Source organism: Triturus cristatus, chromosome 8 (assembly GCF_964204655.1).
Source record: "Triturus cristatus chromosome 8, aTriCri1.1, whole genome shotgun sequence".
Classification (NCBI taxonomy): domain Eukaryota; kingdom Metazoa; phylum Chordata; class Amphibia; order Caudata; family Salamandridae; genus Triturus; species Triturus cristatus.
Genome location: NC_140591.1, coordinates 656,182,631 through 656,326,809, shown reverse-complemented (window position 1 = coordinate 656,326,809; position 144,179 = coordinate 656,182,631).

Sequence of the window (144,179 nt, the reverse complement as noted above, 5' to 3'; positions counted from 1 at the left end):
TGCAATAATACTAGATGTTTTCCTGATCCGATATGTCCGATACGTTCAGATAATAACAGAAAATTCCAAACTCCTATAATAAATATAAGGTCCACCGAACATTCATTCCAAGCCGCTGACAAATTACTCCGAGAACGAAGGGGTTATCATATACTCGATTCTATGGACGAACAAGAATTAGCCAGGTCAGCCGTTCACTGGGTTGATAGTCCTGGAAAATATGGTGATGATACACTAGCACATACGTTTTTGAACCTCGCCCCAGATGAACAGCGTTTAGCTGGTATCTATATGATTCAACAACTCCTTATATTATATAAAAGCCAACACTCCGATCCTGGTCCCTTACCTGATATATTGACTGAATTACTCACGAATAAATGGAGAGGTTCCGGTACTAAGTTAATTAGAGAAATACTAGAATCCAGAAAGCAGTACATCCTTTTTGTCTGTCCTGAACATGTCTCACTACCCATCAAGGAAAGAACGACGTATTACATGGATAGACAGAATCCCTTACGCGAAGTGCACCCGATAAAGGGTGATGACAATGAGTTTAAACGTGTGTTTGTATACACACCCATATCTAAAATCGAATTATTAGAAATGAAGAAAGTGGTACCCAGTCATGATAAAGACCCAGCGGGTTTCCATCGTGAAATTAAAGATATGTTACTCATGGGAGAATATACCTACCCCGACATTATGACAATATTGAAGGTATTAATGCCTGCGGGCATTTACGAAAAACTCAAGGAAAAGGATTGGGAGGTGGGAGACCAGAAGATAGATTGGACAGCATTAGAAAACGAAGAAAAAGCTCGAGGTCCAGGTTCAGGGCTCAGGGACAAGATCAAAGCACTACCAGGTCTACTAGTACAGGTACTGCCACGTTTATTAACTACGAAAAAGGAAGACTGGGGTGCAATCTCAGCCTGTAAACAAAAATCAGATGAAGACACTAGTGATTTCTATTCCCGATTTGAGAAATGTTTTGGTATAAATAGTGGAATAAAAGCAAGTAGCGAGTCGTATCCACATCTGTTTGTGACAAAATTGGTTGAAAATGCCTTGCCCCAAGTTAAGAATAGAGTATTGAAGTTCGAGAGTACCTGGCAAGGTAACACTCCGTCGCAAATGTTACAAATGCTACAGTACCATCACAATAGAATTAGAGAAGAACAAGAACATGAACATAGACGCATGAAAGACACGAAAATGAAAATGCTAGTTTCCCAGACAGTGCCAGTTGACGGTCATAAGAAGGGTATAACACAGTCCAGTGTTTCAACAGGTCCTGTTAAAGGGACGTGCAATTATTGTAAACAGCCAGGTCATTATGTACACGATTGTCCAGTTTTAAAACATAATATTGCCATAGGTAACGCAAAAGAAAGACCACGACCACTTAGACAGGATCAGAATCAACAAGGAACTCCGCAGCATGCACAGTCCATGCCAGCTCCGCAACAGTCTATGCCAGCTCCACCACCGCAACCTATTGCTGCCACACAAACAACGACCCGACAGATGTATCAGACCGCACAGTATGACTATCCTGATTATCAACGATACTCATGAAACAGCCTAGAGAGGGAAGTTGGCTTACCCCTTATTGAGGTTCCTGTAGATCAAGAAGGACCTTATGTACACAGTGAACTGTTAGGTCAAGATAGAAAATTCTTACTCGATACAGGGGCAAGCCGAACAACAATAAAACGTAGTGAAGTTCCAGGGGCACCCCTCTCAGGCTCACAGAATATTTCCCTTGGTTTTTCAGGAAAACCTATCATTAACGAAGTAACACAGCCTCTTCCACTTACGATTGGTCCCTTGACACGAACTACAGATTTATTACTTACTAAATCATGTCCAGAAAACTTGATAGGCATAAAAACTTTGAAAGCTCTAGGAGCTATAATATGTTGTTCTCCAGAAGGAGTAAGATTATTTTTACGTGATTTCAAAGGGCACTACGTGTCCCGAGACATGGATCACCGACTACAGACTTTACCGACACATTTATGGGCACAAGGCCCTACAGATGTTGGTTGCATGAACATTACACCATATCGAGTCACACTAAAGGCAGGAGTGGTACTTCCACGAATGCGACAATACAAGTTACCCCCAGATGCTGTAGTGGCTTTACTACAAATCATTGACGAGCTTATTACCCAGGGAGTGGTTGTGGAAACTGACTCCAATGTATGTAATTCACCGATAATTCCGATTCTTAAACGAACCGATCCAACAGCCCCGCCAGTATATCGATTGGTTATTGATCTGCGCGAATTAAATAAATGCATAGTACCACAATACCCCGTGGTGCCAGACATTTCTTCATTACTGACAGCCATTGATTCCGAAGCAACATTCTTTACTGTAATTGATCTCAAGAATGCCTTCTTCAGCGTCCCAATAGATCCGGAAAGCCAATACTTGTTCGGATTTAGTTTAAATGGACGAAGCTTTAAATTCACACGCGCACCTCAAGGATTTACAGAAAGCCCCAGCATTTATAGCCAAGCACTGAAACGAGAACTCGACAGTATCCACATGCCAGTCAACACTGCCCTGCTTCAATATGTCGATGATCTGCTGATCACCGCTAGGAGCGAACCTGAATGTGAGAAAGCCTCACTGACGGTATTACAATTTTTGGCCGAAAAAGGGCACAAGGTGTCCCCTTCTAAGCTGCAATTCTGTGTCCAGCGAGTTGTTTACCTTGGTCACTCGCTGTCCAAGGAGGGAAGGCAGCTTACACCAGATCGCATCCAGCTAATTGCAAATATGCCGATACCCAAGACACAAAAGGAGGTGCGGGCTTTCATAGGCCTCACTTCATATTGTAGGCAGTGGATCCCTCAGTATGCATTTCTAGCAAAACCCCTCATTCAATTGACAACACAGGAGGCAGCCACATCGACTGTTCTCCCTTGGACTCAGGAACATACACAAGCTTTTGAAAGCCTAAAGAAAGCCTTATGCCAAGCACCTGTTTTAGCAACACCATGTTACAATAAACAGTTTACACTCTTCGTTACAGAACGCGAAGGTACTGCCTTGTCAGTACTCACACAGGAACAAGCAGGATCACACAAACCATGTGCTTATTTTTCTAGTACATTAGATCCCGTAGCTCAGGCTTTGCCTGCGTGCCTGAAATCAGTGGCAGCAACAGCTTTAGCAATCAGACAAAGCGATGCCATAGTATTAGGACATCCATTGACAGTACAAGTACCACATGCAGTAGAGGTTCTCTTGAACCGCACACAAACACAACACTTGACTATAGCACGACTTACTGGTTACGAATTAACATTGTTTCAGCCACATATAGAAATCAGACGTTGTAGTACATTGAATCCTGCCACACTGTTACCTATAAATGGAACAGACCCACTTGCACATGATTGTATTGAAGTTATCACTATCACGACGAAACCCAGACAAGATTTGACAGACGTCCCATTGTCAGACCCAGACCTGACGTTGTATGTAGATGGTTCATGTATGAGGACAGGTACAGGAGAGCTAGTGGCCGCTTATGCAGTCACAACAGACACTGAAATCATTGAAACAAATTGCATAAATACCTTGTCCGCTCAAGCAGCAGAGCTCATCGCTCTGACACAAGCCTGTATTCAAGCCACAAATAAAAAAGTCAACATATACACTGATTCACGTTATGCATTCGGAGTTGTACATGACTTCGGCGTGCTGTGGCGAGAGAGAGGTTATTTAACTTCTCACGGTGCCCACATTCAGCACGGACCCCTTATTCATGCCTTATTAGATGCAATACATCTACCCACTGCAATATCAATTATGAAATGTAAAGCTCATACGAAAGTTACTGATATCATTTCTCAAGGCAATGATCTAGCTGACAGAACAGCTAAACAGACTGCTCAAACTCAAACATCCGACATGACAAAGACAATAGTCCCGACACCAACACATTGCATGATGGTTAAGGATCCCGCTCTTGACGTAATCGACATACAGACACATGCTACACCAGACGAAATAAAGAAATGGACTGAATTAGGAGGGATCCAAACGGATCAAGGATGGATGACGAAGGAAAAATCTGTGTGGTTCCTTCCTGATTCAATGGTCCAAGTCGTTATTAACACTGTACATAGTCCAGCACATCTAGGAGAAAAAGCTATGCTAGACAGCATTCAACACATTTGGTTCAACAAACATTTACGAGCAGCAGCTAAACAAAAAGTTCGTACCTGTATGATCTGTTGTCAGTTTAACCCAGGTAAAAGCATTCCCGTAGAACAGGGTGGATTTCAGCCTCCTGATCACCCTTTTGAAGTCCTCCAGATGGATTATATCCAGATGGAACGATGTCGAGGATTCAAATATGTTCTCGTAGTTGTCTGTGCTCTTTCCCGTTGGACAGAGGCATACCCGGTTTCAGATTACACTGCCCCGACTACTGCCAAACAGTTAGTTCGAGAATTCTTCCCACGGTACGGTTTACCACGTGTTGTCTACTCAGATAACGGCCAGCCGTTCGCATCCGAATTAATGAAACACGTTTCACTTTTGTTAGGCTTTCAGTGGAAATTTCACTGTGTCCGACACCCCGAGGCAGCAGGTCTCGTGGAAAGACATAACCAGACCCTGAAAATTAGATTGTCCAAAATATGCAGAGAGAAAGGTGTCGACTGGGTAGTAGCCTTACCCGTTGCACTTTTTTACATGAGAATGGTAGCACACTCTCGAACAGGGCTATCCCCGTATGAGGTGATCTTCGGTAGACCACCAAATATGTGGGGGACGCCTATACCACGCAAAATAACTGATATTGACTGTAATATGCTGACAGATTACTTGGCTTCCTTGATGTCTGCACTACAATCTTGTCGTTCACAGGTAGCTGCAGCCTTTCCCGACAACACCGAGGTGAAACCCCATGACGTAATTCCAGGGGATTTAGTTCTAGTGAGGAACTTTGATCGGAAGTCTCAGCTGGATCCTAGGTGGAAGTCGCCTCAACTCGTCTTGCTAACGACGAGGACAGCCGTAAAGATCGAAGGACGAAAAGGCTGGATACATTCAAGTCATATCAAGAAATTTCATGGACTACCGTCAGACGTAAACGACACACCTTGCGTGTCTTCCCCGAGAGACTCTAAACTTCCTTTGGTTGAATTGAATAGCCATGAACAATACAAACTAAAACTCAGGTCTAACCAGTCAGGCAATTTGATTGTTTAAGTCCTCTCCAAGGTGAAGCGGTCGAATTTGTCTCTGACATGTACCCCTTAGACCTGTATAGAGAAAGAAACAGAAGGATAAAGTTGAAACGACATGCGTACTGTAAATCACTGCGTAGTCATTGCACAGTGACGTTATTAATTTTGTTTTTCTTAAGTCTTTTAATAATTACTGCAAGTATATTGTTGCACATATATTATCCTATTTTTAGACATGTTTACAATATTACTGCTGAACATTCTTTTAGTGAATTACCTCCGCATGAATTGTCTTATAGATTTGCGCTGCGCAATAACACTTTTATTAGTATGTTACATCATTCCCATCAGGTTAGCAATGCTACAAATTGTTGGATATGTGGCCGACTCCCTCCCTATCAGAACTATAAAGGAATTCTACCTCTCTTTCCATACCCGTTCACACACAACGGCTCCTGTGGAGCATGGTTTAGTTTAATTAATTCCCTAGATTCGAATTCTGCAGTTTACCAGGATAACTGGGTATGGGGAAATCTGAACTTAGTTTTACTCAAAGTCTGCCACCCCAACAAGGAGGGACTTCCCAAAAGAACAGGAACTGATCTAGAAAATGAAGTGTATGGATTAGGTAATTTTACGCTTAATCTCATGATCTTGAATGTCGAATCCGAAGCTACTCCAATTTTGCCCGCCACGTCAGTATTTCCAGTTAAAGGTGAATTATGTGTAAGAAAGAATGGTTCCATACATATGGGCCATAGTAGATGCACCATTGTAATAGAATTTAGTGATCAAGGCAAGTCTACATTTAGAGCTTCCCGCCATTCCTACTTCATATGTGGTCAGACGGCATACATACGTTTGCCACTAGATTGGGATGGTACCTGCTACATCGGATTCCTTTTGCCACCTGTTTTCCTAGCTCCTCCTGATTATCACAGAAATACTCATTTAGTACACAATAGAGAAAGGAGAGATCTCCCAATAGTCGATTACACTGAGACAGCATGGGAAAAATACACAGATTTCAATAAAGGTCTCTTTCCCTATATAGGTACAGTTACCAATAGTAAGCTGATACGTAGATTAACCAGAACCCTTGAAGCAGTAGTGAACGAAACGATTTCCGCCTTAGGCAATTTAACAGAAGAGCAGTCTGCTATGCGGATTGTTGTGCTTCAAAATCGTCTTGTCCTTGACGTCATCCTGGCCGATAGGGGCGGAGCTTGTAGGGTCATCGGATCAAGTTGTTGCATTTTCATACCAGAAAATTCGCCATCTGTATATAAAGCCATAACTCGCCTTCATAAGATTGTAAGCCAGATACACCAGAATCCAGGCACCTGGACTTGGTCCGGTTGGTTTTGGAGTGTATTATCTACCTTTGGATGGAAGGTCCTATCCTTCCTAGGTATTGGCTTCCTCATATTATTCAGTTGCTGTCTATGCCTACAATGTGGACCAGCGATCTGTGGTCTGTGTGCCACATCGTGTATTCCACCACCAAGATTTCATTCATCACGGAAGAAGAAAGAAGAACAAATGATGCTATATGAACAGATCGATGGATTAATGAAGATTGATATCTCTTGACGGGCAAGTAGGGGACAAGGAGGGAATGTGGAAATATGGATTTTTCTGGTCAGTTATGTCCCCTATCTTGGACCCCAACGGTTTCATGTATAAATCACAAGTACATGTATGTTCCCTCCAGTTCCAGTTATGAAGACGCAAACACATGTGCGTCCACCGCCAACATGTCCTCTTTCAGATCCGCCATGAATGGGCTGGATATTCCATTCCTAAGTATGAAAGGCCACCGGCTTTATATGATTCACTTATGCCATTGTACAGTCCAGGCAAGTAGGCCCTGATTCTGCCATCAAGCTTTTCCTGCCTTCTGCCTCTGAAAGCTTCAGTCTGAGCTCGCATCTGTATCCATGAACTTTGTCCTACTCTCTGCGCAGCTAACGGTGCCTGACATCAGCCTGTTGCCTGCCAAAAAACTGTATTTCACCTTCGAAATTATCTGCTCCGCTCCCTACCCAATGCATTCCAGTCTAGTAGTTTAAGTAAACATTCTTCCAGCTACCGAGCAAAAGGCCCGGCTTCTCTGTCTTTATGCAAGTAATTCATAGCCCTGTTACTATGAAAGATTTCTGCCCTCGCATCTAGTGTAGACACTTAGACGCTTGTACACGCATTAACAGTCAGTATAGTCAGTATAGAATAAGATTCTACTCTAAGAGACCTCTCTTTTGGATAACATAGTTCTCTAAACATAGGATGTTAGATATGATTTGGGATTAGGTTGATTTGACCCTCCAGACTTCTGTCGCCACATGTAGAGCTAAATGTCAAGTCCCCTTCACCCCCTAGTTGCACGTCAATCACACGTCATGCTGCTGCGCGCGCATTTCTGCCAAGTATTTCCGCTGACATTGCGAAATTCTTTCATGGAACCACCCTATTATGACATCATACCTGATGACGTTCTTTAGTTACGCCCAGTTACACCCACTTTTGCTACGCATGTATGTTTTATCTTTACTATCAATTGTTACGCCTCCTGCATTTGCTTCACTGTAATGCCTATTGTATAAAAATGATTACTTATCAATAAAGTACGGTCTTCACTTCCTGAACCTTCGTGGTGATGGAATATGGAGCTCATCGATTTAAATTGATTATGGAATAAAGCCCGTTCCGAACCTCTAATACCACGGATTCTGCCTCTTATTTTACTGAGCTATTGTTATAGATTTTCCGCATCAAATTAAGTTCTGGTAATTAAATTATTTACCACAACATGGCCCCCACCCCATGAAAGGCTCCCCCACAGCGATCCAGCTCTGCATCCCACACCAGATTGAAGTCCCCCCCAACTATGAGATCTGTGTCGACTTGCTCTAAATGGTCCTTGATCAACCTGCGTAGGAAAGGATCTTGGCCCTGATTGGGAGCATAAAGGTTACATAGGGTGAGTGTGCGATGACCCCTCTTGACCTCAACCTTTAAAAATCTACCCTCAGTGTCCCGGAGCACCTTAGAACCCCCCGGGTTAATTCCCGCCCTGCAGAGAATGGCCACCCCCGCCGTCTTGGTGGCAGCCGAGGCCCAGAACTGTCGGGGATATCGAGGGTGGGCCATACGGGCCACATCCGCCTTAAGGAGGTGGGTCTCCTGTAGGAAAATTATGTCAGGTTTCTGGAGCAAGAGGTACCGCCACACTTGGCAACGCTTGTTGGGCGAGTTGAGCCCCTTCACATTAAGGGAAAGGACCTTCCAGCACGGTTCAGCAGACATATTCCATATCCCCCAGACCTGCTATGACCCCCCCAAACCCCCACCCGCCCGCACGCCCCCCCGCCAAAAGGTCACCCAGGGTAGGGAAAGATAGGGGGAAGGGAAGAACCCAAAAACACAACACATACTCTGAACCGGCCAACATGGCCAACATGACCTATTCCCGTCTAGGGAGTAGCCAGGCCACGAGGCACAGGCTGTCCCAGAGACGTCACTCTCCCATGGATAGGCGTGGGGGTATGTCATCGCCCGACCATGAGACCACAGCACCAAAAGCCCGCTCCGGGCCACTGCCTCTCCTGCGGAGACGTCGTGTCGATTAGCAGGCCCAGGCGCGCCACCGCGGCAGAGCGCCGACTACAGGAATGACGGAGCCACCAAAGCGGCCGCCGGCCCAGCAAACCAGGAGCACACACAATGTAAGCGCTGACATCCCAGAGAGGTGGCCTCCCCAAGAGGTCTCATTTGTGGGGTGACGCCTGCGAGCCCATCAGCGACGATCCCCCCTCCAGGGATTTGATGTGCTGGATAATGTCCTGCTTATCTCGTGATGATCTGCTGCCCTCCGGGGAAGAAGGGTGTCGGGAACGGCGCACCGTAGACCATTGCGGCTTCTGGGGCGCTCTCCGAGCGGCAGGGCGCCGTACCGGACTACCCGACGAGGAGTCCGGGATCTGGAGCAGCTGGGCCGCCTCACGATAGGAGCGTAGCACTCGGCGCTTCGATTCCCACTGGAAGATGAGGGCGAAAGGATGGCCCCACTGGTAGCGGATATTGAGGTCTCGCAACTTGTCCGTGACGGGCCTGAAGTCCCTACGGCGACAAAGAGTCGTGGAAGCCAAGTCCTGGAACAGCTGAATAGGCGCGCCTTTATAAAGGATTTCAGGTTTGTCTCTGGCTGCTTTAAGTATCGCTTTCTTCTCTACGAAGAAGTGGACCCTCGTCAGGATGTCAGGGATGAGCCCAGGTCTCCCAGGCGGCCCGAGACCCTGTGCTCTCTATCCAGGGTCGGAGGCGAAACATCATCGTCCCCGCGGATCTCCTGGAGCAGGTCCGCCACAAATGTCATGATATCCTCCCCTTCGGCCCCAAGCGGAACACCTCTAATGCGAATGTTGTTCCGGCGCCCTCTATTTTCCAAATCCTCCTGCTTGATCTGGAGCTCGACATGCTGTTCCTCCAGGGTCGCCAGTCGCTGCCATAGGTGTTCCTGATCCTCCGTGCGGGCGTCCAGGGTCTTTTCCATGTCGTCGACGCGGTCCCCCAGGTCACCCACCTCTTTCCGAAGGTCTTTGACGCAAGCCTGGACTTCCGTGCGAAGGGACCCAATCTCCGTCTTGAGCTCCTGCATAAACAGCGCCATGAAGGACTGGGTGACCGGCTCAGCGGAGGCCCCCCCTCCCGATGGGGCAGCGCTCGTCTTTCCCCATAAGTCCACGACAGATGCGTCCTTGGTGGACGCCGGGGGCTCCTTCCCGGCCTTTGTGCGAGTCATGCTGCAAGCCTATCCGCGCTAGACCCCCTCGAAAAGTAAGCCAGGCCCTCCCGGCTGGCAAACGCAGAGTCGCGCAGGGGATCAGGGGCTCCAACCCAGCAGCTGCGCGTCCACCGGGGCTCCTCCGAGGATCCCGCTCCCCGCTCTCTCTTTAGGAGGGCTCCGCAGCGTGTCAGGGCGAATCCGCCTCGAGGCTCCCCAAGTCTGCGCTGGTGCCCCTGCTCCCCGCCAAATGTCCCACAGCGCCTCGTGCCCTCCGGCCCTCACACTCCTGGACCTGCAGTCCCCGTGTGGAGATCCCCAGCTGGGCAGGACAATCAACAGTCGAAGGGCCTGGCGGCGGCCCCCGAATCGACTCACAGCACACGAGCTGGCGTCTTCCTGTGGTTCCGTCGCGAGGCGTCAAGCAGGCAGCAAAGGCAGCAGCCGGTCACCCCCCGGGTCCGCCGAGCCAGCCGGCGAAGGTCCCCAGCCAGCGCACAGAAGGCTCCCGGTGGCCTCAGGGGCAGCCCCGTGCCTCACCGCAGTACACCCAGGCCGGAGCCCCAGGACAGGGCCCTCCACCGGTCCACAGTCCGAGGCAGCAGCTCTGAAGGCCTCCAGGCGCCAGCCGCTCCAGGGGCCCCCACACCACCAGGCTCCAGCCGCTTCTCAAGGCCGAGTCAAAGGGCGGATCGGCTGGCACAGTGCTCTCCCCAGCTCCGGTCCCGGCTCTCCACAGTGTCTCGCCCCGGTGCACCGGCCCCCAGGGACGCCGCAGGCAGGACCTCCGGACAGCCCCCACGGCCCCACAAGTCTCAAGGGGCACCAGCGGACCGCCAGTGGGGTCCCACTCACCGGGGTCTCCTCGAGGGCCGACCACGGCCTCCCCCGCCTCAGGAAATGGCGGCCAGGTCCTCCTCCGCGGCTCTCCTCCGCTCCGGCTAAGCAGCGTCGGCCGGGATGCACAGATCCAAGCGCCTCTCGAGTAGCAGGCCCCGCTCCGGGTCCGCTGTTGCCGGTAACGCTGCAGGCCCGGCCTCCACACCCCTGGCCGTCGGCACCGATGACTAGCGCTGCTAGCTGCCCGCCCGGGAGGAACGTCAGCCCGGGGGCAAGATGGCGACCTCAGCTCCGCCAATGGGGGTCTCGGGGGTCAGCACCCCAGGCGGTCCAGTCTGGCGTCCGCGGCACCTCAGGGCAGCTCCGCGGCATCACAGGGCAGCTCCGATGCAGTCTTCCCCGGCCTCCGGGCCTCCGGTCACTCCCCCGCCGCAACTGCTGGACGCCAGGAGCTCCGGGCGAATGGCGGGCAAGATGGCGGACAGTGCGGCAATCTCTGCGCCCTCGCTCCCTCAGGATCCGGCAGTCTCCGGTCACCCTCAAGCCCCGCTCCGGGTGCCCCCCGCATTCAGCTCCACTCAGGTGATGATCTGGGCCCGGGTCGTGCCGCAAAACCGCTGAAAGATGGCAAATGGTCACAGCGGCGGCCCGGAGCAGAAGAGGCACACGTCTCACTCCATGCCTGGCGAGACCACGCCCCCAACAGCCCCCTTTTATGACCCATCCTCTGCAGCTGCAGAGCTCTCTCCATCAGATAGCCTCTGCTCTCCAAGGCCACTTATCACCTTATCAAAGCAGCTTGGCTAAGCCTGTTAAGGCTGACCAATTAGGAGAGGCCACTATAAGGCTGGGTTTTGGCTTTCAGAAAAGAAAGTTCTTTATCTTTTTTTCTGTAGTAGCTATGGCAGTGGAAAGCTGTTTGATTTTTCATTACCAATTGTTCAAGTCTTTGAATGACATGTTTTGCCCCTTTCTAGCAATAGTTACATTTAAATAACATATTCCAATGTTAACCTATGGAGCTAATAATCTACAATGGGGAAAATTGAATTGGTGTTTCCCTCACCAGAGCTTTAAAAACATATTTTATAATATCCCTGCTTATAGTTACAAGGCATCCCCCCTTCCCCCAGGGCACCTAGGGGAGAACTTATGGGTGACTAATATGTAAAAAGAAGGTAGAGTACCTATTTGGAAGTACTTGTGTTGAATTTGCAAGTCATGTATTTCTAAAGATAGTCTGCAAAGCAAGGCTGCCTTTAAAAAAAACCAGTAGGCACACAGCTGTGCAAACTCCAATGCAGGCAATCTACTGAGCCTCTAAACTCCGCAGCCCTATTATATACATGGGACTTATAGGTAGTTTGAATCCCCATCACCCTATTATATACTAGGGACTTTTAGGGTCTGTCATTACCAATTGTCATTATACCAAATACCCTTTTCATTAGAGCACTGGACCTGGGCCTGTTTAGCAGAGCCCAGGGCACAGTCAGAGATGGTTGCCTCCAGTATCTTTAAAAAAAGGGGGTGAACAGGGCTACAAGGATGACTTTCTCACAAATGTTACATGTATTCTCTATTTCAATTGATTTAATTACATCACATTCAATGTTGGTTTAGAGTTTATTTTATTTAAAATATGTAACACCAATTTAAAGGTTCTTTCAAAAATTATTTTTTCTCTAAAAAGATTACCTTTTCTCTGACTTAATACAATGGACGATTTACGACAAGTGAAATGTTGCTTTATTTGTATACATATAATTCTTGACATTTTTTAATGTTTCTTCAACATTCACAGTGAATTATTCATGTGGGAACAATATTTCAGCTGTTGCTATAGATAGTTGGTTTGTATCCAGATTTATCTAATATTCGTCTGAGTCTATTAATGAGTCCTGTTGGAAACTGTGCTGTTTACTACTTATTTAAATGTGTTGTAGAGAGAAACAGCAAGCTCTGTCAGAGCATCAGGTGTTACCTCTTTTGTTTTGCGTTGCTGTTGCAGACCTTTTGGTCTGCGTAACCTTAACTCAGCATAACTTCTTTAGTTTTTCTTTATTTCTACAGTATGGTTTTAAGAGTGGTATACCTAAATCTGGTCTCAAATTTGCGAGTTAGCTGTCAATTAATGGTCCTCATTGGACAGTAAAAAGGTTTTTGGCCACTCTAATTCCCACCCCTCCTATCGGCGGAGAAAGATTTGTCAGGGGATCATTGCCTTTTAGATAAATGAAGATGCTGCAGATTATCTAATCATAAAGGAGTACGGTTAGAGATGTATGGAGAGTAAGGGTATAATACAATATTACCACGCTTACGCTGCAACACCACTAATGATCTCATTGAGAGAGGAGTACAATCCAGAGGTGATATGGCTAACCTCAGGGATGACTGAGCTCTAGGCTGCACCTGTGGTGACTCAAATAGACTTCTGGAACAGAACATTAGGGGCCCAAGTCACAAAGGTAAACTGAGACGGAAGTCCAACTTTACGACTTTTGGTATTCAACAAGGGCATTTACTACTCGTAAATGTCCTTTGTGAATACCAACAATTTTACTTTATGACTTTCAGTATCCACAAAGGGCATTTACGAGTAGTAAATGCCCTTTGTGAATTCCGAAAGTCGTAAAGTTAGATTTTTGTTTCATTTTACCTTTGTGAATCAGGCCCGAGATATTCTATCCCACATACATTAAATCTGTACCTTATCCTCCGTGCGAATGGCCTCTTGGCAAACAGTATTTGTGACCACATAAGGACCTTGAAGTGGACCTGTGGGACCACTGAAGTCAGAAGGACTGAATCAGCATCCATTCCTTGAGGGGGAACTTGGCTGTGGGTGACAGCAGGCACTGTTGTTTCAAGTTATGTTGTGCCCCTGCCCTTCAAGTAGACACTGCTATTGTGCAAAGGACAGCCTCACATACAGCACCAGAGGTTTATTTCTTTTAAAATGTCTGCCATGGTGAAAGATGATGTCATTTTAAATTCAATTTTGGAGTACATTAGTCTTGATGGTGAAACAGTTTTTAAAAATGTTCTGACACTATTTTGAAAGTAGAATAGAAAACTAGAAATATCAGGTTTCAAGTATGTATTCATAAAAAGCATTCTGATTGAAACTAAGGGTGGGCGACAATTTCCGTTCCGCTCGCGGAACTTGCGAAATTTCGACATTTTCGCGTTCCGCACGGTATGCGAAAATGTCAAAACTTCCGCGATCTGCGGCGGAACGGAAATATGCAGGGCAGGATTCATTCTGGCACGATGCTCCTGTCATTAAACCTCAACAGGAAGCATTTATAGATATAAATAAAGCAGGTGCCCGAGTTGAAGCTCAAATTCAGTAACGCATTAATCAGCACAAAAGATTCGTTAACACGGTGGAGGCTAGGCAGGTGTGCTTTCTCCCCATATCTACCGTCAACAATTTGCTGTAATCCTTGATGGAGGTCTGTGCATCCATGAGTTTCTTGAGCGCAATCCCCGTGTAGTTCCTGACACCAGGAGGTTCTGTCTCCTCATCTGCTGCTCTGGTCGGTCTCTGACCCTTTATAAACAAGAGGCATGTGAACTGCATAGAAGCCCCACCCGTTTGGCCCCTGCCCACACACCAGCGGTGTGCAACGTCTTCCCGCCCTTTCCCCACTATGATGGACAGCTCACTCGAGGGACCCCGGCGCCCATCGGCGCGGTGGCAAAAGTTACAGACACACATGGTCACTGGAGACAACTCTTCTGACCCTTTATGCAGCTGTAGTGTAGGAAAAGCACTATACATTTACCCACCGAGGTAGCACTTACTGATTAGCCAGTAGAAAGTACTCCAGTTGAGTAGAGGTATTGCACAAAACGGTGGCATCTTCTTGGATAAATATGGAGGGCAGGATTCCTACTGGCACGATGCTCCTGTCACAAAAATTAAACCTCAACAGTAAGCACTTACAGATATAAATAAAGCAGGTGCCCGAGTTGAAGGTCAAATTCAGTAACGCATTAATCAGCACAAAAGATTTGTGAGCACGGTGGAGGCTAGGCAGGTGTGCTTTCTCCCCATATCTACCGTCAACAATTTGCTGTAATCCTTGATGGAGCTCTGTGCACCCATGAGTTTCTCGAGCGCAATCCCCGTGTAGTTCCTGACACCAGGAGGTTCTGTCTCCTCATCTGCTGCTCTGATCGGTCTCTTGCCCTTGATAAACAAGAGGCATGTGAACTGCATGGAAGTCCCGCCCGTTTGGCCCCAGCCCACACACAAGCGGTGTGCAATGTCTTCCCGCCCTTTCCCCCACTATGATGGACAGCTCACTCGAGGGACATCGGCGCCTGTCGGCGCGGTGGCAAAGTTACAGACACACATAGTCACGGGAGACAACTCTTCTGGCCCTTTTGGCAGCTGTAGTGTAGGAAAAGCACTATACATTTACCCAACGAGGTAGCACTTACTGATTAGCCAGTAGAAAGTACTCCAGTTCAGTAGAGGTATTGCACAAAACGGTGGCATCCTCTTGGGTAAATATGCAGGGCAGAATTCATTCTGGCATGATGCTCCTGTCACAAAAATTAAGCCTCAACAGGAAGCACTTGCAGATATAAATAAAGCAGGTGCCCAAGTTGAAGGTCAAATTCAGTAACACATTAATCAGCCCAAAATCTCACCAAGATTTTTGCCCGTTTCGCGAAAATTTTCGAAAGGCAATTTCGCAAATTCCGCACATCCCTAGTTGAAACATGTCTACTGAATGTGCATAGTTTGCTCAAACAGAGGCACACACTTTGTATTCATGTGTGTGAAAATTGAGAAAACGTCACTATCCTTAAAGGAGGGCAAAGGTTTCCAAATTTGCCTGGCTTCACATGGACAAAAATCACCTGTGCCCTGAACACTGGACTGGGTTCCCGCTGCACGGCATCCACCCTGTTGCATTCTGAGCTACAGGAAGGGACAGGAATGGTGTCAGTACAAGTGCTGGAGCATCTTATTCAAGCTCTTGAGAAGATGGATAGGGCTCAGATAAAGTGCCTTTGCCATGGAAAAAAGAGGGTAGATAGAGCAGGATTTTTGTGGAGTTTGGGGCTCAGGATCTGATAAAGGATATCCAATTGGAGTTATCTTTTTTAAATAATAAAATATGAAGTTCACACACCCCTAGTTAATATGTCAAGGTTGCTAAATTGCAGAGAATGCACAGCATTATGTGACTTTCCAGGCCACATAATTAAGTTAACCCTGAAGCAGTGCCACAGTTTAAACTCATTTTCTATACTACTCAATAAGAATCATTATTAACATTATTTATGGCTCATTTGCATTTATCCTTATTAAATCAGCTTAAAAGTTAAAAACAAGCCCATGAAAATATTATCGTACGACAACCCTTAGCATAGTTCTCCAGAAAACAGAGAACATATGAAATAGCTAAATGCTGTTCATTGCATAAATTAAAATTTACCTTGGCGCAGCGGATTTGAATGCAAGTAAAAACCATCCCCACTTGAAAAAAAAGTGACGCATCTGCATCTATGTAAATGGAGCAAATGAAGCGCAGCAGTTGCCTCAAGAAAAGTGATTCAATGGTGGTGCAATGGGCTTGTAAATAAGCCCCTAGGTCTGCTAGCACTAGCAGCACATTTTCATAAACATTGCAGGTGCAGCCAATGACTCTGAGACACTTGTTAGAGCAATTGCATATTTACCTAGTCAGAGAGTTCTGATGGGATACCTGCCAATGGAAGTAGTGATCTCATATTACAAACCTTAACACTTACTGCTTACTCACTTGTTTTAAATCGGAAACAAACTTTGTGGGGCATGATGGCGGCATCGGAGACGGCCGAGTGAGCTAGTCATACTCTCTCCTCTTGACGGACTTCTCTCCCTCCTCTGTCTATGTGCAGTATAGCGGATTTCGGAGTAGTATGAAGGGATACGGAAGAGGGAAATAAGTGCTTTGATTTTCTGGGATGATTTGGCACTTAAGACTCTGGTTCTGTGGCTTTCCTCTGCCTGCAAGATTGGCCTGTGCTCAATCTTTACATCCTGTGGCAGTCGAAGCCCAGTTTTCCTGTGTAATCACTGCAATGCCGCCTAAGACATCTGCTAGAGGAGCAAAGACCCGCGGTCTCCCCGCTGGTGCCGGGAATGCAGGGAATTCCGGGAAAGCTGTCCCGGACGACACTGCAATGGATGATACATGCCGCTCGCTCTTGGGCAAGGGCGGGGCTGCAGGAAGGGGTCACTAGACAGTGCATGCATTATTCAAAGTGCTGGCTGTAAGATGCAAGACGCCAGGTGATCGCTTGACAGGCAACAACGTTGATGGCAACATTGTAGCAATGCCGGCTACAGCTGGGAAAGCTGCAGCGATTCCGGAGGGACTCACACAAGGCCTTGCTCGAGGTACCGATCTTTCCTCTCAGGGCAGTGTTAATGGTTTGAGCCTCGAGTTAAAGGGAAATGGAGGGGTTCAAACCAACGAGCCTATCAAACATGGATATAATCATGAAATCACTGAGGGTAATGCTGGATCGCCGGAGATTATACTGGAAAAGTTTATGGAACATCAAGAAAATGGCCTTATGGGAGATAAAGTTCCCCAGGATAATGGTTTAGAAGAAGCCACAGTGCATCAGGCAGGTGGAAGCTATACTGCCGTGAGTGCTGACGGGGGCACAGGAACCTCAAGGTGCTGTGAAAGATGGCGACTCAGGGGAAAAATGTGTTTCACAGTCAGACCAGTCTAATTCCTTGGGGGATGAAAGTCCTGGTAAAGATTGGGCTGGAGAGGAGAGTGATACTAGCAGCTTGTGCTGGGAAGAGGAAGAATTTGTAGATAAATCCTCTCATACTCTGGGAACGGTGCGCAAGCAAAGGGAATATGCTTCAGATAAAAATCTGGGGTCAGCCGGATCTATGGTCTGGGACTACTCATTTTCCCCAAACTTGGAGGGGAGCAAGGATGTGACAGGAGTAACAGAAACACCAAGGCCAAAGTCAGGGACCCCCAAAGAAATCACACTATCTACCATCTATCAGTCAATAATGGCCCATCGTGAGGAGACTTATCTGGAAAATCTGCGCAATCAGGATGCATGCCGAAAACTGTTAAACTCAATACGCAGGGTGGCAAAGACTTGCTCAGAGTTTGCAGCTAGGATCAGTGAAGCAGAGACAAGAATCTCCACATTAGAGGATGAACTGGCTAACCAGAGAACGATCACTGAGTCCCTGAAATCCTTGAAGGAGGATACCCTATGGAAGCTGACAGATCTCGAGAACTGTTCAAGGAGTAATCATCTACGGATTTTGGGGATACCAGAGGGTAAGGAGGGGGGGATATTCGTCAATTTGTGATTGAACTTTTCGAGGAGGCCTTCCCAGAACTACATTGGGACTGGAAAACGGAATTGCAAATAGCTCATCGGTTTCCTTTCCAACAGAAAAAACAGGGCCAAGGCATTGAAAGACCACGGGCCATCCTTATCTGCTTGAATAATTTTTTGGCCCGAGAGGCATTGTACGACTTGGCTAGTCCAGACAGAAAAAGAAGGCGAAGGGGATGTGATTTTTTCGTAAGGTCAGACTTCTGCCCTGCAACAGTTGAGAAAAGATGGCAGCTTTGCCAATTAATCCTATTATTCCAAGCAAAAGGGGCACAGGTTTTTTTGCATAATCCCGCTAAGCTGAAAGTAGTTTTTCAGGGGCATACATAATTTCTTTTATCTGAGGTTCTAGCAAAAGAATATTTACAAACAATTTAAAATGCATAGGGGGATAAAAAGTTCTCAGAAATGTTGTGATGGATAAGAGGATGATTTCCAGCGGATGATGTAAAGCATGATTCAGGATTTCCTCCTATCCCTCCTATTCTACTGTTTCTTTCTTTTATCTTTAGCTCTTTTGGAGGATTCCTCTGATTCCCTGTGCCCTTTTTTTTCTCTTTTTTCTTGGAATTTTTGTTTTTGATGATATCGTAGCGGGGGAGGGTCGGTCTTGAGGAGGGGGGCGATGGCACAGCTTTCCATCACCAGGGATTGTTGGTCCCTAAGCCTCATAAGATAGGCAGCATGGTGAGGGAAGGGGTGGGGGAGACAGGCTGGAGGGGGGAGGGGAGAGGATGGGGGAAGGGGTGGTGGTGGTGGGTTAAGGGTGGTCAGCAGGGCTGTACAGCTAGGGTGTGTCACTTGTAGTCATGGCATCATTTTTTGCCTCAATATGAGAGTACTTTTTGATAGGACTTGTGGAGTCTACTTGCATTGCCTGAACTGTTACTTTAGGCTGAAGGGAGAATCAATTGTCAATAAGAATGATGGATGGAAAGGACATATACGGCTTGAATGACAGAAAGAAAAGAGATGTATTGGCTAAAATCATACAATTTAATGCACATAGATATCTAATGTATACAAGAGACCGACATACTGTGGGGCAAATGGGGATGCTTGAGAGGTTTGGGTCTAGATTTATTGGCTTGTACTCATCAAGGTACTACCACTAGGGGGGTGGCCATCCTAGCTAAGAAAGCTATTGATATGTGTCAAACAATTAAGGAGGATAAATGGGGACGGTGGGTGATTTTGGAGTTTGTATTTAATGAAACCCCTTTGACAATTTGCTCGCTGTATGGATCTAATCTGGATGACCTAGAGATCTTAGACCATCTCAACATTGAACTGGCCCTATGGAAGTATCTGGTAGTTCTCTGTGGAGATTTTAATATCCATTTGGACAGTCATTTTAATTTTCTTGGTAATGCTCCATATCAAGGAAGGGATGTTCGGACGTTCAAAGCTTTGCAGGGAGTAGTGAGGGCACATGGACTAGTCGATCTCTGGGTCAGACACAGACTGGGGGTACCAGACAACACCTTTTACTCAGCCACTTATAACAAATCTGTCCGTCTGGACTATTATTTTATGTCCCATCAGATTGCGGAGAGAGCCAGTAGTGATATTTTCCCTAGGATCATTTTCGACCACAATCCATTGGTCGCTGAGCTGCCACTAAGTGGCATCTTCAGGGTTCAGAGGAAGATGTCTTTTGAAAGGAAGTTGCTCCTTGAGCAGGCATACTGCGAGCACATGTCCAAATGGATAATGGTATTCTTTAGTATTAATAGGAGCACTTCCTCTGAAACTATTGTTTGGGACGCGTTCAACGCAGCTTTGCGCGGGGGGACTCTTACCTTTTCTATATATCGGCAGTAGGCCAAACAGAAAAAGATCAGTGGATGGGTAGATCATCTTAGAAATTGAGCGGATGTATAAAATAGGGGATGGCCAAGACAATGAAGAATGTCTTCAGCGTGTAGCTGTGATAAAATCTAAAATGCTGCAGCACTTTGGGGAAGAAATTGCTATTAAATATACACAGTTCAGGGCGGAAACATACGAGTTTGGGGAAAATACTAGAAGGGTTTTGGCAAAGCACCTGAGAGAGAGGGAAGGGACAGCGGAATATGTAAGATTAAAGATCATTTTGGCCAGATTCAAGATTCTTCAACTAAAATTTTAGAGGTATTCCAGACTTTTTATCAGCAATTATATACTGAAGAGACAGGTGCGGGTAATGCAGCTGGTCCAAAGGCGTTCCTTGAGTTCTTTGAAGATGTTGTAACAAGGAAGGTTACTGTTGAACAAAATAAGATTCGTGCTGCCCCAATCACATGGGAAGAGATAGAAAGTGGCATAGTTTCTCTCTCAGCCGGTAAGGCGGTTGGCCCAGACAGCATCCCTTTAGAATTCTTTAGGACATTTAGATCAGCACTTCATCAAGATATGGTCTTGTTATTCCAGCTGGCTCAAAAGGGGCAAATTCTTGAATCTTGGTGGAAGAACACAATAATAGTCTTCAAGAAGAAAAACAAGCCTGAACTTAGCCCATCATCGTATAGGCCAATTCCTCTTATTAACGCAGATAGTAAGGTCTATTCTAAAATAGTAGCTTCTAGACTAGCTAAAATCATTACCCCTCTGGTTTCCATTCGCCAGTATGGGTTCATCCCCGGGAGGGATACAACTGACCACGTAAGACGCGTGATTGCACTTCTTGACTGGGCTAAGGCTACGAGATCTCCGCAGGGGGTGGGCCTGTTGGACGCAGAGAAAGTGTTCGACAGGGTCTTGTGGCGATTCATGTGGTTTGTATTGCAGTGGAAGGGGTTTTGCCCTGAATTTATCCAAGCAGTGCAGACACTCTATATATAACCTGAAGCAGAGATCCGTATATCAGGGCAGGAATCAAAACCATTTAGAATCAACAGAGGTACAAGGCAGAGGTGCCCTTGCTCCCCCCTGCTGTTTGCACTTTATATTGATCCGTTTCTTAACAAATTAGAGAAAAACATGAACATTAAACAAGTGAAGATCAACGATACGGAGTATAAGGCATTGGCTTACGCAGATGATATCGCGATACTCACTAGCAATATTACAGCCACTTTCCCAGCAGTGAGGGATCAGGCGGAGCAATACGGGGTTTTATTGGGTTATAAATTAAATATCGATAAAACGCAGATTATTCATTCTAATTCTATGCCTCCTCCTGATCTCCCTATCTCGGCTGAAGCAACATATTTGGGGATTAAGATCTTACCGTCGGTTGATCAAATCCTGGATCTAAATATTATTCCTATGATTGATACTGTCAATAGGACATTAGAGTGGCAAGATCACCTGCATCTTTCTATGTATGGAAGAAATAATGTTTTAAAAATGCTGGTCCTCCCAAAATTCTTATACTTGTTTAGGACTATTCCCCTGGAGTTTTCAACGGCATCTTTAGCAAAAATTTAAAGGGGCTGCTCTAGGCTTTTGTGGGGATTTCATAGGGCAAGAAGGGCGGCCAGATGGATGACACTCCCTAGAGAGCGAGTGGGTTGGGGAGTTCCCAATTTTCTTATGTATCATTGGGCATCATTGCTACAACATATGGAGATTCTGGTGACTGGGATTAAAACTGAAATATCCATGGCTGTAAGACCAACTATTTACGAAATCGTACTGGATAATGAAGCTAATCAATGTTTAGTTAAAAATCTAGAACCCAGCTACTACAAAAAAAAAACTAGATTTAAAATCCTCAGGGCAGCTTACAGGCTTTGGAGAAAGGTCCGACGGAGGCTTAAGGTTTCTAATATAAATGTGTATACTCCTTTTTCGGCGTGTGGTGTCTTACCGCCAATTTTTCAAGATCAAATTACTTTCCGATGGGGCAGCGCCGGTATCAGTGTCTTGGGGGATATATATGATGAAGGTCAAAGAGATACATTTATTTCTTTGCAAGAAAAAGTTGGGTTAGACAGAAGAGATTTCTTCAAATACCTGCAGGTTCGGAGCTTTATGGGGACAAATGCACAAGGGACCACAGCAAATCTGGAAAAAATATCTCTGGCGGAAACAATGAGTAGAAGCTCCCGAATCTAGAAAATGTATCAAACATTATTGGAAGCTTTCCCTGACGACCTATGTAGTCAGAATACTAAGTGGGAGGGAAGATTTGGGAAGGAGGGGATAAATATAGAAGATTCAATTGTTTTAGCAAGTGAGACTTTAACAACAGGAAGCCTTAGAACCCAACATTATATGTCTATTTTTGATCTTTACTATACTCCTCGGAAGGATGCGAAATGGGGAGGGACACAGGGTACACGGGGAGGCAAGTGTAGCAGATGCGGACTAGCGGCTGAGGATACTATACATATGTTTTATTCATGCCCTAACTTAGCCCAATTTTTTCAGGATATCGAATCTTTCTTTAATACAGTTTTGGGGATCCCGCTTGCAATAACACTAGAATTGGTGATCCTGGGCACTGAGTGCAATTGGGGAGGAAATACAAGAGCAAGACCTGAGATTAGACTTGTATTTATTTCCATGGCCATTATACGATTATGTATTACTTCCAGGTGGATTAGCTCTGACTCTCCCACATTTATAATTTGGAGATCAAGGATTTTAGCTATCTATAATATGGAGTCCTCTGTAAATAGATTGAAAGGATGTAAAAGACGGGAACTTGGGCAAAAACCTTGGGCTCCTATTTCCGAGTGGATTGACTAAGTTATGTTGTTTGTCTTTTTATGTCAATTTATTATGTTTTTTTTCTTTTTTCGACAATTAATTTGCCATGACTTGTAACTGCAATATGGAGATTTAAAATATTAATTTAAAAAAAAGGAAATAAACTTTGCTTACACTGTGAAGATATCATCTATTGTAAACTTCATTATAAAGTTTCTCCTATCACACATTTTGCTTCAGGTAACTTTAAAGTGTCTCACTTATATGTGTGAATCTACATTTTTAAAATAGGTTCTAAGGAAGTTTCATATTTTTAACATCAGTTATAAAGAATATATCACATATACCGTGACTATAAATGGCCCAAATTTTAAAATGCTCTTGGGCACATCTCTGTTTGAACATGAGTTAGACCTAAGAGTGGTTGGAGTTCTTATGAAAGGTAGAAAAGGTAGTTACCCCTAGTTCCTAAAGCTTGAGTTTTACATAACTACTGACAGTAACTAGGGCGATGTAGGCCGGTCACAACCCTTTAGCACGGGGACAAAGATTATAACATTATAATATGTATCCTGGCATGGAACACCATCCCTCAGAAAATCTCATGAATCATGTTACACTCTCCCCCCCCCACAAAAAACACTGCACTCAACATATTTTGCATCTTCTAAAGTGTAATGCCCACTTACCTGTTTCCTCCAACCTTCATCTATACTCCACTCCTGCAGCAACCTCTTGAATCCGTGATTGGTACAGGGATCCCATAAACTATTTTTCCCACAGCTTCAAGTACGCGTGATGCAGAACACCCTCCTGTGGCAAGTGAATATTTGTGGTGATTTCAATTAATTTCAAAAGCCCTGCACTCAAGATAACGGAAACTTTTCCTGACATCTTCTATGTCCCTGGTGTAAATGACACAGCATTCACCTTCAAAGTAAATTGCTCCCACAGTCTGGTAAGAGTTTTAGGAGATGGTTTCATCATTATATGACAAAATGAAATGTTCATGATATTTTACAACCTGCTGTGCTGCAATCACGCATTCTGGGTCAGTAACTTTATATATTACTTTTCTACTTAATGCAGTAAAACTGCGTGGGAGAACACAGCAGGGTAGGTAATTGTTGTTTGCGGACGATAACATGAGTATTGTGAGGCCAACTGCTGATGTGGCGTAAGAGACCGATGAGGCAATATAGCATTGAGTTGTGTTTGTTTTTCTCAAGAAAATGCTGGATCCGGCATCATGCGCTTGTGTATTAAATAGCAGATGTGCAAATTACAGCATGTGAGAAATACTACATGCTTTAAATATAACATGCCATTTTTAATGCGTGCAATATTTACCGTATTTAATATTTATTGAACATCAGCAAATAACGTTTTTGTGGGATGCGCAAAAATCACGACTGGTGAAATTCACCTGCCAGAATTGTAATTTACTGATGTGAAGGATGGTGTGAAAATGTTGCAAAATTGTTGTGTATTAATACTGATCTAAATGCACTGATGTGATGCAGACAAAAGAGAAGGTACTAGCTATGCCCCCTGACTGGTTCTAAAAAGATAGCTGATTAGATTAGGGTTGCAAAATCAAATGCTGCATTTGACCCTTCTTTTTCGTGCCCACTACAAACAATGTGAGAATAATGGTATTATTCTTATGGCTCAATACTGGTGTTGGCATCACGGTCACTGAGTAACGTCTCCTGCTCACCACAACATCCTTGATGGAATGCTTTATGGCTTGTTCAGGACGCTGAGGTTTGGTTATAATCTATAATGAAATTCAAATTCGATTACAGTAGTAGTGTTCAATTATTTTTTATTTGCTTTCCTCCCTTATCTTTCAAGACTTAGCAGAATATCAGAGCCTCAGAAGCAGTCTGGTCTATGCTTCTTCTGCTTCTAAAAACACTGAAATGGCTCCAACATGCAGATGGAGTGGCTCAATAAATGTATACATACATGGAGCCTCATTTACAAGATTTTAACGCAGGGAACACAGTAAGTCACTTTGCTGCGCTGCTCTGCATCACAGTTAAAGAGCAGGAATGCACTGTATCCATGAGATATGGTGCATTCCTGTGCTCTTTCACTGGACTCTTCCCAGGGGGAGCAGGGTCAAGACTGATTTGCATATGGCTGAATCCAAACTGGAATGGTGTGGCGAGCAAAACAACATTGGATTTGACCCAGACCTGTGACTGTGGGTGAACGTTTGATTTGTTCACCATTCCCATCCATCAGCGCTTCTTTTTGTATTTTTTGCACTAAGTATGCTGGTTATGCCCAGATGTGGGTCCTGTGCTCACTACCACATTCAAGCTAACCTGGCTGATGAGGGGTGATACCCTGAAACCGGTCCCAGGATGCTTGTTTCTCGTCCAGGGGGGACCTTGCCTGGCAGTTCAGACTAGACTGTTCTCATGGGAAGCAGGATCAAGACTGACTTGTATATGGCTGAGTCAAAACTGGAATGGATTGGTGAGCAAACAAACAACGGGTTTAACCCTCCCAGAACTGTGACAGGAGTGAATATTTGATTTGTTCAGCATTCTGCCCTTAATCTGTTTTTTTTCTATTTAATAGTGATGCCGCAGAGAACTTAGGCCAGCCAACTATTGTTTTGCAACTCAATGACGTGCATGCCTGAGGCTTTTTTAAGGCTAAGATCGTTTGTATGTCAAAAATAGTGTTATAGTTGATTGTAGGTAAACCGTATTAGTCTGTCCTTGTGGTCCTAATTGTGTCTTTAGATAGTAGATATGCGTGCTTATTTAATAGCTAAGTGACCTTCACAATTGTTTTGAAAGAGTGTTCAATATCTTTCATCAGTACTGGTAAACATGCTGTATCCTCCAATTTAAGTGTTGAGTGCAATACTCAGCGGATCAGTCGGGAGGTATGTGCTTAACGGTGTTGTTTAATACAAACTATTTTCTTTTGGAAGTAGTTAAGAACTTAAAAATAGCATAACAAATAGCCAAAAATATTATTTGGTCTTTCCAAGTTATTTTATGTGGCTTATTTGTGTCGCCTACCCATTACGCACCATTAGAAACTGTTTCCAATCTGTCCATGACATTCAAATAGGAGGAATGAGCTAAGCTAAAACACACACAGGCATGCCACATTGCAATAGATCTTTTTCGATTGAATAGCTCAGGTGAAAAGATTCTCTGTAAGACAGGTGGCTGAAAACAAACCAATGATCTTAGATTAGGCTAGTACTCATAAAATAATATATGAATTAGGTCAACCAGGAGATAAGAAGAAAAACTTCTCTATCGTGGAAAAAGATCGGGCGGCTGGGTTTAGTCGTGCAAAAAGACTCCACTATATAACTGAATTATACTACACTGATGTGACACAGAATTTCACATAAATAATCAAAGTAGCTCAACAAAAGGAGGGCTACATTCAGTAAGACTTACACATCTCTGCTCACCATAGTGCAGTGTGAAAATCAACACTGCTGCATTGCTTGAGGTGAGAACAACACTGCAGCATCAAATTTGCAATGCATATCACTTGTGCAGATCGTAAAAAAGGAATTGCAGTGCTGTCTTTGTGTTGAACACATAAAAATAGCAAGGAATAATGCTGCGAAGCACCGTAATAGAATAAAAAGTTATGTTAAGGTGCAGGAGAGCTAGTAATGTTTGTCAAAGCCAATAGAACTATCTGAATCTGACACACAGGAACTGAAGGAGATTTGAGAGAGCAAGGGGAAACCCCAAATCACAAACAGGAGAAAGCAAATTCATATAGGATGAGCTATAGATCTTAATAACATGGATCACCATAAATCAGGGAACAGTTGTTTGGGCCCTCCAAGCTTTCCAACAAGCTTTCCCCTGCAACACATTTGGCAATGTGAAACATTATATTGGCCAAATTAAATGTGGTGACTCCCTCTTATTTGACAGTGGAGAAGCTGGAGACGCGGCATGAAGGAGTGTGTTAGACCTATCATCTTTAAAGTGGTCTTCTCCAAATCTTTGCCTGCTTACCACGTCTTCTTGCTGCATCTTTTTGTTGGCCTTACGACCCTAGGCACTTTAAAACAGCTGACAAGTGATAAAGTGCATGTACCTCTCCCCTAATCATGGTGACATTGGTGTATACATGATTGGCATATCTAGTTTACTTATAAGTCTTTGCAATGTGGCATACCATATATCCTGGGCCTGTCACCCAATTGCTACTAGTGGGTCTGCAGCATGGGTTGTGCCAACCACACAAGTAGCCTTTCAAACCTGCCTCAGGTCTGCCATTCCAAGGCCTGTGTGTGCAGTTTCCTGACACTTCGACTTGACATTTAAAACAACTTGTCAAGTTACACATAGGCCAACCCATATGGTAGGCCATAGGTTGCCCTAAGGGCAAGGTACAGTGTAACTAAAAGGTAGAACATGTTTTTTTTGTAAGTTTTACAGGTCATGGTAGTAACAAACAGCTAAATTGTTTTTTCTCAATATTATGAGGCCAACTCCTCTTATCGGCTAGCATTGGGAATTCCTTAAAACACTTTAAAGCTGTAATTCCTGATTAGAAAGGAGTACCAACATAATTGTTCATATCTTTGTAATGGAAATGATAAATCCTAATTACTGCCAAAGCTGGATTTAACATTACTGTTTTAGAAATGCCACTTTTAGTAAGTGGACATTTCTCGGCTCTTAATGCTCTGTGTGCCTTGCATCCTGTCTCCAATACACACCTGGGATGGGTGATAACTATACTTTATGCATCCCCTCTAGACAGCCACAACCATAACATGGGTGGGGGTGGCAGATGACTCATCTGCATTCCTCTGCATTCTGATAGCTCTTCCTGGTCAGAAAGAGGGAGGGGGAGCTGTCACTTGCACCTGAATAGGCAGTGTCCTGTTTCCCACACAAAGGGCTGATTACCCCCACAGATATCCTGGCTGACAGGGCTGGGATGAAAGGGGACCTATGCACTGCAAGGGCCTGTTAGAAGTCACCCACACTTCAAAGGCGTATTTTGGTATAAGTACTGGGGCTCTGACCCTACCAAGACAGTACAACACTGGAGCTGTGAAGGACTCTACCAGCAACAATAACTGCTGTGTCACAAGCATTGCCACTTTGCCTGTCTGCTGCTCTGAAGGAACTGCTTTCTGCTTTGTGTAGCAGCCCTGGTGCCTGCTGGTCTCTGCCCTGCTGAGGATAAAGGCTGGGCCCATCTCACTTGTCCCGGAGTGGCTCCAAGGGCTTGCCTCCTTTACTGAAGTCTCAGGGCCATGTAAGACTTTCTTCAATTCTGCAACAGCACCTGGAATCTGTTATCTGTGAGTCCTGCCCTGACAAGCGGTGCCACTCCAGTCCTAGGTCCTTGAAAGGTGATTTCTGCTGAAAAATGCACATAGTGACGACTTTGTGCTGATCAGAACCAACTCATTGCCCTTTGATACTAACGAATAGCGCGGCTCGACAAAAACACTGCACCTTCATCGTAAAGGGGTTTGATGCTGAAGCCTTCATCAACTGCGTGGATTGGCACAGATGCTTTGTTTCTATTCACTGGACCATTCGCATCGAGTCTTCGGCGTCAATGCTTGCTCCATCCAAGGTACTTTGTCACCGGGACCTGCCTGGGTCCGGTAGCCAGCCTGCCCTCCATCGCGGTCGGCCTGAACTTTGAATTTACCCCGGTCTAGTGTGACCTAAAGTAACCTCTTAGTGCTGTTGATTTCTAATGCCTATTTTTGGTTTTTCAATATAAATTCATAACTTTTGTGCAATTACCATATAGCAACTCATTTTTTCACTCAAACTCTATACTAAGACCAACGTGAGCCTTTTTCAGTTCTATCTAATTGTTTTTTTGATTTTTCTGCCAAACCATGTCTTGCTGTGAAGAAGCAGTATTTGCACCTGCTATAATTTATTTTCAGCTGGCCAGGTCAGGATCTGGCACTGTGCTCCAGCTGTAGGATTTCTGTGAGGACTTTCAAGTGTCTACAAGGGGTTTTACCAAGAAGGTGGAGCTACAGAAGGCTTTGAGAGCCTGGTTGGGGACCCAAGAAGCAGTGGATGGCCATCCAGGGGAGGAGGAGCAAAATGTTCCTGAGGAGGAGGATGACCTGATCCTGGATTCCAATGTGGATTTGGGTCTGCTTGTGGCGGGGGCCAAAAACTAGCTTAGTGCAATAGGTTTTCCCAGGTAAGGGAACAGCGTCTCCTCCAGGAATTTGTCCCCAAAGGAACTGGCAGACAGAAGGAAGGAAAGAAAATGAAAGCTAGAGTTTGCCAAGATGGAGAAGGGTCATGAAGAAAGAAGGCTGGCCATGAGCTCAACCTAAAGAGCTGGATATTAGAGCCCCACAAGTGGGGTCCAGCAGCGGATCTGGTGGCAGCATACCTGCAGTGTCCACTGGTGAGTCCAGATTCAGGATCATAAAGGACTTGGTAGTTGGTAGTTGGACTTGGGGTGGTAGTTTATGGAGGTATATGCCCACAGTGGAGAGGGACCCAGTACTTACACAAGAGGTAGAGGGCCAGACATGCTACACTGCTAGGAAGGCCATCCTAGTCGGTAAGGTTGCACTGACCCCTGAGAGGTATATGCTCAGTATCAGGGGCAGCCACAGGATCAGAACACAAACATGGGGATTTCCTGGACTATGCTAGCAAGGCACTGAAGGGCTGGGTGAGGAGCAGCAAAGTTAATGATTATTCAGGGCTGAACAACTTAATATTAAAGCAGCACGTGCTAGATATTTGTTTTCCAGAGCTGTGACATCACCTAGTTGATAGCAAGTTAACTGATCCCAGGAACGTTGCTGTAGAGGTGGATATCTGGGTCAGCACCAGAGTGTCCAAGAAAACACCTGTGGGGAGTTCCCAAAAGGGTGGTCAGGGTTCCCACCAAAAGAAGGAGGAGAGATAAAAAGGTTAAGTTCTCTAAAGGACCCAAAACACCTCACAGGGGATAGGGGCTGGTTCTCATTCCCAATCTGCCCACCAGAAGGAAAACTCCCATGACAAGAGTCAGCAGCCCAAACCCATCACGTCCTATGGGTGGCACGAGTATGGGCACTACAAGGGAGATCCAAAGTGTACAATAAGAGTACCACCTTCCATTAGAGGAAAGTATCCAGGGGTAGTTAGTGTATTGCAGGGGGCAGAATTTGTTCCAGTTAATGGAGGGGAAGTTAGTGGAGTTATCATAGTGACCCTGGGTGACCGTGAGGTGGTTCCTAAGATCCATGTGCCCTCAAATACTACTAATTATAGGAAATGGGTCAGCATCAATGGCCAAGGTGTTGAGGCTCTGAGGGATACAGATGCTAGCATGCCGATGGTAACGAGTCAGCTTGTGTCCCCAGAGCAAGTGATTCCCGATGCATTCCACCAAGTTGTGGTGGCTGACAACAGAGAGTGTCACTATCCAGTGCCCCTTGTTCAATTTGAGCGGGGGGGGGTCTTTTGAAGGTTGCTGTGAGCCCTGTCATGCCTGTGGACTGTTTCTTGGAAGAAAGTGGAGCTCAAGACTCATGTGGAAATATTGGGGATACCTGATTGAATCTGTGCAACGACAAGGCCCATGGCTGACCAGGATGGCAGTTAAAAAGGACTGGGGCCTAGAACAATGACCCAACCAGCTGATAAAAGGGGAAAAGCAGGGGCAATGGAAAACAAGCCCCTGAGTTTCTTCCCAGTGAGGTGGTGGTGTCTGCAGTAGCCGCCCTGGAGCCCTCTTAGGAGGGTACTACTTGCCTTGTTGACCTGCCTGCACTTGCTGTATGGCATGTAGAAGGAGGGCCTAACAAGGCGAAGTTCTGCAGGGCACAGAGGGAGTGTCAAACCCTTGAGGATTTGATGAAACAGTCTTGTTTGATTTGATGAAACTTGTAGTGCAAGCAGCTGGTGATGCCTCTGGGAGTTATCACATTTACTGTGAGGACAACCTCCTTTACAGTGATCCTAAGGCTCCTGTGGATGGGACCGAAAGGGCCCTGGTGATCCCCCACTGTCACAGGGCCTTCCTACTGGAGCTGGCTCATGAGATTCCCCTGGCAGAACACCTGAGCCAAGGCTATTCCTCAGATGCATTCTGCAAGACTTGTGTAATCTGCCAGGCAAGTGGGACGACAGGGCTGAGGCTAAAAGCCCCCTTAATTCCTCGTCTGTCTTTGGCATGCCCTTTGAACAAGTGGGCATTGACATTTTGGGGCCTATGGATTTCCAGACTGCATCAGACAACAGGTTTATCCAGGTTCCAGTGGATCATGCCACTAGGTACCTAGTGGCCATCCCTTTGAGGACCATGACTGCAAATGCAGTAGCAAAGATCCTGATGAGGATTTTTAACTGATTTGGTTTCCCCACGGAAGTTGTGTTTGACAGGTGTACAAACTTCATGACTGCATACATGCAGTCAATGTGAAAGGAATGCGGGGTTGCCTACAAGTTATCCACTCTTTACCATCCCAAAACAAATGGAATTTTTGAGAGATTCAACTAGACCTTGAAGAATATAATTAGAGGGAACCTGAAGCTCTGAGGAATCAGTGGGAAATGCTCTTTTCATGCATGTTATTTGCCTACCACAGAAGGGAGTAGGCTTCAGCTCCTTTGAGCATCTGTTCGGGCACCCTGTTAGAGGACCTATGAGTTTAGTGGAGGGGTGGAAGCAAGATCCCAGGAAGAGACGCCAGGATGTAGTGAGCTACATACTGGGCTTCAGAAGCCAAATAGCTAAGTTGTGGAAGCAAGCTTCTGACAACTTAGAAGCCAGTCGGGATTTAATGAAAGAGTAAAAGGGTCAAAATTCTATCACTGTGGCGTTGCAACCTGGGCATGAAATGTGGGTTATGGAATCTGTGGAACCCAGGTCACTCTAGGACTGTTTGACTGAGCCCTATGAGGGGATTGAGGAGAAGGGGACATGATGGATCTTAAGAATCCCAGGCAACCCCACAGGGTGCTTTCTATCAATCACCTCAAACCCCACTTTCAGAGGTCTGTGATTACCATGTTGTTGGTGACAGATGGAGAAGAGGAGGAGGAGAGAGAACTTCTCCCTGACCTCTTTCACTCCAAGGAGAAAGATGGGTCTGTGGAAGGAGTAATCCTTTCCCCCAGCCTAACTCCAGAATAGCAGAGAGTCTTCCACCAAGTATTAGCATAGTACACCTCTCTTTTCTCCCTTATTCCTGGGACTATCCACCTGTTTACCCATGATGTGGACACAGGGGACAACCTCCCTGTTAAGAATAAATCTTATAGGTTGTCAGATAAGGTGAGGGCCAGCATTAGGAGTATCTAAAATGCTGGTGTTGGGGGTTGTGGACCACTCTAGTAGCCCCTGGTCCAGTCTTGTGGTTCTGGAACCAAAAGCTGCCCCACCGGGTACCACATCTGAACTGAGGTTCTGTGTGGACTATAGAGGGGTAAACACAGTGACAAAGACAGATGCTCAGCCCATCCCCCAGTCTGATGAGCTCGGTGACAGGTTAGGGGCTGTCCAGTACATAAGTACCTTTGATTATAAATCAGGGTACTGGCAAATTGTTCTAACAGAAAGTGCCAAGGAGAGGTCAGCCTTTTCCACTTCAGAGGACCACTATCAATTTGTGGTGATGCCCATTGGACTCAAATAGGCCCCTGCCACTTTCCAAAAGTTTGGTGAACCAGGTCCGCGCTGGTATGGAGGCCTTCTCAGCTGCCTATCCAGATGATATAGCTGTCTGCAGTAGCAGTTGAAAGGGCCACCTTTTTCACCTCCAGGAAGTGCTTCAGGCTCGGCAACAGGTACGACTGACTATCAAGGCTAATGAGTGCAAGATAGGGCAGGAGACTATAGTGTACTTGGGACACCTGGTGGGCAGGGGTAAGGTGCAGCCTCTCCAGGCCAAGATAGAGACTATTATGGCCTGGGAGCACCCCTTCCTTTTCCTGTAACTTATTGGTTATATACAATTGATGCTTAACTTCAGTCGGCCTTAAGTAAGGGGGACTCTTGTTGAGCAAGCGTACCTTAGATACTAGCTTGCATTAGGAGTAAAGTTGGCAGTGAAGAGGGTCACCATGAATAAAGGACAAAAGTATTTAAAAGCTTATCAATCAAGGATGTCCTCTATTTCTTTGTTTCTACCTTGTTTCTCAGATGTATTTTTCCTCTCACCGGGTTTATCAAACCACGAGGCATAAGTTGCAAAGACTTCCATCAGGAAAATCCTGACAGATTTATTATTATTTATTTATTATATATTTCGTTCGATTCACGTTACTTATTAAAGAGATTGAACCCAGGACAACACCAGGGTGTGGTGAAGTAGCCCATCCTAACATACCTAAACCAAGTAATCCTACTTATAGCTACCTTGTTCTTTTTGCCTTTTGAGCCTCCGGGTGGTACCCTCCAAGGAGATGAAGACCTATAAGGAGAAGAACAGAAAGGAGAATATCAAAAGGGACTCTTTGCTTTAACCTGATATCAATGTTATCTCCAATTAACTATCCTGAAATAAACTAACACCAACATTAAAAGATACATTCAGCTTCCTCGCTTCATTTTCCACACAGCCCTCGCACAATGCTGCTCCCAGGCGTCTGAGCGTATGTGAAGATCACAGCAGCTCTAAATTTCCGTGCCACTGGATCCTTTCAGATGTTGACATTGTTGGCATTTCATAGGCAAGCAAGTCCCAATGCTTGCATCAGGTTCCGAGATGCATAAATAGGAGAGTGCATCTTTATAAAGCCCTGCCTCATAAACTAGCAGGAAGGCAAAGATTTGCTGGGGATTTTTTTTGTGTTGTAATTCTTTATTAGCAATTTTAAAAGATAACATCGTAGGAACATCAGCATCGGCCATACAGGTACAATGGCTACATTAGATATTACAGCAAAAAAATGTGTGGTGCGAGTCTCTTGAAGACTGAATAAAGTATTCAAAAAGAAGGCAATAAAATAGGGCTGGAGATTTTTATCTCATTTCCCACTTCCCATGTGTGCTAGGTGCAATTGAGTGCAGTCATCTGGCACTTAAGTCACCTCACCAAACTGCACACATCTTCTGCAACGTACACCATTGTCACTCCATCATTGTGCAGGCTGTGTTATGCCAGTGGCTTCTTCACTGATGTGTTTGCTGTGTTTCTGACAGTACTAATGACAGATTCAAATTCTGAAGCTCACCTATTGTACGTTGCTTGTTAGTAGGAGAATGTTGCAATATGTGGCTACTTGGTAAGTACTTACTCACCAAGCATATTCAATATGCATAAAAGTTGGGTACATATTCACAACCCTGCCAAATGACCAATACTCAAACCCCATACTTGACCCTACCTGACAAAGGATGTAGCTGGCCATACATAATGTACTATACAGGCAAGAGAAGGCCATTTACTTTGTTTCATTATATTGCCTTTTAGGTGATGCAGCGTATGCACTCTTTCCTCATCACATCACACCATGCAAATATGCAACCACTGTAGATCAGCAGAAATACAATAGGCCACACATTCGTACACGAGCCATAATAGAGCACACTTTTGGTCTCCTAAAGTTGTGATTCATATATTTTGAACATGCAAGGGAGTGCTACTGTACTCCTCAAAAGTTGTGTGCAAGATAATAGTGACCGGTTGTGTCTTGCACAACATTGGAGTATCTCAATGCTTACACATACCCCTGAACCCTCACCAAAAGTCAACATTTAGGCAGCTGGGGTGTTGTCTCAAACAGAGGGCAGGGTATGCAGGTACATGACCAGCTCGTTGACACTTTTTTCTCTTGAGATACCAGTTGTGTCACAGCCTTTATGTGGTCTCACAATCTACTGTCACTGGTGATTGGTAGACATTTAACACTCTGTCCATAAGTTTCACCCTGAGACTACTCTGTAAGCCTTTCATAATGTATGTAATGAAAAGCTCCAATGACTCCATTGCTCTTATGGAGGAAAGGTTTTTCCAGTTTTGAGATATTCCCCAGCCAAGAGGACATCTCTAGTATTCTCTGCAACAGCTGTCACAAATGTTCATGTCTCTGCATTGGGCAAGTGAGGCATGGCTTTGTGAACAAGATGGAGACTTACAGATTTGCAATAAATTGTTTATTTGGTCAATTTTATTAAGAAGTTTGATTTTGGAGTTATAGAGTAAGAAAAACAATAATCATGCATCCCCAGTGGGTTTCATGGGTTTCATGTGCCATGTTGTGCACTTCATTTTTTCACTATCCTTGGCCTGTAGAAACAGATGTTACAAGGGGGTGACAAATAGTGAAAACTTTGCATTGGTCCACTCACTTTACATTGTAGATCCAACAAAGACCAAAACTCACATAGGACTTACTGGTATAATCCATTGGTTTTTAATTTCAGAGGCTGAGACTGAATAGTCTCTGCCACTGACCTAGTAAGGCTATGGTTGAGTAAACATGAGGGTGCACGAGCCTCTGATTTTTTGGACTGGGTAGTATTATGGGAAGTATGCTGCAGTTGTACAAACTACCTTCTCTTTCAAACTCTAAGGGGCATATGTAACATACCCTGGCTGAACTGAAAGCAGCAAGCTAACTTGCTCTGCTGAGATGTGTGAAAGGAATCGAACCAAAAAAACATATGTGTACGGGATAGCTAACATATTTGCTGTTTCGCTGTGCTGCTGCTCTTGTGGCAATGTAGCAACAATGCTGCCACCCATGCACCATGGAGCAAGTGTTCCTGTGCCAGGTCCAGGATTGTGTCTAAGCATGAAGGGACTCCTTCCTGCACCCAACAAAAAATTATAAGCATGGCACTGGTGGCTGCTTTGGAACTGAGGTGGTGGGGCGGGGGGAATTGGATTAAAAAAAACTTTAACTTAGCTTCTTCGCAACTGCGTCCTCACTGTGCTGCACCAGAAGCACCCGGGCTCCCAGCCAATCACGACGCTGCCTGAGCAGTATCATGATTGATCTGAGCTGCCTGTTTGGCACTCAGACAGTACCTGGGAGCCTTGGCATGTTCTCCACAGGGCTGTGCAACACAGCCTCGTGGAGAACATGCTAAGTGTGCATGATTCTTTGGCCAGCCCAAGAGGGCCGGCCAAACAACCATTCACACTTTGCCGGTGCAAAAACCACTCCTCACTGTGCTCAGCCCTGATCCAACCTGAGTCCGATCCCTCTCAGAAGAATAAAATGATAATAATGGCTTGTTATTACCATTTTATTTATCTTTGTTGCACTGCTCAAATAGCAGTGGGGCGACGCTCCTCTGCCTTAGTGGCGGAGCTGTCACTGAAGGATGGTAGTAATTGCGTGTTTCATACAGAATTCATCACACATATAAATGATAAATAATGTGTATACAATATTTGTCACTTCCTCCTGCCTAGTGAGGGATGATTAACAATTTTGTAATAAGCCAAATAGACATATATCTTATTTGGGAGATTGGCCAAATCCATGGGTGGATGCATGGTTACAACTCTGGTACACCCATGGAAGGTGTGGCTGATATAAGGCAAGATGAGGCAGTGTTATATGCTGTCTTTTCAAATGTTGTTTTGCCACATTGACATCCCAGGCGATGCAAATTGGCCCCTGTTTGGCATTGGAACTAGCATTTCGGCTTTGTGTTACTTTGAATCGCCATCACGAGAACAACACTTATAACTTAGAAATGTGGATATGAATTGGTTTCCAGAACAATTTCTATTCTCACGACACATGGGGTTTGATTCACAAAGATAAGCTAACGTGTTTATGTATGTTGGCTCAATTTTTGTATTCACAAAACTGCAATATACTCCTAAATTTCCCAGAGTGGATACTCTGCAGTTGGGGTGGAGAACTTGACACATAAAATGGAAAACTTGTGCTATCTATTTATGTGTGGAGTTTTAGATCCCAACTGCAGAGTCTCGGCAGTGGGAAACGTCCAAGTAACTTGTAGCTTTGTGAATATGGATAAAAAGTTCCCAACACAAATGTGTAATTTTGCCTTTGTGAATCATGCTTAAAGTGCCTGATATTGATAGGTCGGTAAATGTAAGTAGATTTGTCTATGGACAACGTTTGTCTTCCACATGCGGAGCTCAATGTCCTGCAGGTTTAGACAGGAGCCGCATTGCTCAACTTGGATGTGTAGCTCCCATATTGCTTATGGTACATTGCAAACAACCCACTTATTGATCATGCTAAATTCACTCTTGGTGAAGGGGGGTGCCTTCTCATTTAGACCCTAAGTCATGGTGAGGGCAAGATAGATGCACAGAGCAGCTGAATGGCAGAAGACACTATTCTGTGAAGAAGATATCGTAGAATGAGCTAAAACATTTTCAGGTTCGTCTTCTCACATTCTTCAAAACACGAGTCTGCCTGTCAAGCATCTGAGGGAGTCCTTGCAGTGAGCCTGAAATATCAGACAGAGTAGCCTCTTTTGAACAAATATCCTGCAGCACATTGGACTGCTGCTGAAAAGAGTCTTCCTCCTACCGGTCAACATGGGCATCTGCTATTCTCCTCCACATGAGATACTCACTGTTATAACACTCAGGTCAACAACCATGGAGACGGCTGACCAGTGGGCAGTTGTGGGGATGAGGTTCAATAAAAGAGGATACTTATTCCTCACCAGATGTGTTCTCTCCTTCAGATCTTTGAGAATAGGTCTGAGTTGCATCTTCTTCAGTGGAGTGTGTGGGAGAATCTACACATTGATCTAGGATGTGAGGGCTGTTAGGTGGTGATGGTTGTGTTGGAGTCGGTAGGCTCTGTGGCTGTTTGTCTGACAGCTGGGGACTGGCAATCTTCAGAAGGGAAGTAGGAGGTACAATGCTAGCCAGATATGAAGTGGTCTTCCATCTTTTAGCCATTGGGCCAACAATGCTCTCCTCTGCATCCATGCCCTCCTCCTCGACCAGCTCCTGCTCGTTTTCTTCATCCTCATCCTTTTCTTGTTGAGCAGTGCTGGCCGCAGACATTGTTGCTTGAGATAGGATAAGATTCTCTTCTTGGATTGACCATCTCCCTCCGCTAGTAGATGGTTTAGCATCATCGAGCCTCTTATTGTCCCCAGTACCTGAAAGAAGATTTCAACAGATAAAGTATGTTGCATACTAGTTTAAGGGCTACAACAGATTAATTAAATACATCTTCTGGTCTGCTTTCAGTCATACATGATAGGTGATTTGTGAATACCAACATATGATTGCTCACAGATTAGCAATCATGTGATGAACAGACATAAAAATGCACACTCAAACTCACATACTCCATCCACAGATCTGTATGGATTAGTCATCCCCCTTGAGGTAAGCTGCTGAACCTGGCTCTTTGAATCTTGGATTGAGGATGTATTCCTCGATCTACCAGCTTCGCTTTCAGTAATTTTCAGCATTTGTAATAAGTAAGCATAAACACCAAAGCATGAACCATCCTGAAAAATGGCTGGAAATTACAAACCCCCTTACGAATTGAAAAATGTGCTTCATCTCTCAAGCTCATTTCTACCAGAGTTAGTGATGATAAAATGTATGCAAGTTACTACATCCCATGAAAATCGGGCACACTCGCATGATGGGCGGTTAGTAAATTGGTCTAATTGTTGCTGGAAGTATGTCTCCAAATCCCTGAGATGTAGTTAGGTTAATTGAGTGCTGTTGATGACTGACGTGGTCCTGACAGTGGTTGTAATACCGACAACACATACATACATTGCAGAGGCGCAACTTGAGTGAAATTTGGGGGGGGGTAATTCTTCCAGCAATCGGCAGAGTGAAGATGCAGGGACTTTAGGTGGTGAAAGAACAACGAAGCCGCTTCACAAGTAAATGGTCTTTAAAAGACCTGTGAAGTACTCAGGTGTGGCTGTGTGTGTGCCCGGAAGCTGTCTCAGCCTGGGCTGACACACACAACGGGGGGGCTGAAGCCCTTTGAGCCCAATGGGCATTGTGTGCCTGATACATTGAGGAAATACACTTAAGTGTATGTATTATTCAAATACACTTTCTAAACTGTTAAAGCTACGCTACTTTTGAAGAGACAATATGACTTATTTTGGGAATACATTTTCTAATAGAAATGTTGGATCATGCACTCACACATAACATGTTATGAAGGCTGCTAATCTTGTAAACCAAATTTATGCATGTATTAAGCTGGGTGAGAACAGGGATGTTTGACAAATGACATACTGCTAAAAAGTCATATATCGAAACAGAGCATTGGTATTGTGTCAGGTTATATACCAGTGTCAACCATCTGCCCATGGTGTGGTGCTGGACCAGTTGTGAAATCAGTACGAGGAGCAGAATTCACTCTTACCTGAGATGGGGGCTGGGTCAATGTCACAGAGCATTTAAGAATATGAGTGCATTTCTAATAATATGCAATATTTAAAATGTCAAACAAACATACACTAGTTAAGTTTACTGTGGAAAACCAATTAATAAACTTTACAAAACATACCTCATGATTTAAAAAAATGTCAGACTGACATGTAACAGACTTCTTGTTGGCTAATTTACTTACCAGTTCTTGCAGGCAGTTGTGGTTGACATGGCCATTGACGTCGACCTCTTGCCGGTACATGGACTTCTGCCACAGTGGAAGGATTTACTCTGGCTCTGTGTTGAAATGAAATATAGCAGCAATTGATACTTATTTAAATTTGTGCACATACCCGCATAGTAGAATATACAATGTAGGTATGATAGAAACACAAACAAGGTGACTTTCATGAGCCAGTAATACATCATATATCAAGTAACAGGTAGAGGATTGACAATTTATACTGAAGATGATAATGGAACTTTCGTTTTGCTTTACATAATATTCTGGGATTTGTAATGTAATTGAGAAAATAAAACACATATGAGTACAAATCACTATAAGTTAGAATGCAAACATGGAGTGCCTTCCTTATCTACAACTGCTTATGAGAAAATACGTATTTACATATGGAATGTCTCTTTGTGCTTAAAGTATTACCTGCCACCACATTATGGTCATTTATTTCAGGCAGCAGGTGGGGATGCATGGTGGAGAAGAAGTCCTTCTCAAGCAGGGTGAGACAGAGACAGGTTCCAGTTTGTCTACCAGGTACACCTCTAGCTGTCTCTATCCTAGTGAACTTCTCTTTCACCCACTCCTCTCATCCTGCCACTTTTTTAATGTACATATGGTCCAGACGTACTCGGCCTATGCAGTGTTTCCATCTGCCAACTGCTGCCACAATTCTGCCTTCTGTGTCGCACGTGTTACATGTAGGTACAGGCCTAGTAATTTTTTGTAGTGTTGAACTGCAAAGTGCACAATATTTTCTTTCTCCACCTCCATGAACTTGTGCTTCCTCCTCAGGACAGGAAGGATCTTGGGTACATATCTTGAAGGCAGCAGACAGGTAGCACAAGCAGTTGCCGGACCACATAGGGAGCAGTCAAGTAGTTGTACAGTGTTTGATGAAAAAGAGTCTTGGATGTGGGCTTCCTTTATGTGGTTTGAAAGTAATGAGTTTCAGCTGAAAGTAATTGATTTCAGGTGTATATACTTACTAGTTCATGTCATGTGTAGTTCTCACCTTCTCCGTCTCAAGAGCGGAGGCTTGAGCCTGAGTGTGAGCCTGTGCCCGAGTTCAAAACCTCCACCTTGGGTGTGGTGACTCTGCCCCAAGTGGGAGACTCCGCAGTCATAAAGATATTACTCGTAGGAGCCTTCATAAATACCGAAAAGTAGTAAACTTAGACTAACATCTAACCTTACCTTTGTGAATGGTGCCCTGAGTCTTTGAATTTTATGTTGGAGTTCTGCTTCTTTCAAAGTGTCTACTCCTTTGTTCTCTTGAAAGAAGTCTGTCACAGCAGGAGCAACTCCAAAGCTGGGAGCCCCACAACACAGGCCATAAGAGTGACTAGAGTTCAGACCTGGTTGTCAGCCACAGTGTGTATCTAAAGCGGGGGAAAGCATAAGCTGCATAATTTAGTGTAGCATAATCACATGAAATTGCCTAAAAGTTCCACAAGATTACACATAATTATGCGAGAAGAGTAATTCTGCATTTTGCTCTATTGCTTAACACAAAAATGCCCCCTCACATCTAAAAATGGTGAGAGTATGCATTTTGCAGTAAGAGGTATTGCTAAATGCAAAAGAATATTAATTGTAAGCGTGAACAGCCACTCGTGCTCACTAAATGTGCTTTTGGGGTAGGATGTATCACTCAACTTACCTCTGTCATGCAGCGAAATTTTCGTATAGCAAAATGCCTCCCTCACTTCCAAAATAGGTGTGAGAAGACATTTTGTGCTATGAAATAGAGCTAAATGTGATGTTGAGGCAGAATTTTCCCCGCAACCTATTCCCGACATCTAGCACCACTTACTTACCTCAAATTTGCTGTCAAAATAGACACAGGGAAAGCATTTTGCTTTAACCCCTTCAGCGCGGCGGGAATTCCCCCGCGGTGCTGAAGGGTTCGAGCGCGGGCGGGGCCATGACGGAACGGTTCCGTCATGAGCACAGCGCAACCGATGCTCATGACGGAACCGTTCCGTCATGGGCATGGAAGAGGTTAAGAAACAATGCTAAATGCAGCAGAACACAAATAGCGAGCATGAGAGGATGCTCACTTTAGCTAAATATGCTCTTGCAGTCGAATTGTTTTACCTCAGTTTATTCTTAATTGCGTGAGCAGGCATGATCTTGTTATTATCTATAATTCCACGTCAAAGAGTAACACAGAATTACCAAAATTACTACAATTACACCTGCTTAAATAAACTAACGCAGAGGCCTAATCAAAATCCCAGCCCTACTTTTTCTAAGTATCAGCCTCATCTCCTTCCTGAAATGTGCCCAGGTCCCTTCCTCGCGACCTCTCACTTAATAAAAGAGCACAGTTTGAAGTGTACAGGAGAAGCCTGTCTCATCCCCTCTTTAGTGCATGTCCCACCCAACTTACAGGAATGCAGCAATACATACATTTGTCTGGGGGATTCCTCTATATCCTCTCCTTACGTTTCACAATGCCAGTCTGGATATCCCAAAATGAAACCCAGGGTCCCCAATGCATTCTATCATTTTCAGATACAGAACCACCCAGTGCATGTATACATGCCCCCAGCCCACACATTCAACATGCATACACTGCAAAGTACTGCATTGTCCTTGTATTTTCGCCTTCCTATGCACACACACACACCCAACGCAGATACACCACCCATGTGCTGTGCAGCACCACACACAAAAGGGAAGTAGTCCAAGGTGTGAGTTAAGCACAGCAACTGAACTTTAAAATGAGTGAGCCTGTGGGCCTCACTCCAGTGGCACAGGTTAAAAAGGACCTGCTCACTTCTACTGATGACTAAATTGTCTGCGTCCACCATTGCGCTTGTGCTGCTTAACACATGGTGAAGGCAGTAGTTTTCCACCACTATGAGGGTAGCGCTTTGGGCAACTCTCTTGGTCCAACAAGACTGCATCCATGAGGTAGGCTATGTCATGGTGAACATGCATGATCCGCCTTTGCCTATGACAACAAAAATCTGCATTAGTGATCCAGATTGGAACTCAGGGCCAGGGTGCACGTCCATTACCTTGCCGAGGATTTTTCGGTCCCAAACCCCTTCAAAGGAAAATGGACTCGAATATGTCCCTTTGTAATTAAAATAGATTTATTTAAGCATTTCATCTCTTTTTTTTTTTCTTCGTCGCAATAGGTGGAGGCACCTCCAACAAAGGGACGCTGATGCCGATATAAACACACTTTTGCCAAATGACTGAATCCTAATGCTCCTGCCGAAGAATGTGCCACAGTAAACTGAAGACAGCATGGCTGGTGTGTCAGTGTCAATGGGCATGACTACTCCTTCAACATCAAACCCAAACACCCAGTATTGTGAAGTCTGCGATTGCATAGATGTCTACCTTGATGTCTTGCTGAATAAATCCTGGTTTAGGGAATCTTAGGTGCTGGGTTGTGATGGATAGGATAGCCTCCATCACATGCACCAATACTGCAGACACACACAAGTCTTTCTACACATGCCCTATAAAGAGCTTGGTGCCACCAGATGAGGCACTGCCTACAATTTGGTGTGGTACAAAAGGGGGTGGTGATGGACGTAGCATCAGAACCAATCAAACACTCACACCCAGTCAACAGATCTGGGTTTGATCCATCACCGTTCTTTAGCCCACTCTGCCACCCCAGTTCAGACATGGCCATATGCAAATCAGTCTGACCCTGTGCCTCATGGGAACAGTCCAGCCCGAACCGCCAAGCCATGCCTTCCCTTGACCGGAAACAAGCTTCCTAGGACCGGTTTCTGGAATTTCAGCCGTTTTCAGCCAGGCTTGCTTGAATCCAGTGGCAAAGTGAGCAAGGGACTCACGTCTGAGCATACCCTGCCAATTTATGGCGAACAAAGCGGTACAAAAGGGGGTGGTGATGGACGGAGCATCAGAACCAATCAAATACTCACACCCAGTCAACAGATCTGGGTTTGATCCATCACCGTTCTTTAGCCCACTCTGCCACCCCAGTTCAGACATGGCCATATGCAAATCAGTCTGACCCTGTGCCTCATGGGAACAGTCCAGCCCGAACTGCCAAGCCATGCCTTCCCTGGACCGGAAACAAGCTTCCTAGGACCGGTTTCTGGCATTTTAGCCGTCTTCAGCCAGGCTTGCTTGAATCCAGTGGCAAAGTGAGTAAGGGACTCACGTCTGAGCATACCCTGCCAACTTATGGCGGTGGTGATGGACGGAGCATCGGAACCAATCAAAAACTCACACCCAGTCAACAGATCTGGGTTTGATCCATCACCGTTCTTTAGCCCACTCTGCCACCCCAGTTCAGACATGGCCATATGCAAATCAGTCTGACCCTGTGCCTCATGGGAACAGTCCAGCCCGAACTGCCAAGCCATGCCTTCCCTGGACCGGAAACAAGCTTCCTAGGACCGGTTTCTGGCATTTCAGCCGTCTTCAGCCAGGCTTGCTTGAATCCAGTGGGAAAGTGAGCAAGGGAGGCAGTTCTGAGCATACCCTGCCAACTTATGGCGAACAAAGCGTTACAAAAGGGGGTGGTGATGGACGGAGCATCAGAACCAATCAAACACTCACACCCAGTCAACAGATCTGGGTTTGATCCATCACCGTTCTTTAGCCCACTCTGCCACCCCAGTTCAGACATGGCCATATGCAAATCAGTCTGACCCTGTGCCTCATGGGAACAGTCCAGCCCGAACTGCCAAGCCATGCCTTCCCTGGACCGGAAACAAGCTTCCCAGGACCGGTTTCTGGCCATGTCTGAACTGGTATCTGGTGGGGGAGGCTCTGCAGCTGTAGAGAGCAGGTCAGATCGGGGGCTGGGTAAATCAAACTGGGCTTCAAAGAGAGCAGAACAGTAAGGAATACCAGCTAATCCTACCCCCTCTTCTTCTAACCCAAGCCAGATGACAGGCCCAGGAATGGAATTTGAGAAGGGGAAGGGGGAGTGTTAAGTGAAATGAGCTACAACAGTGGGTTGGGTTAATCAGCTTTTACTCTAAATGAGAGAAAATCTCCATCTTGCATTTTAAAGTGCAGTGCTTTGTGGGGCAAGGAAATGCCACACTTTGGAGGAAGCTGTCATGCTTTTGGGTGGCACCTTGCACCTCATTGGACAGGGATGCCTCCTGATTGTCATCCCAGATCATTTAATAAATATGTGAGAGCTGCATAGCAACTAATTTTTTCTGCCTGGAACAACAAGAAGAAGGACTGCCCTCCTGATGGATGCCTAGTCTGCCCCAGACAGGATTGCTCCCTGAAGAATTGCCCCTGTTGCACACTTGTTACTACCGCCCAGAGGAGTTTGCCTCACTTCATAAAGGATTAAGAAATGGACTCTCTGAAAGCAACAGGTTAACAGAGCTTCCCTGCACAATCTCCCCCAGCCTACAGTGCGTCCAGTGGACTTTTAAGGATGTGGCCAGATGCATTGTGCGTATTGTAGTCCCAGCCTTCCAATGACCATCTCAGAACTTCTAGACCCTTGGATTTGCATTTTCGATAATTTGAACCCTCGAGCGGACCTTCAGGAACAGGTACCAGAGGTTTGGAAACATTTGGAGCAACTTTAGAAAAAGCTCCAGCAGTGGACCGACCCGGCAAGGAGAGTCAGGCTGACTACCTTCAACCACGACCGAGCATGGATTTCAGGTTGGTCCCGCTGGAAGCTCTGGAGCTCCAGAATTCCAGGATATGACCGATGCTTCGTGGTGAAGCAATCAGATGGCATTACATTGAAATCAACCTGCTGGAAGGTACCGCACGACGTCAAGAGAAAATCCTTCAGAAAAGTTTCTACACTTCGACCGGGGCTTCCCACTTATGGTTTCCGACGAGGGCTCCATCGTGGTCAGTCTGAAACATTGACTATATCCCTGTTAAGTGTGACCAGTTGCACCAAGTTGGCACTGTATGTTTTTAAGCACTATATAGTTATTAAGCTTTGAAAATTTGTATTTCGGGTTCCCTATATTGGATTTCTTTTAATTTTGGTGTCATTTTAAAGATAACAATATTTCCTATTTTTATTAATTGGTGTGGGATTTTGTTTATGTGTTGTGTCTTACTTAGTTAAAGTATTGGTGTTTTAAATGCTTTACACACCTGTCTCCAAAGTTAAGCCCGCCTGCTCAGTGCCAACTACCAGGCGGTGGGGAAGGGAATAATTAATTGGTACCTTGTCTGGGCCCTATATATTTTTTTCAGGTTTTAGTTTTATATAGCGCAAACTAGACCCAAGACATCGGGTATCACAGCGCTTTACATGAGCACCAGTTTGGTTACTGATGGACACATTGTTTTTTGTTAGACACGGGGACATTAAGTGATTTGCCCATAATCACAGGATGTTGAGCGTCATTGCCGAGACTTGAATCCAGCTTCGAGGTCGACCGCTCGAGCCGTAAGGCTACATTTTCTCCCCAATATTTCATTGGTGGCTCTGATTGCTAGTTGTGCATACTTACCCCTACCAATAATCTACCTTCCAACACTCTAACAGTAATATGTCAACATCGTCAACACCAGTGGAAAAATGTAACTTTAAAAGCTGCTGAACCTATTGATAAAACATAGGAAGGAAGGAGCTCGCTGTGAGCTATGCAAAATCTAAGCCACAGTACAGCACTTGGTGATATGTGAATATAGGTGGATTTGCAAGTGAAAAAAAGATGGCCTTGTCCTCAGTGTAAAAGAATCAGAAAAATAAAAATAGAAGACTATGCCACTGACATATTCTTGAGTGATATGTACAAATATGGGGATGTTGATGTCTTTGAGACTCAGGCAACTGAAAAAATTGAGAAGAAAGAAGTGAGCTACTTGTGGGCCTGGCCAATAATGCCTAGTAACTCTAGAGAGGAACAGAGGGGGATCAACAGTGTTGGAGGCTAGGGATAAGTCCACAATTATGATGACAGAAGAAAGTTGAATCAGGAAGACAATTGTGATACTTAGGAAGTCGCTTATCTGTGGATTGTAGCATACATGAGCAGAGTTTGAAAGTTATTAGAGGAAAGCCATAGTGAGAGGCATTGGACTACCAGTTTTTTCAATATCTTAAAATGAAACTGAGCGAACTAACTATTGCATATATTACCCATCAAGCTGGTAAGTGCTGAAAGTTCCCTGGCCACCTTACCCAACAGCTGAGCTGTTTTCAGCAACTAGGTAAGTTCATGCTTCACCCTTCATCACCATTTTCCAGAAATGGCATCCTGACCAAATTTACATTCTCCTCCCCACATGTTTGGAATTGCAAAAGAGTCCATGGTTTGTACTTTGTCCCGGCATAGCCTTGAAAATAAGTTGAAATGAGGAATAATATTGTTGTTCACATTTTTTTTAAAATCGTGTCAACAAACGTTAGAGGTTCTAGAATGTACCTGGAAACAGATTCTGAAACAGGCATGGAGGACAATATTTATTTTTTCACCTCTACGTTTGCAATATTTGAAGACATGGGCAATATTATCTATTTTTGCACTTTCAACCTACTTACAGCTTATGTGAGCAATAGGTGTTCAACCTATAGGAAAACTACTCATTTTTTTATTTTACCATTGTGTTATTGCTTTAGCTTGTGTGTAGCTTTCAAAAGAAATTAACCATTGAAAGAGGTAAGAAATTATTATAAATAGGAAGAATATGAAATTGGTCACAAGGTTTATGTTAGAAATCAGGTTGTTGGCAGAGGGGGGTGAGTCATTCTCAAACAGCAGCTGCAATCACTATCAGTGTGAACCACGTAGATGTCACCAAATTAACCTTTGATTAACCCTCTGGTAGCTTGGCACAAAAGCAGTCAGGCCTGACTTAGAAGCAATGTGTAAAGTATGTATGCAGTACCAAAACCATAACAACGTGAAAAGTCTCTCAACAGTTTAGAAATATAGAGAACATTCTAATAGATTATTTGACACCAAGATGACAAAAATCAATTCAGTAGAAGTGGAGTTATGAATTACACAAACTTAAAGTGAAAATTGGCAGGTAGAAGATCAAAGCACCAGCAGCAGACATCTAGTCACGCAAGACCCGGCAAAAATTGAAAATTGTGGCCAACTGCAATGAAGCGCGGTTCGGATATACAAAGTGGATTGGAAGCAGTCTATGCTTAACTTCGGACTTATCAGAAATTTTGAAGAAAAGTGTCTGAGAAGATGAAGTTCAATGAGGCAAAGCAGCCAGTGGTCGATGAGGAGGAAGCATCCGGTAGCAACTGGGCAAAGTATTTTGTGAGGGGACATAAATACTTCACATTTAGTGTGGCATGATCATGGGGTCATATCTCAATATAAAACAATTTCAGATATGTCTTCTTTAGTTTGTATTAGTATTTATATCTAGACAGAACATTAAGATACATACATAAGAAGACTTGAACTATAGCAGTACCACATAAACATGTTTATCAAGTTATCATACTGGAAAGTAGTGAATCCTACAGCAGCTTGCCCCCAAAAGGGGCTGTTTAGACTATTCATTGAGATATGTCTATGATATATTTGGAGGGAAATCAACCATCGTTGCCTGAGATGTCTCTTCCTCCTATGCAAGTTACGATTCCGTTAAAATCTAACTCACTTTGTGGGCTGGTCCATATAATATGCAGGACATATTGTCCCCATGCAATAGTTATGTTGCTATTGTATGTGCTTTTATCTGTGATTTAAAAGTTGAAAAAAAGCCTATCTACTTGGGCGAAAGAATCGATTTTCTGTGCACAGTGCATTTGGCCGATATTCACATTGGTAACTTTGGTATGGTGGCCATCATATTCTGTCAAACACGTTTCTTCGGTATGCAGCGTATTTTTTACAGAGAGGTTACAAATGGGCACGGTCTTGTGTACGATACAGGGACTTGCAGTTGGAATGCTAGGTAAAGCATATTCAGGATCCCCCATGTTAACCCATACTAAAACAGTAACATAAAGTGTTTGGTTGCCCTTTTCTGCACAAAAACAATCCTGCCTGCAAAAGAGGCACCCTTGCATTGTGGTGCAAGGGTGCCTACCTTGACCCTAGGCTGCCAAAACGGCACCAGAGCAGGCAGAAAGGACAGGAATGCACCATGTTGCTTAAAGATGTTGCATTCCTGCCCTTTCACTTTGGCATAGTGCTGCAAAAAAGGGTACCTTGCCACGCTATCCTACACCAAAATGCCATAAATGAGGCCTCTAGTATCTAGTGGTGCATTTCTGCATGTGGAACACCATATGGTGGCAATGTCTGAACAGAAGTCCATTTGGCAGCCTCCCCTTTTCAGTGGTAACTCTCCCATACTGACCCTGACTTAGCTGTTCCACCGATCTCTAATATATCAAGGCTTCATCAGATTTATACTAGTGTGCAACACCTGTCGGGAAAACAGAAAGCAATTCTACTCCCCCCAGCATCAGAACATAATGGAGTAGGACCTTTGTGCACAAAATAATTTTTGTGCTACAGAATGTGAGGATGTGGCTCCTATGTCCATTCCAATTTTAATGTGAAAATGTGTAGGCCGCACCCTCTGCAATGAATCAGTTAATAATTAAAAAAACATTAGATTCACCTAGGCAATTACAAACATCAATTCTTCAGGTATATCTTTGACCTGAAAATCAGTTGTGAAAGAGAAATGCAATGTGCATTGGAACTTAACCTTATTAGTGGGTATCAGTGTCAAAATACATCCTCTAAATGTAAATTATGCCATCTTCGTCATTGTGAGAAAGTGCCCTCTTTTTGCATGATTGCCCCCACTTTTTATCAAACTGTTGATATACTTTGACTGAGTGTGCCCTGGGTTCCTGCCAACCAGGTACCTAAGGCCTATGTTCTTTCCCTAAACTGCATTGATTCGAAACCAAATTGGCACTCTTTGACCACATGTAAGTCCCTTGTAACTGGTACCATTGGTACCAAGGGCACTGCGGCCAGGGAAGGCCCCTAAGGGCTTGAGTACTTATTGTGCCACCATTTGGGGTCCTGTACCTTTACACCCAACACAGCCATTGCAGGTGAATGGTGGACATGGCACACATCCCTCTGTGCCATGCCTACAACCCACTGCCCTCTAGGAGGGTGCACTATACCAGAAGTGAGGGTAAAGGGGTATGAGCCCTGCAACCCTACAGTGTCTAAACCAATTCTTAGACATTGTAACTGCAGTAATGCCATTAAGAGTGTATGGTGTTGGGAGTTTGTCATTATGAACTCCAGAGCACCATAATGGCTTTACTGAAAACTGGGAAGTTTGGTATCAAACTTCTCAGCACATTAAACACACACTGATGCCAATTAGGGATTTAGAAAAATGCACTCAGAGAGCATCTTAGAGATGCCCCCTGAAAAACGACCTAGCTCTAGTGTCCTGACTGAGTGGCTGCTGGTCAGCTGTCACCACCAGACATGTTTCTGGACCCCTGAGTTGAGAGCCTGCTGCTCTCGGGGGTCTGAAACAATGCACACCCTGAGACGAGGTGCCAAGCCTCCTCCCCCAGGATGGGCAGGGTCCAAAGAGTAAGCTTCAAAGGTTTGCTGCCTTTGTGAGCTACCTCAGCCATTTGCTGCTTCCAGCAAATGGCCCCTACCGGTTCTGACCGCCACTTTGGGAGGGAGAATCGGTGGGAAAACCAAGTGAGGAAGGGAGGTGTTTATACCTTTGCCAACCCCACTGCTCAGGCAGGGGAGGTGAGGTGAAGCACAACTCTCAGTCCCCGCCATCTTGCAGATGGGGGACTCAGCCAACCAGAGAGAGGCATATGCCCCCTCCCAATGGAGGGTGGCATAATAGGAGTTGTGCCCATCCCAAGGAATGGACCCATTGGTCCCGACCTGTACCTACCTGTAACACCCCTAACTTTAGTATTTAGGGGCAACCCTGAACCTTGCCTCCTCAGAGAAGAACCAACCAGAAGAGAGGGACCGAAGAAGCCATGCTGAACTAAGAAGAGGCGGACGCCCACTGACTTGGCCCCAGCCCTACTGACCTATTCCCACCTCGAACCTTCTCCAGCAAAATACCGGTGAGTGGTAAAGCCAGCAACCCCCAAGATCCTGGAGGACCTGCCCTGCCTTCCCAAATCAACACTTTGTCTCCCGTGAGCACTGGATTTGCTCACCCACAGACTGTCAAAATCTGAACCACTCTGCACCTGACAACCCCGGCCCGAGTTTGAGTGGTCCAAAGCCATGAAGAGGTCTCCCCGGTAATCCTGACCCAAGATCTGGTGATCTCTGACCTGCCTTGAATCTGCAACCAACGCCTGCAGCCCCATTCTGGAGGATGATTGCGACCAGAGCTGGTGAGGAAACTCGATGCCAAAAGACAACCCTGCACCCGACGTCCAGCGTAATTGGGTGGGCCAACTGATGGTTTCCCAGCATCCCCAGGCATTCTACCTTACCTCGTGGCTGTCCAGTCAATTGAATTCTGTGAAAAAGTGGCTCCTATATTTCGATATGAAGCTGTCCATTCTACCTGAGTCCAGAGACATAATCTTGAAACTATGCCATTCTTCTTCTCTGTCGTGTAAGGGGGACAAGGGAAACCCTACTCACACGGAACCAGGGTAAGTATTATATTAATAGAAACAATGGTTACTGTGGATAATGTGATTAATAATAAATGAAGGTGAGCACAATGGCAGTGAAACAACGAGTTAGATGGATGTCCCAAGGAGAATGAAACCATATACCACTCAAAGTTTGGTAATTGCAACAGTTATTTATATATATGACCTTCAAATGTAAATACAAAAAAGCAGTTCAAAAGTGTCCCCAGTGAACATGGAACCTATTAAAATAGTGACAATGTACAATGAACACAGCTTCCTTATTTAATCATAGGGGCTGGTGTTTCGACCCTCTTTATAGTAAGAGGTTTCTTTAGGACTTAATAATATAGGGACATCTAGAGAAACAATAGAAAAAATAATGGCGTCAGTGTAGAGGCCAAAACAACTACAAGGCTATGTGGACGGGTCTGGGAAAATGGCTGTACCTGTGAAAAAGCAACCTCTGTCAGAGTGACATCTGTGCACCACAAGGAGGTGAAAGTGTAAGAAAGGTACTCACAGGGAACCCAGCCGGGCACTGCACACAATGGCAGGCAAGGGGGGAGAAAAAGTAAATGGAAACTTAGGTATTGACTAATATAGTGATATAATAGGAAAATTAACATGGTGGATAAGACAACCTCTCCCCTGCGAGGGGAACTGACAGCAGTAGTAATTTTAATTAATAGCCAGGCCGACCGTGAAAGAATGTCAGAAAACCTGAGTGAGGGGCGACACGTCAATCGGTGTAGGTTACGAGGGTCTCTAAAAGGGGGAAAGGATTATTAATAAGGTCATCTCTGTGATAGTTAGAAGGGGTGGAAAAACAATTGACAATATTCAGGACCCTTACGGAGGTAGCTGTAATTAGTATCAAGTGTGTTGATACTCCCACTCCGACCAGCGAGGGTAAACATAACATCCAAATGTGCTCTAGATCCGCACCAACATGTCTGTCCGTGTATCTTAAAATATTGGGGAATTAATGAGGGAAAAACAGTCAAAACAGGATGTAGGCAGAAGTGTCACAAATATTAGTAGAGCTGTACTCTTACCGTCTTGAGAATTAGACAATCTGGATATAAAGACCTAAAAACGTGTGCAGCCGCTGTGCATTAGGAAGGAGAATTTGCCCGAGTCCGTCTCCCCTTGTTGAATGACAAGGGGCGGCACTCACGGCAGGATTTTTATAGATGCTGCGGTATTACCCACCAAAACCAGACGTCAAGGCATCACTAGCGAGTTTTTCCAGATGATGCTATCCGGTTATCTGTAATCTATCAGTAGGGCTGAAACCAACAGGGATATGACATGTTGCAGTCAACATAGAAGAAACACCTTATCTAATGCGAAAGGTTTGTGCAGTAAGCATTGGGTCGAATTGTGTTCACTGTCACCACCTAATATAACAAGAGAATACAGAGAAGGAAAAGTAAGCGTCTACCATCATGGTGGTAGGGCGGAAGAATGTAAATCCTAGCATGTAAATAAGTGAGTTAAAGAGGGCTTGGGTGCGATTGTTAGCTAATTCAAGGCAAATAAGATGTCTGAAATGCCCAGGGTGCTTGAAATAGAGACAAAGATTACAGAAGGATAGTTGGAATATCAAAATGCCATTGCATGCAATTTTCTATCAGACAGGGAAGCGTTATCTACACAGATGTACAAGCGGTAGTGATGTGAGGTAATTAGGCCTGGGCGGCAAATTCCGTTCCGTTCGCGGAATTTGCGGAATTTGGGTAATTTCGCGTTCCGCGGAGAATGCGAAATTGTCCAAAAATCTGCGTTCCGCGATTTCGCGAAATTTTTTGCTTGTTCGCGTTCTCAATATGCGTGTTCTCGAGATATTTCACCCCGAGCACGCAAACAGTGATCGCGAACAGGAAAAAAGTATCGCGAACAAGCAATTCCGCGTGTTCGCGGAATTTCTGCGTGTTCGCGGAGATTTTTTACCATTTCGCGGAGATTTGCGTAACGCGATTACCAAATTCCGCCCACCCATAGAGGTAATATATATATATGGAATTCAAGTTAATGCAGATGTGTGATACATCTGCGGGGCTTAACTTAGAACCTGAATTTAACAATGTATAAGTGGAATACATAAAGTATAACGGGTAGTGGTAAAAAAATAAGCCTCGATTTCCAGAGAATCGAACATGTGACAACAAAGGTAATAGTCTTTCAGTTCAGTATTGTAGGCACAAAACCACACCATTCATCAGCCGAGTTTAAACCTTGGGTAATGGAATTAGTTCTTTCAATCCAATGACATTCCAGTCTTTGCATGATGTGCGTCAGGTCTGCTCTGTTGCCTTATCAATGACCTGCCATTTTATGTCATCTGCTGTGTGATTCTTTTCCACAAAATGGGTCACCAATGGAGCATTTAGTACGGAGCATCTGATCCGACTGCAATGTTGTCCTATTCGTATTTTAATAGGTTGTGTTGTCTGACCAATGCATGGTAAGTTACAGGGACAACATAAACAATAGACCACATTGTGAGTATTACATTTTGAGAAAAAGTTCAGTACTTGTCTGACATTAGCATGCTCAAATGTATTGGTATCAAATGTAAAGGCACAAGAACACAATTGCTGCATTTAAAGTGTCCTTTGATATCTGGAAGGCCCCAAGCCGATTCCAGAGTTCTTGTTTTGCACGTAGTCGTGCCCTCTGTGGAGGAATGTATTAACTGATCTTTCACATTTTCTCCCCGTTTGAAGGCAAACATGGGGGATTCTATTCGTAGAATCATTATTTTTTATTAAATCCCAATTTCACAACATGTCACTTTTTTAATAGGTTCCATGTTGACTGGGGACACTTTTGCATTGCTTTTTTGTATTTACATTTGAAGGTCATATATGTAAAAAACTGTTGTAATTACCAAACGTAGGGGCATATAAACAAGGGCTTTATCTCTGCTTTTTTGGCTTTAAAAGCCAAAAAAGGAGAGATAAAACCAGCGCCCTATCAACAACAGGGTACTAACATGCAAATTTGCATGTTAGCACCCTTTTACTCTACGCTTCCCCTTGCATCTCTAATGAGATGCAAAGGGGGCGTTCCAGAGTAAAATAATAGGAGAAATGTCGCTAACCCTGTTAGAGACAAAAAAAGCAGCGCTAACCGCGGTTAACGCTGCTTTTTTACGTCTGGTATTTTTCTGACTTAGCCATGATATCCTATGGAAGGAGGATATCATGGCTAAGTTTGCCTGTCCCTATCAACAAGGTAACGTGAGATTATCGCTGGCTTTCCAGCGATAATCTCACGTTAGCCTGTTAGCGTGAGGATTTTTATCGCTAATGAGATAAGCGTTGCTAATAGCACGCTATCTCAGCGATAAAAATTCACGCTAGCCGGCGATAATTATCCTAGCGCTAAATGCGCTTAGAGATAATTATCGCCGGTTGTTGTTGATATGCCCCTTTGAGTGGTATATGGTTTCATTCACCTTGGGACATCCATCTAACCCATTCTTCTTCTCTGGCTGGACATCCTGGAATAGCAACAACCCGAGTTATGCCTTCAATGGTTTTGGTGGGAGACACTAGGATAAGTGCAGGTCTTTGAGAACTCTTGTAAGATTTGTGCTACCAATAAAGCCACATAGGCACCAACTGCAGATCTTCTGCAACTACTCGTGGTTCTCGCCTACCCGTGGCACACCATCAGCATGGATTTAGTTACGGATCTCCCAAAAGACCTAGGTCAGACCACCATTCTTGTAAAGGTAGACTTTTTCTCCAAAATAGCTCACTTTGCCTCTCTTACCAAAACTTCCCACAACATTTATTCAACACATTATAAGACCTCATGGAATACCTTCATCAATAGTCTCTGATTCGGAACCACAATTTGTGCTGAAGGCTTGGCGGGAAGTATGCTCAACTCTATAAATGGACTTCCAGTTGTCATCAGTATATGATCCACAATTGGATGGGCAAACAGAATGTACCAATCAGTCTATGGAACAGTACCTACATTGTTTATTATCCATTTTTACCAGCAGTTGGGTTACAGCATTACTTGTAGCCAACTTTGCCTATAACAACAGCCATCATTCTTTGCTGGGCATATCTACATATACCTACACAGCCTACATACAAGGTACTAGCAGTTCACTCACTTTTTGTACCACACTAATAGACATATGGAAACTGTTCAAACACACCTACAGGCTACTAGAGAGACCATGAAGAGACAGGCAGATAGGCATAAATGGCTAGCTCCTTCATATGTCCCAAGTGACTTTGTTTGGTTAGCTTCCAAGAATTTGCATTTGTAGGGTTCCATAAAACTCTAGCTGCTGTATGTTGAACACTTTAAGATCTTAGAAATCATAAATCCAGTTGCCATGAAGCTAGAATTACCTGCTAAGTATCAGCTACATCCTGTGTTTTATACCTCCTTACTCAAGCACCTTACTCCCACTACACACCCCACTCTACCTCCACCCCTGCTTGTGGTTGAGGAACTCGAGGAATATGAGGTTAACCATATCCTTGAGGGGGTACTGTCATGACCCGCACTAGTTACTCAGTCTATGCCTCTCTTGTGCCGGGTTTTTAATTGGTGCTTATGGTGATCATACATTGTTTCATGGTGGTGATAGACAGGGTGTTTGGGGGGCTCCTCTGGTGTTTTGGGAGTTTCACCCTCACCTTTTTAGTATGGCCTCCTTTCATTCCATAAAAATTGCCACTGTAACTTGAGAACTCGCGAGGTCTCAGATTATGGTATGTGCGGCAGTCATGTGATCATTATTAGAGCGACCATCAAGTGATCCGAACCATGGTCTATTTAAATTGCATCCTGCGTATCCTTGATGCTTGGCTTCATTTACCCCAATGAGAGAGAAGGATCTTCCAATGCTGTCTCTGAAATCGAAACATTAGTATAGAGTCTACCCTGTAAGCCCAGTACGCAGCTCCTTTCCTTGTTTACTCAGCCTATTCATTGAGGCTACAAGACTGTCTTCTATTAATTTATGTAGTTTTTGTAGACCATGAAGGGACAGGTAGATAGGCATATATTCTAAATCCAACACCTAGTGCGCCCCTACAACAAGTCGTTGAAATAACTTGCGATGTAATGGTTCGCATTGTAATAACGCGGTCGTTGGAATAACCCCGTTGCAAAGGCATGCGCGGTAAGGAATGCGTTGTTATGGCGGTTTCCTGTCAAAATCAGACAAAGTTATGTTACCGATGGAGGTAATGTGGTAGAAATGTAGGTCACTGTAGTGCAGAGCCCATGGGATTGATGTGATGGTACATAATGACAGGGTAATGTATTGTATTGTATTGTAATTGCATTTATATAGCGCTTACTACCCCTGATAAGGTGTCTAAGTGCTTTTTCGGTAAGAGGCACACTACTCCGGAATCCATAAAGGATTACTGGTGAATTAGTATAGTGAAATATGAAAGTAATTTGAGTGGTGGATATGTTAGTCAGTTATTTGGATTAAGATGGAAGAAAAAAGAGTCTATACTTTTTTTTTGGGGGGGGGAGTTTCTAGGAGGGGTTTTGGGTGAGTAAAAATTACTACATTCTAGGGCCAAACCTAAATTGCTTGCAGCTGAACATACCTGGATGAAAATATTTGGACATCTGGTAAACCATTCTCACGAACCCAGCGCTGCACTGGTCGGAAACAATCATTTACACATATAGTTGTAGGATGATATTCTCATCCATTGTTTTAAATACAATCAGGACTCTCCTTCAGTAATACCTTGTAGAAACTGCAATTTCATTATAAGACAGTAAGTTCTGTTCTGTAAAAACAAAGCTTCCTCGCAACTACCACTGCAACTTGCTCAATGGGTTTACAATAAACAAGTTCAAGTGTAGAAACCATTGACCAATTTGCTGACTTAAGAATATATAATGATGTAATAATGTAATGGAGAAGAAGGCAGGACATTGGAAGTAATGATGTTTGAAGTATTGATATCCATCACTCTGTTATTTTAGGATTCTAATGGGGTGTGTAGAAGTGAGGTCAGCCTATCTGTAGAAAGGAGAGTCAACAATATCATCGAAAGACTTGCCTCACTTTTGAATGAGGTTAGCATATTCTGCATGACATAGACGCTCGGCCATTGTAGCTACTAAGGCCCCCTAACAACATTAACATTGTTCATTTTGTTTTCCCTGCACAGACCCCAGTTTCTCCATATTTGCATCTTGATTTTTGTTTTCTTCTAATGAATCATAACCTTGAGGCAACTTTGCATATAATTATATTTTTAAATTATTGAAAAAAGAGCTTGCCTTGAGGGCAGTATGGAAATCTTGTCTTAAATCACTAACCTGCTTCAGAAGCTGGTACAGCGTTTTTGCGGGGTTTGAAATTCGCTCTTTGCTGGTCTTTCGCAAAGAGATGTTTTCATTCAGGATCACATGCCTTGAGGTGGAACACTCCTCTAACAGTGCAATGATGGGAAGGGCAGCAGTCAGTTCAACACAGATCCAGGTAGGTCACTCTGTCCCCGAAGTCTCGCAGCGCACCGTAGGTGTTACTAAGTCCTTCATGTACAGGTTCTTCTCTTCTTCAGGCAGCTAATCTATGGATCACTTTTCTAGGTAGATCCTTTCAGCAGGGATACTGCTTATACCACTCTCTTCTCAGTGACAGTCCCATTGCTCAAACCTCTTCCCAATATCATCCTGGAGGATTGTTGTGGGACTTTCAGGTCTCTTCGGTGCATGAGATGAAGGCTCGCAGCCAAAGACAGCAGGCCTGGAACTCACAAAACCTCTTTAGTCCACTGATATGGATTGTCTGACAATGGTTGATTAGACACCCCTGGAATGGCTTGGTTTTTTTTCCTTCAACATTTTAATTTACCATTCTAATATTGCCTTCTGCCATGTTAGAATGGTAGGATGAATCATTTGCTACCATGTGCCATGATGGAGGCACTCACATTTGTGGTCAAAGCACAGCACATGCATACTTTCTAATGTGTGAATGCAAAGGTATTATGGTGCAAGGTCACCAACTTGGAATCAGTTTCCATTGATAGGAATCACATTCCAAGATTGCTGGTCATGCATATGCATGCTACATAATGCATGCATTTGCATGCAATCGAGGGGATTTAAACTCTGTCATACTGATCTCTGTTGTCTCTTCTCCACCTCTAATTTATTCCTCGGCTGGATCATTAACTCAGTTATATTTATTTGCTAACTTGGTCCTCCAATGGAGCTTCTTGTGACGCACTAAGGGGAAAAAGAGTTAACTTAACTTGTTTCGATCAATACATTTACAGTGCAACTAATTGCCCACAAATGAGGACCAGGAATCTGTAGGCAATTTTAAGAGGTTTATTACAAGTTAGAGATTAGATTAAAATAGCTCACTGCAGTATCAAACTGTATAGATGCTGTTTTGCTATAGGGAGGTCTAGCCTCCTAAAAAAATTTAAGTGAACAAGAATCAAACAAACAAGCAGCTCTGTAGCCGGTATAGAAAACAACAACATTAATATCTGATGTTATGAATACAATCTAGCTTGGTCTTTCTTAGGTATTAGCCATTCACTTCTCTCAGAGACATTCTAAGGCACATAGCACTTTACAGCACAAACTTACAAAAGACAATAGGGATTAGGCAAAAGAGTCCAAGAAGTAGTAGTGGTAACATTGCGGTAGATCCCTTCAGGTGTCTTCAGTGTATCCAGAAAATGTTGGTCTTAACCACGCAAAAGGAATAACTTAATGTGGCATGGGAAGTGTCTATAAAAGTCCATTCAAATGGGACTAGGGATCTGGGGCTTTGGGAAAGGTTAGGGAAATTGGTTCAGGTTGGTGTCCATGAAAGTTCTTCAGCAAAGTAAGCTCAGCATATGATCTGTAAGAAAGTCCGAAATCATCTGCCCATCATCTCTCATCTGTGATCAATCGCAACTTCTTTCCTCTGTCCAGGGCAGCTGATAAATATAATTCACAAGGTACATTGTTAACTCACATTTTGGTACATCATCAATAGTAGTTCATTGCATTTGTTTAAACAATCCTTATAGTTTCCATATAGTATGTTCTGCAACAGTGGGAAAAGGTCCCACTATAGACATGGCAACTGCATCTCGGTCCCACACTCATGGGTAAAGAAAACAGTCCACTGTTATTTCACAGAGTTCTGATGTCATCATCGTTAAAATCCATTCCCAAGCATGTATTTAATACTTGTTACAAGAAATGTATCAATTCATCTAACAGTGGGTGAGAACTCCTGCAAAATAACCAAGCCAGCAACATGCAAGAATAAATGGATTCTCATGAGAGCAGACTTTAGGCATTTAATATAAAACAGTTAACTTTAAGCATTAAATCAATAGTGCACCTTTGTATATAAGAGTGCACATTTAAAACCGCTATGCAAACATTAAATTGCTTGTTAATACTATAATCTAATAATTCACGTAATGAGCAATTAAACTGCATAACAGTGAGTATGCGGTAGAAGTACATTCATAAATATTTAAGTGTAACATAAATACATATATTCATAAACTTTTATCGTTCAACATAATTTTACATAAGGCACATACAAGGATAATTTATAACTAAGACCAACATTTCTAGCAGTTACACAGACAGAACTGCACCTGTTTATACATCAGGTGTAAAGCTTCAGAAATAAAACACATTGACCCCTGTTAAGGAATCACAACTTTATCAAATGATTCTCCTTAGAGTCTTAGTATACATTCTAAGTGAGTAATTAAAACATTCTAAAATGAAGACCCTCCTCATCAGCAGTATCAGGTGTAACGTGTAAGACTCATAAAGACATGTAATTTTCATATGCAAAGCGCATGTTCATTCGGTGTGTCATGAATCAGTGACATTTGGATATTTGTGACCTGTAAAGAATGGGCAACTTTACGCTGCACCACATGCAAACAGAAGCAATAGCTTGGCCATTTAAAGCCAAGGCCTATTGCTTTGCCAATGATTGTTAACAGTAGGAACCAACAGGCAACTCTCCCCATGTAGAAACCATAAAAAGGCCTGGTTTGAAATCTATTGTCTATCATGGCTACCACGGCCAGTGTTTCTCAATCTGGGAAGAGGACATTAGCCATTCTCAACAATAGGGTAGACACTTACTGCACTAATATAGACCACAGAGGCCCCCTTTGCGTCTGGTGTCACTCTAACCCAAACGCCTTCATTGTACATGAAACTTCGTCATGGGTGGAGGGGGGAAATCAAAAACATACAGACACTTGCAAGGGGAAATTAGGGTTATGATGCAGGCTCCACTGAGCCACGCAGGGGGTGTTCCCATCCCAACTTGGACCCATCGAGAAACACCCATAAAGGTGCTTCTAGATACAGATTTTACCATAGTTGTGTAAGTTTCATTGAACCCAATTCAATTTGCGAGAATAGAATTCCTCTGAATGACGACTGGGAATTTTCCCTTTTCACTGATTTTTTTGTACACCTAAGGCACCAGCATATCCTACAAATGATTTTAGCAATGGTGCACTGGAGTTTGGTATTTATGACAGGGCTTTATCGATCACCCCTCCCTTGGTTTATGCTAGGTGGATTTTCCATGACACTATAGCGCATAGACCTGAAGACGCCTACAGTGCTTTGATCATAAGATAATGAAGTGTGCATGCAAATGCAGTGTAAAGTATCCCCAGGCAAAGTACAGAAAAGCTGCATGCAGCTCTGGCATTTTCTGTGTATGCATGAAGTAAAACAATTTCTTAAGCAATTGCCATATTCAGAGTATTGAAATTTCATGAGAATGAAAATTTGTAAAGAATGTCAATGTAATTTGTAATGTACTAAATCAGCAAAGCAAGAGGGCTTCCTAATGATCTTAAAGTGTCACGTTGAGGTTATAGACTGACCACAGTGGCCATGAGGAAACAGAAGTCCGGATATTACTGGTTTACAAAATGAAAACCACATCATACAGTTTAGGAGCCATATGCTGAGGGCCTACAGCGGTCATCATTTACTAAGAGAAAACACATGTTTATAAGTGAAAAAGAATGGGTTTCTCAGCACAAGACACTTTAAATCAAGCAGTTAATGAAACTAGGATTTTCTTGAGATTTGAAAAGAAGGTACATGAGAATGAGTAACTATTAGACACAAAGGGTATGGATCCGCGAGTTAACATTTGAGTAATTTTGTAATTTTTTTCTTAGGAAAATTACTCATCTCATAAATTACCATCATGCTTAACAGAATACAGATTCCTGCGTAAAAAAAGTTCTCTTGCATCAGAAGTTTAGAATCATGTGTGTATTTGTGTGTTTGTCTGTGTCTATGTAACGTATACAAATGTGTTGTACTATAATATCCATTCTCCTTTAATAGTCATTTGCTTGCAATTCCCTGCTTGTATTCCACATTGTGACATGGGATTGTCAATTAACAAAGACTTAAATGCTTGTTTAATTTCTTTGACTGTTGATAACTTCACTAAACATTCCCTGCATTCTAAATACACATTCTAGCTTTGTGTTTCATAGAGGATGCTCCATTAGCTGTATATACTTTTTCTTTTTATACACAATAAAAAAGAAATGGAGACCTCTGGGTAGTTCCTATATTTTTCAAGTGGAGAGCAGCTCATTTATGTGAAACAATCTAACGCACTACTGACACTATGCAAATGCTAACCACAAATATCTGTTTTTCTAGCAGAGTTTTTAAGCATAGGATTAGCACAGTGTCATCCACGCCCATCTGGAACAGTGACAAAGTTCTTTGCCATTTTTGCAGTAAAGTCTTTAAGCACAGGATTAGCTAGTGCTATCTATTCTGAACTGAAAGATATGCAGCAAGTGTATATTTCTAACTTTTTAGTGAGAATAGTAGGGTCAAGGAAGTAAATTTGTATCTCAATATTAATTAAGTCAAATAATCTACATGATTTGGTGACAAATCATATTAGTACCCCTTCTCAAAAGGAGCCTATTGCCTCTATCACCCCTGATGAAATTACAACACCTCACAAGGCGAGGAAAGCAACTAAAGGACTTGTTGGATGCTCAAGTATTAAATGCTGCAAAAATTTCCTGCAGCTGATTGGGCAATAAGGGTCATTCAGCACCTGTCGGTTGTGACATGGTCCACAACATAAAAGGAGCGATTATGGGTAATTTAGAAAACAATAAAACACACATCTTCTTTGCAGCCAACAAGTATGCTGAGCAACTCAGTTCATCTTCAATTGCTCCAGAATAAACTGTTCTCAGAGATGTCCCGGTTTTGTAGACATCTCAAAGGAAAGATTTGTTTTAGCTAAAACAAAAAGTTGCTTACTGGATGAAGAAACACTCTCGGTGTACACAAGATCATTTTGAGGAAGTTATTGTAGTCTGGAGGGTATCATTGGTGGGTACTTGTCATGAATACTTCCCAGGAGAATTGTATGGTAATCAACTTTAAAAACCCATCCTTTACAGGGAGTTTGTTATGCAGACTGAAATACTTGGAGAAGGCAGATAGTAGAATTAAGGCCCTCTGTTGGGGTTCTTTTCATAGAGCGGCAGATTGTCAGCATCAAGAGCTTATAATACTGAACAATCCCCCTAATAACGACCAACAGAGACATTACATTGTCATTGTTAGTAATGCTTTTGAAAAGCTTGGTTTCCTTGATGAAAATTATTTACTTCTGCTCTCTGGCATATCAGCCAAAAATAATATAAGTAATTATGGCAGTGCACAGGATAAAGTGGCTGACAAAATAGTCTCTAACAGTGATACTGATAACATTCTAGCTCTGTCCAGCAACTTTAAAGGACTATCTGTTAAGGTAGTATCATTGAACGTTACAGGGATGCAAAATAAGCGGACAAACCCTGATTGGCTGATATTTATACACCAGTTCGATATAGTACGGGACACCTGGTGAAGAAAGGAAATGATATGCCCTAGGTGGGGAAACGCCCAATGCTGATGCTGCTATATGAGAATGAAGCAAAAACCAAAGGAAATGATGGACGGAGTGTTGAACATTGCAAGCACTCACCCCCAGTCAACTGATCTGGGTTTAATCCATCACCGTTCTTTAGCCCACTCTGCCACCCCAGTTCAGACATGGCCATATGCAAATCAGTCTGACCCTGTGCCTCATGGGAACAGTCCAGCCCGAACTGCCAAGCCATGTCTTCCCTGGACCGGAAACAAGCTTCCTAGGACCGGTTTCTGGCATTTCAGCCGTCTTCAGCCAGGCTTGCTTGAATCCAGTGGCAAAGTGAGCAAGGGACTCACGTCTGAGCATACCCTGCCAACTTATGGCGAACAAAGCAAAAACCAAAGGAAATGATGGACGGAGTGTTGAACATTGCAAGCACTCACCCCCAGTCAACTGATCTGGGTTTAATCCATCACCGTTCTTTAGCCCACTCTGCCACCCCAGTTCAGACATGGCCATATGCAAATCAGTCTGACCCTGTGCCTCATGGGAACAGTCCAGCACGAACTGCCAAGCCATGTCTTCCCTGGACCGGAAACAAGCTTCCTAGGACCGGTTTCTGGCATTTCAGCCGTCTTCAGCCAGGCTTGCTTGAATCCAGTGGCAAAGTGAGCAAGGGACTCACGTCTGAGCATACCCTGCCAACTTATGGCGAACAAAGCAAAAACCAAAGGAAATGATGGACGGAGTGTTGAACATTGCAAGCACTCACCCCCAGTCAACTGATCTGGGTTTAATCCATCACCGTTCTTTAGCCCACTCTGCCACCCCAGTTCAGACATGGCCATATGCAAATCAGTCTGACCCTGTGCCTCATGGGAACAGTCCAGAACTGGGGTGGCAGAGTGGGCTAAAGAACGGTGATGGATCAAACCCAGATCTTTTGACTGGGTGTGAGTGTTTGATTGGTTCTGATGCTCCGTCCATCACCACCCCCTTTTGTACTGCTTTGTTCGCCATAAGTTGGCAGGGAATGCTCAGACGTGAGTCCCTTGCTCACTTTGCCACTGGATTCAAGCAAGCCTGGCTGAAGACGGCTGAAATGCCAGAAACCGGTCCTAGGAAGCTTGTTTCCGGTCCAGGGAAGGCATGGTTTGGCAGTTCGGGCTGGACTGTTCCCATGAGGCACAGGGTCAGACTGATTTGCATATGACCATGTCTGAACTGGGGTGGCAGAGTGGGCTAAAGAACGGTGATGGATCAAACCCAGATCTGTTGACTGGGTGTGAGTGTTTGATTGGTTCTGATGCTCCGTCCATCACCACCCCCTTTTGTACTGCTTTGTTCGCCATAAGTTGGCAGGGAATGCTCAGACGTGAGTCCCTTGCTCACTTTGCCACTGGATTCAAGCAAGCCTGGCTGAAGACGGCTGAAATGCCAGAAACCGGTCCTAGGAAGCTTGTTTCCGGTCCAGGGAAGGCATGGTTTGGCAGTTCGGGCTGGACTGTTCCCATGAGGCACAGGGTCAGACTGATTTGCATATGACCATGTCTGAACTGGGGTGGCAGAGTGGGCTAAAGAACGGTGATGGATCAAACCCAGATCTGTTGACTGGGTGTGAGTGTTTGATTGGTTCTGATGCTCCGTCCATCACCACCCCCTTTTGTACTGCTTTGTTCGCCATAAGTTGGCAGGGAATGCTCAGACGTGAGTCCCTTGCTCACTTTGCCACTGGATTCAAGCAAGCCTGGCTGAAGACGGCTGAAATGCCAGAAACCGGTCCTAGGAAGCTTGTTTCCGGTCCAGGGAAGGCATGGTTTGGCAGTTCGGGCTGGACTGTTCCCATGAGGCACAGGGTCAGACTGATTTGCATATGACCATGTCTGAACTGGGGTGGCAGAGTGGGCTAAAGAACGGTGATGGATCAAACCCAGATCTGTTGACTGGGTGTGAGTGTTTGATTGGTTCTGATGCTCCGTCCATCACCACCCCCTTTTGTACTGCTTTGTTCGCCATAAGTTGGCAGGGAATGCTCAGACGTGAGTCCCTTGCTCACTTTGCCACTGGATTCAAGCAAGCCTGGCTGAAGACGGCTGAAATGCCAGAAACTGGTCCTAGGAAGCTTGTTTCCGGTCCAGGGAAGGCATGGTTTGGCAGTTCGGGCTGGACTGTTCCCATGAGGCACAGGGTCAGACTGATTTGCATATGACCATGTCTGAACTGGGGTGGCAGAGTGGGCTAAAGAACGGTGATGGATCAAACCCAGATCTGTTGACTGGGTGTGAGTGTTTGATTGGTTCTGATGCTCCGTCCATCACCACCCCCTTTTGTACTGCTTTGTTCGCCATAAGTTGGCAGGGAATGCTCAGACGTGAGTCCCTTGCTCACTTTGCCACTGGATTCAAGCAAGCCTGGCTGAAGACGGCTGAAATGCCAGAAACCGGTCCTAGGAAGCTTGTTTCCGGTCCAGGGAAGGCATGGTTTGGCAGTTCGGGCTGGACTGTTCCCATGAGGCACAGGGTCAGACTGATTTGCATATGACCATGTCTGAACTGGGGTGGCAGAGTGGGCTAAAGAACGGTGATGGATCAAACCCAGATCTGTTGACTGGGTGTGAGTGTTTGATTGGTTCTGATGCTCCGTCCATCACCACCCCCTTTTGTACTGCTTTGTTCGCCATAAGTTGGCAGGGAATGCTCAGACGTGAGTCCCTTGCTCACTTTGCCACTGGATTCAAGCAAGCCTGGCTGAAGACGGCTGAAATGCCAGAAACCGGTCCTAGGAAGCTTGTTTCCGGTCCAGGGAAGGCATGGTTTGGCAGTTCGGGCTGGACTGTTCCCATGAGGCACAGGGTCAGACTGATTTGCATATGACCATGTCTGAACTGGGGTGGCAGAGTGGGCTAAAGAACGGTGATGGATCAAACCCAGATCTGTTGACTGGGTGTGAGTGTTTGATTGGTTCTGATGCTCCGTCCATCACCACCCCCTTTTGTACTGCTTTGTTCGCCATAAGTTGGCAGGGAATGCTCAGACGTGAGTCCCTTGCTCACTTTGCCACTGGATTCAAGCAAGCCTGGCTGAAGACGGCTGAAATGCCAGAAACCGGTCCTAGGAAGCTTGTTTCCGGTCCAGGGAAGGCATGGTTTGGCAGTTCGGGCTGGACTGTTCCCATGAGGCACAGGGTCAGACTGATTTGCATATGACCATGTCTGAACTGGGGTGGCAGAGTGGGCTAAAGAACGGTGATGGATCAAACCCAGATCTGTTGACTGGGTGTGAGTGTTTGATTGGTTCTGATGCTCCGTCCATCACCACCCCCTTTTGTACTGCTTTGTTCGCCATAAGTTGGCAGGGAATGCTCAGACGTGAGTCCCTTGCTCACTTTGCCACTGGATTCAAGCAAGCCTGGCTGAAGACGGCTGAAATGCCAGAAACCGGTCCTAGGAAGCTTGTTTCCGGTCCAGGGAAGGCATGGTTTGGCAGTTCGGGCTGGACTGTTCCCATGAGGCACAGGGTCAGACTGATTTGCATATGACCATGTCTGAACTGGGGTGGCAGAGTGGGCTAAAGAACGGTGATGGATCAAACCCAGATCTGTTGACTGGGTGTGAGTGTTTGATTGGTTCTGATGCTCCGTCCATCACCACCCCCTTTTGTACTGCTATATGAGAATGATGCAGTCCTGTTATCCAGGGGTCACCTGTTTCATGAAGGACTCGGATCTAAACACAAACTTTACTAAGTCTTACACAATAATATGTGGACTTAAGAATATAAAAAAGTGCCCACATTTCATTGGTGAAAGAATTGTTTATAGACTAAAGTCTTCTACCTACCTAGGGGGTTCCATTTGACTCATTACTAAGATGGGTTTATGTTTATAATGTATGAAAGCAGCCGTTACGAAGATCTTTTGAGGCTGCTTCAGATGCACAGCTAAATTGGGCCTCAAATCAATAAACAAAATCCTAACAATTTATAAAAGTAAATGCATAGCCGTGTGTATGTTGCTTGACATTGGGACCAACACAGATTCTGGCTCATTGCAAGATTCAGAGAACTATTTTCTGTGCAGACTTCCACACCTCGCAAAATTATGCGCCCTGATTTAGATCTTAGTGGATGGGTTACTCCTTTACAACAGTGACGGATATCCTGTCCGCTGAAATATAAATTCCGTTATATCCTATGGGATTTATATTTTAGTGGATGGGATATTCCTCTCCGTTGTGATGGAGTAACCCGTCCGCCAAGATCTAAATCAACCCTATGTTTGTCAAATAGAGTTGGTCCTTCATTATCTGAAGGATTTAATTATAAAATGTGTCCACTTCCATTGCGAATTTCGATATGGGAGAAGCCTGAGACAAGCTGCTTGAGGATAGTAATAATGGATTGCATGTCCCTGGACAAAATGTCATCTATACCTTGGCTGTTATACATAAAATATGCATTTATAATTTTGGGTGTTCCTGAATATATCATTAACCCAGACTGTTTGATCGCCTCAACAAAAGAAAGGTTTGTTTTTCAATTACATTGAGAAAGTTAGAGCCCTGAAATAGGCAGTTAAATCCTCGGTGATAACCCATGTTTTGTATTGCTGACAATCCCTGGAGATGAGCCCTTATTTCATTTTTATTTATTTAACAGTGTTTTATATAGCCAAACGTGACCCGAATCGGGTATCAGAGCGCTTTACATACCACCAGTTGCGTTATATAAGGACACATTCATTTTTTGTTAGGCACGGGGAGATTAAGTGATTTGCCCAGAATCACAGGATGTTCAGCGTTGTTGCTGAGACTCAAACCTGGTTCCTCTGGTTCAAGGAGCCTTACATTAGGACACATTCATTTTTTGTTAGGCACGGGGAGATTAAGTGATTTGCCCAGAATCACAGGATGTTCAGCGTTGTTGCTGAGACTCAAACCTGGTTCCCCAGGTTCAAGGACGACCACACTAGCCGTTAGGCCAACTCTTCTCCCCTCTCCCCTATTTGAAGTTTGGTTTGGTGAAGAATTCACTGTATATATTCTATTTGACCTGCTTGAGACTAAATATTCTGTATTTTCTTGTCTTATTTCGTAAATGCAGGACTTGGTCCAAAGACCTTTCAAAATGTGCCTGCTTGGCTAATCAGTTCAATGCACTTTCCACTTTATGTTGTTTTGTAAACTTTACTCTGCTCCCAGGAATTAGTTTTAATTTCCATTTCTTCGAATATTAGCTGTCCTTCAATGCAAGCCTGCTCTGATTGTTTTGCGGCAGCTAGCTACTGAATCTCTTTGTCTAGTTGTAATAAAATGTATCCGCATTGCCCTGATAATCCGAAAATTGTTCTGTTCAGATTATTGGTGTTAAAAATGGACGGGCAAATTAAGTTGACATTTTACTACATATTGGAATTTTATGTATATTTTTTAAAACGCATTTTAAGAGTTTTGACTTTGTATCTCTTGTTAGTTGTGTACTTTGATCACTATTCCTTAGTCAAATAAATATTATTTTGATTGATGGATCTCGAAGCTTGGATGCATTAGTGTATTTTGATCATCAAAAGCCATTTTGAATTTTCTTTTTTAATCTGAGGTCCACACGTTTTAATGAGCTCTTCGTAACACAGTTACCTGATAGTTTCCCAATCTTAATTTTTATGCATAATTGATACTCTTTACGAGTGTAAGACTGAAAAACACATAATTCTAAATTACGACACAAAGTCATTGATGCAGAATGTTAGTTTTTAAGTGTTCATTTTGTACAAAAAGAGATTCAATTTCTGCTGTGTATGCCAAAAATGTAACTGTTGTACAAATATAACAGAAAAAAAGGTCAACTTCAGCTTCAAATATCACATTGATTGAGTTGCTTTGATACAAAAAGCTGATATTTGTTTGGTCAGGCAAACCTTGCACACTATGTCAATGCTGCACAAAAATGGTCTAATATTCATTTTCTACTTTGCACAAACATTTGTCTGAGCATGTAATCCAGGTCCTTGTTTCTGTGAGGCACAGTATGCAACAAGTTTTTATAAATGACAGGGGGTCTTATTTATGAAGGCCTGTGTCACATCTAGCCATATGTGTCACTTGGTAATCCCCTGTGCTTCATTATACTTGCGTCATGTATAATGAATGCAGGGTGGGCGTTCCACCGCAGGAAAGGGTTGTAGGAGTGGTGCAGTGAAATCTACACGATTTCACTGCGCCACTTCTAGGACGCCATTGCGTCAAAACCTTACTCCTGCCTCATGGCAGGCGTAAAGGTGACACAGGCTCTTTCACATGGGGCTTGCCCCATATGAAACGAACATTGCTGGGGGTGCGTCACACTTCCAACACAACTCCAGTGATGCGCCACTTTTGCGCCACCAGATACGTCAGTAATACTGACGTATCTATTATTCCTTGCAACATGATAATTACATGAAGTAAATATGACGCATCCATTATGTCGCAAGGAGGACGCACTGAGTGTTGAATCGCAGCTTCACACAGCGATGCGACACTTCTCATAAATGAGGCCCAGGGTTTTGGGAATGTTGGCTTTAATTGAACATAGATTGGCACTATTTGTATTGGGGCCGAGGCATTTTATACCTCATTATGGTGGAGACACACAAATGGTTTCTGAAATGTATTTAAGTTATAGAAATTACAAAAATAAAATGTATTTAATTGCTGACAAGCGTTTCTTCTCAAACAATTGAAAAATGCTGCATACGACGCCAGCATTTTCTTTTTATGGAGCAAGAAGATAAGATCTTTTAATTTAACAATATATCACAAATTCAGACTCTCGCTATCAGATCAGAACAACAATTTGAAAGGAAGGAAAACGCATGGTCTCGAAAATAACTCAGTAAAGCAATAGACCTTGAGGAGGCGGGATGAATGGTCTTGAAATATAGCAGCCTGTAGGTGATTGACTGACCAGTTAGCAGGAGGAAACAGAGACCATGGCATGCATTATCGATTCTCAAAGGAAAGCCCACTTCAAACAGTTCAGCGGTGAATCGTCGTTTGCAATTCTATAGCGGTCGCTGTTGAGTGAAAAACATATGTTTTTCTAATTATCTAACCATGCATTTTACATTTTAACGCACTTTATACCAATTGCCCGGAAATGTCGCACTGTCACCACTGACTAAGCACCGCCATCAAGTTTTCAAAGGATTCAAGCACGCAGCAAGGTACAACGTGCATTTATTAGACAAAAGAAATGTTCACCCCATTGAAGCATTTGAACAATTCTACTTGCTTCTTAGGAAAACCTCCTCAACGTAATTTCTTTTCATGTTTAACCGAACTTGCTTTCTTGCTGATAAAAACTTAAATGTATGGTATAAATTCAGAATAAATACATTTCTCCGTGTTTATTGTTGCACTCAAACAAAATCCGCCCGCCCCTAAGAAACGTCCACTTACTTTCAATTCCCAGCTTGCTTTGTGTATTGTTACAAGGAATCCTTATTCAACCACGACGTCTTTGTTTTGATTTATTCAGCTGTCGGTTGCTTCACTAAACATTCACTACAATCCCAAGCAAACTTTCTTCTTTTATGTTTCAATGAAAATTCCTTTTTGAGCACCCCATTCACCAGCAATGGGTATGTTATTCCCGTTCACATCCTAAACATAATATAGGTCTTCCACTCCCTAAACTGTTCCCAATCTTTTTATATACTCTTTTCATTGGCACCTGTTACTTTTTAAAACAAACAATAAAACCTCTTTTAATATTCTAAAAAATTCAAAAACCTACAGGTTAAGAATGTTTTGTTGAACTTATTCTCACTTGCTTTCAGAGATATTGCGTCCGAGGGTGTGGCCGGGAGTCTCACGCAGATGTATATCCTGTCAAACTGTTCCATGCCGCCCATGCCGCAGTCTTTACATCTGACAGGCGGTTGCGGTCCGTGCAGGTAACAGTTGTGGGGACAGGTAAGGGGGGATTTCGAGCAGGGCCGGACTGGCTACCGGGCGTTTTGGTGTACTGCCAAGCTGGGGGCTGATTTCACTGCGTTGGAGGCTGATTACGTTGATGGGGACCTGCGTGTGCTTCTAAATAAACAAAGCAAAACAAATGGTTTTAAGCACATGCAGGTATCCATCAACGAAATCAGCCCCCAGCTTGGCAGTACACCAAAACGCCCGGTAGCCAGTCTGGCCCTGATTTCGAGGTACGATGCAGAATGAAAATTGAATAAATAATTAATTTTCCCTCGGCATCGTCCCTGGAAATCCCCCCTTACACGGCCCCACCACCAGTGGTCGAAGTCGGGGGGAACGGCAGGGTACGGCGTGCCCCTACTTCTTCAATTCCAGCGATTCCGTTCCCCTACTTTTTTATTTTGAAAATGCATCCCAGGACGCAAGAAATCACCATCGCCTATAAAGCTCGGCGTTCCTGGCTTCGAGGGCGGGCGGCAGAGAAGTAACAGGACTCTGTCTTTTCCTTCTTTCCCAGAGAAGAAAAATACAGTGTCCACTTCTGCTCTGTAGCTTCAGCTGCCTTCCCCCTCCCCCAACTCTTTCCCTCTTCCCTCTCTTTCTGTCCAGCAGTTCGTCTCTTACAGGAAACCGAGATTTCATGACGGGGTTTTTACACTCTTTCCTCTCCTTTCTTTTATTTCCTCCCCTGTGAAATGGATCCAAAAAAGAAAATATTTTTTGCTGGAAGTGTCGTATTTTAATTCCAAAGTACAGCATCTGGAATAAAAGGTTAAAATAGGAAAAATAACTAAGTAAAGTAAGACAGACTGGTAGCCAGAGGCGCTACTAGAGCCAAATTTCGGGGGGGGGGGGGGGGCAATTTTGTTTTCGGGGGGGGGGCTTAATCTTTAAGCAATAGGCAGAGTGGAGCTGCAGGGGCTCTTCGGAGGGGTGAAACAACAGCAAGGCCTTATTAACATGTAAATGGTCTTTAAAAGACCTGTGAAGTGCTCGGGTGCGGCTGTGTGTGTGCCCCGGAAGCTGTCTCAAGCCCTTTGAGTCCAATGGGTGTTGCGCGCCTGCTGGTAGCAAACTGACCAGATTGATTTTATTCACACCCAAACACATTAGCGCCACTTTTACAGATTTTGCCAGTGAAGCGCTATTTTTGTTTTCTTGTCTTTGTTTTCCCTGGGCTTGCAACTAGTGCACCAATCCTGGAGGTACTGCAAAGTGTGGATTGGAAAACAAAATGTGTACTGCGGCTCTGCGTACAGGGATGTGGTCTTTTTACCATACTGCTTCCGTTTTGTAAGGATATAAGTAATGGGCATTGAAATGGGTCCATTCAGGGCCCTGTAGTCATGTCCTTAACTTTTCAGGCAAGAGCACTCACTGATTTCTGAATAGTGAGTGTAAACGCATTAAGGTAACCATGTTGTTCCTGCTTACAATTCACATGGATTGCTAAATTTTGCATTCCCTATGAGTGTTTGCTTTTTCCACGATGTTGTCACTTTTTTTTTGTAGGCTGCATATTGCTCTGCGTCATTTAAATTGAGCCGCATCCAGGCATTTATAGCCGGCAGAAATTGGGTTGTAGTTGAAGGCAGTGTGAGTTTTTCTCAGTGGAACAGTATGGTGTTCAGTGGGGGAGAGGATGTGGCACTATGGCCAGAGCTACTGAATTTGTAACTGGGGAACCAGGTTCAGCCTTAATAACCAGTCCACTAGACCACTCTCCTGAGAGATCACAATCCCATGCTAGACCTTAGAAGGCTGCGCAAGACCTTAGAAGCCCTGGTGTCTTAGCACCAGCAGGTGGACCCTAGCAGTGGCAACTGTGGGTTAACCTTCAAGGTTTGTCCACCACAATCCATATTGAAGTTCACCTCCAGTCTTGCAGGCAGGCCTATGAAGCAGCCCACCCTAGAGCGACAGTGACTCTGTCACTGAGGTCACAGGACACTTGAGAAGGGCCAGCTCTAGGGCAGTGCAACCGGTGTGACCGCACCGGGTGCTGACTTTGGGTGGAGACATTATGTTTGCAAGTATATTAAGGTTTTAAAAGTGCTTGCTGCCTCCTTCCTGGCCTCCATCAATTTTCGGCAACAATAAAAATGTCATGATGACTCTGGTGTTTAATGTTCTTCCTAGAGAGAGAACATTTTGTCTAGTGGAAGTTCTGATTCATGGAAAGGTAGCTCAGAGGGTTAATGTGCCTGCTGCAAAGAACATGTACCATACAGATTGTGAGAAGTTGGACTGGTATATGCTGTCCACTAGTTATAGTGGGCACCTTGTACCAGTCCAAACAACCCTTATTGATGATAGGTTTAAAGACAACCTTTATTGAAAGCTATCCTAGTGGTAGCTATGGAGAGCAGCCTTCAGGCTAAGTCTTGAAGGAGTGTAAAGCAGCTTGGTTTACCAGATTATAAACTCTTGAATTACTAAATGAAAGGAGATCCACACAACGTATATATAAAATATATGTATTTATTTCTAAACACTCACTACTAATCTCTTTATGAGATTAGAGTCCAAGATACACAATAATACAGTTCTAAAACGACAGTAAATAGCATAATATACAATTAAGGGTGGGCGTAGTGGGGCTACGTGAAGCAGCGCTTAGTGTGCCCAAATCTACGCACAATCGCGCGCTACGCGTAGCCCCACTACGCGCCACCCACTTCCCGCCCGCCCTCTTTTTAAATCAAACCCGCATGTAAAATAAATAAGAAGTAAAGAAACTTACCTGAAGCGCGGCGTCTCCGGGGCTCCCTCTTCCATTTCCAACTTCTTCTGACAAATGCGCATGCGCAGACGCCCGCGCATGCGCATTTCTCGCAAGAAATGCGCATGCGCAGGCGTCCGTGCATGCGCATTTGTCAGAAGAAGTTGGAAATGAGGAAGAGGGAGCCCCAGAGACGCCGCGCTTCAGGTAAGTTTCTTTACTTTTTATTTATTTTACATGCGGGGTTTAATTTGAAAGGAGGGCGGGCGGGAGGCGGGTGGCGGCGGCAGACAGCTATGCTTCGCCCTAGGTGTGCGTAGCGCTAGCCTGCTTAGCCTACTTCAAAAACTGCGAAGCAGGCAGCGCAACGTACACTACGTGGGCGAAGCGTAGTGTCACGCCCAGGGTTATATACAAAGGGCCCTAGGGGCGGACCAAACCATATATTAAGAAAGTGGTATAAGAACCATGACTTGACTAGACACAGTGCCTAAAGCATGTAGAATCGCTGGGACCCCAAGGAACCACCCAAGGTAGTGACACAGGAGACCCACAGGGGACGCGTGCAGTGTGAGAACACAAGCGCGAGCCCCGTACTATTTTATGGGAAAGTCACGGTTGGAATTTTAGAAGTTAGGGACACTTAGGAGAGGACTTTGAGAAAACCCCTTTAGACTTAGGGGGTTCTAGGGCCAGCACCCACGGGAGCACCGGAGTACTTGAGTTACCACACCCAGGGAAGCCGGTGCATAGGTGTCAAATGGTGTTGGGGATCGTCGTTGATTTCAATGGCGATCTACTGCAAAGTGCTGCTGCCGAGAAGGAGAAAAGTGTCCGGTGTGATCGAAGCCTGGATCGAAGATCAGAAGAACCTGAAAGCAGAGGGTACAGAGTCTGGGTCACTTGCCAGTGACCAGGGGCACGGTAGACGAAAGCTCAACGATGTTGGGTGATTCAAGTGCGAAGAGGCGAAGCTTGCCTCTGCAGCCACGAGGACCAGGAGGCGTCGACGACAATCAGAAGCTGGATTTGAGCTGTCCCACAAAGGATGTCGAGTGCTGGGGTGTCGGTCCTCGTATTGAACACAACAAGCCTTGGCAACAGCAACCCACGCAGGAACAGAAAACATGCTTTGGTGCCGACCAACAAGGTCCTGGGGACTCTCCAAGCAATGGAGAGTCAGGACACATCTGGAGCAATCAGGTAAGCCTAATTAGAGGTAAAGTTGCCTTCACAGGGACCCACCAGTCGACGGACTAGGGATCGCAAAGAGACCTCGAGAGAAAACACAAAGGGCCAGCTCACGGAACACTCGTGGAGTGTAGGCGGGCAATCTTCAGTGCAAATGCTGCTCGGGGTCAGGGCTATAAGTAATCCAAAGCTTAGCTGCAGGAGTTGTTGGAAAGCTGATGCTTCTGCAAAGTGATGTGGTGTCCAGGGGTTCGGTTTGCACGGTCGCCACAAGGGATACGGGCCTCAGACTTGCTGTGGGCACTGTTCGACCTCTAAGACCACGGAAACCCACCTCCTGTGTTGCAAAATTCTTCGGAGTCTGGCGGGAGCTTCGGAGCTGCAAACCGGTCAGATCTGTCTTTGGTGCCTGCCTTGCAGGGGAGTAACTCCTTTACTCCAAGGGAGATTCTTTACTTATCTAGTTCAATGTAGATCATCGAAGTTCCAGGATTCAGTGTCAGAGTTTCGTCCAGGTGTAATCAAAGTCCTGTAGCCAGGGGTTCCTTTCTTATACCCAAGGAAGGGGTGGGACAAACTCTAGGGACCCACCTATGGGAGGGTCAGGAAAGAGGGGTGGCTACACCCATTTGCTTTGTCCAGTTTCGTGCCACAGCAGGGGCTGGTAGCCCCTGCAACAGGTTTGAGCTGGACTATGCACAGGGACACCAAATGTGCCCCCAGTGCTGAACTTCAAAGCACTCTTGGAGTGCACACACCCAGCCCCAATACACTAAAGCCTTACAGGGAGGTGGTGACACCTCCCTGTGACAGGAAACCTATTGTCCAGGCCTCCTCTGCCGGAGTTTCGTCCAGCAACAGGAGGGCAGACTCGTGTCTGTGGCTGGCAGCATCCATTTTGTGATGCCAGGGCTCTGTTAGCTGGTACCGGGTATACCGGTGCTGTCATGTCTCTCCCTCTAGAAGGGTGGGATCATACTCCCACACCAGTTACTGGTATGATTCCAAAGTGTTTGAAAACAGATACAACATGTTTCCGTGCAGCCATTCCAAAGTTGGCATTTACCGTTTGGTTATTATGCACTTAAGAGTGTATGGTTTGGCAGCATCACAAACAACCCCAGAATAAAGGTTCTGAAGGCTGCTGAGGGGCTTTGCTCATGCATGGGCACCCTCTCACATAAAACCCAGCACCCTGCCTTCAGGATTGGTAAGGCCTGCCATAGGGGTAACTGATAGGTTTATATGTGCAGTGATGTGGAAAGATATAGTGAACCTATATCTCAGTAAGGGGTGCATGCACCACCTTACCCAAGCTGCAGTAGCAGACCTGTGGTGTCATTTTGGAAGGCTTCCCAGGGGTGACACAATGCATGCTGCAGCTCCTGGTAGGCCTCTGGGGTACCTATGCCCTTGGTACATAGTATACCATATACTAGGGACTTATAAGGGTACCCCAGAATCCAATCTAGAGTGTATCTATAGTACTTGTAATCAATTTAAGGGAGAAAGCAGATAGGCTGGGGTCCTGAATAGCAGGATCCCAGCCAGACTAAGTCGAAAACCAGCAAAACACCAGGAAAAAAGTGGGGGCAACCATGTAGTCAGATCCCACCTTCCTACACAGATCACAAAGTGCACATAATGTAAATAGGTCAGTGGGCTACTGCTTTTGTCAGAGAGATCCTTTTGTTACTTGCAGTTAATAAGTTAAAATCCTAACATAGAACAGTGAGCTATTAACTTTCATCTAAGAGCTGCATACAACCTGCAAGGTATAAATTAGAGCGTTATGTTTCCCCCCCCAGTCTTTGATTATCCTAATGTTGCAAAAAGTGTTCTTTTGGACAGAAATCAATTCTGATTATTAAAGAGCACCCCCAACCATGGTATTACGTTTTAAAATTCTGAGTTTGTTTCTCCAGACCAAACACTATTAAACTATACCGCCTAGTAGTATGGTTGTCATGTGACTCCTACACCTTGTAGTCCTTAGTCTTATGTAACATTTTCAATACAGCGATTTACACACATATTGATTGTCTCTGAGTAATGTGTGTGATGTAAAGTGCCCCTGACACCCTACACTGGCATGAGTGGCGCTGTAAATCAAATTAATTGCATCTGAGAGAGAGTGTGGTTATGGAGACTTGAGGGGCACTGTTAAAGGGTGGTAGTGAGGGAATCCATGATAGAGGTGGCCATTAGAGGGTAATAACAAACATTAATGCACAGGGCACCACCAGTGCTAAGACCGGCCCTGCCCTTGAGGCCAGTCTGCCTCACCCATAGTTAGCTCCATTGGCCTTGTTTCAGAAGTAGTAGCTGCCACTCACCAGGGATTGGCAATGCAGAATTTGGCACGCACACCAAAGTAAGTTCGCAAACTTCACAGTCTCTCTGCTTCATTCACAAGCACTTTTAACATGTGCTGCTTGCTGTGGGGTCACTGGAATTAAATATGCAGCAAAGGAGGACAAAATTATGCCACAGTGTTGACTAAATTATGCATTTAAATTTTAAAAAGGCTGCAGCGTAATGCAGTATATTTTCTGATATTTTATTATTTTGACGTGTACACATGCTAACTGTCTTTGGAAAGATTCTGCCTTATTAGCACCACTGTAACATACAAATGCAACAGTGAGAAAGATGATCAGTCAACCTTTGCAATAAGCCATCCACTCCGCAGCAAAACAAGTCACATTTTTTGTTAACTTTTGATACATTTGACCTATAAACAATTTATTAGTTTAATTGGTCAGATCATGCAGCAGATCTTGCATTAGGAGGCAAATATGGCAGAGCCAGAGTTATATAGAAAACATTTGCAAACTAGGATATTTTGCCATTCATGTTTGAACTGCTGTTGTGGAAAAAGGGAGAAGTGCTGATGACAAACTCCATGGTTCGGAGACAAATGGCTTGTGCTTCCATATTTTATCGTATTTGGGACATTCTGTGATTAGAAGCATATCCCACTTTGTGAATGTGTTTTAATGTCAATAACTCATTATAACCTTATATAATCATGTGTATCCATTGGTTGATTAAACTGGGCAGTGAAATGCCAAACATATACTAAAAATTGGGATATTTGCGCATTCTGGCCACACCCCTGGCTCCGCCCACTGAGCCAATCCTTGGTTTATTCCCGCCCTCTGATTCTCCGCCCACAGTTCCCCTACTTTTTTTCCCCCACTTCGACCACTGCCCACCCCTGATACCTGCACAGGCCACGGCTGCTAACAGGTTGTACGGCATGGGGTGCAGCATGTGCTTTTGTACTCCAGTGAACACCCCCGATCTTTACCACCTTCTAAAACAGGCAAGTGTCTTGAGGTTTCCAGAGGAATTTTCAATAAATACGTTATAAAAGACCCAGGCTATTGAGTTCTCCAATGGACTGCGCAAAGAGACGTATTTTGAAAGTCAGACCAATTGTGTGCAACATAAGAGTTTACATCATTATAGAGAACGGTGATCATTCTTTTGGTCTAATTCAAGATGAGAGGATGAGTAGCTAAACACCCTTATTTAGAGATTGGCAGATGGGATACTCTGTTTAATGTGGGTGATATCTCATCCACCTCATTAGGAATGCCATAGGCCAGTGGTTCTTAATCTTTTGACATCTGTCAAAACAAAATGCAAGTGTAATATTTGCAATACCTGTCGACGGCCATCTCATGGGTCGTTTAAACCATGAGATGGGCGTCGACATGTATTGCAAATGTACTCTGGCATTTTGTTGTTTAAATCAATGCACATTTCTGAATGCTAATTCCAATTTCATTTCATCTTAATGTACATGTACCTTTCTTCTAGTTTCTGTAAACAAAGAAAAAGCTGATGGTCCATACTTAGAGTTTAAGAGATTGGACACTCAATCACAAATGTGGTGGATATCCCATCCACCGTAATTCCTGTGTATTATAGGTTACAGCAGTGGTTCTTTAAATGTGGTTTTTGTTTCATTCTTAGTCTGCAACACCTACTCAGGGGGTCCTTGACTGTTTAGAAAATTAAATTGTATTAATATATAAATAATAATAACAAAGAACTGATACCTACACTTCTGGGAGTGCGGCGTATTCTCCTTGTTGCTCCATAAGTTTGGGGGTGCATGGTCATACCCCTCAATGCCGAACCAGCAGTTGTGCGCGCCACCAAGCGATCACATTTGTTTAGAACATTAATTGCAAATCTGGCAGCGCTTGGTGGTTTACAACACTTATTGAGCAGGCGGGGAGATACCAATCTCCTGCGGGACTCATTCAGCGTTTGAAGACAAGGAAACCAGACGGATTCAACTTCAAATCCCGCCATGCGTGACTCTAAGTGAAGGACTGCCTCATCTGATGTCGGATGGTGAGGAAAGTGTCCTTAGAAGTAAACAAAACTGATGCGGCCCGTGTTAGAAGTGAAGGAAGTGCGCAGAAGTGTTCAGAATAAAAGCTGAGTTTATGAAAATGCAACATGCGGAATTACAAGCACTCAGCTAGAATTAATGTTGTACTAAAAACAAACTTCCACATGTTTCAAGACTGGGACTACATTTCCCAACATGCCTAGCACTAGTCTTAAGGCACGGGAAAACCTAAGCAAGGGATGAATCATTGCCACCTGATGAAGACGGAAGTTGAAACGCGTAGTGGCATTTCAAGATTGATAGCGTGCTGTAATGCAAACAACAAAGAACTGATACCTACACTTCTGGGAGTGCGGCGTATTCTCCTTGTTGATCCATAAGTTTGGGGGTGCGTGGTCATTCCCCTCAACGCCGAACCAGCAGATGTGCGCGCCACCAAGCGATCACATTTGTTTAGAACATTAATCGCAAATCTGGCAGCGCCCGGTGGTTTACAACACTCATTGAGCAGGCGGGGAGATACCAATCTCCTGCGGGACGCACTCAGCGTTTGAAGACAAGGAAACCAGACGGATTCAACTTCAAATCCTGCCATGCGTGATTCTAAGTGAAGGACTGCCTCATCTGATGTCGGAAGGTGCAACTGCCGAACCAGCAGTTGTGCGCGCCACCAAGCGATCACATTTGTTTAGAATATATATATATATATATATATATATATATATATATATATATATATATATATTATCTACTGGCGGTCGCCAGTAGATAGTTATAGTTAGGACCGTGTTTCCATAGGAAATCCGCAACATTCTATTTGGAATAACTTTGGCGCCAGTTGACGAATCCTCGCGAAATTTTCAAAATAGGTGGGGCGCTTTGCTCCGCTCCTACCCTGAAAGTCTCGGGGGGATTCGACAAGTGGAGGCTGAGATAAAAGGGGGGTCCCAAAAGGCGTTTTCCCCATGCAATTTTCCATAGGGACCTTTAGTCCAAGGTACAACCCGAACGGCTGAACAGAATTACTTGAAATTTGGCAGAGAGGTAGTCCTCAGGTCAGGGAAGTGCCTTTTGCAGTTCTGGTGTCAATCTGTTCAGTAGTTCCTGAGAAAATCAAACGTAAAATCATATACATATGTGGGCGGAGCCTAACCACACATCTCATCCTGAGATCTGATTGGCTGTCAGCACTTCATCCAAGAAGTGTTGGCAGCCATCTGGGGACCAATATACATGATAGCAACTCTTTAAAAAGCATTGCAGTTAATAGAAGGTTTTAAGACTTTAGTTACATTATAAATCATTTGTTGATGGTACCATACTCATTTTAGGAATTGTGGTATGTTCTAAGGTGATTTCACCATGTGAAAAAGCCTTCTGCTGGGATATCATGATTGAGGGAGAAATATTTTCTCATGCTTTTCCCACAGAGGTTTGGAAGGTGATCTATAAGCTAAACTGAGAGCTTATGTTCTGTAAATTCACATTATCTTTCTCAGTCATGTGAGAATGAAGTCTGACATTCTCAGTAAAACATGTACATCCAACAAGGGCAGAGACTGTCAGTTGATTCCTTTGTGTTCTACTGCAGCTTCCCAGAGTGTTCCAAAGAACAACTAGAGCGCTAACAGTCCTACTTATGATAAACGTATGGCACACCTAAAGCCATCTTGCTTGGATTAAAGTGGTAACTCTTAAAACATTTAATTTAAAAAGGAACAAAATGAGGGGGTTCATTTTTCCATAAAAAGTATGATTAGTGCTGCAAAAAAAAAAATTAGGGCACATTTTGAGTGACTTCTCAAATCCTCTTCTATTTCATTAAAAAATTCTGACATGCAGACTGAAACATGCACTTTCAATACCAGCAGCAGTTTTCCCTGGTGAGCAGTAGCTTTACTACAGTGATCTAATGAGCAAAAAGAGTGCTAACATTCTGAATTTATAGCAAATGTGTGACACATCTGAATGCCTTCTTGATGGAATCAAAGTAAAAAACTGAAAGTATTTCCTACTGAGGAGACTGCAGTAAATGAAGACATTAGGAAACTTCATAACAAATAAGTCTCCCAAGATGGCCACCAGAGACAAAAGAGCCCAAATGTAGCCCAAATATCACCCAGATGTAGCCCAAGTATAGCCCAATGACAGAATGTCCCAGAGTGTTCTTAAAAACATCTAGAGCGCTTACTGTCTTCATTATGACAAAAGTATGGCACACCTGAAGCCATCTTGATTGGAATAAACTGGTAACACTTAAAGGAACACAATGAGGGGGTTCATTTTGCCATAGAAATTATGATTAATGCTGAAGAAAGAAAATGAGGGCACATTTTGAGTGACTTCTCAAATCCTCTTCTATTTCATTAAAAAATTCTGACATGCAGACTGAAACATGCACTTTTAATACCAGGAGCAGACTTCCATGGTGAACAGTAGTTTTACTACAGTGATCTAATGAGTAACTAGAGTGCTAACATTCAGAATTTATGGCAAATGTGTGACATATCTGAATACCTTCATGATGGAATCAAAGTAAAAAACTGAAAGCATTTCCTACCGAGGAGACTGCAGTACATGAGGAAATTAGGAAACTTCATAACAAATAAATCTCCCAAGATGGCCACCGGAGACAAAAGAGCCCAAATGTAGCCCAAAATCACCCAGATGTAGCCCAAATATAGCCCAATGACAGAAGTGTGCAAAACACTTAGGGGCAGATTTATGAGCCCCTTGCGCCACTTTTGCGTCACTTTTCCCATGTTAAAAGTGACGCAAAAGTGGCGCAAGGGACTCATAAATCTGCCCCTTATTATTTTGTGTTTTTGCAGTGTTATATAGTGCAGACTTGTCACGTATTGGAGTGCTTTACATGAGCATTGGTTACATCACACAAGAACAAATTCATTTTGGTTGTAGACATGGGGAGACTAAGTGATTTGACCAGAATCACAGAATGTCGAGCTGAAGCAGAAACTCCAACCTGGTTCCCCAGTTGCAAAGTCTGCAGTTCTGGAAGTAACACCACATCCTCTCCCCTAAGTGCAACATTTAATCAAGTGGTCAACTGGATAAAAAAACATAAAGATAACAAATAATTTAAAAGTGATTTGTCGCTATTTGAAAACTCAGAAAATATGTCCTTATTTTAGTCTTTTAGAGCACTAACCATAATTTTGATGCCAATAAGACCCTCTCATATATGTAATTTCTAAAGGAAATGCTCTAGGTATTACAGTTTTGATTACATCAAGATGACATCAGGCGTTCAACACATTTGTAATAAATATAGAATGTTAGCAATCTAGTTGTTCATTAGGATACTGTTGAGAGGCAGAGGCCAGGGGCACGGACTCTGAAAATTGAAGGCAGGTAGGAGGGTGCAAAGGCAACAATTTAACCACACTGAGCAGGCAGGAAGGGCCGTGGCAGCACAAGAGACTATGGAGGGCAGTGGAAAGGGGGGCAGGGGCAACAAACCAACAATACAGGACTTGCAAGAGAGGCTGTGGCAATGTAATAGACCATTGTGGGCAGAAGGAAGAGGCAATGGTAGTACAACCATACATGCCAACAGACCCGATTCAGCCAGGAAACGTCCAATGTTTTTAAGCTCAAATGGGCTTTATTTGATCTGTCTCCTGTCTACAATCTCCTCTTTTTCAATGTAACTCAAAGGGGAAAATCAATACCCCAGTTTTTTTTCAAAATCTCCCTCTTACCAAGTTCAAAATGTTCGCAAGTATGGTACATTGGATCATGGAAGGAAATGGGGTAGGGACATGGACTTGGATAACAGAGGACAGGAGGGACATGGAGAGGTGTACCAAACTGACCCTGCAGGGCAGGCATCAGGGTTTGCAGCAGCACAATACACCACACAGGGCATGCGGGATGGGAGTGCAGCACAACAATCCATAGAAAGCAAGAGGGAGGGGACAGGACCATGCACATGGACAACAGAGAACAGAGGGGCAAGAGGCAATGGTAGCTATCTGACCATAATGGACAGACAGGAGAGAAAGCTGCAGCATAACAGACCAGAAAGGGCAGGAGGGACGGATCAGGGGCATTACAATGGAACAGACAAGCCAGGAGGGAGGGAGTAGGGGTCTGCACATGTAAACAGAGGGCTGGGGGCAAGGGGGCAGGGCAGGAGCAGCAAGATAGCCATGGAGGTCAGGCAGGATGGGCACTAGAAGCAAGACACACCATGAAGAGCAACAGTGAGACTGTGATGGCATACACACAGACCATGGAGGGAAGGTGGGAGGGGGTCAGGGGCAGCTAACTGACCACACAGGGAAGGTGGGAGGGGCCATGGCAGCACAGAAGACCATGCATGGCAAGTGGGAGGGTTAGTGGCAGCACAATGGCTATGATGGGCAAGAAGGAGGGTGCAGGGGCATGCACAAAGGATGATGGAGGATAGAAGGGAGGGTCAGGACCTGTGCACAGACAAGAAAGTTCAGGGGAAGGGGCCTCACAACAGACCGCACGGGGCAGGCAGGAGGAGCAGTTGCAGCACAACAGACCAGGGGGGGCAGAAGGGTGTGGCAGTACAATGGACCATGTAGGACAGGAGGAAGAGGATAGGGGCATGGCATGTGGACAGGCAGGGTGGAGGTGGCAGGGATAGGTTACAGTCATCTGACAATGCTAGGCAGGTGGGAGGGGAGTGGCAGCTCAACAGAACACTCAGAGTAGATAGGAGTGGCAGGTCCATGGAACATGGTGGGCAAAAAGGATGGAGCAGGGGCATGCACAAAGACATCGGAGGGCAGGGGAAGGAGAATAGGGGCAGCAAGCTAAGCACAGAGTTTAAGCAGGAGGTCAATGATGGGGCATAGAATTGGGCAATGGAGGGCAGGAGGAGTGGACTGGTACATCATACTAAATTGAGGGCAGTGGCAGCACATCAGACCATGCATGGCAGGAGGGAGGAGGCTAGTCCATGGATTCACACAACAGAGGATAGGTACGTACGGTTTGTCCAGCATGTCCTAGGTGTGTCTATAAATATATATAGTTTTTTAAAAAAAATAAAAAACAGTGGCCGGCCCTGGGGATTGGGGTCAAAAAAATATAATTAGGAGACAGGCCCTGGGGGATGGGGTCATCAGGGCCAATAAATTAGAATAAGAAGGGGAACCACACAGCCCCCTTCTTAAAAAATTAAAATAAATAAAAGACTGGCATCGTGCCGGAGGCCATGCCCCCTCCTTGCAGCACTCTGCAAACGCGCCCCCTGGCGAGTTGTAAGTTGGGGAATTAATTCCTCTTAAATACTGAGGGTCCCTGAGGGCCAACTAGCCCAACAGGCATCTCCAGTATGCGCCAGGGAGCTGCGCTGCAGACAGGTGTTCTGAGGCCAAGCCCATTTTTACACCTCTCTGCAATGCAGCTCTGTGGCGCTTACTGGAGGTACCTAGTGGTCTAGTTTAACCCTAGCAACCCTTAGGATTCAAGGGGACTTAATCTCTCAACTTAGAACAGCCACAGGGCGCGTTTACACAGTGGTGAAGGGAGGGGACGGGGCCTGAGGTGACGTGTGCAAACACGCACTATGGCACGTTTTAAATTGGGGATATAATTTCCCTTCAATACTGAGGGCCCCTGGTGGCTAACTAGCCCACCAAGTGCTTCCAGTAAGCGCCACTGAGCTGCATTGCAGAGCGGTGGACCAGGCCGTGCCTCTTTTTACACATCTCTGCAACGCAGCTCTGTGGCACTTACTGGAGGTACCTAGTGGGCTAGTTGGACCCTAGGGACCCTCAGGATTCAAATGAACTTAATCTCCCAACTAAAAATGGACACAGGGCATGTATACACAGTGGTGAAGGGAGGGGACGGGGCCTGAGTTAACGTGTGCAAACACGCACTATGGCACGTTTTAAATTGGGGATATAATTTCCCTTCAATACTGAGGGCCCCTGGTGGCTAACTAGCCCACCAAGTGCTTCCAGTAAGCGCCACTGAGCTGCATTGCAGAGCGGTGGACCAGGCCGTGCCTCTTTTTACACATCTCTGCAACGCAGCTCTGTGGCACTTACTGGAGGTACCTAGTGGGCTAGTTGGACCCTAGGGACCCTCAGGATTCAAATGAACTTAATCTCCCAACTAAAAATGGACACAGGGCATGTATACACAGTGGTGAAGGGAGGGGACGGGGCCTGAGTTAACGTGTGCAAAAACGCCCTGTGGCCTGTTTTAAGAGGTAGTTTTAATCCCCCTACCCTAATATATACTAGGGGATTACAGAGGAGGTCATGCTAATCACAGGGGGACCCCAACGCATAATGTTGTATGTAGGTGTTTTCACTGTATTCTAAGTGTCTTTTAACATAGCACTGGCTCTAGGACTGGTTAGTCAGACTCAGTTACCACCAGTATCCGTCTGAAAAAGTTGAGGGTACAGGATGATTTTGCAACAAGGCTTCTTTCTGCTCTTCTTTTTGTTCGTTATGCACGCTATCCTTCTTCCTGCACTTTTCTTCGTCTTTGAGGACTTCTGTTGCTTCTTTCTGCACTTCTTTTTTTTCTTTCTGTGCATTTTTTCTTCTTTCTTCACATGTCCTATCTCTGTAGGCATAGTTAGAAATTAGCATTTAAAAAACCTTTGAAATTCACAGAAAAAAACTATGATGCACTTAATCAGTCAGTTACACAATCAATTTTTCAAAAACAAATCATCCATTTAGACACTTATATACCCATTTATTCTTCCATCGACCTTGAGATATACATATATAAAACATATTTAATTTTCAGAAAAACAGACATTCACTGGATGATGTCATCAGTGATGTCATCAGTGATGTCATTTGAGATGTCATCAGTGATGTCATGAGTGATGTCACTGACCATGTCATGAGTGATGTAATATGTGACGTCATCAGCAGTGCATTGTGGGCGCGCGAGTTATAGTTAGCTGAACTAACTATAACGGGGGAATTTCAATGGTTTTGTACAAGTGAAAAGTCCAGCTAACTATAACACCCCTGAAACCTATGGTTTTTTCAGTGAATTTCTGAGGTTTTTTAAATGCTAATTCCTAACTATAACGTGCCTGAACCTACGGTTTTTTCTGTGAATATATATATATATATAGAGTCCAAACGCTGTCTCCCACTTCCTGGCGGCGAGGAAGAAAGCACACGGACACCAGCTCATGCTTCATAGGATTTTAATAGATGTCAGCACCCACACAGCACGCCATTACGCGTTTCGGCCACAAGATGGCCTTGATCACACAAAGTAACTGCCGTTTCTATTGTCCTTATATACTGAGCACTCTATGATCTTGTGATGCTAGTGATACTAAACATAGAAGAAATAAATACATGGTAAGTAGAGTATACAAATACATTTGCAATCATTGTATCCTGGGTTTATAAAAACAAAGATCCACTGTGTTGTCTTTAACTTTTGTCTAGTTTATGCCATTGTGAATCTTGGAGCATGTTTAAGACATACACAATGAACACTGAAGAGAACTGGTTCTAAAGTGCAGTTGTTGGTTGTGCAAATACGCAGGTTTTCTAGTGCAATTTATAGCATTTAAAGTGCAGAATATACATTCATAGTGCAGAAAATGCAATTGTGCATATTACGCAATAATGGTGTAAAATACAAGCAAATGCATGATATGTGCACATGGCAACTACGTAGTGAACCTGATACACAAAGTTCATCAGTACATAAACCAAAAAAATATATAACTCTCCAATATATGGCAGGGAAACCGAAAAGAAAAAATGATCGGAAAACCCAGGATACTATTAAAATCATTTACCAATGTATACATCTTAAAAAACCTTGTCAAAGGTGAGAAGAGTGCAAATAATAATGGGGTAGGAAAAAGAGAAAGGAGAAAAAAGGGGGAGATGAAAACATTTGTTTTTATATTAAAGTACAGAATAAACCAGTACATATGTACATAATTTAGATTTTAAATTCAACAGTCCACCTGACCATTCATGTGACGAGGCAAAAAATTGGGCAGATCCGGTTGGGATGATCTCACATAGAGAATGGTTGGCAAAGATAATGAAAGCCTAACTGAGTAGGTCATCAACTTTAGGAACCGGAAACCGCCAACATCAGAGAAAGGAGTTTATTTCCTTTATGTAAAAAGATAAAAGAGAAGAAAAAAGCGGATTACTACAGACAGCAAGCCCAGAATTCTCTTGTCAAATACTAATAGAAAAAACCTGTACCGAAACCATTAAAAGTAATGAGGATAAGGATTAAGAAAATGAACAGAGCAATAAAAAGTACCCCAGACAAAAGGCAATGAACAGAATATCATAACATGAATTAACAATAAATGATCACCGGTTTTCTGTTGGGGTTTAAGGGAGTGTTGTATGATGCAGACTGCGAGAACTTAAATGAAGTTGTGCAAGTCCTCAGTGTTGTTTAGCCCTGTGGGTGCTTTGCTATCAAACTCGAGTATGTATTTGGTTTCGAGCTGTCTGAGTAACTTTTCTCTGTTGCCCCCTCTCCGTTGTATGGGAATACGGTCGATAACAAAGTATTTGAGGCAACTGAGATCATTATTGTGTTGTTTTTTGAAATGTCGCGCTAGAGGGTAGCTGGGATCATTGTTCACAATTGCCCTCAAATGTTGTAGGATTCTGACATGGGCTTGCAGTTTGGTACTCCCTATGTAATTCAACCCAACGTATACCACAAAATCAGATCTGCAGGTAAAATGGCCCTTGATTTGTCTGGTGTTGGGACTGAAAGGAACTGAGTATTGAGTGGTATTTTGGCCGAATTTACAAGCCCTGCAACTAGTGCATTTAAAAAATCCACTTTTAGGTTTGAGCCATGAACTACTAACAGGGCTTTGAGTACTAGACCTCATAAGTTCCTCTTTCATGGTTTTGGCCCTTCTAAACGTAAGTACTGGTTTGGAAGGTAGTGTTGGGGCCAGGACACCATCAGTAAGCAAAATCGGCCAATTTTTATTAACAATGGCCCTGATTTTATGATGTTGCTTGCTAAAAGTTGTAATAAAGCGTGGTGCATCTGTGATTGCATTGTCTGGTCCATTGACTGGATTGTTGGCACTCATGTTGACAGATTTGTCCTTTAACAATGTGTCTCTGGGAATAGATTCGACTTTTTTGAAGGCTTCCCTGAGAGTCTTCTCAGTGTAACCTCTTTGCATCATCCTGCTCATTGCCTCTTCTAAGCATTTGGCCCTCTCCTCAGACGTGCTACAAATGCTTTTAATGCGGAGGAGTTCCCCGTAGGGGATACATTTTATGAGGTGTAATGGATGAGCGCTGCTGGCGTGTAAAATTGAGTTACCAGCAGTGGGTTTTCTATGCAGGGACGTCTCAATCTGGTTATCGACAATCATGATCTTGGTGTCTAAAAACTCGACAGAGGTTTTATCAATGTTGGAAGTAAACTTGAGATTAAAAGCGTTGTTGTTTAAAATCTCAATAAAATTCGACACACTAGTAAAATCACCTTTCCAAACCATAACCAAACCAAACCATCGATGTATCTGAGCCACTCAACAATGTTAAAATTGAATACATCAGCATTGGTCCCCATGAGAACCTGCTCCTCCCACCAGCCAACATGCAAGCAAGCGTAGCTGGGGGAGAAGCAAGCTCCCATGGCGACTCCGCTCTTTTGTGAATAAATGTCATTTTCAAACATAAAATGGTTGTTGTTTAATGCCCACTTGATGAGTTCTAAAAGCATGACATTATGGCTGTGAAATTTGATGGGTCTGCGGTCCAAATAATGTTTGGTGGCGGCAATTCCAGTACCATGTTCTATACTATTGTACAGAGACTCTATGTCTAAGGTCACCAACAGGAAATCCTCATGCCATTGAATGTTAGTTAGTTTCCTGATAAAGTCGCCAGTGTCTTTTATGTAAGTAGGTAAGTCTTGGACTAACGGTTGTAAGAAATAATCCACATACCTACTCGTGTTCTCGCTGATGCTTCCAATAGATGAGATGATTGGTCTGCCCGGTACCGGCTTCACTCCTTTGTGGATCTTTGCTATGAGGCGAAGCGTAGGGATGATTGGAAACTCATTAAAAAGAAAATTAAATTCATGATTCGAAATAGTCCCTGCCTTTTGTAGGAATGCAACATTTTCTTCAGGGATTCCTTAGAGGTGTTGTGGATTTTCATGCTGATTTTTTCGTAGCAGTCTATATCCGAGAGTTGCCCTTTTGCTTCAGTCCTATATTCTTCCTTAGGCCATACGACCACGTTGCCCCCTTTATCAGCCATACAGATCAAGAGGCCAGGATTGTTATTCAATTTGCGAATAAGGTTTTTATATTGTAAATCCTGTTGGTTTATCTTCCCATTTTTGGAGCTTGTGGCCCGGTAAAGATTTTTTAGATCATTGGTAACCATCTCCTGGTAAATATCGATGGCGTCCTTGGGCATCATGGGAATAAAACTTGATTTTCCTCTGAATGGACTGAGGCCAGCACATGGCTCTGTGCTGATAATTGATGCAAGCCTGTCCTGTGTAGATCGTGTGTCATCTGACTGACCCGGAGAATCAGAATCCGTGTTGTTTAGTTCAGCCAGGGTGAGGAGCAAATGTGCATCTGCTGCTGCCAGATTATATTCGCTGGTGGTCGTCATGTTATCGGAAGGAGCGGCATTTGGTTTGTTGCCAGCTTTGATAGTAAAAAATGTTTTTAGTTTTAATTTTCTTGTGAAGCCGAACATGTCCGCTCTGGTCTTGCAATAACTAAAGTTGTTGCCAGCACAATATGAGAGACCCAAGGATAGAATGTTTACCTCTGCGGCAGTGAGAGCAAGTTTGGAAAGGTTGACTATGGTGTTGTTATTTTTCCCACCGTTTAGCGTCGTCGCCATTGTGTTTTTCTATATATATCACCTACTGTCGGTCACCAGTAGGTAGTTATAGTTAGGACCTAGTTACCATAGTAAAATGGCAACATTCTATTCACAATAACTTTGGCGCCGATTGACGAATCTTTGCGCAATTTTCAAAACCAATTCTTTGTTGAGATCAGCTTCTATGTTGAAAGTTTGGGGGTGATTCGTCAAGGGGGGCCGAGAAAAAAGGGGGGTCCCAAAAAATGTTTTCTCCATGTTAATTTCCTTAGGAAACTTTAGACAAGGCTACAGGTCGAACGGGTGAACGGAATTACCCCAAATTTGGCAGGGAGAATGGTCTTGGTCTAGAAAGCATGCCTTTGTTTATTTGGTGTAAATTTACAGATATTGATATTTGGGAATTCTGCCATCTGATTGGCTGAGGGGTTACGAGCACAAGCTTGTTGCTGATTGGCTGCGAGCGGTGGGAGCGGTTGCAACTAGAAAGTGTTGGCTGCCATTTTGTGATTCCGTTGAAGCGAGTAAGATGAAAAAGGGGGGGAAAAGTGGGAAATAGGAGAGTAGGAGCACTGCAACGTCTGTTGGGTGTTTAGGGTGTGCTATAGAGGGGGTGCGAAGCGAAGTATTTACCCCTACCGGTGTGTAAGTGGTCGGAAATTAAGTGAGGTATTGGGTAGAGTCTGATGCAGGTAAAGTGTGCTGGTGCGGGACTCGGGGATTAAAGCGTGAGTATAAATTGTGTGTCTTATGCTGTGAAGTCATGTGCCGTGGCCGCTGCACTACAGTTGTGGAAGTAGTGTCCGGATGTGTTTATAACTACTAGGACGAACTACTGACCCGTACTGGTATGAAAGTCCTAGGGTACGGAATATATGTGAGGTATTGTCTAGAGTCACATGTTGCTAAGCTGAGCTCCTGCCGGAGTCAGGGATTAAAGCGTGAGCCCCAACTGTGTGTAATATGCTGTGAAGTCATGTGCTCTGGCCGCGGTACCACATCTGTGCAAGTAGTGTCAGCATGTAGTTATAGGTACTTGGATGAACTTTTGTTTAGAACATTGTAGCTTGTGTATGGTGCTTAGCTGGTGTTGTATATGGAGTGCGAAGGTAAATCAGTATGGTTTTTGTAGAGCGCAAACTACTCACCCCTATGGGTGAGTAGAGCTGGGGATCAAAGCAAGAGGTCTGTGCTGCAAAGTGAGATGGTCTGGCCGCTGCACCACAGCTGTGTGGAGAATACACTTTGGCGAGGGTGCGGGAGTTGGCGTTATATGGCCCTAAAATAGGGGGCCTAAGTTGTAAGTTATAGAGTGGCTCTAAAAAGAGCCCTTGTCTTGATTAGTGATAGCTACATATAAGTGCGGATGCACAGTTTCAAGTTATTCAGGAAAACTCAATTTCCCTGATCTGTGAAGTGTACTCCATCACTTCTGTATATATCCGCCACATCAAAACGTATGTTGTTGATGTATATGGACCCCATTTTGTGGTCTCTGAGGTATGCAGAGACAGCTTTGTTGACTTTTTTCAGAGATTTTTCAATCTGAGGACAAAATTGTTTGGGCCATTTCCACTTCTGTCTTTGGCATATATTGGAATATACAAAGACAGTTTGAGGCAAAAGTAACATCAGTTGTCCAAAGGTGTCCTTCATAAGCATTTCCAAATCTACCCCAGTCAATGTGCCTAGGTCGTTTCCACCACAGTGCACAATCATGAGGTCAGGGTGTTGGAGATGCACACAGGTTTTAACCAAAGGCAACAATTTGTGCCACTTCAATCCTCTCCGTCCAAACCATTTAATGTCCACATTTTGTAAACCTAGGTCTAAGTCAATACGTCTCTGTTCTGCATACCTCTTGCACCAGAAAACATAACTATGTCCTGCGATCCACACTAGCATTTTGAAGGTATGGCTGGAAGGTATGGAAAGATGTCTGTAGCTCATGCAGTTCCTTTGTAGAATAAGAGAAATGTTTAAAGATGAGGAACTAGTTTCTTTTCGCATACAAAACGGTACCTGATTGGGAGATGAAAAGCATTGTTTTTTTAAAAATAGGGTGCACATTCGTTTTGTGGAAAAGTATGTTTGTGATTGGTTAAGAAAAAGCAGTTTGCACATACATATTATAGTACATATTTTAGGATACAATTTGCTCAACTCAACCACACCTGCTACTTGCATTTGGAAGGCACTGTTCGAACTTAAAACAATTGTGAACTTTTAACCTGCACGTGCCGTAAAATGTTCGAGAAAATGTTGTGAAAAAATAGCAGTAGGTTTAAAAAAAATTGATGAACTTTTAACCTCCACGTGTTGTAGAATGTTCTAGAAAGTGTGTTGATAGAATACGTTGCATTTCTGACTTTGATGTGTACTTGAATATTAAAAAAAATATTTATATGGAAAAGTAGAAAGACAGTAATAGAGAGAATTTTTGAAAGCTAAAAGAATCATGGAGCTATTGTAATTTGTTCTTGATTACCTACTGGCGGTCGCCAGTAGGTGGTTATCACTGTTAACGGTCTGAAAGTGCGGTGTTACTCAGAGTGGCATGGTGGTGATATGATATGGTGCTACACTCTGGTATGAAACCGAGAGTCTAAACCGTGAGGTCACTACTGTGAAGTGATGTGGTCTGGTGTTTGTGGCATATGTATGCAAGTAGTGTAAGTAGGCATTTATACCATACAGGGAGTGGGAAGTGAACTACTGACCGCTACTGTGTGTTGATAGAATTACGGAAGTGAAGTAGTTACGCCTACCGGTGTGAAGACTTGGGGATGAAACCAAGCTGATTGCTGTAAAGTGATGGGCTCTGGGCGGTGTAGGATACTAGCCGCTGCAGTATAAGTGTGTAAGTAGTGTTAGTATGCGTTTATAGTGTATAGGGAGTGGGAAGCGAACTACTCATCCCTACTGGTGTGAAGACTCGGGTATTAAACCGCGAGCCTAAATTGTGAGCTCATTGCTGTAAAGTGATGTGCTCTGGGCGCTGTAGCATACTTGTGGAAGAAGTGTTAGTTTACGTTTATACAATATAGGGAGTGGGAAATGAATGTCTTACCCCTACCGGTGTCAAGACTCGTGGATGAAACTATGAGCACATTGCTGTAAAGTCATGTGCTCTTTGTAGTATTCCATTGTAAGTCATAGTAGAATGTTAGTATGTAATTCTACTAGAATCTAAGGGGCATATTATCAAGGAACGGTGTTAAAATTATCGCCGCTTTAGCGGCAGGAAACTGCCTCTAAAATGGAGATAATGGGCTTGATAATATGCCGTAGAGAATTCCAATAGAAGCTCATGTTAACACGGGAACATGGGCTTCTATTGGAATTCTATACGGCATATTATCAAGCCCATTAATGCCATTTTAGCGGCAGTTTCCTGCCGCTAATGCGGCGATAATTTTAACGCCGATCCTTGATAATATGGCCCTCAGTATGTAATGTTAGAATGTAGGGCTGTCATGAGGGGAACCTTGCGGAGTTAGTACACGGTGCTGGATTAGACGGTTGCTTTGCTGTCTGCTCCTGTTGGTGGTTGTTTCAGGTGTCTTGTTTTCTTGTAATAAATCTACTTATAGGATTCACTGCTGTCTGCCTCTTCACTACATAAATTTGGCGACGAGTGGGAGAAGGCAAAAAGAAGACACCACTCAGCAATATTTAAAAATTGCTTGCGTTGTGCTGAAGACCCGTTTTGCTTGTGTAGCTGTTTCTACTCATGCCAGGGTCGTCGGCTCATTGAGCTATGTCATCCGACTTCTGGTAGGATTTATATTTTTAGATTTTGCGCTTCCTCCGCTTCTTCACTACATGCTGTACTACACATGTGTAAGTAGTGTTAGTATGCGTTTATACTAACAAATGCATCATGGTAGTAGGGAAGACGACCTTTCAGGCTCAGCTCATACAATGTCCCGGGGTGTGCATTCGCTGGACATTTGTGTTTGCTATTAGAGGGTGGTGCATGGCTTCCACCCTGTGATAGCAAATACTTGCTCGACTAATTTAAGCGAGAGGAGGAAAACCTTGTATTGCTGTAATAGAGGGGGTGCGGACGGTAAACATGGAGAGAAAAGAATAAAACAAAAAAGCAGGGTCTCACCCGTTCTTTTAAATGATGCCCCTGGTGGGTGGGTAATGTTCCGTGGCCAATCCAATTATTATATTGCGGGGTCTCTGTAGGACTGGGGATCTTAATGTCACATGTAAATTAGGCGCGGAAGGGCACAGAGACGTTTTGCAGCCCAGGTGAGCTCCACCTTCCCGGGTATTGTTTACTAATTGTTCGGGGGGTTCAAGGCCAACTGAAGTCCAGGGATCGCCACACTCTGGGTCTTTATTTAAATATGCAGGGTGGGCCTCGACAGTCCCTGAAGCCTCGGTGGTCCTAGGCAGTGCCTTATTTGTTCTGTAATCACACGGGCAGTACTTATCGTGTTATAAAGTGATACACTCATCGAACTCTTGCAGTTGTACAATTACCCAGGCTTCATTTGTCTAATAGTCGGTTAGATCATGTTTGGTAGGTGCACTGTAATATTAAATAATGTTGTCCTTAAAATCTCCTATAAACAGATGATTTTCACAATAAACAATGGACATGTGTCGTCAGAAAAAGAAGACCTACACACTCAGTTATTTATTTGAAAAAATAAGTAACCTTTATTAAAACAGAAATAAATAGAAATGTAACTTTAATAGAACAGTATAATAAAAAAAACGTGGGTTGGACTCCAGTGGAAGCAGCGTAGGAAACCTGCAAGACAAAAATGAAACATAAGTATGTGTGCTATGTGGAAGAGGTAAAGAAAGGTAGTCCGAATGAAAGGACCATAGTGAGAATGGAAGGGAGGAGGAGTGGGTGGAAGGGAGAAGGGGAGGGCGAGTCAAAAGAAGAGAGGAAGGAGGAGACAGAGCGTCGGCCTATTGCACCCAGCCCTTAGTGTTTACCCTCCGTCACCCGTTTGTCTAGGATGCTGGGGTCTGCGAGAAAGAGTGAGGTTCAGCAAGTCCTTAAAATTAAATACATGAGGCCAGAGATTATGGGCCATATTATGAAGGAAGGGCGATAACATTATCGCCATTTTAGCGGCAGGAAACTGCCGCTAAAGCGGCGATAAGGGGATGATAATATGCCCTTGTGAATTCCCTTAGAAGCCCAGGTTCTGGTGTGAACCTGGGCTTCTATGGGAATTTACAAGGGCATATTATCAACCCCTTATCGTCGCTTTAGCGGCAGTTTCCTGTCGCTAAAGTGCTGATAATGTCATCGCCATTGTTTGATAATATAGTCCTAAAATGATTAACTACAGGAAAATCGCTTGCATGCACCTGTGCACCCAGGGTGCTGCACCCCAACCCCTTCCCCGCACTGTGCTCAATTGTAGGGCTTGCACACCGAGGCTTCACTGCTCACCTGCCACCACTGGTGTGTCCCATGACGTGTTGGTGCAAGCTCCTAGTCCGGGTTATGTTTGTCCGATAGACCAGGTCTCCGGTCAGGGACAGTGTCTTGATACCACGATGGAAGGTGTCAGAATACCAGGGCATCATTACGGGGTCAGCTCCCGCTCTACCCTTCTTGTGGAAATCAATGGAATGTCTGAAAAGGGAGAAATAATTTAATGGTGGAAATGTCTGGAGGTAAATTAAGGTTTATTTCAAGCTTGATAGAAAATAGGAGTTGAGTGCATCCTTCGTTTTTGTAGTACGATCTACCAACTGTTAGTGGTAATCGTGGGTTAAAGAGGAGTTGGAGTGCACGAGAATACACAAGGTTAAATAATAATATGTTATGCCTACGTTCACATACAAAGGAACAGAGCGCATGCTAGAAGCATAATGTGCGCGTGTAATGCAGTGGCTGGAGCCTGTGTGCATGTACACTTAGTAAGGAGATCACTACAGTGTCCTAAAAGCCAACGCCAGGTGTCTGTAGGGCAGCGCTGCCCGCTGGCTCAGGCCTACAGTCCAGTCCAGCAGGTCCTTAAAATTAGACCGATGTGACTGAATGAGGTCAGAGATCACATCAATACGCACGGCAAAATCGCTTTTTCGCACGTGCGCACTCAGGGTGACGCACCCCACCTCTCCCGCAGAACCGCCCTCAACAGGTGTCTGTATGGAAGCGGTGCCCGTAGGTTCAGGCCTACCTTATGGTATAGCAGGTCTTTAAAATGAGACAGAGATGTGACTGAATGAGGTCAAAGATCACATCATAACACATGGCAATATCGCTTATTCGCATGTGCGCAGTCTGGCTGATGCATCCCATCCCTCCCACAGCACTGCGCTTAAGAGGTGTCTGTAGGGCAGCGCTGCCCGCTGGCTAAGGCCTACAGTACAGTCCAGCAGGTCTTTAATGAGACGGAGATGTGACTGAATAAGGTCAAAGATCACATCATAACACATGGCAATATCGTTTGTTCGGACCTGCGAAGCTAGCCTGATGCACCCCACCCCTCTCGCCACAGCGCGCTCAATTGGAGGTCCTGTGCACACAGGCCGCTCTGCTTACCTGCTGTCATTGTTGTGTGAGCAAACACTACGGACAGCAGTGCTCACAATTCAGATGGAGTGTCGATTGCAGGAGAGTGTACACCTCATGGATCCCTTCCGTAGACGACGAGCAGTAGGGTTCACAATTTAGAGCCTGTGTTTAGAGCCTGTGTTGATTGCCAGGATGGAGTACACCTCATGCATCCATTTCTTTTTTTTATTGCACATTGTGATATGCAAGGTGGATGCGGCAAATCATTTGAGGTAGTGTGGAAGAAGAGGGATGGGTGGCGTCCTGGTTATCCTATTTATACGTACACAAAGTGGGCTGGGCTGGGCTTGCGTACGCCAGGCTAGCGTAGGGGTGTGAATAAATATTACGGGGACTTGTGCATTGTTCAGTTCCTGCCTGGCCAGGAAGTGAACTTATGTGTGTTACTTTTGTAGTTTTGACCTCGCAGAGTGTGCAATTTAGATTAGTGCAGAATGTGTTGGGAGGGCGGAAACTATCGTTAATGAGATGGCATGTGATCTAGGATGTGCAGTCTGCCCGTGTCTGATGATGCTCCTTAGAGCCAGCAATACCCAGGCTGAAAGGCAGCCCAATAATGTGCAAACACACACACCAGGGGTATCGTGTAACACGTATTTGTTTTTTGATGGAACGTTTGGGATGCATGGCAATCAAACGTGGAAGGCTAATGTACAGAGCTTGAATATTGATCAAGATGATCGTTGCTTGTTGTGTGTAGTATATGTTATGTGTATACAGGAAACACTTTTCAAAAAAGCTTTTTAAGCAGAAGAGGTGTCTCTCATCAAACGCTGTAGAGAGAATGAGTAACATGGGTACAACTGTTACAATGGAAAATGTTATGAATCAATCAAATGCTTTTTTTTAATTTTTACATTTAGATTCATTTTGCTTTATTAATAATAGGAAACAGTTAGTCCCCATGTACTGACTGCAGGTCATAGTAATCCAGGCAGAACTTTGTGCCAGCCACGAGAGATCCAGCGAGCTTGAGAGTGGAGACCCAAGTGGGCTCAATTAAATAGTTCTTTGAGGAGGTCAACCACTTATCTTCATTTTTCCGGCAGCCTCCTCTCAGTCTGGTTAATGCTGAGGCAAATGCTTTTTTTTTAGGTCACATGGCAATCGCGCACCGAGCGCGCAAGGAGGCCGCACCCAACGCGATTTTGACAAAATATATTTATCATAATATAACTTTATTACAGTTAGAAATATATAAATGTTTAAAATAATTTAGATTTTTGCGTGCTCTTATATACTGTTTAAAGTTATTTAGATATACTTTTGAGAAAAAAAGGGAATGGCGTACCCGGCGCGATACTATACGTCTGTGACATAACACAGGGCCTGGCAGCATGTACTCGTCGAATACACAACGCGCAGCAGGCACGACCCCATACGTACATGACGAAACGCGTGGCTTGGTACTGTCGGATACCAAAGTAGTACCTGGGGTGACTTCATGCGTATATGATGTCACGCGGGACGCGGTGCCACAAACTCATCGGATACGAAATGCGCATCCTTTACGAGTTTAGCAATATGGCAGATAGGATTCATGTGGTGATGGAGCTTGGTACGCTACCGGTATGGGAGTGCAGTTTTCTCCCCCCCAAAAAAATATATACATATTTTTGGGGGAATACATAAAACATTACATGATTTTTAAAGTAAAAACAAGAAGTATAATAGAGTTCCAATTTTTTTTTAAATATAATAGAAAAAATATAGATTTTATAAACATTAAAATATGAAATTAACATTTAAAAAACCTTTGAAATTCAATGAAACAACCATAGGCTTTACAGATGTTATAGTTAGGAATTAGCATTTAAAAAACCTTTGAAATACACTAAAAAAAACATAGGTTTCAGGGACGTTATACTTAGTTGGACATTTGACTCTAATAAAACCAGAGAAAGTCGCCTGTTATAGTTAGTTGAGCTAACTATAAATTGCGCGCCCGCAATGCACTGCTGATGAGGTCACATATTACATCACTCATGACATGGTCAATGACATCACTGATGACATCACTGATGACATCTCAAATGACGTCACTGATGACATCACTCATGACATCATCCATGTGACAATCTGATGCACATGCTGATGCTCTATTATAAACTTTGATACACCCATTATAAAATGCTGACTACTATTTTTGAAACCATACACAGAAGAAAGCCATATACTACATAGCACCCACTATTTCCTAGGTCTACACACACATCCAGTCACTTATACATGTAGTTACTCATCAATAGAGGACTATAATATGCACTCATACATCTATACATGCAGTCACACGCTGCCACTCATCCATAGAGTTACTCACACGCCTAGTCAGTAAAGCAAAGAATGAATTACATACCCATTTAATCATGTATATAGTTACACACACCAATTTCATTATTTTTAGACATATCACATCACTTATTTATACAGATACTAACACATATTTACTGTCTTATACAATAACTATTAGAAGCAGACACTTATTTATACACCCACTCTTGAAATAACTTAGTCTCACGTATACTCATTTATATGCTCCAACACTCACATATAGTGGCTTAAAACCTATGTAGTTAGCCACAGATATACCACTGAGACATTTATTCACTCACCAACACACCCATAGACACACTAACTCACCCATACAGCCCTTTCCAGATGCACTGTTTAATCCATACAACCACTGAATCACCCACTCAGACATCTATGTACAGACTAATATAACCACCCACCCACACAGACACTCAGGGACCCATACAGTTACTCAGACAACAAATCAATAACCCATATAGAGACTCAGATAGGTATTCAGCAACCCATGCAGTTGCTTACACACCACAGTGTAGTCACTAACCCATGCATTCAGTAAGACACGTTCAATCACTCACTTATACAGTCAGTCACACACATACAAAATAATTCCTTTAGGCACTTGTAAATGCATTCATTCTTCAATACACCTTGGCATATATATATAAAACATATTTACATTTTATAGAAACACACATTCACTGGAGGATGTCATGAGTGATGTCATGAGTGATGTCATTTGAGATGTCATCAGTGATGTAATCAGTGATGTCACTGACCATGTTATGAGTGATGTAATATGTGACATCATCAACACTGCATTGCGGGTGCGCGAGTTATATATGAGTCAAATGTCCAACTAACTATAACGTCCATGAAACCTATGTTTTTTTAGTGAATATATATATATTCACTGAAAAAAACATAGGTTTCATGGATGTTATAGTTAGTTGGACAATTCACTCGTACAAAACCATAGAAATTATAACTTGCACCCCCGCAATGCACTGCTGATGACGTCACATATTACATCACTCATGATATGGTCAGTGACATCACTGATGACATCACTATTGACATCTCAAAGGACTGTATGGTTGGGTGAGTGTGTGTATGGGTGTGTTAGTGAGTGAATGTATATCTCAGTGGTACATGTGTGAGTAATTGCATATGTGAAAGGCAGTATATATGTGTGTTGGAGTATATAAATGGCTATAAGAGAGAGTGTGTGATTCTGAGAGTGGATGTATGGATCACTGTGCTTGTATCAGTGATTGTATAAGAGCGTAAGAATGTACTAGTATTTGTATCAGTTATTGAGCTGGTGTGTGTATAACTGTATAGGTGAGTAAATGGCAGTGTGAATAATTACTTGCATGACTGACTAGGTGTGTGAGTACCTCTATGGATGAGTGGTGGTGTGTGAGTGTTTATATAGGTGTATGAGTGCATAAGATAGTACTGTACTGAGTGACCATAAGTATGAGTGACTGTACGGGTGAGTGTGTGGATGTGTGTGTAAATGTAAGAATCAGTGAATGTGTATGTAATTATTGCTGTTGGAGTGTCTATAGTTTTGAGAATGGTAGTCTGTAATTTAGAGTGGGTATATCAAAGGTTATATTAGGGTGTTAGAAGATGCATCAATTTACCACATGGATGATGTCATCAGTGATGTCATCAGTGATGTCAATGACCATGTCATGAGTGATGTAATATGTGACGTCATCAGCAGTGCTTTACGGGGGCGCGAGTTATAGTTAGCAGAACTAACTATAATGGAGTAATTTCTATGGTTTTGTACGAGTGAAATGTCCAACTAACTATAACACCCATGAAACCTATGGTTTTTTCAGTGAATTTCTAAGGTTTTTTAAATGCTAATTTCTAACTATAACGTGCCTGAAACCTATGGTTTTTTCAGTGAATTTCAAAGGTTTTTTAAATGCTAATTTCTAACTATAACATGCCTGAAACCTATGTTTTTTTCAGTGAATTTCAAAGGTTTTTGAAAACGCTAGTTTCTAACTATGCCTACAGAGGTAGGACATGTGAAGAAAAAAGAAAAAACGCACAGAAAGAAGCAAAAGAAATGCAGAAAGAAGCAACAGAAGTCCAGAAAGACGAAGAAAAGTGCAGGAAGAAGCAAGACATGTGCAGAAAGAACCAACAGAGGAGCATAAAGAGGCCTTGTTCCAAAATGATCCTGTGCCCACAACTTTTTCAGACGGGTACTGGTGGTAGCTGACTGACTAACCAGGCCTAGAGCCAGTGCTATGCTAAAACACACTTAGAATACAGTAAAACACCTACATACACTAGGGAACACTATGCGTTGGGGTACCCCTGTGATTAGCATGACCTCCTCTGTAAGGCCCTAGTACATAATAGGGCAGAGGGGTTAAAATTACCTCTTAAAACGCGCTGCGGGGCGCGTTTGCACAGTGGTGAAGGGATGGGGGAGCCTTCGGTGACATGTGTGCAGACACGCCCTGTGGCCATTTTAAGTTGGGAGATTAAGTCCCCTTGAATTCTGATGGTCCCTGGGGTCCAACTAGCCAACCAGGTACCGCCAATAAGCACCACAGAGCTGCATTGCAGAGAGGTGTAAAAAGGGGCGTGGCCTGGCCCACCTCTCTGAAACGCAGCTCTGTTGCACTTACTGGAGGCACCTGGTGGGGTTGTTGGCCCCCAGGAACCCTCAGAATTGAATAGGAATTAATTCCCCAACTTAAAACGCACCACAGGGTGTGTTTGCACACATGTCACCTAAGGCCCTGCCCCCTCCCTTCACCACTGTGCAAACACACCTCGTGGTGCGTTTTAAGTTGGGTGATTAAGTCCCCTTGAATCCTGAGGGTCACTGGGGTCCAACTAGGCCACCAGGTACCACCAGTAAGCACCACAATGCTGCGTTGCAGAGAGGTTTAAAAAGGGGCATGGCCCGGAGCACCTCTCTGCAACGGTATTAAACCGCGAGCCTAAATTGTGAGCTCATTGCTGTAAAGTGATGTGCTCTGGGCGCTGTAGCATACTTGTGGAAGAAGTGTTAGTTTACGTTTATACAATATAGGGAGTGGGAAATGAATGTCTTACCCCTACCGGTGTCAAGACTCGTGGATGAAACTATGAGCACATTGCTGTAAAGTCATGTGCTCTTTGTAGTATTCCATTGTAAGTCATAGTAGAATGTTAGTATGTAATTCTACTAGAATCTAAGGGGCATATTATCAAGGAACGGTGTTAAAATTATCGCCGCTTTAGCGGCAGGAAACTGCCTCTAAAATGGAGATAATGGGCTTGATAATATGCCGTAGAGAATTCCAATAGAAGCTCATGTTAACACGGGAACATGGGCTTCTATTGGAATTCTATACGGCATATTATCAAGCCCATTAATGCCATTTTAGCGGCAGTTTCCTGCCGCTAATGCGGCGATAATTTTAACGCCGATCCTTGATAATATGGCCCTCAGTATGTAATGTTAGAATGTAGGGCTGTCATGAGGGGAACCTTGCGGAGTTAGTACACGGTGCTGGATTAGACGGTTGCTTTGCTGTCTGCTCCTGTTGGTGGTTGTTTCAGGTGTCTTGTTTTCTTGTAATAAATCTACTTATAGGATTCACTGCTGTCTGCCTCTTCACTACATAAATTTGGCGACGAGTGGGAGAAGGCAAAAAGAAGACACCACTCAGCAATATTTAAAAATTGCTTGCGTTGTGCTGAAGACCCGTTTTGCTTGTGTAGCTGTTTCTACTCATGCCAGGGTCGTCGGCTCATTGAGCTATGTCATCCGACTTCTGGTAGGATTTATATTTTTAGATTTTGCGCTTCCTCCGCTTCTTCACTACATGCTGTACTACACATGTGTAAGTAGTGTTAGTATGCGTTTATACTAACAAATGCATCATGGTAGTAGGGAAGACGACCTTTCAGGCTCAGCTCATACAATGTCCCGGGGTGTGCATTCGCTGGACATTTGTGTTTGCTATTAGAGGGTGGTGCATGGCTTCCACCCTGTGATAGCAAATACTTGCTCGACTAATTTAAGCGAGAGGAGGAAAACCTTGTATTGCTGTAATAGAGGGGGTGCGGACGGTAAACATGGAGAGAAAAGAATAAAACAAAAAAGCAGGGTCTCACCCGTTCTTTTAAATGATGCCCCTGGTGGGTGGGTAATGTTCCGTGGCTAATCCAATTATTATATTGCGGGGTCTCTGTAGGACTGGGGATCTTAATGTCACATGTAAATTAGGCGCGGAAGGGCACAGAGACGTTTTGCAGCCCAGGTGAGCTCCACCTTCCCGGGTATTGTTTACTAATTGTTCGGGGGGTTCAAGGCCAACTGAAGTCCAGGGATCGCCACACTCTGGGTCTTTATTTAAATATGCAGGGTGGGCCTCGACAGTCCCTGCAGCCTCGGTGGTCCTAGGCAGTGCCTTATTTGTTCTGTAATCACACGGGCAGTACTTATCGTGTTATAAAGTGATACACTCATCGAACTCTTGCAGTTGTACAATTACCCAGGCTTCATTTGTCTAATAGTCGGTTAGATCATGTTTGGTAGGTGCACTGTAATATTAAATAATGTTGTCCTTAAAATCTCCTATAAACAGATGATTTTCACAATAAACAATGGACATGTGTCGTCAGAAAAAGAAGACCTACACACTCAGTTATTTATTTGAAAAAATAAGTAACCTTTATTAAAACAGAAATAAATAGAAATGTAACTTTAATAGAACAGTATAATAAAAAAAACGTGGGTTGGACTCCAGTGGAAGCAGCGTAGGAAACCTGCAAGACAAAAATGAAACATAAGTATGTGTGCTATGTGGAAGAGGTAAAGAAAGGTAGTCCGAATGAAAGGACCATAGTGAGAATGGAAGGGAGGAGGAGTGGGTGGAAGGGAGAAGGGGAGGGCGAGTCAAAAGAAGAGAGGAAGGAGGAGACAGAGCGTCGGCCTATTGCACCCAGCCCTTAGTGTTTACCCTCCGTCACCCGTTTGTCTAGGATGCTGGGGTCTGCGAGAAAGAGTGAGGTTCAGCAAGTCCTTAAAATTAAATACATGAGGCCAGAGATTATGGGCCATATTATGAAGGAAGGGCGATAACATTATCGCCATTTTAGCGGCAGGAAACTGCCGCTAAAGCGGCGATAAGGGGATGATAATATGCCCTTGTGAATTCCCTTAGAAGCCCAGGTTCTGGTGTGAACCTGGGCTTCTATGGGAATTTACAAGGGCATATTATCAACCCCTTATCGTCGCTTTAGCGGCAGTTTCCTGTCGCTAAAGTGCTGATAATGTCATCGCCATTGTTTGATAATATAGTCCTAAAATGATTAACTACAGGAAAATCGCTTGCATGCACCTGTGCACCCAGGGTGCTGCACCCCAACCCCTTCCCCGCACTGTGCTCAATTGTAGGGCTTGCACACCGAGGCTTCACTGCTCACCTGCCACCACTGGTGTGTCCCATGACGTGTTGGTGCAAGCTCCTAGTCCGGGTTATGTTTGTCCGATAGACCAGGTCTCCGGTCAGGGACAGTGTCTTGATACCACGATGGAAGGTGTCAGAATACCAGGGCATCATTACGGGGTCAGCTCCCGCTCTACCCTTCTTGTGGAAATCAATGGAATGTCTGAAAAGGGAGAAATAATTTAATGGTGGAAATGTCTGGAGGTAAATTAAGGTTTATTTCAAGCTTGATAGAAAATAGGAGTTGAGTGCATCCTTCGTTTTTGTAGTACGATCTACCAACTGTTAGTGGTAATCGTGGGTTAAAGAGGAGTTGGAGTGCACGAGAATACACAAGGTTAAATATTAATATGTTATGCCTACGTTCACATACAAAGGAACAGAGCGCATGCTAGAAGCATAATGTGCGCGTGTAATGCAGTGGCTGGAGCCTGTGTGCATGTACACTTAGTAAGGAGATCACTACAGTGTCCTAAAAGCCAACGCCAGGTGTCTGTAGGGCAGCGCTGCCCGCTGGCTCAGGCCTACAGTCCAGTCCAGCAGGTCCTTAAAATTAGACCGATGTGACTGAATGAGGTCAGAGATCACATCAATACGCACGGCAAAATCGCTTTTTCGCACGTGCGCACTCAGGGTGACGCACCCCACCTCTCCCGCAGAACCGCCCTCAACAGGTGTCTGTATGGAAGCGGTGCCCGTAGGTTCAGGCCTACCTTATGGTATAGCAGGTCTTTAAAATGAGACAGAGATGTGACTGAATGAGGTCAAAGATCACATCATAACACATGGCAATATCGCTTATTCGCATGTGCGCAGTCTGGCTGATGCATCCCATCCCTCCCACAGCACTGCGCTTAAGAGGTGTCTGTAGGGCAGCGCTGCCCGCTGGCTAAGGCCTACAGTACAGTCCAGCAGGTCTTTAATGAGACGGAGATGTGACTGAATAAGGTCAAAGATCACATCATAACACATGGCAATATCGTTTGTTCGGACCTGCGAAGCTAGGCTGATGCACCCCACCCCTCTCGCCACAGCGCGCTCAATTGGAGGTCCTGTGCACACAGGCCGCTCTGCTTACCTGCTGTCATTGTTGTGTGAGCAAACACTACGGACAGCAGTGCTCACAATTCAGATGGAGTGTCGATTGCAGGAGAGTGTACACCTCATGGATCCCTTTCGTAGACGACGAGCAGTAGGGTTCACAATTTAGAGCCTGTGTTTAGAGCCTGTGTTGATTGCCAGGATGGAGTACACCTCATGCATCCATTTCTTTTTTTTATTGCACATTGTGATATGCAAGGTGGATGCGGCAAATCATTTGAGGTAGTGTGGAAGAAGAGGGATGGGTGGCGTCCTGGTTATCCTATTTATACGTACACAAAGTGGGCTGGGCTTGCGTACGCCAGGCCAGCGTAGGGGTGTGAATAAATATTACGGGGACTTGTGCATTGTTCAGTTCCTGCCTGGCCAGGAAGTGAACTTATGTGTGTTACTTTTGTAGTTTTGACCTCGCAGAGTGTGCAATTTAGATTAGTGCAGAATGTGTTGGGAGGGCGGAAACTATCGTTAATGAGATGGCATGTGATCTAGGATGTGCAGTCTGCCCGTGTCTGATGATGCTCCTTAGAGCCAGCAATACCCAGGCTGAAAGGCAGCCCAATAATGTGCAAACACACACACCAGGGGTATCGTGTAACACGTATTTGTTTTTTGATGGAACGTTTGAGATGCATGGCAATCAAACGTGGAAGGCTAATGTACAGAGCTTGAATATTGATCAAGATGATCGTTGCTTGTTGTGTGTAGTATATGTTATGTGTATACAGGAAACACTTTTCAAAAAAGCTTTTTAAGCAGAAGAGGTGTCTCTCATCAAACGCTGTAGAGAGAATGAGTAACATGGGTGGGGTCGTACAACTGTTACAATGGGAAATGTTATGAATCAATCAAATGCTTTTTTTTAATTTTTACATTTAGATTCATTTTGCTTTATTAATAATAGGAAACAGTTAGTCCCCATGTACTGACTGCAGGTCATAGTAATCCAGGCAGAACTTTGTGCCAGCCACCAGAGATCCAGCGAGCTTGAGAGTGGAGACCCAAGTGGGCTCAATTAAATAGTTCTTTGAGGAGGTCAACCACTTATCTTCATTTTTCCGGCAGCCTCCTCTCAGTCTGGTTAATGCTGAGGCAAATGCTTTTTTTTTAGGTCACATGGCAATCGCGCACCGAGCGCGCAAGGAGGCTGCACCCAAAGCGATTTTGACAAAATATATTTATCATAATATAACTTTATTACAGTTAGAAATATATAAATGTTTAAAATAATTTAGATTTTTGCGTGCTCTTATATACTGTTTAAAGTTATTTAGATATACTTTTGAGAAAAAAAGGGAATGGCGTACCCGGCGCGATACTATACGTCTGTGACATAACACAGGGCCTGGCAGCATGTACTCGTCGAATACACAACGCGCAGCAGGCACGACCCCATACGTACATGACGAAACGCGTGGCTTGGTACTGTCGGATACCAAAGTAGTACCTGGGGTGACTTCATGCGTATATGATGTCACGCGGGACGCGGTGCCACAAACTCATCGGATACGAAATGCGCATCCTTTACGAGTTTAGCAATATGGCAGATAGGATTCATGTGGTGATGGAGCTTGGTACGCTACCGGTATGGGAGTGCAGTTTTCTCCCCCCCAAAAAAATATATACATATTTTTGGGGGAATACATAAAACATTACATGATTTTTAAAGTAAAAACAAGAAGTATAATGGAGTTCCAATTTTTTTTTAAATATAATAGAAAAAATATAGATTTTATAAACATTAAAATATGAAATTAACATTTAAAAAACCTTTGAAATTCAATGAAAAAACCATAGGCTTTACAGATGTTATAGTTAGGAATTAGCATTTAAAAAACCTTTGAAATACACTAAAAAAACCATAGGTTTCAGGGACGTTATACTTAGTTGGACATTTGACTCTAATAAAACCAGAGAAAGTCGCCTGTTATAGTTAGTTGAGCTAACTATAAATTGCGCGCCCGCAATGCACTGCTGATGAGGTCACATATTACATCACTCATGACATGGTCAATGACATCACTGATGACATCACTGATGACATCTCAAATGACGTCACTGATGACATCACTCATGACATCATCCATGTGACAATCTGATGCACATGCTGATGCTCTATTATAAACTTTGATACACCCATTATAAAATGCTGACTACTATTTTTGAAACCATACACAGAAGAAAGCCATATACTACATAGCACCCACTATTTCCTAGGTCTACACACACATCCAGTCACTTATACATGTAGTTACTCATCAATAGAGGACTATAATATGCACTCATACATCTATACATGCAGTCACACGCTGCCACTCATCCATAGAGTTACTCACACGCCTAGTCAGTAAAGCAAAGAATGAATTACATACCCATTTAATCATGTATATAGTTACACACACCAATTTCATTATTTTTAGACATATCACATCACTTATTTATACAGATACTAACACATATTTACTGTCTTATACAATAACTATTAGAAGCAGACACTTATTTATACACCCACTCTTGAAATAACTTAGTCTCACGTATACTCATTTATATGCTCCAACACTCACATATAGTGGCTTAAAACCTATGTAGTTAGCCACAGATATACCACTGAGACATTTATTCACTCACCAACACACCCATAGACACACTAACTCACCCATACAGCCCTTTCCAGATGCACTGTTTAATCCATACAACCACTGAATCATCCACTCAGACATCTATGTACAGACTAATATAACCACCCACCCACACAGACACTCAGGGACCCATACAGTTACTCAGACAACAAATCAATAACCCATATAGAGACTCAGATAGGTATTCAGCAACCCATGCAGTTGCTTACACACCACAGTGTAGTCACTAACCCATGCATTCAGTAAGACACGTTCAATCACTCACTTATACAGTCAGTCACACACATACAAAATAATTCCTTTAGGCACTTGTAAATGCATTCATTCTTCAATACACCTTGGCATATATATATAAAACATATTTACATTTTATAGAAACACACATTCACTGGAGGATGTCATGAGTGATGTCATGAGTGATGTCATTTGAGATGTCATCAGTGATGTAATCAGTGATGTCACTGACCATGTTATGAGTGATGTAATATGTGACATCATCAACACTGCATTGCGGGTGCGCGAGTTATATATGAGTCAAATGTCCAACTAACTATAACGTCCATGAAACCTATGTTTTTTTAGTGAATATATATATATTCACTGAAAAAAACATAGGTTTCATGGATGTTATAGTTAGTTGGACAATTCACTCGTACAAAACCATAGAAATTATAACTTGCACCCCCGCAATGCACTGCTGATGACGTCACATATTACATCACTCATGATATGGTCAGTGACATCACTGATGACATCACTATTGACATCTCAAAGGACTGTATGGTTGGGTGAGTGTGTGTATGGGTGTGTTAGTGAGTGAATGTATATCTCAGTGGTACATGTGTGAGTAATTGCATATGTGAAAGGCAGTATATATGTGTGTTGGAGTATATAAATGGCTATAAGAGAGAGTGTGTGATTCTGAGAGTGGATGTATGGATGACTGTGCTTGTATCAGTGATTGTATAAGAGCGTAAGAATGTACTAGTATTTGTATCAGTTATTGAGCTGGTGTGTGTATAACTGTATAGGTGAGTAAATGGCAGTGTGAATAATTACTTGCATGACTGACTAGGTGTGTGAGTACCTCTATGGATGAGTGGTGGTGTGTGAGTGTTTATATAGGTGTATGAGTGCATAAGATAGTACTGTACTGAGTGACCATAAGTATGAGTGACTGTACGGGTGAGTGTGTGGATGTGTGTGTAAATGTAAGAATCAGTGAGTGTGTATGTAATTATTGCTGTTGGAGTGTCTATAGTTTTGAGAATGGTAGTCTGTAATTTAGAGTGGGTATATCAAAGGTTATATTAGGGTGTTAGAAGATGCATCAATTTACCACATGGATGATGTCATCAGTGATGTCATCAGTGATGTCAATGACCATGTCATGAGTGATGTAATATGTGACGTCATCAGCAGTGCTTTACGGGGGCGCGAGTTATAGTTAGCATAACTAACTATAATGGAGTAATTTCTATGGTTTTGTACGAGTGAAATGTCCAACTAACTATAACACCCATGAAACCTATGGTTTTTTCAGTGAATTTCTAAGGTTTTTTAAATGCTAATTTCTAACTATAACGTGCCTGAAACCTATGGTTTTTTCAGTGAATTTCAAAGGTTTTTTAAATGCTAATTTCTAACTATAACATGCCTGAAACCTATGTTTTTTTCAGTGAATTTCAAAGGTTTTTGAAAACGCTAGTTTCTAACTATGCCTACAGAGGTAGGACATGTGAAGAAAAAAGAAAAAACGCACAGAAAGAAGCAAAAGAAATGCAGAAAGAAGCAACAGAAGTCCAGAAAGACGAAGAAAAGTGCAGGAAGAAGCAAGACATGTGCAGAAAGAACCAACAGAGGAGCATAAAGAGGCCTTGTTCCAAAATGATCCTGTGCCCACAACTTTTTCAGACGGGTACTGGTGGTAGCTGACTGACTAACCAGGCCTAGAGCCAGTGCTATGCTAAAACACACTTAGAATACAGTAAAACACCTACATACACTAGGGAACACTATGCGTTGGGGTACCCCTGTGATTAGCATGACCTCCTCTGTAAGGCCCTAGTACATAATAGGGCAGAGGGGTTAAAATTACCTCTTAAAACGCGCTGCGGGGCGCGTTTGCACAGTGGTGAAGGGATGGGGGAGCCTTCGGTGACATGTGTGCAGACACGCCCTGTGGCCATTTTAAGTTGGGAGATTAAGTCCCCTTGAATTCTGATGGTCCCTGGGGTCCAACTAGCCAACCAGGTACCGCCAATAAGCACCACAGAGCTGCATTGCAGAGAGGTGTAAAAAGGGGCGTGGCCTGGCCCACCTCTCTGAAACGCAGCTCTGTTGCACTTACTGGAGGCACCTGGTGGGGTTGTTGGCCCCCAGGAACCCTCAGAATTGAATAGGAATTAATTCCCCAACTTAAAACGCACCACAGGGCGTGTTTGCACACATGTCACCTAAGGCCCTGCCCCCTCCCTTCACCACTGTGCAAACACACCTCGTGGTGCGTTTTAAGTTGGGTGATTAAGTCCCCTTGAATCCTGAGGGTCCCTGGGGTCCAACTAGGCCACCAGGTACCACCAGTAAGCACCACAATGCTGCGTTGCAGAGAGGTTTAAAAAGGGGCATGGCCCGGAGCACCTCTCTGCAACGGTATTAAACCGCGAGCCTAAATTGTGAGCTCATTGCTGTAAAGTGATGTGCTCTGGGCGCTGTAGCATACTTGTGGAAGAAGTGTTAGTTTACGTTTATACAATATAGGGAGTGGGAAATGAATGTCTTACCCCTACCGGTGTCAAGACTCGTGGATGAAACTATGAGCACATTGCTGTAAAGTCATGTGCTCTTTGTAGTATTCCATTGTAAGTCATAGTAGAATGTTAGTATGTAATTCTACTAGAATCTAAGGGGCATATTATCAAGGAACGGTGTTAAAATTATCGCCGCTTTAGCGGCAGGAAACTGCCTCTAAAATGGAGATAATGGGCTTGATAATATGCCGTAGAGAATTCCAATAGAAGCTCATGTTAACACGGGAACATGGGCTTCAATTGAAATTCTATACGGCATATTATCAAGCCCATTAATGCCATTTTAGCGGCAGTTTCCTGCCGCTAATGCGGCGATAATTTTAACGCCGATCCTTGATAATATGGCCCTCAGTATGTAATGTTAGAATGTAGGGCTGTCATGAGGGGAACCTTGCGGAGTTAGTACACGGTGCTGGATTAGACGGTTGCTTTGCTGTCTGCTCCTGTTGGGGGTTGTTTCAGGTGTCTTGTTTTCTTGTAATAAATCTACTTATAGGATTCACTGCTGTCTGCCTCTTCACTACATAAATTTGGCGACGAGTGGGAGAAGGCAAAAAGAAGACACCACTCAGCAATATTTAAAAATTGCTTGCGTTGTGCTGAAGACCCGTTTTGTTTGTGTAGCTGTTTCTACTCATGCCAGGGTCGTCGGCTCATTGAACTATGTCATCCGACTTCTGGTAGGATTTATATTTTTAGATTTTGCGCTTCCTCTGCTTCTTCACTACATGCTGTACTGCACATGTGTAAGTAGTGTTAGTATGCGTTTATACTAACAAATGCATCATGGTAGTAGGGAAGGCGACCTTTCAGGCTCAGCTCATACAATGTCCCGGGGTGTGCATTCGCTGGACATTTGTGTTTGCTATTAGAGGGTGGTGCATGGCTTCCACCCTGTGATAGCAAATACTTGCTTGACTAATTTAAGCGAGAGGAGGAAAACCTTGTATTGCTGTAATAGAAGGGGTGCGGATGGTAAAAATGGAGAGAAAAAAATAAAACAAAAAAGCAGGGTCTCACCCGTTCTTTTAAATGATGCCCCTGGTGGGTGGGTAATGTTCCGTGGCCAATCCAATTATTATATTGCCGGGTCTCTGTAGGACTGGGGATCTTAATGTCACATGTAAATTAGGCGCGGAAGGGCACAGAGACGTTTTGCAGCCCAGGTGAGCGCCACCTTCCCGGGTATTGTTTACTAATTGTTCGGGGGGTTCAAGGCCAACTGAAGTCCGGGGATCGCCACACTCTGGGTCTTTATTTAAATATGCAGGGTGGGCCTCGACAGTCCCTGAAGCCTCGGTGGTACTAGGCAGTGCCTTATTTGTTCTGTAATCACACGGGCAGTACTTATCGTGTTATAAAGTGATACACTCATCGAACTCTTGCAGTTGTACAATTACCCAGGCTTCATTTGTCTAATAGTCGGTTAGATTATGTTTGGTAGGTGCACTGTAATATTAAATAATGTTGTCCTTAAAATCTCCTATAAACAGATGATTTTCACAATAAACAATGGACATGTGTCGTCAGAAAAAGAAGACCTACACACTCAGTTATTTATTTGAAAAAATAAGTAACCTTTATTAAAACAGAAATAAATAGAAATGTAACTTTAATAGAACAGTATAATAAAAAAAACGTGGGTTGGACTCCAGTGGAAGCAGCGTAGGAAACCTGCAAGACAAAAATGAAACATAAGTATGTGTGCTATGTGGAAGAGGTGAAGAAAGGTAGTCCGAATGAAAGGACCATAGTGAGAATGGAAGGGAGGAGAAGTGGGTGGAAGGGAGAAGGGGAGGGCGAGTCAAAAGAAGAGAGGAAGGAGGAGACAGAGCATCGGCCTATTGCACCCAGCCCTTAGTGTTTACCCTCCGTCACCCGTTTGTCTAGGATGCTGGGGTCTGCGAGAAAAAGTGAGGTTCAGCAAGTCCTTAAAATTAAATACATGAGGCCAGAGATTATGGGCCATATTATGAAGGAAGGGCGATAACATTATCGCCATTTTAGCGGCAGAAAACTGCCGCTAAAGCGGCGATAAGGGGTTGATAATATGCCCTTGTGAATTCCCTTAGAAGCCCAGGTTCTGGTGTGAACCTGGGCTTCTATGGGAATTTACAAGGGCATATTATCAACCCCTTATCGTCGCTTTAGCGGCAGTTTCCTGTCGCTAAAGTGCTGATAATGTCATCGCCATTGTTTGATAATATAGTCCTAAAATGATTAGCTACAGGAAAATCGCTTGCATGCACCTGTGCACCCAGGGTGCTGCACCCCAACCCCTTCCCCGCACTGTGCTCAATTGTAGGGCTTGCACACCGAGGCTTCACTGCTCACCAACCACCACTGGTGTGTCCCATGATGTGTTGGTGCAAGCTCCTAGTCCGGGTTATGTTTGTCCGATAGACCAGGTCTCCGGTCAGGGACAGTGTCTTGATACCACGATGGAAGGTGTCAGAATACCAGGGCATCATTACGGGGTCAGCTCCCGCTCTACCCTTCTTGTGGCAATCAATGGAATGTCTGAAAGGGGAGAAATAATTTAATGGTGGAAATGTCTGGAGGTAAATTAAGGTTTATTTCAAGCTTGATAGAAAATAGGAGTTGAGTGCATCCTTCGTTTTTGTAGTACGATCTACCAACTGTTAGTGGTAATCGTGGGTTAAAGAGGAGTTGGAGTGCACGAGAATACACAAGGTTAAATAATAATATGTTATGCCTACGTTCACATACAAAGGAACAGAGCGCATGCTAGAAGCATAATGTGCGCGTGTAATGCAGTGGCTGGAGCCTGTGTGCATGTACACTTAGTAAGGAGATCACTACAGTGTCCTAAAAGCCAACGCCAGGTGTCTGTAGGGCAGCGCTGCCCGCTGGCTCAGGCCTACAGTCCAGTCCAGCAGGTCCTTAAAATTAGACCGATGTGACTGAATGAGGTCAGAGATCACATCAATACGCACGGCAAAATCGCTTTTTCGCACGTGCGCACTCAGGGTGACGCACCCCACCTCTCCCGCAGAACCGCCCTCAACAGGTGTCTGTATGGAAGCGCTGCCGTAGGTTCAGGCCTACCTTATGGTATAGCAGGTCTTTAAAATGAGACAGAGATGTGACTGAATGAGGTCAAAGATCACATCATAACACATGGCAATATCGCTTATTCGCATGTGCGCAGTCTGGCTGATGCATCCCATCCCTCCCACAGCACTGCGCTTAAGAGGTGTCTGTAGGGCAGCGCTGCCCGCTGGCTAAGGCCTACAGTACAGTCCAGCAGGTCTTTAATGAGACGGAGATGTGACTGAATAAGGTCAAAGATCACATCATAACACATGGCAATATCGTTTGTTCGGACCTGCGAAGCTAGGCTGATGCACCCCACCCCTCTCGCCACAGCGCGCTCAATTGGAGGTCCTGTGCACACAGGCCGCTCTGCTTACCTGCTGTCATTGTTGTGTGAGCAAACACTACGGACAGCAGTGCTCACAATTCAGATGGAGTGTCGATTGCAGGAGAGTGTACACCTCATGGATCCCTTTCGTAGACGACGAGCAGTAGGGCTCACAATTTAGAGCCTGTGTTTAGAGCCTGTGTTGATTGCCAGGATGGAGTACACCTCATGCATCCATTTCTTTTTTTTATTGCACATTGTGATATGCAAGGTGGATGCGGCAAATCATTTGAGGTAGTGTGGAAGAAGAGGGATGGGTGGCGTCCTGGTTATCCTATTTATTCGTACACAAAGTGGGCTGGGCTGGGCTTGCGTACGCCAGGCCAGCGTAGGGGTGTGAATAATTATTACGGGGACTTGTGCATTGTTCAGTTCCTGCCTGGCCAGGAAGTGAACTTATGTGTGTTACTTTTGTAGTTTTGACCTCGCAGAGTGTGCAATTTAGATTAGTGCAGAATGTGTTGGGAGGGCGGAAACTATTGTTAATGAGATGGCATGTGATCTAGGATGTGCAGTCTGCCTGTGTCTGATGATGCTCCTTAGAGCCAGCAATACCCAGGCTGAAAGGCAGCCCAATAATGTGCAAACACACACACCAGGGGCATCGTGTAACACATATTTGTTTTTTGATGGAACGTTTGAGATGCATGGCAATCACACGTGGAAGGCTAATGTACAGAGCATGAATATTGATCAAGATGATCGTTGCTTGTTGTGTGTAGTATATGTTATGTGTATATAGGAAACACTTTTCAAAAAAGCTTTTTAAGCAGAAGAGGTGTCTCTCATCAAACGCTGTAGAGAGAATGAGTAACATGGGTGGGGTCGTACAACTGTTACAATGGGAAATGTTATGAATCAATCAAATGCTTTTTTTTTATTTTTACATTTATATTCATTTTGCTTTATTAATAATAGGAAACAGTTAGTCCCCATGTACTGACTGCAGGTCACAGTAATCCAGGCAGAACTTTGTGCCAGCCACCAGAGATCCAGCGAGCTTGAGAGTGGAGACCCAAGAGGGCACAATTAAATAGTTCTTTGAGGAGGTCAACCACTTATCTTCATTTTTCCGGCAGCCTCCTCTCAGTCTGGTTAATGCTGAGGCAAATGCTTTTTTTAGGTCACATGGCAATCGCGCACCGAGCGCGCAAGGAGGCCGCACCCGACGCGATTTTGACAAAATATATTTATCATAATATAACTTTATTACAGTTAGAAATATATAAATGTTTAAAGTAATTTAGATTTTTGCGTGCTCTCATATACTGTTTAAAGTTATTTAGATATACTTTTGAGAAAAAAAGGGAATGGCGTACCCGGCGCGATACTATACGTCTGTGACATAACACAGGGCCTGGCAGCATGTACTCGTCGAATACACAACGCGCAGCAGGCACGACCCCATACGTACATGACGTAACGCGTGGCTTGGTACTGTCGGATACCAAAGTAGTACCTGGGGTGACTTCATGCGTATATGATGTCACGCGGGACGCGGTGCCACAAACTCATCGGATACGAAATGCGCATCCTTTACGAGTTTAGCAATATGGCAGATAGGATTCATGTGGTGATGGAGCTTGGTACGCTACCGGTATGGGAGTGCAGTTTTCTCCACCCCAAAAAAAATATATACATATTTTTGGGGGAATACATAAAACATTACATGATTTTTAAAGTAAAAACAAGAAGTATAATAGAGTTCCAATTTTTTTTTAAATATAATAGAAAAAATATAGATTTTATAAACATTAAAATATGAAATTAACATTTAAAAAACCTTTGAAATTCAATGAAAAAACCATAGGCTTTACAGATGTTATAGTTAGGAATTAGCATTTAAAAAACCTTTGAAATACACTAAAAAAAACATAGGTTTCAGGGACGTTATACATTTGACTCATATAAAACCAGAGAAAGTCGCCTGTTATAGTTAGTTGAGCTAACTATAAATTGCGCGCCCGCAATGCACTGCTGATGAGGTCACATATTACATCACTCATGACATGGTCAATGACATCACTGATGACATCACTGATGACATCTCAAATGAAGTCACTGATGACATCACTCATGACATCATCCATGTGACAATCTGATGCACATGCTGATGCTCTATTATAAACTTTGATACACCCATTATAAAATGCTGACTACTATTTTTGAAACCATACACAGAAGAATGCCATATACTACATAGCACCCACTATTTCCTAGGTCTACACACACATCCAGTCACTTATACATGTAGTTACTCATCAATAGTGGACTATAATATGCACTCATACATCTATACATGCAGTCACACGCTGCCACTCATCCATAGAGTTACTCACACGCCTAGTCAGTAAAGCAAAGAATGAATTACATACCCATTTAATCATGTATATAGTTACACACACCAATTTCATTATTTTTAGACATATCACATCACTTATTTATACAGATACTAACACATATTTACTGTCTTATACAATAACTATTAGAAGCAGACACTTATTTATACACCCACTCTTGAAATAACTTAGTCTCACGTATACTCATTTATATGCTCCAACACTCACATATAGTGGCTTAAAACCTATGTAGTTAGCCACAGATATACCACTGAGACATTTATTCACTCACCAACACACCCATAGACACACTAACTCACCCATACAGCCCTTTCCAGATGCACTGTTTAATCCATACAACCACTGAATCACCCACTCATACATCTATGTACAGACTAATATAACCACCCACCCACACAGACACTCAGGGACCCATACAGATACTCAGACAACAAATCAATAACCCATATAGAGACTCAGATAGGTATTCAGCAACCCATGCAGTTGCTTACACACCACAGTGTAGTCACTAACCCATGCATTCAGTAAGACACGTTCAATCACTCACTTATACAGTCAGTCACACACATACAAAATAATTCCTTTAGGCACTTGTAAATGCATTCCTTCTTCAATACACCTTGGCATATATATATAAAACATATTTACATTTTATAGAAACACACATTCACTGGAGGATGTCACGAGTGATGTCATGAGTGATGTCATTTGAGATGTCATCAGTGATGTAATCAGTGATGTCACTGACCATGTTATGAGTGATGTAATATGTGACATCATCAACACTGCATTGCGGGCGCGCGAGTTATATATGAGTCAAATGTCCAACTAACTATAACGTCCATGAAACCTATGTTTTTTTTAGTGAATATATATATATTCACTGAAAAAACATAGGTTTCACGGATGTTATAGTTAGTTGGACAATTCACTCGTACAAAACCATAGAAATTATAACTTGCGCCCCCGCAATGCACTGCTGATGACGTCACATATTACATCACTCATGATATGGTCAGTGACATCACTGATGACATCACTATTGACATCTCAAAGGACTGTATGGTTGGGTGAGTGTGTGTATGGGTGTGTTAGTGAGTGAATGTATATCTCAGTGGTACATGTGTGAGTAATTGCATATGTGAAAGGCAGTATATATGTGTGTTGGAGTATATAAATGGCTATAAGTTAGATTGTGTGATTCTGAGAGTGGATGTATGGATGACTGTGCTTGTATCAGTGATTGTATAAGAGCGTAAGAATGTGCTAGTATTTGTATCAGTTATTGAGCTGGTGTGTGTATAACTGTATAGGTGAGTAAATGGCAGTGTGATTACTTACTTGCATGACTGACTAGGTGTGTGAGTACCTCTATGGATGAGTGGTGGTGTGTGAGTGTTTATATAGGTGTATGAGTGCATAAGATAGTCCTGTACTGAGTGACCATAAGTATGAGTGACTGTACGGGTGAGTGTGAGGATGTGTGTGTAAATGTAAGAATCAGTGAGTGTGTATGTAATTATTGCTGTTGGAGTGTCTATAGTTTTGAGACTGGTAGTCTGTAATTTAGAGTGGGTATATCAAAGGTTATATTAGGGTGTTAGAAGATGCATCAATTTACCACATGGATGATGTCATCAGTGATTTCATCAGTGATGTCAATGACCATGTCATGAGTGATGTAATATGTGACGTCATCAGCAGTGCATTACGGGGGCGCGAGTTATAGTTAGCAGAACTAACTATAATGGAGTAATTTCTATGGTTTTGTACGAGTGAAATGTCCAACTAACTATAACACCCATGAAACCTATGTTTTTTTCAGTGAATTTCTAAGGTTTTTTAAATGCTAATTTCTAACTATAACGTGCCTGAAACCTATGGTTTTTTCAGTGAATTTCAAAGGTTTTTTAAATGCTAATTTCTAACTATAACATGCCTGAAACCTATGTTTTTTTCAGTGAATTTCAAAGGTTTTTGAAAACGCTAGTTTCTAACTATGCCTACAGAGGTAGGACATGTGAAGAAAAAAGAAAAAACGCACAGAAAGAAGCAAAAGAAATGCAGAAAGAAGCAACAGAAGTCCAGAAAGACGTAGAAAAGTGCAGGAAGAAGCAAGACATGTGCAGAAAGAACCAACAGAGGAGCATAAAGAGGCCTTGTTCCAAAATGATCCTGTGCCCACAACTTTTTCAGACGGGTACTGGTGGTAACTGACTGACTAACCAGGCCTAGAGCCAGTGCTATGCTAAAACACACTTAGAATACAGTAAAACACCTACATACACTAGGGAACACTGTGCGTTGGGGTATCCCTGTGATTAGCATGACCTCCTCTGTAAGGCCCTAGTACATAATAGGGCAGGGGGATTAAAATTACCTCTTAAAACGCGCTACGGGGCGCGTTTGCACAGTGGTGAAGGGATGGGGGGCCTGAGGTGACATGTGTGCAGACACGCCCTGTGGCCATTTTAAGTTGGGAGATTAAGTCCCCTTGAATTCTGATGGTCCCTGGGGTCCAACTAGCCAACCAGGTACCGCCAATAAGCACCACAGGGCTGCGTTGCAGAGAGGTGTAAAAAGGGGCGTGGCCTGGCCCACCTCTCTGCAACGCAGCTCTGTTGCGCTTACTGGAGGCACCTGGTGGGGTTGTTGGCCCCCAGGAACCCTCAGAATTGAATAGGAATTAATTCCCCAACTTAAAACGCACCACAGGGCGTGTTTGCACACATGTCACCTAAGGCCCTGCCCCCTCTCTTCACCACTGTGCAAACACACCTCGTGGTGCTTTCTAAGTTGGGTGATTAAGTCCCCTTGAATCCTGAGGGTCCCTGGGGTCCAACTAGGCCACCAGGTACCACCAGTAAGCGCCACAATGCTGCATTGCAGAGAGGTGTAAAAAGGGGCATGGCCCGGAGCACCTCTCTGCAACGCAATGCAGTGGCGCTTACTGGAAGCACCTGGTGAGCTAGTTGGCCCCCAGAGGCCCTCAGAATTGAAGGGTAGTTAATTCCCCAACTTTAAACTTGCCACAGGGCATGTTTGCACATGTCACCTCAGGCCCCGCCCCCTCCCTTCACCACTGTGTAAACACACCCCATGGCACGTTTTAAGATGGGGGATTAAGTCCCCTCGAATCCTGAGGGTCCCTGGGGTCCAACTAGCCCACCAGGTACCTCCTGTAAGTGCCACAGAGCTGCGTTTTTTTTGTTTTTAAAGAAGGGTGGCTGTGTGGCCCCTCTTCCTTTTCTATTTTATGGGCCCTGGGGACCCCATCCCCCAGGGCCTGACCCCCATTTAAAAAATATATATATAAATGTTATGGGAAGGGGGCCCCTCCTGTGGCCAATTCCGGCCCCAGGGACCCCATCCCCTGGGGCATGGCCAAATATTTTTTTGTTATTATGGAGGGGGGCTGTATTGCCCCCCCCCCCCTCCTGGGCCACGTCTGGCTCCGGGGACCCCATATCCGGGGCCTGGCCATTGCTTTTTTTGTATATTTCAGGCTTATTATTGCCCCCAGGACCCCATTCCCCGGGGCCGGCCTGTCTTTTTTTTTAATTTGTAGGGGAGGGGGGTTGCAAGGACCCCCTCCTGGGCCACTTCTGGCCCCGGGGACCCCATTCCCCGGGGCAAGCCCTGTCCGTTGGGGACCGTGGGGGGTCCCCAATCCCCCCACGGTCCCGCCGGTTCCCCGCGTCCTGCGGGAGCCGGCATTGCTTTTCCACAAGGGGAGCTGCTGACATGCAGCTCCCCTTATGGAAAAGCAATTCTGCTTTGCTTCATTGAAGCGAGATCAGGTTTCCCTGCTCTCGCTTCAGTGAAGCAAAGCAGAGTTTGCAATGACAGGGCGGGTGTGTCATTGCACACAGCAGTGTCCCGGGGGTGGGCACCCCGGGACACTGCAGGAGCCTGCCCTGGGGGGTGGTGGTCCCCAGGGCCATCACTGGCTCCAGGAGAGGGGCCGCTGGGACCCCTCCCACTTAATGGAAAGCCCCGGGGGTGGTGGTCCCTGGGGCTTGAGGGTCCGTCACCGACCCCCCAATTTTAATAATTAGAGCCCCAGGGAGGTGGCAGTCCCTGGGTGTGTGGGGGGGCTCGAGCCCCCCACAGGAATAATAAAAAAAATAAGAGCGGGTGGTGGTCCCCAGGGCAGGGGGGCCCGTGTGACCCCCCGAAAATATATTATTAAAAGCCCCAGGGTTGGCGGTCCCCGGGGCTTGGGGGGCTTGGATGCCCCCCACGTAAAAAATCAAGGCCCCGGGGGTGGCTGTCCCCGGGGCTGCGGGGGGGCCATGTGCCCCCCACAAATCTTTGTTCACCGCCCCGTGGGGTGGCGGTCCCCGGGACCTGGCCCACCTGGGGGCTTAATTAAATCAAGCGCTGGAGTCCTTCATTTTTTTTTCTATTGTCGGGCGAAATTCGCGCTGGGTACGCAAATCTCCCCTATTTAAAAAAGAAAAATGCGTTCTTTGGCCCTGGGGGTCCTTGTGGGACCCCCTGAGCAGGCATAGGGGGTCAGGGTGTTTCTACCCTTCCCCCTTTTCCTGTTTTTCGCGTTTCTTTTTCTGTTTTCTTGTGCCTCAGTTCTACCGAGGCACAAGATGGCTGCCAATACTTCCTGGTTTGGAGTATTGACAGCCAATTAGCATGAAGCTCGTGATTGGGAGGGTGCGCGGATCCACCACGGCAATAGATATCACTATCTTTATTTCTTAATTTCTCAAAAACTACTGAACAGATTTACACCATTTTTTAAAAGGTCGCTTTCTGAGCCAAACAGTACCTTTTTGCCAAATTTGGTGTAATTCCGTTTAGCAGTTTTTGCCATTACTGTGTCTAAAGTTTCCTATGGGAAATTGAGTTTTTTGACCTCTATATTTTTAATTTCTCAGGAACTACTAAACGGAAAGTTATTGGGAAAAGAATGTTACGATTTTCCTATGGTAACTAGGTCCTAACTATAACCACCTACTGGCGACCGCCATATATATATATATATATATATATATATATATATATATATATATATATATATATATATATTCCATACACAATGCGGGTCCTTCTGGGATCAGTCCCGTCGCCAGGTGGAGCGTCCTCCGGTAGTGACCCAAGCCGGTATCAAATTGTACAAAAGCTTCAAAAAATGACGCTCACTCGGGAGTCCATTGCAACCATAGAGGTTTAATAAAGTGAACCGCTACGCGTTTCGACACTGAAAGTGTCTTGATCACACGATTTTCACAGTGCTACGTGACGTGTATAAGTAAACAGTAAACATAAAAAAAGGCACTACATTGGGAGCAAGCCCTTTCTGCTCCGTTTTTTGGCATCCATCTTGGAACAGTACCCACAGTCAGTATATAATATCACACACAATGTACGATCCTGAACAAAATGCAAAAATCAATACATAAATATATTGTATATGCTATTGTTCTTAGTTTCAAAGAGGTGTAAGTACCCATGAGACATCTCTTATTCAAAATGATGTTCAACCATGATTGCACATACTTGTGTGTCGATTGCTTGAGCCTAAATAAAGTTCAAACATAATTGATTGTTTAACAGGCAAGTGCCTTTACACCAATACTATTGATTATATACAAGTGGTGGAACTCTTTTGCAAGCGCTCTAGTGGCTTTGTGCAGATACCTTTCATGAATCCTGTAAATACTTCCCCAGGCAACTTTGCAAAATCAAGAGGCCCCAAACCGTGAAAAACAAGAAAAAAGTGGATAAATATAAGTATCTAAGAAGGTAAAGATTAACCAAAAGTTTTGTCACTTTACTTGTTGGAGAGTGCTTGGATGATTCTCGATGAAGAAAAGGGTAGGGTGCCCGTGAAATCTATGCCCACCAGTGCCATTGAAGGGTCCCTTCCTTTCCTCCTAAAACAACAATAGAAAACAGAGCACACAATTAAAAACACAATATTTACAATGCAGTTTTAAGATACAGTCACAGCATACAGAATATACAAGAACTAATCATCATACAAATGGCTTGCCAGTTCTTCATCAAGATTGTGCCCTCCTGGAAATCTAGTTTCCAGTTCTATAATCCATTTTGATTCCTTTTTCCTAAGAGCTAGCTGTCTATTTCCGCCCCTTTTGGGTGTGTTAATTTGTTCAATGGCAAAAAATCTCAACAAAGAATTGTCCGATTGGTGTTTCTCCTGGAAGTGACGGGCAATCGGGTAATGTAAATCTTTGTTGGTAATGGCCCGTAGGTGCTCCTGAACTCTTTTCTTAACCATGCAAGTCGTACTGCCAACATACCTCAGTTTGCACGGGCACACTAAAATGTATATCACAAAGTTGGTGCTGCACGTTAAGAATTGTTCAATCTTTTTGTTTTGATTCCTACCTGGAATCTCAAAATCTTGTACCATGTGGCTAGATTTACAGGCCCTACAGTGACCACAGGGATAGAAACCTTTGAGGTTGTAATTGTTTCGATTGGGGATTTCAGAGATATCGCCTTTGATCAGGATGTCTTTGAGACTCTTCCCTTTCCGATAGGTGATAAGGGGTCTATCTCCTATACTGGAACCAATTACATTGTCAGTTTTTAAAATTTTCCAATTGTCTACCAGTATTTTCTTGATTTTCTCAGATCCCTGGTTGAAGGTGGTGATTACTCTAGTCACTGTTTCTTCGCTGGGTGTGGGTTGTTTAGTTTCTAGGGTGCTTGATCTAGTTGTCTCTTTTATTTTGTTTACTGCTCTTTTCAGAGTCCATTCTGGATGCCCTCGTTCTCTGAACCTACTCAACATCTTTACTTGTTCACATTCGTACATGGCATCAGTACTACAGTTCCTCCTTGCTCTCAATAGCTCTCCAAATGGGATACTCCACTTGAGAGCTTCCGGATGAGCACTGTGAGCATGGAGGAGGCTGTTTCCAGCTGTTTCCTTCCTGTGCAAACTGGTGACTAGTTTGTCCTGTTCTACCATAACCATTGTGTCAAGGAATTCCAATTTTTCTCTGTTGATGTTTGCAGTGAGTGTGATGTTATATGGATTCATATTGAGTTTGTTAATGAAGGCCTGTGCCTCAGGTTCTGTGCCCCTCCAGATGACAAACAAATCATCGATGTACCTTATCCAAGTTACAACTGAATTGGAACCAGACTGTAAATTCTCATCCCTGCGAATCTCCTCCTCCCATTTTCCTAAGAACAAATTTGCAAAGCTTGGCGCAAAGCACGAACCCATCGCGGTCCCGCGTACTTGCTTAAAAAGATTGCCATCAAACATAAAGATGTTATTACTTAGACAAATTTTCAGCATATCGATGATCATATGTGTATGTTCAAGATATCCTATGTCACGTTTCTTCAAGAAATGTAGACAAGCCTCTATACCCTGATCATGATTAATGATCGTATAAAGTGAACTTACGTCCATCGTAATGAGGAGATATCCATTGACCCAATTGACCTCTTCAATTTTATTGAGGAAGTCTTTTGTGTCTCTCGTATATGAGGGGAGGCATGTGACATACTCCCTCAAGAAGTGATCTATGTATTTGGAGATATTCTCGTTGACACTACCTATTGATGAAACGATAGGTCTCCCTGGTGGTCTTGTTGCATTTTTGTGGATTTTGGGCAATAAGTATATTATGGGGAGTTTTGGGTAATCCTTTTTAAGAAAGCAAAACTCTGGCCATGTGAGTAACCCGGTTTCTTGCCAAAGAGACAGCTTTTCCCATGTGTTGGTTATGCTCAAATTATACTCTGTGAAGTTACTGGAAACATAGAAATTTCTATCACTGATTTGTTTATATGCTTCTTCAATGTATAGTTGTCTTCCCCAGAGTACAATGTTACCTCCCTTGTCAGATGGTCTAATAATGACACTGGTATCTTCAGCCAGAGAGGTAATAAAATCCCTTTGTTGTTTAGTTAAATTGAATCTTACATTCCTAGTTTGTGTCATTTTATACTTGAATTTGTTTAGCTCTTTGTTAACAACATCATGAAAAGTATCTAATGAGTCATGTGGGAGTACTGGACAAAAGATGGATTTGGGTTTAAACGGAGTAGGAGCTGCTCTGTCGGTGCTTATAGACTGTGAGTGTATATCATCATCATTATTATTTGTTACACCCCCCAGATCATACACAGTTTCAAGTACAGTGGCATCGCCTACAGTTAAATTAGAAAAATCACTGGCTTCATCAGATATGTTTGTCACGTTAGAGGTTTGTTTGTTGTTAAATAAGGAATGCCATTTTCTCAGCTTCAATTTTCGAATAAATTTGAAGATATCAACCCTTGTGTTCGTATAATTAAACAACTCGGATGGACAAAAGGTCAGTCCTAAGCATAAAGTAGTCTTTTCTTTAAGAGTCAGTGTTCTTGATGATAAATTAATGATTGTTTGATTTACCATTGATTCATCCATGATTACTTGTCTCTGGTTTGGCCTCCACGTCTGGTTCCCACTGGCTCTCTGTTTGACACTCCTCTATTTTCTTTTGAGGCGTTTCTTCTTTGAGTGGGTCTGCCTCTTGTTCTTCCTCTCCCCCGACTTTGTCCTCTCACTCCTTGGGGTGCTGATTGTGACTGTTCTTTTTGTCGACGTGTTCTCAGCACCCGGAACTCGTCTAAAAAAGTTGCTGGCTTTGAAGAAATTTCCACATCTGAGACGCTGCTAGTTGTTGTCCCCGATATATCTGAATCTGTGTCACTGATATATACACGATCTTGGTTGGTTGGTGGAACATTGGGATTAGTAGTATCGTCTTCACGGACAGTTCCTTGACTGTATAGGTGGTCGTATTTAGGGCTATAAGTTAAGATCCGTCCACTCTCGTAGTCACCACAATCCCTGTGCAACTTTCTCTGTTTGCGGAACTTGATGTCGTCTTCATACTTTTTTATTCTTCCTTTGAGATCATCTTTGAATTTTTTAATGTCCTCTTGTTCTGTGCTACTGCTGAATTCTTCATCCAGCTGTTTAAGTTCTTTGATAATGATTTCCCGATCTTCCCACGCATATTTCACTAGTATGCCCAGCATGTTTTTAGAACTGGCAGCAGAATTGGCTGCCCAGTCATCCAGCATTTTGGGATTCGGTGATTCATGGGATGGAGTTATATAGATTCTTAATCCCCGTGGTATCATATCTTTGTCCATGTAATCTTGTAGGGAGATCGCCTCCCACCACTTGGAGGTTTCTTGTTTCTTAAGTTTCTCGTATCTTTTTATTTTTGTGTTTAACACATTTTCAGTAGTTTTTTCCGTTGCTGTGTTTATTTTTGTGCCCTTGCCTGGTGCTCTGGCAAATAATGTTAGTGCCTCTCTCCGTCTCTCTTCCTCATGATCCATCTTGGTTTCACGGTGCCTGAGACCCCGTTCTGCAAAGTTTACCCGACGTTTACACTCGTCACGGTAGATAGGAAATGTACGGTTGTGAAATACTGCTCCTTAACTCTCTAAATCGTGCAATGGCTCCCCCGCCTTTCGTAGGCAGTTCCTGGTGCTGAATAACCTTCTGGGATCCCGTGGACAAATGAACACTTAGAACAGATCACTGCGAGTCCTCCCGCTAACATAAATAAGTATTCTCGTTTGTCGATAATGTTTCCTGCATGCTGGCTCACAAATACGGGTAGGCAAAACACGAAGCAACCGCGTCCCCGTCAACCCGGAAGTGCACTCACACACAAGTATACGAGCGTCCCCCAGTCAACGTGTCCGCGGCTTCAGGCTTACCTCACCCTGTCTGTGGCAGAAGCGTAATCCACGATCTCCTTTCCCGGAAAAGTTCTTTTTTAACGGATTCAGCCGGCATGCGATCCCTCCAATAATAGTCCATACACAATGCGGGTCCTTCTGGGATCAGTCCCGTCGCCAGGTGGAGCGTCCTCCGGTAGTGACCCAAGCCGGTATCAAATTGTACAAAAGCTTCAAATAATGACGCTCACTCGGGAGTCCATTGCAACCATAGAGGTTTAATAAAGTGAACCGCTACGCGTTTCGACACTGAAAGTGTCTTGATCACACGATTTTCACAGTGCTACGTGACGTGTATAAGTAAACAGTAAACATAAAAAGGCACTACATTGGGAGCAAGCCCTTTCTGCTCCGTTTTTTGGCATCCATCTTGGAACAGTACCCACAGTCAGTATATAATATCACACACAATGTACGATCCTGAACAAAGTGCAAAAATCAATACATAAATATATTGTATATGCTATTGTTCTTAGTTTCAAAGAGGTGTAAGTACCCATGAGACATCTCTTATTCAAAATGATGTTCAACCATGATTGCACATACTTGTGTGTCGATTGCTTGATTGATTTGAGATGTCATCAGTGATGTCATGAGTGATGTCACTGACCATGTCATGAGTGATGTAATATGTTACGTCATCAGCAGTGGATTGCGGGTGCGCGAGTTATAGTTAGCTTAACTAACTATAACGGGGGAATTTCATTGGTTTTTTATGAGTAAAATGTCCGCTAACTATAACGTGTGTGAAACCTATGGTTTTTTCACTGAATTTGCAAGGTTTTTTAAATGCTAATTCCTAACTATAACGTGTGTGAAACCCATGGTTTTTTCAGTGAATTTGCAAGGTTTTTTAAATGCTAATTCCTAACTATAACGTGTGTGAAACCCATGGTTTTTTCAGTGAATTTGTATGGTTTTTTAAATGCTAATTCTTACCTATAACATGTGTGATTCCCATGGTTTTTTCATTGTTTTTGTATGGATTTTTTAATACAAATTCTTATATTAAACGTGTTTTTTTTTTTTTTATTTGCAAGCTTTTTTACTTTTTTTTTATTTTTTACTTTATATTCTCTTAAAACACTATGCTTAATTTTTAAAAATTCTGCAATATATTATTTTTTCTCATTTTTTTTTTTACCAAACAGGTAAGATATATTAGTATAACATAGTGATTTTTTTTTTTTTTTTTTTTTTTAAGTGCGCGTACGGTAAGCTTACGGTAAGCGTACGGTTTGCGTAATGTTCATAATATTTCTACTCTTTTTGCGTATAGTTACGCAATTTACGTAGCCGTACGTACTGCGTACGTGGCGCGTAAGCGTGTATGCTACACGCGCACGTTACGCGGAAGTGTTGGGGCGTGCCTGTTATGCGCATGCGCGCAAGCGCGTGTCTTTTTTACGCGCATGCATACTTTTACCGTAAGCGCTCCGTAAGCGCTCCGCAAGCGCACCGTAAGCGTAACGTACGCGCACGGTGGGTCATGTGATCAAGAAACAAAACTTTTGATTGGTTCAAAGTAGTTTCAGTTCTAGAACTCTCCTACACCACACCCATTCCCCTCATTTCTGCTTGTGATCCCTTAGGAGAAGGAGCTGACTTGTCTTTGGGATACGATGGCAGACCAGCACTCTTCTGCTGAGAGTGAGGCTAGCAGCACCACCATCAGGCAGAGAAAGAGGAAACAGAAGAGCTCTTTTATATGGGAGTATTTTACTTTTCCTGAGGGCGAGAAAAAAGTCAATGCTGCTTTGGTGACTTGTAAGCTGTGCCAGCGTGTACTTTCAAGAGGTAATCCTAACAAGAAGTATTCCTTCGGGAATCACACTATGTTACGACACCTTGAGGATGTACATCCTAGGACACATGCACGACATACTAGAGGAAACCCTTCAGTAAGTCGAGCAAGCACATCCACAGCAGCTCAGCCGAGTCCATCTTCGGAAGCTCAGCTGAGCCCTTCATCTGTGGGGGCAGATTCACCTTTTTCTGGTCCTGTGGAAACTAACCATCGGTTTGCGAGGGTTACAATGCGGTGTTCATTTTGCCATGGTCTAATTGTTATTCTTCCCCTCATTAACAACAAAATAGACCAGCACATTTGTCCTACCAGCTAATGTTCCCATTCTTCCTTTCCTCTGTCCCTGCATGAACACAACGGCTCTTTTAAGAGCCAACCTTACCTCTCAACTTTTTTTAATTTTTTCTTAAACCTTTTTTTTTTTTTTTTACCGTACGCGTAAGCGTATTTTTTTTAAAAAAAACACTAAAAAACAATTACCACATTACAAGGTCCTTGAGGGATTAATAACTAAATACTGAAAATCTGTTTGAGGAGAAGTGGAAGAAAGGGACCATCTAATTTCTGACTTACCTGACCCACCCAACAATTTAATTTTTAATTAAAATTTAATTGAAATTACTTGTAAAAATGGTTTTTTTTTTCGTAAATTTTCTTTCACAGTCTGAAAAAAAAGAAAAAAGTATTAATATTTAATAAATCATTATATAATACAGTACACGTATTTACATATATTCCAAAACCAATTTTTTGCCATTTTTTTGCTGTTTTCAGAATATATTGCATCGCACTATAAATCGTGAAAGCAATTGCATTCATCACTTAACAGCGGGCAAAAAAAAAATAACAATCTCAAAGATTGTTTTAAAAAAGCCCAGAATCTCTTTTCACTTAAACATAACATTATAGAAATGCAAAATATTAAAAAAAAATATCATCTAATAACAATAACTATTTCTTTAAAATACCGTCTGACAATTTTGTTTCAGAAGCATAATCACAAAAATAATATATCTCAAATAACTCCACAATACATCTGGTTACATTTCCTTTAGGCCAAATGGTAATTTTAAAATTCTTTTTTGATTAAATTTCCAATGGTAATCTAATAAAATTCCAAAATTTAAATTGTACAGATGTTACCGATTCTCTCTAAAATTTTGGTTTCCGAAAGATTAATTAGTAATTAAATAAGTCCACAATACAATTGGTTACCTTTCCTTATGGCCAAATGGTAATTTTAAAAATCTTTTTTGATTAAATTTCCAATGGTAATCCAATAAAATTCCAAAATTTAAATTATACAGATGTTACCGATTCTCTCCAAATTTTTGGTTTCTGAATGATTCATTAGGAATTAAATAAGTCCACAATACAATTGGTTACCTTTCCTTTAGGCCAAATGGTAATTTGAAAAATCTTTTTATTTGAAAATTCCAATGGTAATCCAATAAAATGGAAACATTGTTTTGTACAGATCTTGCCAATTCTCTCTAAAATTTAGGTTTCAGAAAGATTAGATAGGAATTTGCTAAATCAAAAGGCAAACGTTGCTTGAAAATCAATTGGGAATCATTACACAGTGTCCAGCCTTTTTCACATTTAAGATAAACTGTGTAATGTCCAGAAGTTACAGTAGGTCCTTCATGGAAAATTATTGCAACTGTTACAAAAGTTTTTCCTGAAATTGATAATTGCTGTCCTATAAACTTCTTTATTAAAGTATCCAATTTTGAACCATCAGCTCTAAATCGTTGCATCATTAAAATTACATACTGTCCGTATTCCTTTAAAATGAACGTTGAAAACATGTCAGATTTACACTCACTGCATTCCATGCTATGATTAGCATCTTTAACTAATTTAGCAAAAGTGACTGTTTTACTGTCTAGCAATGTTAAATAAATAAACCTTTCAGAATCAACATTAGAGCCACATGTATTGAAACAGTTTTCACAACTATGTTCCCATTTATAAGAGACACCAAACATATTTTCAATGTGTACCCCTTCTTCTTCCAGTACCTGAAGAAAATACATCAAGAATTCCTGTGCGTCTTGCTGTACATTTTGAGAAAACTGTGTTCGTCCTGAACATACATCTAAAAGTTTTCTAATTTCAGTAGCACTTTCTATTTGAGTTTTATCATTACTCAGCTTTTGAAAAAGGAGACTCAACTCAGAACAGAATCTTTTTCTCTGATTTACTATTATCTGCTCTTGCAAACTTTCCAGATAAAATGCAACATTCAGCACTACATTAGCGTAGCAGTTGACACCAGAGCTATTTTCAAAATGACAACCTACAACCTCTTCAACATTTTCCTTTTTCTTTTTGCTTGCAATTACATCACTCCTCTTTTTTTTCTCCTCTCTACATCCTCATTACAGATATTCTCAATTCTCCTTTTTCGAGAAACTACACGTTTCTCCAACACAGGATACTGACCTAAATGAGGAGCATAGGTTCTTCTTAATCTATTATACTCCTTTACACAGTTTGCATCAGCACTAACTTTTGAGTCATCAAAGTCTGTCATGAATAAACCAGATAATGTTTTCACTCGTGACAAAGCTACATAAGCCATACCTTCTTTGAACACAGTTGAACCAATGTTTACAAATGCACAATCTACAGTCAATCCTTGAGACTTGTGAATAGTTACAGCATATGCTAGAGAAAACGGAAACTGTTTCCTACGTACATATAAGTCTTTCACAAGCATGAAACGAACTGTACAACGACAAATGTCTATAACTTCTTCTATCTGATCAAATTTTATTTTTAAACATTCAATTCCATCTTTTTTCTGATAATTAATACAACCCACAACTCTTCCCATAGCTCCATTTACTAAACCTTTTTCAACATCCAAATTTCTCCTTAAAAATACTCTACAGTTCATGCAAACATATAGATTTTTTTCTAATCCAGCAGTTTTTGAAATGTTCTTCTCTAGTGAATCCAATTTATTTTTCAGTTTGCCTGTTAATGTAATAGTAATTCTTTCATGCTGAATTTTGTCCACTGCTTCCAATTTCTTAATCTCTTCCTTTTCCAATTTCAAAAGCTCCTCATTGAATATTGAGCATTCACGTAGAGTTGGCATTAAGCAGATTACACTTTTCTTTTCTGCAATGTTCTTGTATATCTTCTCTGCAACTATTTCTTCCTTTGAAAATAAATTATGTAGCAACCGACTCTGTAATGCTTTCGTGCCAGCTTCAGTGAGTAGTCCAACTCTGATATCTTTCAGAATACTTCCATATTCTTCATCGTTTGCTTGCCTCATATTAGTAGTAAGTTCCTTGTACTCAAAGAAGGACCAAATATTTGCATTACCAATGCTTCCCAATGACTTTTTTGTGTCTTCATGTGTCACAGTATTAAACACTGGTTGTCCTTTAACTGGAGTAAGCTGTAGAAGATCCCCAAAAACTATGACATGTTTTCCACCAAATAACACGTCATAGTCTGTCCTTAGAATTTGCTGCATTCTTAAATGCACAAAGGCAAGCATTAAGTTTGATACCATGCTCACCTCATCAATAATGAGAACTTGCATCTTCTTCAATACTCTTGAAACTTCCAAGCATGCTTCTCCAGTTAGCTTGTGGTATTGTATTTTGTTCTCATGCTCCACTGGTAACATTAGCAAACGATGTAAGGTGATTCCTTTTATGTTATATGCTGCTAACCCAGTTGGAGCAGTAACCACACAAGACAAAGTTGAATCCGTTTTTTGCTGTAGGTAGCTTCTGATGACTTTTATTAAGAAACTTTTTCCAGTTCCAGCTTGTCCGCTTACATACATCCTGATTGGTTGAAATGATGTGCATGAGCACTCTTTTTTTTCATGTTGTAATCCGTGATCAATTTTGTTTCTGATCTCTTCATAAATTTGTTGCTGCTCTTCATTCAGTTGTCTTTCCAAATTTGGTAAGTCTATAAATTCTTCTTGAGCTTGATTCATAGCCGTTTACACTTCAGTCATAGCTATTGCAGCTTCATTTTCAACGATAGGTTGTCCTAGGGGATCTTGACTGAGTGTTCCAGAACTTTGGCTGTCTTGAGAACTGTCTCTAGCTACTTCAGCTGCAATTGTAGTTTCCTGCTCAATTTCTTCATTTAACATTTGCACATAATTTGTGAAAGTACTGCATTCTATGCTGTCTTTGCAAGCATTAAAGGAATCTTCATAGCTTTGAAATTCTCCCAGTAGTTCGTCCTCTGTACGCCATGGTTTAAACAGCTGTAAAAGAGCCAAGTAGTAAAATTTCTTTTTGTCAGTAGTGTCGCAACTCAGCTTCCTGTGATTTATCAAACTTCCTTTTGTTTGCTTCACCAAACATCCTTCCTCACCAATGACTTTATATTTTCCATTGTTGATGTCCTCTGTGGCTTTCCGTGAATAAATGTAGTTCTGCAGCACTTCATAGAGACACATGTTCTCTAGATGAAGACTTCTCTTGGGATAATATGTGTCCAACATGTTTGATTTCAAAATATCTGTACTTTCTGGGTCATTCTCGGCCAAATATTCAATTTCTCCAACAGATTTCAGTACCCGATTTCTCATTGTTGCAAGGCCTAAACTTGCCCAAATTATTCTTCGTGATTTCGAGTAGAGACTTGCAGAAGATAACCTATCTGAACATTCGTAGGATCCAATTTCTCGATGTGATAACATCTTTAAACTGAAACTGTACAGCTTCTTACTGACAGTCTTCTCGTGAGAAATCTCTTCCCACATTTCTTTCAATTCATTTTTTTCTGATTTAGTAATGTAAGACGTTACATATCGAGCAACAGCAATGGAATTGTCAGCTACATACTGTATATCCATGTTAGCATTCCACATGGATAAAATGACTGGGTTGTAGTCATTTACATTTTTTGATTCTTCTTTTCTTTTAAGGTTGTAGGTATTCTTAGGTGATTTTCTTGTAATAGTATGTCTCACAGATGACATAAAACTGTTTACTCTTCCATTTGAAAGAACAAGTCTAGGAAATCCAAATCGACATTTAGTGTAGTATTTATCTTTGCTCTTGTATTTCCGTCGACAGTATTTTCCACACCGATGACTTTGGAAACGTAAAACTTGCTCCTTTAACTTTTTCTCTTCTGTGCTTTTTGGTATAGAACATGTTGCATATTCTTCAATGAAAGATAACACTGCTTCATCAGTATCTGTTCCAAACTTTGGGGCATCATTGATCCACAACAGCATATGAATATGAGGTGCACCTCTTGCCTGGTACTCTTTTCTCCAAAAGAAATCTACTAAGAGGTGGATTTTTTTTATTGCAGATGAAGGACATCATAGCCTCAAATCTATGATTGAAATATCTGCAAACATTAACCGGATCCAATGAGCACAGATCTCCTGCTGTCTTGTATTCGATGTTTTTAATATTTGAATTTGCCTCTCGTAGAAAATCCAGTAAATCATCCCAAGCGTACTCAGCACAGCTTAGGGTAAGGAACCATGTTGGTGTTCCTAAATTCCGTAACATGCATTTTAATTCACCATGGCATCGGTACCAATATTCATTTGTCCCACGCTGACAAGCCATCAGATTGATCAGTTGTGTTTCCAAATGATCATCTCGGTGCTGCACTTTCTCCATAAAATCCTTAGCAGACACATTTTGTAAATGTACTCCACTTTTTAAAATGTGATTTACTGCATATGATAATGCAGACAAGTCGCTTTCAAATAAAAGATGGAACAAATAAGGAATACTTTGTCGAAATCTTGGATCTTCTGCATATAGTCTTGTAGTTCGATACTCAGAAGCTGGAATCTGTTCTGGACGTTCATCGTATCGTCCTCCTTTTCCTGTAGGAAACAGCTGGGGAAAACATCGAGCTTCCAAGCTCTCCTCCCATACACTCACAGGAGTTCCTTTTGCTTTCTTCATCTGAAACAGATCAATATTGTCTCCCATAACTTCTTTTGAATGAAGAGGATGTATGCTAAAATATTCATAAATTTCTTCTTCCTTTGACTTGTCCACTTTTTCAATTTGTCCAGTTGGTGTTTCTGTGTCTTCTTGTAAATCTTCTTCTTCTTCTTCTATATAAATTGATTCATACCATTTGTTATTCCTTTTCAAATACAAATTTGCTCTTTGTACTTTCTGTACATCTACCAGCTCCTGCCAAATCTTCTTATTCTTTGTAGGTACACCATTAACCAGAATAACTAATGGTTCAGTTTCCAAAGTATCTGCATCAATAGTTTCCATATTTTTTTTCAAATCCAAGGGCAAATACACCACTCTACCTTTTAAACCTCTCAGTAAATCTGAAGGAGGTAATTTACCAGTTTTGGGCTCCATACGTACAATGGTCTGGAACGCATGAACACATTGAAAAAGTATAGACTCATGTGTATTTAATTCAGAAAGTTTGGCAGGAATAGCATCCAATTCTAAATTATTATGTACAGCTCTGGTCGGCATTCTATTTTCTTCTAACTTGTTGTAACAGTATTTACAAATACGCTGATCTTCACCCAATTCAAAACAATTTTCAAGAAATATATATGTGGCAAAATCCTTCCACTTATAATTATCTTCATTTTCACTTTTTCTGTAGAGATCAACATTCCTGGTTTGTTTTCTATAATGAGTTCTGCGGCAACAAATACAAGTAATATTTGGTCTTTCATTAGAGATTATTGCAAATTTTGTTATGTGATCATTAAATTTCTTACTCAGAGAGGGTTCTACATTCTCTTCCACTTCTTCCTCATTTACTGTGTCCTTTTCTGCACTTTCTTGTTCTGGACCAAAGTAACAAAACTGAATTTCATCAGTAACCTTCTCTACATCTGATACCGATCCACGGAACAGAGCCCTATTCAATTCATCTAACTTTATTACTGGACTTTTAGCAAAATACAATCGTCTCACAAACTTTCTCATTTCAGTATGATGAACAGCCAGCATCCTAAAATGATGAAAAACACTTTTACACACTTTTCTAGATAGACAAGCCAGAGAATGTCCCTGCAAACCAGTATTCTCTCTCACTCTGCATGGATCTAGACTTTGAAGTACCTTAATCTTCTGTTTAACACTTTTTTTTACTATATTCTCTTAGAAACTCACGAAATTTATCAATAGATTCCTGACGCACAGTGCAAATACTACTACAATTCCAAGTGTACACTGGGGCTTTAGGACGTCTCCCCATAGCCTCATCCGCCATCACTTGTTCTTCATCTCTTGGAACCATTTTCTCCTTCTCCATTATACAACCATTTTTCACTTCATAAGCACGACCTCTGGTGTCAACTGCATGCAGCAAACTATTACTTTGAAAATAACTCTCTTCATTAAAAAAAGGTTCACTACTTGAACTATGCATCCATTCTCCTAAAAACACTTTACAAAAGTTTGTTCTTTTCACTAGTCTTTTCCTTTTGCTTTGTGATTTCAGTACATTGACCATTTTATCTAATGTACGCATCCTGTTCAAAATTAAATTGAATAGTTTCCTTTTTAATTCTAAAGCCTTTGCTGCAATGGCTTCTATTTCTTTTTTTCTCTTATAAAATTTAGCTTTTTTCTTATATTTCTTCACATCCTTTATCAAATTGGACATAACTCTTCTCTGAAACATTTTTCTACGAATCTCTTTAAACGCTGTTTTTCTTTTTAAGTTAATCTTTATTGTTTCTGAAGGTATATTTGCATTAACTAAATTCTCATTTTTTTCCTATTGTTTTCTATTTAAAACATTCTTTCCAGTACAGACATTTTGTACATTGTTCTTTTTTTTGAAGATATTGTTTAAAAAATCTTTTGTCTGCTTACCAGAAGACTTTCTCTTTCCCAACATGAGCATCTCCAACTAACTTAGGTCCTCCAGTTGTCTTCAAATATAGATTTTTTTTGTGGTTTTTCCTTAGTCTGGATTTTGTAGGCATCTTAAATTTTGTACACTGCTCTTCAGCAATATCTGAAAAAAACTAAAAAAAAAATGCCTTTATTTTATTTAAATATATTACTACATTTTTTATGATCTTTTCAAATATTAAAATACTATGTACCCCTTTCCTACAAGTGAAAATCACAATAACATCATCACAAATTAAATATCTAAAAACAATTCCTGTGTGCACACAGAGTCATGGTTTGATATTAGTCAGAAAACGAAATTTCTTTGCCAATTTGAAAGCACACTTACTACTCTTTTTTTGGCAAGTGATAAGTACTTTTACAGTCTGACACATTTTGAATCCACTTTTCAGATTCTGAAAACAGCACATGTCCAAACAGCTTTTTGAGACCAGAAAAATGTGTAACCTGGGTGACTGACTACACTCCAGCAAGGGCAACCAGCCTTAGTGATGCTGAATGTATTTGCATTACTGACTGCAACCTCAAACCCCACTCGGTTGTGAATACTATGCATGATTCTACAGGATAAGCAGCTGGGTGTGTGCTAAGAGTCTGCTTCTGCAGAAAAATTAGCTCCCCCTTTTTCCTACTAATGCAAATGTAAAATTACCAGAGTAATACGCAATAAATCTCTGTCTATAATTCCTTTTTGCACACAGAGTCATGGTTTGAAATTAGGCAGAAAACGAAATTTCTTTGCCAATTTGAAAGCACACTTACTACTCTTTTTTTGGCAAGTGATAAGTACTTTTACAGTCTGACACATTTTCAATCCACTTTTCAGATTCTGAAAACAGCACATGTCCAAACAGCTTTTTGAGACCAGCAACATGTGTAACCTGGGTGACTGACTACACTCCAGCAAGGGCAACCAGCCTTAGTGATGCTGAATGTATTTGCATTACTGACTGCAACCTCAAACCCCACTCGGTTGTGAATACTATGCATGATTCTACAGGATAAGCAGCTGGGTGTGTGCTAAGAGTCTCCTTCTGCAGAAAAAATAGCTCCCCCTTTTTCCTACTAATGCAAATGTAAAATTACCAGAGTATTACGCAATAAATCTCTGTCTATAATTCCTCTTTGCACACAGAGTCATGGTTTGATATTAGTCAGAAAATGAAATTTCTTTGCCAATTTGAAAGCACACTTACTACTCTTTTTTTGGCAAGTGATAAGTACTTTTACAGTCTGACACATTTTCATTCCACTTTTCAGAATCTGAAAACAGCACATGTCCAAACAGCTTTTTGAGACCAGGAACATGTGTAACCTGGGTGACTGGCTACACTCCAGCAAGGGCAACCAGCCTTAGTGATGCTGAATGTATTTGCATTACTGACTGCAACCTCAAACCCCACTCGGTTGTGAATACTATGCATGATTCTACAGGATAAGCAGCTGGGTGTGTGCTAAGAGTCTGCTTCTGCAGAAAAAATAGCTCCCCCTTTCCTACTAATGCAAATGTAAAATTACCAGAGTAATACGCAATAAATCTCTGTCTATAATTCCTCTTTGCACACAGAGTCATGGTTTGAAATTAGGCAGAAAACGAAATTTCTTTGCCAATTGGAAAGCACCATTACTACTCTTTTTTTGGCAAGTGATAAGTACTTTTACAGTCTGACACATTTCTAATCCACTTTTCAGATTCTGAAAACAGCACATGTCCAAACAGCTTTTTGAGACCAGCAACATGTGTAACCTGGGTGACTGACTACACTCCAGCAAGGGCAACCAGCCTTAGTGATGCTGAATGTATTTGCATTACTGACTGCAACCTCAAACCCCACTCGGTTGTGAATACTATGCATGATTCTACAGGATAAGCAGCTGGGTGTGTGCTAAGAGTCTGCTTCTGCAGACAAAATAGCTACCCCTTTCCTACTAATGCAAATGTAAAATTACCAGAGTAATACGCAATAAATCTCTGTCTATAATTCCTCTTTGCACTCAGAGTCATGGTTTGATATTAGTCAGAAAACGAAATTTCTTTGCCAATTGGAAAGCACACTTACTACTCTTTTTTTGGCAAGTGATAAGTACTTTTACAGTCTGACACATTTTGAATCCACTTTTCAGATTCTGAAAACAGCACATGTCCAAACAGCTTTTTGAGACCAGCAACATGTGTAACCTGGGTGACTGACTACACTCCAGCAAGGGCAACCAGCCTTAGTGATGCTGAATGTATTTGCATTACTGACTGCAACCTCAAACCCCACTCGGTTGTGAATACTATGCATGATTCTACAGGATAAGCAGCTGGGTGTGTGCTAAGAGTCTGCTTCTGCAGAAAAAACTAGCTCCCCCTTTCCTACTAATGCAAATGTAAAATTACCAGAGTAATACGTAATAAATCTCTGTCTATAATTCCTCTTTGCACACAGAGTCATGGTTTGAAATTAGGCAGAAAACGAAATTTCTTTGCCAATTTGAAAGCACACTTACTAATCTTTTTTTGGCAAGTGATAAGTACTTTTACAGTCTGACACATTTTGAATCCACTTTTCAGATTCTGAAAACAGCACATGTCCAAACAGCTTTTTGAGAACAGCAACATGTGTAACCTGGGTGACTGACAACACTCCAGCAAGGGCAACCAGCCTTAGTGGTGCTGAATGTATTTGCATTACTGACTGCAACCTCAAACCCCACTCGGTTGTGAATACTATGCATGATTCTACAGGATAAGCAGCTGGGTGTGTGCTAAGAGTCTGCTTCTGCAGAAAAAAATAGCTCCCCCTTTTTCCTACGAATGCAAATGTAAAATTACCAGAGTAATACGCAATAAATCTCTGTCTATAATTCCTCTTTGCACACAGAGTCATGGTTTGATATTAGTCAGAAAACGAAATTTCTTTGCCAATTGGAAAGCACACTTACTACTCTTTTTTTGGCAAGTGATAAGTACTTTTACAGTCTGACACATTTTGAATCCACTTTTCAGATTCTGAAAACAGCACATGTCCAAACAGCTTTTTGAGACCAGCAACATGTGTAACCTGGGTGACTGACTACACTCCAGCAAGGGCAACCAGCCTTAGTGATGCTGAATGTATTTGCATTACTGACTGCAACCGCAAACCCCACTCGGTTGTGAATACTATGCATGATTCTACAGGATAAGCAGCTGGGTGTGTGCTAAGAGTTTGCTTCTTCAGAAAAAATAGCTCCCCCTTTCCTACTAATGCAAATGTAAAATTACCAGAGTAATACGCAATAAATCTCTGTCTATAATTCCTCTTTGCACACAGAGTCATGGTTTGTAATTAGGCAGAAAACGAAATTTCTTTGCCAATTGGAAAGCACACTTACTACTCTTTTTTTGGCAAGTGATAAGTACTTTTACAGTCTGACACATTTTGAATCCACTTTTCAGATTCTGAAAACAGCACATGTCCAAACAGCTTTTTGAGACCAGCAACATGTGTAACCTGGGTGACTGACTACACTCCAGCAAGGGCAACCAGCCTTAGTGATGCTGAATGTATTTGCATTACTGACTGCAACCTCAAACCCCACTCGGTTGTGAATACTATGCATGATTCCACAGGATAAGCAGCTGGGTGTGTGCTAAGAGTCTGCTTCTGCAGAAAAAAATAGCTCCCCCTTTCCTACTAATGCAACTGTAAAATTACTAGAGTAGTACGCAATAAATATCTGCCTGTAATTCCTCTTTGCACACAGAGTCATGTTTTCATATTAGTCTGAAAACGAAATTTCTTTGCCAATTTGAAACCACACTTACTACTCTTATTTTTGGCAAGTGATAAATACTTTTACAGACTGACACATTTTAAATCCACTTTTCAGATTCTTAAAAAAGCACATGTCCAAACAGCTTTCTGAGACCAGCAACATGTGTAACCTGGGTGACTGACTACACTCCAGCAAGGGCAACCAGCCTTAGTGATGCTGAATGTATTTGCATTACTGACTGCAACCTCAAACCCCACTCGGTTGTGAATACTGTTCATGATTCCACAGGGTAAGCAGCTGGGTGTGTGCTAAGAGTCTGCTTCTGCATAAAAAAATAGCTCCCCCTTTCCATCTAATGCAAATGTAAAATCACCAGAGCAATACGAAATAAATCTCTGCCTGTAATTCCTATTTGCACACAGAGTCATGTTTTCATATTAGTCTGTAAACGAAATTTCTATGCCAATTTGAAAGCACACTTACTACTCTTTTTTTTGGCAAGTGATAAGTACTTTTACAGACTGACACATTATAAATCCACTTTTCAGATTCTTAAAAAAGCACATGTCCAAACAACATTTTCAGACCAGCAACATGTGTAACCTGGGTGACTGACTACACTCCAGCAAGGGCAACCAGCCTTAGTGATGCTGAATGTATTTGCATTACTGACTGATACCTCAAACCCCACTCGGTTGTGAATACTGTGCATGATTCCACAGGATAAGCAGCTGGCTGTGTGCTAAGAGTCTGCTTCTGCACAAAAAAATACCTCCCCCTTTCCATCTAATGCAAATGTAAAATCACCAGAGCAATGCCAAACAGCTTTCTGAGACCAGCAACATGTGTAACCTGGGTGACTGACTACACTCCAGCAAGGGCAACCAGCCTTAGTGATGCTGAATGTATTTGCATTACTGAGTGCAACCTCAAACCCTAAAAGTATTCCTTATTTATACCAGTACACCTTAATTTATCGTGAAAACATAGTCCATATTATTTTACATGTTCCTCACATTTAAATTTCTCCCAAAACAGAAAATGATAAACACAACTTCAACAAAAGGAATTCCAATTCTATTATTCATTTCCTAATTTACCATATACATCCCCTCTCAAACTCTAAACTCACCTTTAAAATTAGTTAGTTGTGAAAGAAATGTGGCACTCAAACAGCAGATTATCAGAGCCAGGATCTCTGTTCTGTACACCTCTCTCCTCTCAGCAGAACCAGATAATGGCAACATTTCCCTCTCTTTTTCCACACATATACATGTTAGTTTCAAATCTCAGTGCTTCCCCCTTTTTTTCAAATGTAATCACACATTTCTATTGGTTGAAAACCAACCCTTTTCCAAAAGTACCCTTCCCCCAACTTGACTTCTGCCTAGTACCCTTCACCAACTTGACTTCTGCCTGCTACCATAGCAACAGCTCATGGAACACTGCTGTCTACAGTCAGGTCAGAAGTTCACCAAACAATGTTTCATTTCCAAAGAGCAGGAGTGCTTGACTTTTCAAACCTAACAGCAAATCCATAGTACTGGTCTTTGGTAACACATTTTTCTGTACCAATACAAAACATGCTTCTATAAATTGACACATACAGCCTAGTTTTTATTGTAGAATGGTATGAAACAGCCAATCAGTTCTTTTTATTTTAAAAAAACTATGTATGCCTCCATTTCCAAACTGTCTTTCATTTCTTTTTCCCATTCTACTGAAATACACCTCCTGAGTGCATCCAGATCTCCTTGGAACATGTTCACAGTGTGGATTGTAGGACACAGCTATGTCTTCTGGAGTGAAAAGTATGCAGAGAAAACAGGTATGGTGAGAGACCTTGCTTTGCCAAATGTAGACATTAAATGGATTGGTCAGAGAGGGTTAAAGTGGCACCAATTGATGCCATTGGTGAAATCCTTCATGCAAATCCAACACCCTGACCTCATAATAGTGCACTGTGGTGGCAATGACCTAGGCACTTTGACTGGGGTAGGTCTGGAAATGCTTATGAAGGAGACCTTTGCACAACTGTTTTCACTTTTCCCTAAAACTGCCTTTGTATATTCTAACTTATGCCAAAGGCAAAAATGGAACTGGTCCAATCATTTTTGTCCGCAGATTGACAAAGCAAGAAAGCACGTCAACAAATCTGTTTCTGCTTTCCTCCGAGACTATGGTATGGGTTCCATTTACCACAACAACTTGCGTTACGACATGCAAGACATTTATAGAGGAGATGGTGTACACTTCACTGATGAAGGGAACAGAGTCTTCCTCTTGAACCTTAGACTCTGCATCGGTACTTACTTGTAGGTACCACTAAAAAATCACTTCATAAACACAACGGCTCTTTTTAGAGCCCCCTAATATCTAAACACTTAAATCTGAATTTTATTTCTTTTTTTATTTTTTTTTTCTACCATACGCGTACGGTAAGCTTACCGTAAGCTTACCGTACGCGTACACCGCGATTTTTTTTTAAAATTAATAAATGTTTTTTTTGAACTTTTCTGTCCTTCTTTGACCCCCTTTCAAATGTTAGGGGGTCTGTAACTCTCTTCCTTGCCCCCTTTTCAAGTTATCTCCCTTTTTTTTCTGTGTGAAACACACAAAATGGCGGCCGACACTTCCGGATTTCGTCCGATTCGAATGTTTACAGTCATGTGACAACCAATCAGATTTGAGCTCGCGCAGGGCACCGTACACGTACGGTAAGCTTACCGTAAGCGCACGGTAAGCGCACGGTAAGGTGCCACAGATATATATATTGATTTAAATGCTATTTTCTCAGGAACTACTGAACAGATTTACACCAGACCTACAAAAGGCACTTCCTTGACCTGTAGACTACCTCTCTGCCAAATTTCAAGTAACTCTGTTCAGCCGTTCGGGCTGTAGCTGTGTCTAAAGGTCCTATGGAAAAATGCATGGGAAAAACGCGTTTTGGGACCCCCCTTTGTTCTCAGCCCCCGCTTGACGAATCCCCCCGAGACTTTCAGGGTAGGAGCGGAGCGTAGCGCCCCATTAGTTTTGAAAATTTCGCGAGCATTCGTCGACCGGCGCCAAAGTTATTCCAAATAGAATGTTGCGGTTTTCCTATGGAAACAGGGTCCTAACTATAACTACCTACTGGCGACCGCCAGTAGGTAATATATATATATATATATTCACTGAAAAAACCATAGGTTTCACACACGTTATAGTTAGGAATTAGCATTTAAAAAACCTTGCAAATTCAGTGAAAAAACCATAGGTTACACACACGTTATAGTTAGCTGGACATTTCACTCGTAAAAAACCAATGAAATTTCCCCGTTATAGTTAGTTAAGCTAACTATAACTCGCGCACCTGCAATGCACTGCTGATGACGTCACATATTACATCACTCATGACATGGTCAGTGACATCACTCATGACATCACTGATGACATCTCAAATGACATCACTGATGACATCATCCTTGTGACAGAGTGGTAGACCTCCTCTCACCCTAATATAACCTTTGATACAAACATTCAAAAATAGAGACTGAAATTTTCAAAAAAATGGACATACCAATACCAATTACAACAACCTCTTCAATAATTCTAAGATCCACATAAACATCCACCCATTCACCAACAGTCCTGTACAGTCACTCATACGTGTACTCACACATCATATGTACTCATACACCTATACATCCTGTAACACAATGCCACTCATCCATAGAGTTACTCACACACATAGTCACTCATGCTAATAAAGAATCAAACATACATTTACTTGCATATACAGTTATACACACACCACCACACTTACTTCTACAGAAACTTACACATTCTTAGTCTTTTAAACAATCACTTATAGAAACACATACTTATTCATACAGGAACTCTTTCAATCTCTCACTCTCACATATACTCACTTATATACACCAATAGTCACATATACTAGTTTAAAACATATGTAGTTACTCATAAAGACACTATTGAGACAGCCTTTCACTCACTAACACACCCATACACACACTCATCCACCCATACAGTCCTGCACACATGCTGTCTTCAACACATACAAACAGTGAGTCACTCATTCATGCATCTATGCACTACGTAATACCCCCCACCGAACCATGCAGACACCCTGACACTCATTCTGAGACTCAAAAAACCAAATAATAACCTATATAAACACCCATGTAGCTACTCACCAACCCATGCAGACACTTATACACAAAGTGAGAGACTGATACAGGTATTTACACATACTCACTTAGCCATGTATTCAAAAAGATACACTTAATCAGTCAGTAATACAATCAATTTTTCAAAAACAAAT